The sequence below is a fragment of the Pagrus pagrus genome (assembly GCF_965226575.1).
Source record: "Pagrus pagrus genome assembly, chromosome: 14".
NCBI classification, from domain to species: domain Eukaryota; kingdom Metazoa; phylum Chordata; class Actinopteri; order Spariformes; family Sparidae; genus Pagrus; species Pagrus pagrus.
Window position 1 is genome coordinate 14,372,981 of NC_140198.1, and position 122,695 is coordinate 14,495,675.

A 122,695-nucleotide genomic window follows, 5' to 3' on the forward strand; every position below is an offset into this window, starting at 1 on the left:
ATTTCCCGATCGGGATGAGACGATGGTGGGCTTCTTGCTGGTCTGGTTGGGAATGGTGTTACTGGGAAGAGATTGTATTAGCTGTTTCTTGAGAGAAGGTTTTGGGAGACTGCTGTTCTTCTTGGGCATTTTGTGATTCTGAGATTTTGAGGATGGCTGTGGTGAAGTGCAGCTGGGATGAGGAGTATTTGCGGACGGCCTGCGTGTCCTCTCTCCTCGTTCACTCCTCATCCTGTGCTTGTGTTTGGATGGTGACTGGCCTTGATTCTCGGGGGACAGAGTTGTAGTCTCCATTTTACTCATTTTGGCATCTCCTGAGGAATTGGAAGTAGAGATGGAAGTAAACATTTCCTTGTCTGTGGCTTTACTTTTCAAGCCTAACTTTCGTTCCCTCTTTGCCGCTTTATCCCTCTTCTTTTTTCTTTCAGCCAACCTTTTTTCGTCTTTTTTCTTTCGCCTTTTTCTTTCCTCACCTTTTCTGTTTGTCTTTTGAACGTCACCCTTTCTCTCCTTTTTCACCATCTTATCAGGTTTTTTGTGTTCTTCCAACTCCTTCTCTGGCTTGTTTGCTCTTGATCTGCTGTGGGGGGACTGTCGTGAGCAGAGGGGCTGTGAGGTCTTTCTGTATTTGACATCCGAAAACCTGGATTTTTGACCAGCGTGAGATGTGAGAGACGTGGTAGATGTCGGGTTAGGTCGCAGGGTGTGGTTTGGACTTCCCTGGAGTTTCTGCTGTCCATTTAGGCCAGGGCTAGGCTGATGAATGCTTGATGGATCTTTTCTGCCAATGGCCGACGTGTATGAAGAGGGACTGGAAGGAGAACGGGGACTGCTGGCAGTAGAACCTCCATCTTTAGTACTGCAGAGGAGGGATGAATAGGGAGGAGAGTCTGCACCAGAAGACTTAGAGGTGGCTGGATCCCTTATAATGACCCTTTGATGAGTGCGCTGAGGTTCCTGCAGAAAAAATATTACATGAGTTTAGACTTTTGCTCAGGACACTCAAAACCATATACACCGATCAGCCACAACATTAAAAGGACTGACAGGAAGTGAAGAGAAAAATCATTGATCATCTCATTACAATGCAATGTTCTGCTGGGAAACCTTGGCTTTCGGTATTCACGTGGATGCAACCTGACATGGCGACCCACCCAAACACCATTGCAGACCAAGTTCATCCCCTTGATGACACATGCACTACCCGATGGCAGTGGCCCTCCCTGCCAAATTGCAAAAGCTGCTCAGGAAGAGGAAGGAGAAAAGGCTCAAGGCCTTGAAATTCCCAAGATCCCAATCCGCTTGAGCATCCGTGGGAGTTACCAGAACAGGTCTGATCCATGAAAACCCCACTGTGGATCAGACTTTGCTCTGACTCAGTGAGGCATGGAAACAGGACCTCTGGGGGTGTACTGTGGTTCCTGTGATGTCTGACACCAGGGTGTTGGCGGCTTTGAGTGAAATGGGTTGTGAGGCGAGGTCTCCATGGAAGGACTTGTTCCGGCATTTCCCACAGATGCTTGATCAGATTGGGATCTAGGGAATTTGGTGACCCTGTCGACACCTTGAGCTCTTTGTCATGGTACCTGAGCCATTCCTGTACTTTTGTTGCGGTGTGGTTGGGTGCATTGTACTGCTGAAATATAAAAACATAGATGTACCTAAAAAAACACATATTTTTTTTCCATGCTATTTAAACGTGTTATTCTTACTGTGCTTTGTTTGTGGTGATAGCTCCGTGAGTCCTTTTCCTCAAGAGGGTGTAGCGACTGGTTGTGCTGCAGAGCTCTGGGGTGGCCTGTGTGCCGCTGATAGTGGTAATGATGGTTTTGGTGGCTGTAAGGCACACGTGTGTGGTCTGCTGGTGAAGACGAGATTTTCCGGTCGACCTTCCCTCTGCTTCCATGATGTGGTGGTCTGCTGCCACAACTCTGGTTTAGAGCTGCTGGATTATTGTTACTGAAGCCATGTCCTCCAGCTCGCAATTTAGAGGTTTCCTGCAAATTTGCAAACCAAACCAATAACAGAACTCAACAATGATCAACATGTTTACTCATTCATCATTTACTCATGATACAAGCTTACCTGTTGCTGTGTTGTTGAGGTCCTGTGGTCCGAGTAGTGACAAGGACCCCCCCTGTCATTCAGAGGCTTCCAGTCGTCTTGGTTGGACCGGTGGTGGCGAGGTGGTGATGGGGCATGGGCAAGTAAAGGTATGTGCCTTGATCCAGGATGAGATGACTACACAGAGGAGCATAAACATCCTGTCATACTATTTTACCAATGGGTGGTGCTACAGCACAGAAATGAAAGGCAGTGTACAGAAAAGCCAACAACCGTTACCTGATCAGGGCCAGAGTCCCTTCTTCTCTTAGGCGGACACTCTTCCCTCGGGGATAAAGGGTGCTGTGGAGGTGGACTGTGCTGGTGCAGTTGGTCTCGCCGTTGGTGGAGGGCTGGCCGTTTCCAGGGTCCTGGTCTGTTGTTTATCATCCTGTCTGGAAAGCTCCTGCGGCAGTCTGAGGGGGCCCATCTCTCTGGTGGGGACTGGAGTTCTCTGTTGTTGCGATGCAGGCGAGGACCTCCATGCTGTCGGTCAAAAATAGAAAAAAGTCTAAATCTTAATGATGACACACTTCTAGTTCCAATAAAAATTCAAACTCCTTTGAAAGTGATGTTGTTCCAGATCTCCTGGGCTTACCACAGAGTTGCTGACATTGTTGTCCCAGTTTGCGTAGCGGTCTGCTGGCCCTGTTAGATAACTGTTGTTGGTGCCAGCTCGGTTGTGGAATGAGCGTGTGGAGTTGTGATGCCAGTTCTGGGCCTCAAACGGCCGTTCTTTGCCATCCCAAAGACGTAGAGGCTGTCTGTGCCCCTTAGAGACACTCTTGTCCTGGACATGGTTCACTGCTCTCTCCCCCCTAAGGAAAAGACCCACTGAACTAAGGAACACGTATCATAATGTAGATACTGACTCAAAACAATGATGCCACAGCAGGACACAAATGAGACTTTATATGCCAAGTGAATATTCATATCCATGGTGCCATCAAGTGTTGTACTGATCTGCTGCTTCAGTGGCAAGTACAAGTGGAGCTGGCTCTCCAACTGTTTTTAAAAGCCATGCTTTTAAGTGGTTTCAGTAACAAAACCATTTCAGTACATACCTTATTTAAGAAAGATTACCTCTGCAATAAGCTGCAAAATACACATTTACAATGCAGTGTTTGGGTGTTATTTGTCCTGGTTTACTCACCTATTATAAAGACGACTCGATGGTGGATGATGCGATTGATTGCGCCCGTCTTGGCATCTGTAGTAAAGAAGAAACGTACAGAAAATTTGCAGTAGCTCAAGGTAATAGTGTGAGAGTGGAAACTATGTAGCTCAAGTGTACCGGGGGCAGCTTTGGCTCAGTAGGTAAAGCAGGTCGCCCACTTATTACAGGGTTGGTGGTTCAATCCCCAGCTTATTGCTCCCAATAGCTGTGTGACTGGGTTAGCTTTGTATAGAAACCACTGTCGAGCAGTTCGGCACCTCGCATAGCAGCTTCTGCCATCAGTCTATGTGTGAATGGGTGAATGCAGCATGTGTTGGAACACTGCATATGAAGCAAATATATATATCTTGTTCATAAAGCACTTCTGATTAAAGGGCCACGTCCCAATGCAGAGGGTTTTGTTTTCATTGTGACCCTATTGAACTTTTTAAACAGACAGGTGGATAACCCTTTATTTGATATTTGAAACATTAGTATTTAAGTCATTAATTTGACTTTACAATAAGAATTGTGAGCTGAATTGGATTGCATCTTCATATAACATATCATCCTAGGTTACTGTATCTTATCAGCACTGCAGGGTATATCAGCTCTATATCAGTTTTTTTTATTGTTTACAGTTCAGTGTTTCTAATGGGAGTCACACTTCTTAATCACAACTGTCACTACTACCACACCCCCAACCAGACGGCTAAAGATAGAATCACATTCATTAGGTTCAACCTCAACTGCTGCAGCTGAATAGTTCGACTGAGGCTTCTCTCAGCTGCAGCTGAAGAACTTGTAGTTTCATTCATTTGAGTCCTGCTTGTGTGAGCTGCAGATGGGCTCATGCTCACAGCTGCAGCTGAAGTAAGAGCTTTTCATGAATATGCTCATCACAGTTTCAGTTAATCAGCCGGTCCCTTAAAGTGGTGCTTATCTTGAATCGACCCAGACAACAAAGGCTGGAGCCCCACCTGCTGGAGTGACCTTTTGGGGGAAGTTCAAGCCTGAAGTTGTTCCACTGTCCACTCCCACTGAGTTTAAACATCAGAGACACTTCAGACATATTTTCATCTCTCTAGGTGTGCATGACCTATTTGTTGTTGTATCTGCTTTTTTTTAAACAATATTGAAAACTAATTATGTTTTAAACAATTTGTAGTGTTGGTTGGTGTTCATGACTAAACATCATACTGCATGCTATGATTACTGTATGTCCACTGCATCTGAAATGATATGTGTGCACCTGTGAATTTACCTCTGACCCTTTACAGATAACAACGTTGAAAGTGTAAGTGCTGCTGACCTTTGTGTGTGGCTCCAGGGGCGACTGTTTACAGGAGCCCATTGTCCTCTGTTAGGTCCTCCAGCTGGATAGGAGTCCCATGTGTTACGGCCAGAGTACAGCTCTGCTGGGTGATACATGCAGCCTGAAACACAGATGTTGTTTAATGCGTATGATGCACAGGTAGTGAATAAATAAATGAACAGAATAAATGAATACCAAATCAGAGTGCTGCCACTATTATCTCATCAGATCTTAGCTTATGCAGTGATAATGCCCACCACTCTGCACTGTACAATCATATTAAAGGTGCATAATGTAAGATTTTGGTTTAAAACATTCAAAAAATGAACATAATCAACAGAAATAACATTGTTGACATTATATCAAAGATGTCTATGTACTGTTTTGTAGAGATATTTACTGAAGTTAGCATGCTAACCAACTAGCCCTGGCCCGATCTGCCTTGTAATACCACTCCAGGCTCTCAGTTTGTACCACTAGCTGCATGGCTAACTGAGCTAACCAGCAAATGGCAGCTACAGTTGGCAACATTAAGAAGTTTATCTGGGGATACAGTATGCTGCCCACTACTTGTTTGGAGTGAACTTTGACAGGTGTCCAATTCTTACATATTGCACCTTTAATTTGTGAGTAATTCTTAATCTTCACAATGTATGACAAAAACTAAGGGAAGCTTTAATTCCTTTATGATTATTCGGAGTACTGCTCTGCTCACTGATTCATTATTTGAAAATGCCAACAGGAGGGGAAGGACCCTTTAATCAAATGACGTCAAATACAATTACAGCATCAGGTGAAGAAAGTCTCATCATTCTACTACCTGTGACATTTGCGTAACTGCTGAACTTTGTTTTCACACACTGTATTGATGACAATGATTTATACCTTCACAGAGCAGCTTTATTGGACACTCAGTCTTTGCAGTACTGCACTACAAAACTTGTATTTATTAAAGAAAAGCACTGTAAAGTGCTACAGTGGGGTGCACATACCAAATGTCTGCATGTAAACCAGCTTACACACACACAAACACACACACACAAACAAATAAATGTTGTGGTTACCAGTCTTGGTCTGTGTTTGGGAGGCCCTCCACTTCACACCTGAGAGCAAGAAACAGCCTGTGGACCGAACACATGGATTAGAGATACAGTCCATACATGATTATAGGGAGAGCAATGTATTTCTATTGCATGTCTACACAGTATATTGCTTCAGTTCTGGCTAAATACCAATTAAGCCTTTAATCCATGTGGATCTGTCATTTGCACCCAGACCAAAGCTTGATTCTGTGTATCTCTAGTAGATTTTATTGTCTCATGCTGTATTTTTCTGCTGCACTGTATCTATTGAGCGGTCATATCATCAGTCAGCCAGAGCTGCATTGTGCATTCAGCCCCACTCTAATCACTGCTACCCAGCAGTCACCACAGCCAGTGGCCATTCAAAAAGAAAAAAAAACAAAAAAACATGGGACCATGACGAAGGACCATGGCAACCTCGCTTTAAGAACAAAGAAAAGCGGAGAATAAAACAGGGTGGGCTTCTGTCAGACTTTTGTCACTGTATAGTTTAAACTCTGATTCTTTGTTTCTCTGACAGAACTGGTGCTGAATTTTGTCTCAGATCAACGGCAGCCATCTTCCATCCAGTCCATCAGCTGCGAGTGCAGTCATCTGCAGGCAATGTGAGCTCAGTGTTTATAGTATTTAGCCTCTTCTGTATACCTTCATTTTTATTGGTTTATTTCCCTTTGATAAAGACTGCATACAGTCATCTCTTTCATCATAATAATCATTGCTGTCTTTATTGCTGCAGCCAAACACTTCCACACTCAGTATGCTGAAGTCCTTGTAAAGATCAACTTTGCATGCTGAACTTGCATTGCCCTCCTGGAGATAAGTTGCACCTGTATATGCATTCATCTTCCAACAGCCATGTATAAATAGAAGAAGATCTGCTGTGCAACATTTCACCACTTCCCTCGTGCTGCATGTTTGTTCCATACAGGTTAGTTTGTGGTGAGACTGTTGCAGCTGTGCTATAATAACCTTTCTGCGAGTGCTGAATGAGCTAAGTGAGCCACTTATTCAAGAGTTCATTTCCAACCAGTTGCTAGAGCAACTGAAGCCAGACGGCTCCTACTGCTGTGGCTTCAGGCTTTTTACAGTCAACTGCATTCAGATTTATTTTTAGAGTAGGAAGAGGACACAAAAGACCTCCATGAGTGTACAATGTTACACTGCCAGCCTACAGTAAAGGAAGAATGCATGCTTTTATACTATCATGCAGCACCGTACTCCATCACGTACAATAGACACAGCATGTCTGATTATATCCACTCTAATCCTCATATCACCTCCTGTTCCACTAAAATCTGCTTTTTTGAGACAGCAGTTTTCTCTGCTTCAGCTGAAATCACCTCTTTATAGTCCGATTTAAAGCTTTCTTTCTTGTTTTACCTTATTGTCTGACGTGCATGTTTGAGTTTGTTTCCCATCTTAGATTAACATCACAACACTTCACTGTGTTTTTAATTCATGCCAACAACGTGTAAACTGTGTTTCACAGTTTGCACTGTGCTACAACAGTGTAGACACACTGTTCCTCTTTCTTTGACATGACAGATCACTGTTTTAACCCTCAGTTTCTGAGTATTTGCACAACATTACAGAGGCTGCAGATATACCATCTGCTGTAGGCCCTCCCTGTTGCCCACTACAGTGTTGTGGGGGGAGCCGTCAGTCAACAGCAGCTTAAATTTGACTCTGCACAACAATGGCTCTGTGCCTCCAATATTAAACCCATCTGTGCGGGGTTAGCTCCATACATCTGGAATTCAGCTCCAGGGCCAAATGATGTCATGCGCATAAAGGGGTTAAGTTGCTGTTGGGGTGAACGCTGAGGTAACTTAAAGAAAAGCAAACACTGCAGTGCAGGAATGTACCCTGAATGTGAGTACGTTTACTTAAGTACAATTTTGACACACTTGTACTTTACTCAAGTCTATTTCTATTTTATGTTACTTAATACATATCCTCCGCTACATTTCAGAGGGAAATATTGCACTTTTATTTCACTACATTTATTTGATTGCTGTACATCACGTGCTTGTATAATATGATGCAGTACTAATCTACCCGGTAGTATACAAAGTATTTAAAGCAACACTGACAAACAAACAGTATCTAATTTCTGCAGCGAGAGGTCTTTCAGTCTAAACAAAACAAAAGACGCAAGTAGTGTGGGATCATGGAAGTTGTTGTCTTCATTGTTAAACAACCACCATTGCTGATGAAGTCCAAAGTGTTCACGGACAAGCTAATGTTTTAAAGCTTCATTCATACATTCAAACATTTGGCTTAATGTAAGTACACACCTCTACAAAACATCTAACAGAGCTCTAGTTGTTTTTAGATATTGGAATGTGAAAAATGTTACATACAACTTTAAACAAACAACTTATTAAAGGTTAATTAGAGATCGTTGGGGATGCTAGTGAATTATGTTACCTTTGGACAGACCCAGGCTACCTGTTTCCCAATGTTTTCAGTCTTTGTGCTAAGCTAGGCTAACTGTCTCCAGCTTAAACCTTAAAGTTAAAGGTGCAATATGTAATAATTACATTTAAGAACCACCTGTCGGATTCATACTCAAAACAAATTGGGGGCAACCGATTGCTAGACTAACCCACTAACTGTAGATAGTTAGCTTGTTATCTCAGTTAGCCTAGCAATGGAGCTTTAGAGCGTGATGGGTTGGGGCTAGCCGGTTAGCATACTAACTTCAGTATATATCCTTGCAACGCAATACATAGACAGCACAATGTCAGAACTGTTATTTACATTCTGTTGATAATTTATTGAATTTTTGAGTGTTTTCAACTAAAATTCTTACATATTGCACTTTCAAGCACATAACTCAACACAATAAATAACACAGGACTGTTTTTTTAAACATTGTAATGCTGAAATGTTACATATTATATCTTTAAAAGGCTCTTACTGTACATGTATTTTTTTTTAGCAATTAAAGCAGAATAGTATAATATTATATAAATATATATCACTTTGCACATAGTGTACTTTTACTTAAGTAAAGGCTCCGAGTACTTTTTCCACCACTAGTTAAATGTGGGAAGTTCTTACAATTCTGTTCCTGACTTATATAGTGACAAATCTGGACAAAAAAGATGCTTTGCAAATAATAAAATTTGATATGCTGGTGGGTATTTAGTTGACACCTACTGCTGTCTGCACTCCTCCCTCCCTCCCTCTTGTCACCAAGGAAACCCTGGTCATGTGTCTGTCACCACAGAGGGATAGCCATGCATCCATTCATGTCTCTGCTGAAACCCCCATTAGGCTGTCTAACCTCTGACAGTTTCACCACACCGGTTCTGCTCGCCGAGTGTAAATTTGAGACAATTATTTCAGTCAAGTGTGCGTGTGTTTGTGTGTGCACGTGCATCCTTGTCACCAATCTTACCTTACAGCGAGCACTGAGAGAAGAGGGGGAGACAGACTCTGGTCTAAATTTGATGATGCTGCCAGTCAGGAATAGCAAGACGGCAGACCCGTGCAGTCTCGGATCCCTTTAAATAGACACGCTCATCCTCCGCTCGCTGGCACACACACACACAGACACACATAGTAGAGGGAGTGAGGAAATACCACAGTCAGTTGGTGCACAGATGTAGAAGACAGGAAGGTTTTTATTGTTTCAAATCAAGGGCAGCATCTCTCCTCTACCTCAGGTGTTGCTGCCATTCTCTTCCTTTCTCTTCTCCTCTCTCATGTCCTACAACACATGCTTTCACTCACATGTACACTGTTGCAAACCTGAGCCTCCCCGGACAAAGAAAGAGAGTGAACCGAGATGAAAGAAAGAGAGGAGAGGAAGGATGGGCCCGTAACCTTTGACAGGCTGCTGAGCTCTCTTTTCTCCAGTCTTTCCTCTCCGTGGCCCTGCCCCGTTACCTCTGCTATCTTCACGACTTGTTTCAACAAGGCTCCTTTTCTTTCTTGATACCCAATATCCCTGCCTCTCTTCCTCTCTTCCTTTCTCTTCCAGGCTATGTGTATGGCTCTGCCTATGCCTCACCCTCCCTTTTCTCTGCACGCTGTGTCCTTGTATCCCTGGCAACCGATGATATCATTTAGCCCAGAGCTGGGAGCAAGGCCTCGAGCAAGGAGGGGAGCGTTTGCGTGTGTGCGTGTGATTTTGACATGGAAGTCAGAGCGAAGGGGGCAAATGTAGAGCGTCTATAGGATTTGATTTACACTTCCACATTTCTCTCTTCCTCTCTGAATAGAAAAAATGCTCGAGTGGAGCGAAGAGCTGCAAACACTCTCCAATTCCTGTGTCCTCACATCAACAGCCTGTCACATTCTCGCATATCTCACACTGCTTTCTAGCTGCAGAGAGCCACTGCAGATGTGCATGTCTCGCTGAAGCCTTGTGTGTGCATGTGTGTGTGTGCAAGTAGTAAGGATACTGATCCTATACCATAAAAGGAAAGGTGGGCTGCACCAGACCAGGCCCGTCTCTGGTGGCTCCTATGGCTAGCTAACATGAAGAGAACAGATGGAGGGGGAAGCGAGAAGCGACAGTGTACAGACACATCCTGGACGCATGTACACGCGTGATTTTTATTGGATTGGGGCCTGAAATAGCGCTGCAATCCCAGAGAAAGAACGTACAGTATGAGGCGAATATCAATCACATTTCTAAAAATAACATCCCTGCAGCCCCGCTTCCCTCTCTCTGCTCTATCCCCCTTCTCCCTCTCTGTAATAGCAGCTTCTCCCGGTGTATGCTCCATAAAGCACAGCCCTCTGAGGGGTACTGGAATGTACCAAGGCAAGGTCAAGAGCAAGAAAAGAGGGGTGTCTTTTGCAAACAATGCAATATGTAGAGTTTTTCTGCGAACAGGAGACAATGAAGCGGGTTAACAGGTTCGAAGAAGACAGTGGCAGCACGTGTGGGCGCATGAGTGTGTGTGTGTGTGCGTCAGGCAGCTGGGTTGTGCGAGGAACTGTAACCTAGAATCTCACATCCAGGTGGTGACAATCATACCGACTGAAAGCATACATTGGGTGCATGCTGTATGTTAGCGGTGGTGACCACATATAGCCTTTGTTGAGTCTTTTTTAACTCAAACACGAGCGTCTCAGGTGGATATTTGAGCTGAGTGTTTTTATAAAAACACAACAAAGCCGAAAGGACCCTGTGTGAGAGGTGTTTAGCAGACGGAGCTGAACTTTCAGCAGAGTGAAGCACTCTAAGTGACACAGTTTGGACGTTACTCCAAATGGAGATTAATCACCACACTTGGCCACACTGTAGCTTACTTACTACTGTACACCTCCTACCAACACACACACACACACACACACACACACACACACACACACACACACACACACACACACACACACACAGAGAGGCTGATATTCAACAGTTAAACGCTCCACAAAGCAAAAATGAAACCACAACACAAGTGTAACCGCAGCAGCTCCCCTTCACTACATTCACCATTTCACATCTCTGCTCCTGCACTCTGTCGCTGCATGTGAGCATTGCATGTGTGTGTGCATGCCTCTGTGTGTGTGTGTGTGTGTGTGTGTATGTGTGTGGGCTTCATGCATGAACGTGCAGCACAGTCTGCAGACACACACACTGCAGTATGTTCAGCCAAGACAGATCGTTCAGAACAATGACACACACAGAGCACACACAAAATCAACAGATGTAGACAAACACAGAACAGAGGAGGCACACACACACACACACACACACACTTCTTTCACACACATTTACATCCAGCCACAAGCAAATAGCACGTCAAGCTTCCCCTCCTCTCTTTTTACCTCTTTCTTTTTTTTCTCTTTGTCCTCTTTGGTCCACACGCCCCTCTCTGCTCCCCTTTTCCTCTCTTTCACTCCTCGCCACCTTGTCTCTCACCCGATCCTCTCTCTCCTCTCTGTCTCCTTTCTTCCCCCTCTTCCTCCTTCTTCCTGTTTCCACTCCACTCTCTGATGCTCGGGCTCTCGCAGCCGACCGATCCATGCACGGAGACCGGCGAGGCGGGCCCCAGCCAGCTGCCAATCACTAGAGGAGAGCCAATGAGAGGGGAGGATCTCTCCTCTATCACAGTTTGCAGTGAAGTAGAGGAGGCAGGAGGAGGGGAGAAGCAGCAGACAGAGGCATGGGGGGGCTCTTTATTTCCCTCTTCCTCTGTGTGTGTGTGTGTGTGTGTGTGTGTGTGTGTGTGTGTATACAATATGTGTGTGTGTGTACAATATGTGTGTGTGTGTGTGTGTGTGTGTGTGTGTGTGTGTGTGAGAGAGAGAGAGTAAGTGAGAGTTGGAACGTGGCCAGTACAGTAGAGGAGATATTGTAAATCCCTCCACAGCTGTAAAAGATTCTTCTCGACATGTTTTCTCCCAAAAATACTGCAATTGTTTGACACTTGAATGCAACATTCTCTGGCTTTTTACACTTATTTCAGCAAAATGATAGAAACACACATATCATGCTGCATATATTTTCAAAAATAAGACATTAAATGACTTAATTAAAGGGGCAAAGATCACAGAATCACTAAACCACATCACGGTTTCTCTCCATTTGTGTGCTACTGCTGAGCACCCAGGTATCTTTCTGCATGAATTGGGGGAGTGAAATGGTGACAGAAGGGCTGCGAGTGTTGGCTGAGCTCAAATGTCAAGTGACAGGATAACCAGGGGAGGTGGGGCTACAGCTCTGGGTTCATGGAGGGAGGGTCTACTCTTTGTGGCTCACAATGCGAAACCACCGCTCTCTCCTCTCGCTCATTTCACCCATCAGCGGCCAATAAAAAGCAGGCGGCAGAGCTCTGCACAGCGAGAGGCAGAGACGGAGGGAGAGCTGATCATGAGGAGGCAGACCAGAGTGAAATGGTGGAAGCAGACTGCTGACAGATTTTTTCTCCTTTACCTCTGAAGTGCCTTAGCAACAGCCCCCGATCAGCCCAAACTCTATTGGTCAACGCTCAGCCCCATGTGGGTATTTCGACCAATCAGAAGGCTTTGGTGCAGAACTAAGTGGGGACAGCTTCAGAGCTTGAGAATATCTGCTAAATTGAGCCCTCTGGTGGCTCAGAGGAGGCTTAGAAACTGTCTCCTGGAGTTTAGAAGTAAAGGGAGCATCTGTTCTGTCTAGATGAGAGGCAAGAAAGCTGTCACGCTCGGGATGAAATGATACAGTGATGGTACAGCAACTGTTTTACGATGTCATCAGAAGAAACGGCAACACTTTATACTCAGGAACACATCTCAACATCAGGGTTGGGAGGTTGCTTTCAAAAATGGATACTGATAAAGTTACTTATTACCTGTTAAAAAATGTAGTGAGTAATGTAATCCATGTAATCACAATACTTAAAAAAAGTATCCTGATTACATAATCCCATTACATGTATTCTGCTACTTCCCAAGCCTGTTAACCATTAACTACAGTCTTATCAATATACATATAAGTAGTATATTCATGCCTTATTCTACATTACAGTAGACAGTAAATTATTTTTTTTCCAACTCAGAATATTTTCCCCATAGTAAAGTGATGTCTTGTTTATGACTAATTCACCAGTAGTTTGCAGAGATATGGACTCAAGTCGACTCAAGTCTCTGTTTTGATGACTTGCAACTTGACTCAACAGAAAATAAATTACCTGAGACTCGACTTGGAAGTTTAAGACTTGTGACATGACTCTACTTGACCTGAGACATTACAACTCTAATGACCTGTCTGTGCTCATTTTATGTTGTCTGTTTAGTTTTTTGTAGTCTGGCTGTCAGTATTTCACTCTTAAAAAATGATGGGGAGGGAATATTTTTTTAGAGAAATTGATAAAGCTTTCATAACATTTCTTTTGTTTGATTTTTTAAAAATAATTTCATTGTTAGAAAGGTACTTATACCTTATCTTTTCTGTTTATAAAGACCACATCCTGCAGGTAAGACTAGCCCTACCCCAAGTGACTTGTCTTGGGACTTAAGTTGCCTCAACTAAGGACTCCACTTGACTTGACACCAGCCGTAACTTGACTTGACTTATGTCATAGCCCTGGCTCAGAGAGCAAGACAAAGTGGGAGACCACACACCTTTAAAGTAACTTAACTGAAATTTTATTTATAAATGTTACCCAAAACAACATAATAAAGAAGTCTGTAATCTGTAGAGTCAGTAATGTATGCAGTGTTGTTTGTAATTGAAGTGTGGTGATGATAACACAAACAAACACACAAACCAAACAGGCAGCAAGTGGTCAGAGAGAGAGAGAGAGAATGGGAATGAGGAGCCAGCTAAATAACCTGGGCCCAGGCTGCCCAGGTGAATCTCGTCAAATCAGCAGCTCCACCCATCTACCTGAAATGAGCCTGCAAGAAAAACAAACAAAGGACGACCAGGAGAGGGTGGGGTCGTCACACTTATCAAATAATAAAATGACTTGGGATTTATTTGAGACTTGTCCAGAATTTGGCACTTATTAACCCACACAGGTTGTACTAATGAAATCCTGTCATGAGTATGCGGAGTGGCACACGAAAAGACCAAAGAGAGAAGAGAAAAAGAACAGGAAGTTAGGATTTAGCCAACTTTAAATAGAAATTCATAAAACGACTCATGTCAAGTACTGATAACATAAATCTGGATCAGTATTCGACTCTACAGCCTAACAACTCTCTGGCAATGTGAATAACTTCTCTCACTAAGTATTACAATACTTAACAATTTGGATTAGTTCTTGTAAAATAAAAAATGACAGTGTTATCCCAACAATGCAGCCATGTTGCTGGGCTTTAAAATAAACTTGTAATGTATGTTTTTATGCTCATGGGGCAAGAAATGGGAACAAGTAACAAACAAGCCTACGCTGCCGCCCAGTGGTCAATGCAAGTTATTGCATGATTCTGGATTTTAAGAGGTGGAGAACATAAAGTACACCTTTGTTAATTTGTTTTCTGTCAAGAACAATAGAACTTCATATTCATTCAAAAATTCATTCATATATTCTACATTTTTAAATCACTGTTAATGCAGTACTACAATCAAACACTGATTTCTTTAAAGTGTTATTAAATCTCTCAACACCCTCGCACACTCAATTGTCTAATGGGCTGATTCTGGGTCAGCCAGACATGTCTCTCAACTGACGTGTCTTTAAATTTAATAGCTGATCACATTACAAGCCGGTCTGAGAAACACTCAGCTATAAAGATTGATTACAATTATGTTTGTAAAGGACTTGAGATTTACATCTTTAATTCACCCCAAGAAACACATAAATTAAAATCTGTAGCATGGACAGTCATAACCAGAAGTCACATTTCCTGTAAAATAACTGACGACATGAAACTCAGCAGCAGTAAAACGCTCTCCCTCTGCTACTGAAGATGAGGCAGCAGAGGGCAGCTGAGCTGGGTCTGCACTTGGTCTGAATTTATAATTTTAATTGGTAAAAATGCTGACAGCTGAGAAATGTCTGTTCACATAACTGCATCATCGGCCTCAGCTACATAAGTTATGATTGTCATAACTCAAGATTAGATCAGAGAGGCAAGCTGGGCCCTCGATGAATAACAACACTCAGTCACTCAAATTGACTTATTAGGGCAGTGAAGGATTGTTGCTCCGGCTAATCTGACAAACACTTTCCATTTGCATACGAGAGACTTAAGAAGAGGGGGAGTGTGGGACAGCAGCAGCAACCGCAGCCACTGATCTGCAGCACATTTTTATTTCCTTTTATTTCAGACACTTAAATCAGTGGCTTGAGTCAGAGTACTCCCACAGCCCTGCAGAATGAGCAGCCGAGCCCTTTCATTGACCCCATCAGTCATTCTCCAATTGTCTTCATTTAAATTGGATTTAACTTACTATAATACTTAATTAAGTGGATATTGATATGATAATTTCATAATTATGATTGCCTTGTTCATGCATGACTTTTAGTGCACCTAAGAGTTTCTCTGCTCACTTCCTTTACTGGTTTTCATGCACTCTGGCATGTTAAAGTACAGCAGACTCAATGTGTCATCTGTGCAATTTTTTGCACCTTTCCATGTATCTTAAAAGCAATCACCCAAGTAAAAGAATTGCCATTTTGTGTGATGTGGCGCCCCCCACAGGTGCTGAGTGCAACACCACTGTCGCAAATACAAATCCTGGGCCTGCAACAATTTGTCAGATGTACTGTAGGCGATACCTACAAACTAAACTCATTACGTCATAACAATGTAATGTGTTGAAAACTTGTATGTTGAAGTAAACACGTATGTTACGCTGTGATCCTACCCTCTCGCTGAAGTTACATAGTGCAGGAACAAGTGATAGAGGGGTGGAGTGGCTGACACAGAGACACCATTCACCCCATTACAAGACACTGTACCATCAACATGATTTTGAAGCTGTAATGTTTAGGTAAAAAAAATTATATAATGGTGCATTAACTAGATATGAAGCAGTCTCAGTTTAATTCTGATGGTCTACATTAGCAGACGAGACAGTGGAAAATGTTTTCAGTAATTTGAATAGATGACTTAGCAATAATAAGAATAAGTAGTGCATTAAAGAAACATCTATTGTAACACAGAGACGAGGATGTATTGTGTCGCAGAGATAATGGTGATGGGACAGCAGTCAGGACTCATTATGGTGAAGAAATGGATTAGAAAGAAGTGACCATACATAGACGGGAGTATATTATCAGTAAAAGGGAGGTAAGGAAATGTCTAAGGTTCAGAAAGTTCAGACTTAAAAATATCATGTCCATGTCCAGAAGAATAGTAGTTCCTGGACGACAACATCCTTGAGCTCTCAGAGGAGCAAGTCGTAACCGTTTAGGGCAACAATTTGAACATTGGTAAATAATAGTAACTTCATACTAGGAGGTGAATCATTGACATTATTGTACTGTATATGAAGACCGTTGTGGGGAAAATCTGAACCCATCTGGCCCTGGTGAAGATGTTCTCCAACAAGGCCATCAGCAAGAGGATTGACTATTTGTACAGAGTCCTTGTAGTTCTTATTTAAGCCTGTCCCGTCACTGGGTCGGACTCTGAATTATCCGGATTGAACAAGTCATGAAATGAAAACTGTTCTTTATGGTGGAGTGCCGAGGATGAACTGATGGGTCTGAAAGCCTGAGGAAAGAAGCTGCTCTGTAGTCTAGTGGTACGGTGCACTTTGTTTCCCCATCGCACCATCTTCCTCACAGTTTAATGAGATCAGAGACACTGACAGGACATGTGGTTGAATAGAGGATCAGTCAGTGACTCTTCTGTCATAAAAAGGTCAATGAAACGACCAACCCACCTGACACGTTCTTGTTGAATGATACATGCAAAATTATACATGCGTCCAGGCTGTTATGAAGGAGTACGGACAGAAAGAAATTTGGAAACAGGAAGGGAGTTTCAGATGAATTGCTCTGTGCAGTGAGCTGCCAGAAGAGGTCAAGCACCCATTCTGGCAGAACATTGAACCATTTGCTATAAAAAAAAACGTATTCTACTTCATCGCAAATGAAGTTTCTTCAATTTCTATTGAGTCCTGGGTTATTTTCTTATTTTGCTTCCTCATATTCATCATTATCCTCACAAGACTGGCTTCAGTTGGGTCTCACATATTATAAAACATCTACAACATAAAATATATATTATTTCTGATCATTTTCATGTCATTACATGTCAACTTTGGTTATGTGAAGGCAACCATGAGCAGATGTTCATGGGCAGATCTTGACTGTGTTTTGAGCGCACGTACACTCTTGTCGCTAGGTTGTAGTTAAACTTTAATGTTTTATCTCCACCATTCACACTGCATCGTACCTCTGAGCCATACCGGTCACTTTAGGCCTTTTGTTCATCACAGTGACAGATTAGACAGTTTTGCATTTTACCATCAGGTTGATAACACGTCTCTGAATGTCCCATTACAATGTCCTGTGTGCCGTCGCCATCACCACACTCAGCAGAATTCAGGCTTCTGTGAATTTCACTTCTAGCTAAACTCCCCTAAAGCGGGAATATGCTTACGTCACTGCCATACGTCATTGTAGAAAGACTTGACATACAGCACTGCTAACCTGGAGGAGTCAATGATCCAGCATCTTGTTGCTTCACAATTTGACTCACTCACATAACCTCATTAAGAACTCAGTGGCCATGGAGATGATGTACTAACCCTAACCACAATAGATCCATGAGTTTCTTACAGTGGCCATACTCCAAAAAGAGCAATAAAGGCTATAAAACATAAAGATTGATGATTATACTCAAGAGAAAAGTGGCTTTAATTCAATATGATCTTATAATTGTAGGTTAGAGTGATGCAATGACCTGCACATCCACTCCCACAAGTGTTAAGAGGCCTGTCTTTGAGTCACACTACTTGCTTTGCATATCTGCTCGGTGACATTTAAATCATAACTGCAAACATTTTCACTCACTGTCAATGCAGAAGCCGCAGTAGGAGACACAGAGGAGACGTATTTGACCATGACCATGTTTGCACCTTTAGTTTTGGCTCTTCTGATCGTATGTTTTCTGCCTCTAATGTCAACAACGGTTGTCCTAGATTTTAATCACATAGAGAGATGCAAGGACTCCCTGTACATGGGCACACCACCGCGGGGGATCATCGACACCGGCCTGAAGAAGATCTGCCAACGCTACGCTGACAAACCTCGTTTTGTGACCCTGTATGACTCACGCAAGAGGATTCCAGTTTACTCAGCTTATACCTTCAAGAAAACAGAGGGAGACAGACGTGTGGACTACCCTTGGATGTACGAGCCACAGGTCAGAGACTTGTTTTTAACTCATATTAGAAAAATAGATGGCTTGGCAGCAGCTGGTGTGAGCAATAGGCCTACTCCAGAGTAGGGTGGCAGCAGTGGACAGTGCTGTAAAAAGTTCCTCAAAGTCATATTTGAGTAAAAGTAAAGATATTGTGTTAAAATAATACTTAAGTAAAAGTAAATGCACCCACTTGAATGGTACATGAGTGCTTGATATTAAATGCACTTAATTATCACAAGTAATGTTCTGGCAGTAGATGTTTTTAAGTATAAAGTGCAATTAAAAGTAAATTATACATACGGTAAGGTCGGAAAGACTGAGACCAAGTACAATAAACTTCTATTTTGCATTTATTTTGAATTTAATACTATTTTTTTTTTAAATTCAACTTTTAACTGGGATTGCTATGCTCATATTATCATTTGCGATGAAAAAATAGTATTAAATTCAAAACAAATGCCAAATAGAAGTATTTCCACCTGAGGTCTCAGACTCTCCGACCCTTCTGTATATATACATGCATACTGTATATTTATGAGGTGAACAATTATCATCCGATCCAATATTCAGCATTCTCCTGCTACTTTGGCTCTGCATGTAATCTGCAAAGTAACTAGTAAGCAAAGTAATCAAATAAATGTTTTGGAGTAATAAGTGCCTCTAAAGGAATTTCTAAGTATCAGAAAATGAAAATACTCAATTAAAGCACAAGTACATCAAAATAACTCAACTAATTTTACACATTAAAGTGTGTTTGCAGGTCTTGGGGAGAACTAATGCATATAAGAAGAAAGTAGTATAAAGCCTTTTGTGGCTCCAGAGGAAGCTGCATGTAATCTGATAAATTGCCTCTAGTGAGCTCAGGCTAAGTTGCATTGTGGGTAATGTAGGCACCAGGATTTGAAAAGGAAGAAGAATGTGTGGAATAAAAGAGGCAACATCTCTGGTTCTGTTCTGCATCGATTTTGATTATTTGTTTTTTACTGTTGAGTAATTATAATGAGTCCAACAGTGTTATAGGAGGAGGCTTTTCAAAACCCTGCACCTACATTACCCATAATGCAAACTGATGGCATTGAGTGACATCACTGGTTTCAAAGTACTATGCCGTGGTATGGAAATCGACGGTTATCGCACCACATGTACATTTGCTTATCCACGGTATTGAATTCTACCATACAGGTATCATTTAAAACAGGCTATTTATTTATTTACATGTTACAACATTTTGTGAACCTATAACGACGTGTTTTTCTGTTTCTGTTCCTTTAAGTGTCATTGTGACGGCAAAATAACTTTAATCTTGTTTAATAATGTGAATCCAGATATTTTATGATGACAACTGTGCTGTGCAAATCTCATACTGTTGCAACCCCTCCTCCAGAGTCCAGAGGAAACTGTATTATCTCCCATCCTATGAGAAAACAAACAGTAGTAACTGCTCTGTGTGTCTCCAGCTGGCAGAAATCGATGGAAATGGCAACATGCTGCCCTTCCCCACTGGTTACCTGCACATGAAGTTTGAGGACAGCCAGGCGGTCCTGGATGACTACTCTGACGTGGTCCTGTACGAGCGAGGTCACCTGAACCCGGACCAGCACCAGTCCACCCCGCACGACCGCGCCGCCACCTACACTCTGACCAACGTGGTCCCGCAGATCCGGGAGTTCAACATCGGGCCCTGGCGGGAGTACGAGGAGCGGATCCGGGTCCGCCTCAACAACTTCTGCCGCGGCACGGCCTTCATCGTCACCGGGGTCACCACCAGAGGAAACATGATCCGCAGGAACAACCAGGACCGCGTGGCCATCCCCGAGGACCTGTGGTCCGCCTACTGCTGCACCGACTACGACCGCAACGCCCCGCACGATGTCCGCATCCGCTTCCCGTCGCACGCGGCCATGGCCAAGAACGCCAAAGAGGGCAACAGTGTGCACGAGATGCCGGTGCAGGAGCTGGAGATCCTCCTGAAGAACAGCATGGATGTGGACCAGAACCTCCAGATCTTCTACGACAACTGCATCTCTCCCTCACCTCTTCCTCTGTACCTCCAGCACACTATCTGAAAGCTCTGGGTTTCTACTTTCCAGTTCACTTGGATAATGTCAGATTTTTTTTTTTGCCTTTTCCCCCAGTCAGGGGTGATGAATAAGATAATGTCATAATCCTCTAAAATGTGAAAGTTAAATTTCTCTTAAATCTCTCTAAAAAAAAAACCCCGTCTTTGTTCAATGAGCTCTTTCCTTTTCTCTCCTGACAAACATGACACACGTTTTACAGGAGATACTCTGTTGGGAGGTTATGAAACTCGTTAAGAATAAAATTAATTAATTTACTGCTCTGTGTTGTTATTGTGTTACACACCGAACATTTGAAAATGTCAGTTACTGGACTTTTCTAAAGGGATGGCACACTGAAAGTGACAGGTGAAAAGCCACAAATGTGCAGTGTCTGGTCTGATTACATTAAAATCTCAGTAACTGAATACAAATGACATGATACAGTATTTATTTTTATTTCTTCACGTAATCCAAAAAAATGTAATCTAATCTGAATACTTGTTGGATTACTCACTAACAGCCAAACATTTTTAGCTCCACAAGTATCATTTTTTTCCTTTAAAGGTGAGTTGGCATCCTGTCAGCTGGTCACTACATCTCTACGTCCTGTTTGTTATTCTATTAAAGCGAACCCAAAGACGCTTGGTCACACTAAAGCTATAGTTAGCTAGGTTAGCCGTGTATCTAGTGGGAACCTGAAGCACCGGGGAGTGTTGGTGTACACACAGGAGGTAAATGGATCGTGAGAAAAAAAATATTCTCACTTGCCCCTCAGGGCTTCCGTAGTTCCTTAATGTTAACAGACGCCATTTCTAAACTATTGTTCATTACTGTTCTCTGTTGGCGTCGCAGAGAGAAGCACTGAGACGAGGCACTCGGGAACACATAAAGTTACATCCTGTAGACTGTCGTGAAAAATCCAACCTGAGCCCTTAACAAAGAAATCCACAGTCCAGCAGCATTAAACAATTCAAACAAATCATCCGCAGGCTTGTATAGACAACCGAGAGAGACTTCTTAATTGTAATCTACTGAAACTACACTTTCAAGGGCAATCTGGGCTGCTTCAAATTACTTCTTTTTTTTGTAACCCTGCGAATGTCAAACAACCAGTCCTCTTCTTTGTAAAGCTCGCCTGTAGTCATTCACTTTAGGTTCCTGTGAAGCCTGAATGTAAAGCTGCGATAAGCTCACAAACAGCCTCCTTTCATCGTACTCTTGAGCAAATGTGAGTTTGAATGTTTGGTGCAGTTATACAAATTGGATTTGACTTTTATGGCTGTCTGACGGGGTTACTGTCTTTAATCATGTAGTTAATCTTCTACTAATAAAAGGCTTTTGAATGTAATAAAAAATCAATGGGAAGTCATGTATTTGTTGCAGAATTAGAATTATAAGTTTTTAACATTAAAAACTTAAGATAGATTCACCATCTATATTTTATGATCTAAAGACAGAATAATATTTTGGTATTCAATGAAATATTGAAAAAAAAGTTCAAATATTACCTCTGTGAATATAACATCACAAAAGCATGCTTCGCTTTTCATTATTCATGTGACGCTGACGTCTTTAAAGTTTTCAGACTGATGTTTCTATCTGCAATTCTAAACAGGAAGACGCTTCCCGAGCTGTCAGAGCCCTGTCTTTCTTTCTACATGTTATAGTTGCACACTGCCATCTAGTGAGAGAGGAGACATATGTTCTGTCCTCACTGCTCACATGGAAACCAACAGTGTGTCATTATCTGCAGAGGTAACTGAGTTGAGCGCAAAAGAGGAATGCTAAGACATTACCCCATGCATCAGTCATCTAAACACTTGTGCAATCTATTTAATATGAATGTGTTGAAGTTATAACGCCGATGATTTGTATTAATACAGTGCACATTAACCAGAAGAGTTATTAGACCCACTGGGGTTTAATAACTTGTTTCTTATTGCAGCAATAACTCAAGCCAGTTATTCTAATTCAAAAGTACGAATCTGGTGTTGAAAACTATTGAAAAGTTTTTGAGAAATGGACGTATACTAGCCTCATTTAAAAGTGTTGTACACTAGGGCAAGGTCACATTTGGCTTCTCCCTCTCTCCTTTTGTACATTAATCCTATAAAACTACTTGCAGCACAGCTGCAGGCAGAGGTTGTTTATTGAAATTATTTATCTTTATTGTTTTGCTTGTGCGCTACCTGGTATTTATTATGCCAAATATGTAATCGGGTAAACAAACACAAAACAACCAAACAATTAATCAGAGTGCAAAATGTGACTTTGGAGAGGTAAAGAGGGCAGCAAGGTGGTCTAAAAATAGCGTATGCACCACTACAGAAATAAATGGATCTGTGACCAAAATGGTTTTCAATTATTTCCACCTCAGGCCTCGAATGAGTGGAAAGCCGTGCATTAACACAAATGCTTTATCCAACAGGACCAGTGCATCAGTCTGTTCCAGTGTATTTGCTGTGATATTGATTTATTGTGTCCAGCAGCTGAACAAACAGAGATGAGAGGACGGCTCCCTTCATATAACTGTTGCTGCCGAGTTATTCTAGGCTGTGAAATTCCAATCCTTTAGATAACTTGAAGACCTCATGGAGTGAAAGTCAGGATTTGGATTGTGAGGCGAAGAAAATGAAATCCTGAAAAGCTAAGATTTAGGAGGCAAACATTTTATGGCAATGCTAGCTATAAGCTAAAGCAACAACCGAACGCAAAAAAGTTTGTCAAGCCTTAACCACCAATCCTAGGACAATAACCACCACATATAGTGACCATGACGATTATAAAAAAGGATAGCTGTCAATCTTATTGTGTGCTTATCTTATTCATATTCTCTCTGAGAAGCCACGTTATTATTTTCTTCCTTTTAAAGTTGGAACAAACATCATATTTCAGACTCCAATAATCATTATTTCAGATACTGTCATGGAATCATATGGCTGTGACAGACTCAAATAGCCAACTCTGTGGACCTTTTTAGCCTCTTCAATGCCTTTTTAAAACTATATTACGCAGGATTTTGTATGTATTCATATTCAGCCGTTTCAGGCAGTAGTGGGCAGCAATAATGAACAAAACACAGCAGCTCACTACAACTAAATAAAGACTTTTTCTCAGGAGTTGGTGGAGACCAAACCAGAACTAAAAGGTAACTGTGTATTGGACCTTCAGCAGGAAGACTTAGTTTCAATTAAAATGAAAGTTGCTGTGTACTTGCTGGTTGCATAATTATGCAGTTTCCTGCTAACCAGTTAGCTGTAACAATGATAAAAGTCACTCTTGGTCTTCTTTCTTGGAGCAACTGGTCTGGAGCATCATTAATTCATGAAGACCTAGGTTAGCAACGTTATCCAGTCAATACTACTACAGTAACACTATTATATTTGCTTAGCCAACTTAGCTAACACTTCTAAAACCCTGCCGCCTGTGTGTCAGTTATTATGATACTTTGTTACTTATGCAAGTTCTACCAAACACTGGAAGATTCACGCAGAATTGTTTCCTTTGTTACCTCCCCAGCAAACCTGTGAATAGAGCGCAACAAAAGTGGATTTTCCATTCATTCATTCCATTAATGTTTTGTATAATCTTTTGTGAAAGAGTTTTAAGCCTAGAACCAAACCAACCAACTAAAAGATACATTGTGACCATAAAACATTTGATTCAGAGCAAAAAAGAAATAAAAAGAAAAAGGAAGTTGGAACACAAAGGCAAAGGTACAAGACTGTACACAATTACATATAAGAGTGATGGACTACTCATCTCATAAACAATTGTGAATCATTCCTTTCCAACTTTCCAGCAACTTTCAACTCACAAACACGAGTACATGGTCTGACTTGTAGTGATTTTCACCTCTTTGGACACTTTTCCTCATCTCTGAAGAAAACCCAGCATGTCAGAAAGAAAAATCATGTGGTAAACTTAAAAGTGGTAACAGTAACTTGCTCGCCAACATTCATGGGTGCGGTAAACATTTAAATGGTAACAGCGAGCTCCACCAATCAGAGACATCTCTGTTACACTTAAGGGTTGTGGGTATTACCACCATGACATTGCGATAAACAAGGTTGATATCACTTGTACATGTGTCTTAGTATATATCATTGTTTCACAATCTCATAGCTTGTGGTAAGTCAATCTTGGGTGGTAACAACATTATGTCTAATAATCAACATCCTCAATTCAGAGTATAAATCACAATTTCAGTTCCAGAACCTCGTTGTTGAGGCACAAATGGATACTGCCATGTTGGTGTTGTTCCTGGAACATCATAATTAATGCTGCTCCAGAGCCATCATTGAACCTCACCAATCACATTTTTGTAATTTCATAGCTTTGCAAACTGGGGGAAAAAGATACATGGACATGGCAGAAGTTATCCTTTCAAATGTGTTGAACGTTCTGTAAGGGTCTGTTTTAACCCAAACCATGTTTTCCTAAACTTAACCAAATATTTTTGTGCCTGAACCTAACCAAGTATCTTTGTGGCCTAAACCTTACCAAGTATCTTTGTGGCCTAAACCTTACCAAATATTTTGTGCCTAAACCTTACCAAGTATTTTTGTGACCTAAACCTTATCAAGTATTTTTGTGCCTAAACCTAACCAAATATTTTTGTGCCTAAACCTAACCAAGTATCTTTGTGACCTTAACCTAACCAAATATTTTTGTGCCTAAACCTAACCAAGTATTTTTGTGACCTAAACCTTATCAAGTATTTTTGTGCCTTAACCTAACCAAATATTTTTGTGCCTAAACCTAACCAAGTATTTTTGTGACCTAAACCTTATCAAGTATTTTTGTGCCTAAACCTAGCCAAATATTTTTGTGCCTAAACCTAACCAAGTATTTTTGTGACCTAAACCTGACCAAATATTTTTGTGCCTAAACCTTATCAAGTATTTTTGTGCCTAAACCTAGCCAAATATTTTTGTGCCTAAACCTAACCAAGTATTTTTGTGACCTAAACCTTATCAAGTATTTTTGTGCCTAAACCTAACCAAATACTTTTGTGCCTAAACCTAACCAAGTATTTTTGTGACCTAAACCTTACCAAATATTTTTGTGCCTAAACCTAACCAAGTATTTTTGTGCCTAAACCATACCAAATACTTTTGTGCCTAAACCTAACCAAATATTTTTGTGCCTAAACCTTACCAAGTATTTTTGTGACCTAAACCTTACCAAGTATTTTTGTGACCTAAACCTAACCAACTATTTTTATTGCCTAAACCTAACCAAGTATTTTTGTGACCTAAACCTGACCAAACAGCAACAAAAACCTGAAAAGAAATCGAAAATATTAAGTGTACTTAAAGTCTCCTGGAGCAACATTAATTATGATATTCCAGGTTCAAACACGACTTGCAAAGCTATGACATCAGAACAACACAGTTGGTTAGTTTAATAGTTTAATGTTGGTCCTGGAACAACATTAATTATGATGTTCCAGGTACAACACCATTAGGTGATATCAGATACACCAATAGTTGAGCTCTACTGTGCATCTCTGACAATGTGACAATAATGGCAAAGCATTTGTTTAAGAATGTCTTTTTAATGTTTTCCAGTTCAGATACACAACATACAGTGTGTAATAGCCTCTATTTGAAATAGAAATATTAACTTTAATTCTTTCAACCCCTTCTGGTCATTATGCTCTCTCACAGTATCTTGAGCTTCAAGCAGGTTACTGAATCAGACTAAATGAAACAGACAAACAGGTGCAAGCCTTCGCTTTACCATTCTGGCAATAAATGTTGTAATAAGAAGATATTTGGATCCTTATAATGCTTTTTTATTTTTCTTATTTTTTCCCCCCTTACCTTAAGCCAACATCAAAACTGTAGTGTAAACATGTAAACTTGGTGAGTGTGCTTCCATTTTCCGTTGGCTGTCCAAACCCTCGTTTTAAAAAAATCCCAAAATACTGTCTCAGTAATGCTGTTTCTTTTTGAAGCGTGGGGAACTCAAACTCACATCAAACAGCTGGGTCAATACTCCCATAAACAGAATGTGCAGACAAAACTGCAAAAGGTAGCAAAACAACGACCATGATTAGAGTCTGAAACAAGACCAAAAGAGTACAAAGGATTTCACAACCTCCCAATTATGGGTTATACTGTATGACAATGCTCAAGACAACGTGAGACACTAACAATTAAAATCCAACAGCATCACAAGTAAAATTCCTTGATTTGTGGTTTGTTTTGAGCACATTCGAAACATCCGCCCTATCTTGTTTTGTTTTTTTTGCCTCATTGCTTAAACTCCTTCATCTGTTCCCTGCAGCTGTTCTTTGGCTTTTTTTTAACCAATGAAAGGACTCATTTCACTCAAAAGCTGCCTTCATGACTGATGGGATAGTGCCAGGTGTGTACGTTACGCTTTCAACAGCCTTCTATGCAGTTTTTATCACCCCGATATCAAGGCTAACCTGAGCCGTAAGCATTCCTTTTCATGTTTATGCTGACCTCAACCATGCTGTGATTTTTCTTTTTTTTTTTTTTTTTTAATTATTCATGTATGTTAACAGATGTACTCATGTGCCCGTAACCAATTGGAATTTGCCCTTGAGATCTGGGAAAGAAAAGGAGAATCAAACATGAGCGCTAAAATCATGTTAGGTCATCTAAACTTGCACCTGTTGTCACAAAGAAAAGATCCGGCCAGTCACTCAAACCAAACGACAAACATAATATTTACAAATTCCAGTTTGTTTCTCCTACACTTAAAAAATGTACAGTTTGTTTTCATGTGTTGGTTTTTGTTCTTTTTGTCCTCGCTCCAGTCCAGTGTGAGGGATGGCAGTCTGGCTCCAGAGTGTCGTTATCCTAAGCAGACAGGATGCAGGCGGAATGAAACCCGCTTGCCTTGCTTTTGTGATATATGGTGTATGAGTAATGTCTGTCATTAAAGATTTTTTTTTTTTTTTAAATCAGGTTTTTAGAATGCATCCTCTGCGCACTGACAGATCATTCGCCAGTGGATCACTGTCGCCGTTTGTCCAGTGTTGTCCTAATGTCACTGGGTTTTTATTTTTCAGATTTTGTCCAGAGTGTGACCCGTCTCTGTTCAGTTGTGCGAAAGATGTGAAACGCGTACAAGGCTTTCTCACCTTTTGACCGTCGTCATAAATATATCTTATCCCTTTTTCTCCCGCCTTGCAGAGAGGGGAGAGTCATGAAACAAGAAAAGAGCAGACGAAAAGATAACTGTCAGGCAGTCTTCAAACACTTGAAGCATGTGGTTAATGTCAGTCACAGACAAAAACCTTATTTAGACTATTCATGTAAAGTAGTTTTCTTTTTTTTTTTATGTAACTCAAAAAAGTGCTATCTTCAGGTGAGATTGAGATACAGTGACTGCGAACTTGACAGTTGCAAAAGATAAAGAGAAACAGAGCAAAAAGAGGGAGGAGAGAAGAAAAAAGGCTTTCATCAGTCTCTGGTAGTTTTGCGGCACAGCCTCAGTGTTAGGAAATGAAAAAAATAAAGAGGAAATATTTACTCTCTTTGTTATAATCATAGTTTTACACAATATTCATCTCTTAATACTTTAATACCTTTCTGAAGTACCACAAAGTGCAGCTGATATTAAAATAGAAAATGATTCTCAAAATAAAAGAAAACAAAAATCAATGAAGAACAAGGCAAATCATTAAAATGACAAACAAACTTCTCTGTCCACATACTTTATAAAAGAAACAAAGAAAACAAAAAAAACATGCAAACATCCCAGACAGCAAAGTAGTTAATAAAACTTTATATTCTTTTTTTTTTTTTAAACAAGGATATATTGAATCTGACTTCCCTTTAAAGAAGGGACCAGCCACAGTGCAACATTGAGTGTAATTAAAAACAAAAACAAAAAAAGTGTGTGGATCAAAAAGAAAGATGAAGGGGTTGGCACTTTTTTATGATGGTATTTCCTTTTGTAAGATACAGTCAGGATGGACCTCTCCAGGCAGTCCACTGGACGCCAGCGAAAGAGGAACTTTATCACAGTACTTGGCACCAAGAATGCTGGTAAAAACGAGATATCAGAATATCTTTTTTTTTCATTCATATCCTTACAATTTATTAATAATACATCATTTACATTTGTGTTTTTGTATAAAAGACTCCAAAAGGAAAAGAGAGTCTAGAAGTGATTGCGAGAAAGAGGAAAGAAGTGAAGATGGTTGATGGTTTAATAAAAAGAGCTACAAGGGCAAGATGCAGAGAGAGAAAGCGAAAAAGAGAGAAGCGGTTAGATGGGCTGAGATGGGGACGAGACGGAGAGATAAAGAGTGACAAACAAATAAAGTGATGGACGTGATTGGAGCGGAGATGCAGCGAGTTCTAATGGGCAGCCTGGATTCCAGGTTGCATCCCACAGACAGACTGAGTATGATTCAGTTATTTCCTGTACCGCCCGACACTTGAAGCCCCAATCTGGAAATGTTTTGAAAGCAACATTTGTGTGTATACAGATTGTTTTTTTTTAAAAAAAGCACGACTTTTGGTGGCATTTAGGTCGCATCGTAGATGAAAAACAGATGCATTAATTTGTAAACAGCAGAAATTAAGTTTTAAAATCACCTTAAAAACTCATGCTCCACTGTCAAATAGTTCATCCTTATACCTGCAGTGCTGTGAATACATTTCACACTAACAAAAGTCTTGGAAATCAGAACACAGAGACAGCTGTTGGGACATAGTGCTCAACACAGGGTGCCAAATTTCACTTCCAGATTGGGCCTTTAAAGCTGCAATTTGTAAGTTTCAAGAAATCACCGCTTTATGACAGACAGCTTGTCGGGGCATATGTTGCCTCGCAGAAAGCTGCTCGCTACTGTCTTATCTTTTCACTAAATGAATGAAAATGAATGGATGTATTCTATGTCAAACATAGTTTTACACTGACACAACAACACATGCGTAAAAACAACCAAGCTACACATAAGATGCCTGACTGATTGTGATTAGCTCGGTAGCTCTGGGAGAAAGAGCTGCAGGCTGAAAGCTGCGTCTGGTGGCTCACCTAAGCAAGAGATATTGAAAGAGCTGTAACGGGGCAAAGCAGTATGTACCTATGATGACAGGCTTTTGGCAAAGGAGCTTTTTTAATCAACTCCTCCTTGATTTGTGATTACATTTTAGAGGTATTTCACTGCTTAAAATCTTACAAACTGCAGCTTTATTTGAGGGCTTAATGAGAAAAGACACAGATACAGTAAAGAAGAAGAGAGGGCGGTGAGGGTGGAGTTTGTATGGAGCAGTTTGTGTGGTGCGTCTCTGTAAGCCCAGAGTGGGGTTGTGCCTGGTCCTATACACGGGTGGTGGAGTGTTGGTGTGGCAGGGCATTGTTGCTGTGGCTGGGGACAGGTGTAGTGGAGGGGGCCGGGACGGGGGGATAAGTGTTGAAGGGGTGGAGGGGCTGCATGCTGCTGATGGTGCTGGGGATCATGGTGATGGTATTGGCCGTCATCAGCGGCACGTCCTCCGGCGCTCGCCGCAGGGCCAGCGTGTAGTCGGGTGGGCACACGGGAGGCCGCAGGGGTTCCAGGTCGCCGTGGATGCCGCGGGACGGTAGAGGTGTGCCGTGATCCAGCTCCGCTCTCTGCTGCTTCAGCTGCAGTGACATCAGCTCCTCCTCCTGACTCAGCGCCAGGTCATTGTGCGGCGGGGCCCCTACCACTCCCATGCCGACTCCCATTCCCATTGTCGTGCCACGTTGCGGGGACAGTCGGCGGTGGCGTCTCTGCATGAGTTCATGGCGCTTATCCCGTTTGTAGTAAAGTGCGGCAAACGCCAGCACGTTGAGGAAAAGAAGCGAGGCGCCAACAGCTACTGTCACACTCAGCTCGGTGGAGTAGTCCCTAGTCTCATCGGGGAAGGGAGAGTAGCGGGGTCTCTCTGAACTATCGGGGTCCGGCTCGGGTGGGTAGGTGGACATTACAGGGCGTGTGGACGTGTTGGGGCGGGGTTTGGAGCCTCCGGGCGGCAGTGGAGTCGTGATGGGGATTGGCATGAATTTGTGGAGGCTGTGAAGATGTGGCACGAGCTCCAGCCAGAAGGCCACCTTGTTGGCCCGGTAGTTGTCTCTGACGCGAGGCTTCAGGCCGATATGCAAGTACTGCTTGTCTTTGGAGCTGAACTTGGTCCAGATGACCTCCTCAAAGCGGTTGGGCTTGGTGTGGATGAAGGTGGTGTCCTGAGGAACTGGCAGGTTTGGATCCCTGGGAGAGAGAATGTAACAGAATCAGACAATTTTTAGGTTAATAATTATTAATCATCATATTATTAAAGGTCTGGTGTGTAGGATTCAGTGGCATCTAACATGTGGTTGCAGGTTGCAACCAACTGGACACTCCTTGTCTCACCGCCCTCTACTGTTCAATTTGACTTTTTAAGGTCACATTTTGATTAAGTTTTTGGCATCTGGGAGCTCGGAGCACCGAGTGAGTGTTGGTGTTAATATCACTATCATGGGGCTTTGGATCTGGATGGGGAGAGGCTAGCTTTTAGCATGCTAACTTTAGTAGATATCTCTGCAACTCAAGCTTCTCAAATCTGTTCCAAGTAAACCCTCTTCCCGAACAAATCACTAAAGGATCTCTGAAACCTTAAAACCAGCAAGTTGATTGTCCTGGTGCATGCAGAATAAGTGTCTGGAAATGCAGCTGCATGCTACTGGTGAGCTCTTTGTTGTCAAATCCAACATTTTGCACCTTTAACAGCACAGCATGTGTTGCTTATACAGCAATCCAATATGCCAAAACACAAGAGCTGTTTTGCTATTTGAGTTGAGCACGTGTGCAGAAATCTAATTTGGATATTGGCAGGAAGAACGCCTTTTGAAAGAGCAGGTGCTGTATGTCACAGTGCAACCCAGTCCCAACCCAGATGTTTAGACTCACAACATGTTTAAAAGCTCAAGAAATGGTCATTATACTAACCCTGTCTTTGCAAAGTTGGTCCAGTATGTCATGACTACAGCACTGAGCATGACATCGTTCTTGGAGAAGTTACAGGGAAATAGGTCAGTGGCTCCCACCATGGGAATCCCAAACACGTAGGGGAGCTCGTCTCCGTGGGCTGCGTCTGCCCATTCCGGCCTAGCCTCGGTCTGACAGTGGTGGTGGAAGGTATAGAAAAAGACCGGCGATTGGAACTCAGCGTGCAGCTTGGCAGTGGCGACAGCCGGGGCCACCCACTGATGGTCCGTGAACAGAGCCAGGAGGGTCTTCCTACGCATGTCGCTGTTGTCCCTGTCAGCCCAGTCTGTGTACATGAACTTTATGGTCTCTCTGAGGATATCTTTACCTTGGAAGAAACCAAATGTAAGTTAGTATGAAAGCAGAGATAAAGTGAGTGGTTACCTGCAACATTAGGTGGAAGAATTCAAGGCTTTTTTTGGAGTATGAATGTTCCACTGCGCAGGAACACTCAAAAACACAATTTACTCACGTGGAGTAAGGTTGTCATGATACTACAATTTTAAACTTTAAAAAAGCAATACCTGTTATCAAACCTTTTTTGGTACCATGACAAAAAGGAAAAAAAATAAATATTTTTGACAAACTTATTCTGCAGCTGTGTTAGAAAGTAACTAATTACTTTTACTCTTACTCACTTTAGAACAAACTTGAGGTACCTGTAATTCACTGGAATAGTAACACTTTACACAGCTTCTGACTTCTGCCTCACAAGAATTCAAAGTACTGTACTACATCGTCTTGATGGTTATATATTTATACTGTTACTTAACAAATAAGACATAAAACATTTGCAAATCTACCGTAAGCCCATGCAGACTGGGCATAGTTGTATGCATGACAAAGTAATAAAAATGTCCTTCATGCGTATGATGAGATTATAAAATTCTGTGCATTTAAAACATTTACAACTAGCTCCACTAAAACCAAGTCAAACAGTCAAATGTGACTTTCATATTAATGCATCAGTAAAATTTTATCCAATAATTTAATAATTTATCCAGTTGAGTTTTACTTTTCATATATTTTGTGAATCTCGCTGATAAGTAAAATAATGTCTTTACTTAAATAAAGTATCTAAGTGCTTCTGACTTGTGGAAAGTTAAAGACCTGAGTTATAAACCATCTGATATTAAGGTAAAATAGGATCGAATCTGACCGTCAGGATATCCATACAGATTGTCCACAAAGTTAGAGATGGTGTAGTCAAACGAAGCAGCTGATATCCCATCTTCTCCTTCACTGTCATCCACAAACTTCAGGCCCTCTCCCTGGTTGACACCTAGCAATATGTCGTAGTTCAGGAACTCGCCCTGGTGTCACAACAAACACACACAGCATGACATGACAGCACAGGGCAGTATTCACAAAGCAAAAGCAAGTGAATAATCATCAGAAACAATGCAGTCATTCACAGGACGGTATCCGGCGGAATCAGCTCGGACCTGCTGCATGAGGATCTCGGGGTCATCGGGCACCACGTCCCCGTCTACCACAGGTCCGAAAGCAATGTGGTAGCGTGCAGGCTGGATGTCTTGGTCCACTAGCTCTCGGAAACTCTTCCTCCTCAGGCAGTCCACCAACTCAGCCATGTCTCCCAGAGAGCAGCCGACCTTCTTTGCCAGGATCTTGGTGTACATCACGGGTCGGTAGTTGACTGCCCAGCTGGAGATGGCCGAGCCACTCTGAGCGATGGCCCTCTGGAACAAGCCTACACAAAGCAGGACAACACGTTTATAGCAGATATAGCTTCATATCACAAATTCTCTCTCGGTGCAGCACCGTCTTTTTTCTCCCTCTCTGACACACTTTTGCTCGCAGCTGATGGGGCCTTCAAGGCCTCACAGTGTGAGCTCAATAATGCATATGCTGGAGGAGGAGCAACTGTAGAGTATTACATACGAAGCAAGATGAAGTAGATATTCTGCTGCTTTCCACAGCCGCAGAAAATCTTTATTAAGATCAGGGAAGGAAAATGAAGCGCTTCCATTATGTACATACAAAGAGGGACGGCGGCAAGAAAAATGGTGACAACTCTACGGCGAGCAGCGGGCCGATGGCCGCTTCGGAAGAAGCGAGAAAGACGGAGGGAGAAAGAAAACTGCTCGCACTGTTGCACCGCTGCACTGTTATGTAAAGTGCCTTGCTGTCCCTCTGTTTTATCTGCAGATTCTGTCATTAATAATTAAGCCCCCCCATATTCTGCATGTGCCCCACCCCCGCTCCTCTCCCTGTGAAATCAATTAAGAAGCCTCTCAGCTGCAGCTCTAGCTCTACCCCTCATCTCATCTCTCCTCTGCACACACACACACACACACACACACACACACACACACACACACACACACACACGCCCGCGCGTGCAGAGTACCTTTAAAAAACGCTTCGCCCTCCGACTTTTTCTGAGCTTTGTGGTTTTACAGCCTGACTTCAAAATGGAGTAGAAGAGGATTTTTTGCCACACAACTTTGCATAACAACCCATAATGCAAATGTGGATGTTCAACTTTCATTTTATGACATTGCACCAATAGCTTTGCAGCTTCGGTACTTTCGATACTATTGAATGCAGATAGAAAAGGTACCGAAGCATTGATACTTTTGACAGCCTTTAAACAAAGTCTGCGAGAGACGGAAACCCAGGGTGTTATTTTAATACGAGCCGTGTGAGTATTCGTCTTTGGACAGCAGACAACACACATTAGCTGGCAACTTGTCAACAACAAACAACTTGGCCAATGCCACCCAATTATTGAAATGCTTTTCCAGGTCCTCCTGAATGTTTTCCAACTCTTGATAGACAAAAAGATGTGTGTGCGTTCCCATGCGGACACAGATGAAATTTTTTTTTAATTTTATCTGTCCAAGCTCAGTTCGTCGGTGTGAAGGTGAACAGATAATCAGTAATTACATAATCTGAATTCTTGGTAAAATATAAAGTGCTGTTCACATTCTGAGCTCTACCTGCCAACCGAGATCAGAGGATTAGTTATCAAACATCTGGTGGGTATTTTAGACATCTGCCATTCAAAAACAAACAAAAGAAAGAAAGAACCGTCCTTATTGAGTAGGATGCCACAGTGTATTATTCCTCCATTTTTCTTTAAAATGGAGGAATAAATATCTAAATTATGACATGAAACCCCCCCCATTAAATAACCAGTTTGTGTATAATACAGCAGGTAAGGGCATCTCAATGTTGCCAGCTGACATAGTGACGCAACACGTTTTTCCAGATGCACCGCAGTCAGTCACAAAAACTATGTGTACAGGGAAGCTAGCTGTCCCACACATCAATACTTTATCTGCAGTGAAAATATTGAATATTAATATTGAATACTTCATGTGGTCGCAGAGACGTAACTAAAAAACAGAATCAGTTCATGATGTCATATGTGTGTGTTTATTTCATTGAGTACCTTAGTGAGTGACAGAGTGAGGGGGCGAAAGAGAGAATGGCTCTTAATAAATGTCCTTCTGAGTTTCTGGCATTTAACCAGAAACCATGTGGCTGGGGAATGCTTTTGTATTTATATTAAAAGGAGGGAGTGTTTTCAATAAAACCTCTTAAATTAAATTTTGCACCAGTGGCATCTGCCTACAGCAATAACCTCGGACATCTGAACTCAATCATATGAGTTTTTTAGCTCTTAGAAACCCAAATGGCAAGATTACTAGAGGAACGGTGAACTGCCCTGTCTATAACAAGGATGGAATTATCTTAAAATAGTGGCCAGACCAAAGGTTATATGTTAAAGGTGCAATACGTAAGAATTTTAGTGCTGACTAAAATTATCAACAGAATGTGAATGAATAACGGTTTTGACATCATGACGTGTATGTATTGTGTTGCAGAGATATCTACTGAAGTTAACATGCTAACCAGCTAGCACTGGCTAGCTCCTTTGGTAGCAGTGCATAAAACATCACTCCTCTGGTGGAGGAACTCCCAGTCTGGACTGCTAGTGGCACAGCTAACTAAGCTAACTAGCTGCTACAGTTGGCAGCAGTCAGCGATTGCTATCTATCTACCTATAGATAGATAGATAGATAGATAGATAGATAGATAGAGTATCCATTTAAGGCTTAGTTTTATTGGATTGACAATTCTGTGAGTGCAGTCCAGTGATCTTAGTCCCTCGTGGAGTGATGTTATTTGGGATTATTACAGGGCTCGTGTCCCAAGGTGAGTAATGATTTTATGGCAAATGGCCCACGGTTTTCATCCATCTGTCGACTCTAGCACTGTCCAGATTGACAATCTTTTTCTTTCAAATAACGGCGTCTGTGCAGTTTGTAAAAAAAAAATTAAAAAAAAAAATTACTCATTTGTTTCAAATAGTGAATGACTCATTTCTAAACATTGCATCTTTTCACTTGTGGGAATAATATTGCCATATATGTTTATCTGGTTTAGGCTGTTCATTAAAATCACTAACATGGTCTTTAAAGAAATACACTACCCACACTGTCCTGAAATGTTAATCCTATTTGAGCGGGGTAAATGCCTATGAATGTGACAATGACAGTGAAAGAACTTTACCCTCAGAGTGGTGGGAGAGGATGAGGAGGTTCACACAGGCGGCACCAGCTCCTGAGCCAAAGATGGTGATTCTCTCTGGGTCTCCTCCAAAGTGGCCAATGTTTTCATTGAGCCAGCGCAGGGCCTGGATCTGGTCCAACAAGCCATAGTTCCCCTTAGCAGACTGGTCCCCTGTGCTCAGAAACCCTGCAGGGTAAATTAGAACAAACACAGAGAGGAAAAGAGAAAGAAAATACAGATTATGTGAGGAGAGAGGAGCAGGGCAGAAATTCAGGGGCGCGGGATAACATAATGTGCATTAACTGCCTTTTTTGAAGAAAAAAAAAACATATCCCACAAAACCCAAAGATGGCATCCTGTCATTGTCAGGAACTTCTCAGCCTCAAACTCAGAGATTTCACTCAGAAAGCTTTGCCAAATTACTCATTTTTAATACCCACGCTGGAAATACAACACAGTTAAGAGAACTAACTTGTCAGCAGAGAGAGGAGGAGAGCTACAGAAGGCATGTTTCACCTAGTTCCAGGACGCACATTTACACAGTAGGTGCACACCCACAACAAGATCAAATAAACTTAACAAAATGTCGCACACACACACACACGCACACACAGTTTGGATGACTTAGAAACAAAAAAAATAACAAACATCTAAAATGTTTTTTGGTTAACTGCTGACTCCTCAGATTTTTGGAGATTTCTGCCATCTCTTGATTTTAATGGAACTAGATGGCACTCTTTTCAGAAATCGTGACCCGATTACTGAAGATAATCCAGACCTTGTTGTGAGTACTGTCATGTGAGGACTATTTCCCTTCTACCGAAACCTCATCCACTGCGCAGATGGAAGTGTGCATCTAATCGTGGACAAGAGCCTATAGCTAACTAAGCTGGCAAAATGTTACAGCCCAGCCGAGGAGACCGCCATTGATTGATGTCCTGCACTGTTATGGACATAAGTCTCTTGTCCATGAGTAGATGTCCATGACCGATATCTACAAAACCTGGCAACTCACACCAAAACAATCCAAATGGATAAATAGCACCACAGGTAAGACAAGTTAAGGGTGTAGTGTCCCTTTAAGATTTTGGCCATTTCAAACCCAATTGTTGATGTCATTAGTCATCTCACTATTGTCAGTGGCGGGGTCCGGCATTTTCTGCAATGAATTTGAATGGTGTTCAAATGGTGATCCCAGGAATTTTGTGTTGTTGGTGTAAGTATACTGTAGCTACAGCCACTGCATGTCTTCTGTTGGATTTCTGACAGAGTAGGAGCTCAAAGTGAGTTTCATCACCAGTAACCTCAGGTCTGGCCAAACCAGCCTGGAATTTTTTAAGGATCATTGCAAACTTGATAGCAAACAAGTAGAGCCCGGAAACCAAAACAATGAGCTTATAAGCGCTAAAGACCTCTTCAGAGTCGGGTGATTTAACATTAAAAACATTGGCAATAGCAGCTTTAAGGAGGCCGAATCTCTTTTCTTGTCTCTAACGTTAATTTGTGTGAGTGGAGGAGAGTGCATATTAAACAGCTGGTACACAACACTTCTTTATAAACCAACAAACCCATCCACACTTGTTTGCCATTTAGCTGCGTTATACAGTGATTCAGTCTGTGTGGTTTGAGCTGAATAGCTATTGAAAACACTACCTAAGGCTTTATACAGTGGAACTATGTCTATATGTCACCTAAATGAGCATATCGGTCGGACAATAAATGTTTACTTTGGCAGGGATATGTACTGTATAACACACAAGGTATACCACTATACACAAAGCCCTGTCTCCTTATAGCATAAGCACACATTGTGTGAATACCGGCAAGTGAGCGTAGTTGAGTAAGTCTTCTTCTGTGCTCATTGATAAAGACACGTATAAGTGACTTAGTTAAGGCATGTATATCTTAAAGGGCAGGTAGAGTGAACAGGACAGCCATAAAGGGACAGTACAGGGAGTACACAGAGACAGATGGTGAAAGAGGACAGTCAGCGCGTTCTCAAGTGTGTTCAACAGCAAATTAAGTTTTATTGTCGATGATAATAATGTAAGTGATGGTGACGATGATGGTGGTGGTGATGATAACCTGCCAAATTGACCTTTCTACAGCAGTCAGTGTGACACACACATGTCTCATCCCACACTCCTCACTGTGCTGTTAACAACACTTTGAGCCTGGAGTGTTTTGGGTGGGTTCACATGACTTAATAATGATTCATAACACACAGTGTTGTCCGAATTATTTGAGGAATAATTTTCTTATCGTTACGTCATAGGTTACTCGCTGTGGTGTACATACAGACAATATGCACACCGCAGGCAATAATGAAAAAAAGCCAACATGTTTCGACCATTAGGTCTTCATCACGGCTTCAGACAAACAAAAAAACCCACCTATATAGTGGCCACAGCCAATGGGAGGCTTGTGCCTTTATTTTGTATAGGTTTACGTCAGTTTTAGCTAACTGTATTTTGTAAGAAAGTTAAGCCTACACCTATTCTCCTCAGGTAAGAACAAATGATATGACATAAAAAACACATTAAAGATAAAAAAAGGATTAAAAATAAATAAATAATACATTTCTGACTGCCAAAAATAACTGCCCAGAAATAGAAGGGAATAAAAAAATGACTTCAACTGCAAGTAACATTATTGCTTTGTGCTTCTGTGCTACACCACCATCATACTGTACAGCGAGAATGAAATCTTAGATTAATGTAAAGCTCCAGCCAAATGTGCCTGTGCCTTCGTCTGGATGTCCACATCAGGACGAAAACACCACGTTTTCCTGCCGGTCTTCAGAAGCAGCGACCTAGATGTTGCATTACGGCGGCCGGGTTCGCTCATATTCTTTTACATTATCTCTGAATCACAACTAGATTATCTTTTTATCTCGAGAGGCCAAATTAATGCTTTAGTAAAGTCTGATAGTTGCACAACCTGCAACCGCAAACAGCGAACCCAGTCTTGAGAAAACAATAATCTTTTTTCTTACCTAATGATAATGAGATAATGATCATGAGAAACCACTGCTCGATTAAATTGTGATCTAGAGATAATAGGATTGCCTAAATTATAAGAAACCACAGCTGCTCTCAGCGTCCATAGGGCAGTGTTAAGTGTCGAATGGATTATTAAAAACATCTTGTTACTTTAATATCACTGTTGTAGCAGAAACATTACCTTGAAAGGATTACTCCTGGTAATCAGGATATAGTTTGCATGTTACTGTGCAATAGTATTATCGTTAGATCATCCCAGCAATTGACTGGCTCTTAGCCTGACGTGACTTTGACCTGGTAACGTATCAGCGCTGACCTGTGCCGCTTATCAAAACCATAGGCATGTGGAAGCGTCTGCTCTGCCCGGCCGAGTGCCGAGCTGCCCGCCACAGTTGCCTGGCAACTGTCCAGAGCTTCAGGCAAAATGATATGGACAGACACTCACAAAAGCACTTGCATACACACATCCGAGCACTTCCATATTCAAGTACACAATCAGGTGCATGCATGCGCACAGTGTATCAACTAGCATGGTAGCCTGAGCTAGCGCCTCCTGTCGCTCTCGTTGCAAGGGCAACATGAAGAGAGGAAATGTGGTTTATCTTACACCATTGAAGATAAGTCAAACAAGTTCTCCTCTCTTTCTCTTTCACTAAGTTTTCTTTCTGATCCCCCCCATCTGCTGAGTTGGGCTTCCTACTGACTTTAGCGCTGAGAGCAGCAGTTTATGAGGCTGAACTCATGCATATTCAACACTTGCTTTAGGTAACGGCCAAGGAACTGTGAGGAGAGTCATCAACCTCTAAGTAAAGATACAGGCTGGAGACAGTGAAAAGAATGGTTGACAGAAAACAGTGAGGGAAATTTGAAATATTTACAGTGCATTTGATTGCGCAGAGTGTCCTATAAAAAGTCTCTGGAGAACGTCTGATAATAACCGCGGCTTCTTCTCACTTATCTTCTTCCTGTAATTGTTAGAAAATCTTTCAAAAAGCACATTTTATGAAATCTAGAAATCTTAATGCCACTGAATGCACAAAATGGTCAGTGCACTTAGTGCTTCTCCACACTGATAAGATGAGTCATGGTAAAAGCCATTATCCCTTATTGATATAGCATTGCATCAACGTGATGATGTATTTCCGCATGATGTCCTCCCTGATGCAGGAAGGATGCATTAATGTAGAGAAACATATCAGGAGGATTCTCTTTATTTGGCAAAAAGGCAGCAGCTCCACATCAAGAGGATGTTTTCAGCATTTTGTGCAGTATTTCTTAGTGTACTATATTGAACAACTTTATTCAGTGCGCCCACTATTGTCAACCATCTCAGTCAGTAAAAGCTCGCCTGCACCATTCACAAAGTCACAGCCCAGAACTGAAGTGTGGTCAGTCATCTGGCTGTTTGGCTACTGGGATGGGAGCATGCATCTGCAGAGTAAATTTTAGGACTGAGGAGGACGACTGCAGTGGGTCACTGAACATATTTCTGTGAACAGAGAAAAAAGAACAAGAGGAGCGGGGGAGGGGTGAGGTGAGAGTCAAAAAGGTCTAAAAAAAAAAATTCAGAGACATCAGACAGGTATTAAAGTGAATATTGCCCAGAGCTACAGTCAGATCCCAAATGACAGAGAGGTGAAAGGAACATACTGAAGGACATATTATGTAATTTCACCGTGACGTCACACAGGGGATGACGAGAGTTGTCAAAAATCAGAGGAAAGATGTTTTTTCCTTTTTATAGACACAGAAAAGGCGACTGCACAGAGGAAACAAAGCGATGTGTCTGTACACACGAGCCGCTAAATTAATCAAGAAAAAGTAGAGGCAGCGTTACAAAAATGGAAATAAAACAGCAGATGGTGAACGTCTCCTGCACACTGAGGAATAAAGAATCTGTTCTGATGATTGGAATAAAGTGGATTTGATCATTCAGTGCCGTGTGGCAACCTTGGGGATTAACTGCTGTGTATGAATGCGGATGAATGTCACCTTTCTCTGTACTGTATGCAGTCTCCACTGATAATTTAATATCTTATTTTGGAAGATTATTGAAAGTTCTTCTGTCAATAAAAGAGCTGACTCTGGTGTACGAGTTATTCAATTTTCATAAAATGTGCAGTGTACTGGCACATTCTCACAGGAGTCTATGTGATCAAGCATGCAGTTTCAATTATCATGACATTATATATATATACTGTATATCTACATATATCTTTGGTTCAAAGATCTGCTGCTGTACGTCACCTCTTGCACATTCTTGTCTTGATTATTCACATTTTTACAAAATCTGTTAAAGGGTAATTCACCGATTCTACACATTAAGAGTGTATTTAAAAGTCATGGGGGGTACTTCTTCATAGGTAGTAGTTTTGTGGCTCCAGAGGAAGCGGCCTGTAATCACTCAGTCAGTGGCTGTTGCATTATGGGTAATTGAGGAACCAGGTTTTGAAAAGCAGTCCATTGGTGTAGCATTGTAACACTGTTGGATTCATTATGAACAGTTGTTTCAAACAAATGATCAAAATCAATGCAGCAGAACCAGAGATATCGCCTCGGGGCCTACATTACCCACAATATAACAGCCACTGAGTGACGTCATCGGAGCCAATTCATCAGATTACGTGCAGCTTATACTACTTTTTTCAAATGCGCAATAGTACCCCCCAAAACCTGTTAACACACTTTAATGTGTAAAATTGGCGGAGTTACCCTTTAGGTCTCCTTGTTGGCACAGGAAGTTCACCTTTAAACCTGCTGGCAGGTCCATTTAAATTATGTATCACTCTGTATGTCAAGTATACCCAGGAATGAAATTATATTGTAATTGCAGTTCCTCCTGCTGAACTAATGCCATTTCAGTACACCGCCCATAGGCTTCCAGTGCCATTGTATTTATTAGCTTACTTATCTCACTCAATTTTTGCTCTCATACGTCCGCTCGAATGGTACCAAGCTGTGCAATAAAACCGGGCTGTCATGCAAATTTGAAAAGCAATGCTTCAAACTTCACACTGACACAAAGACGTTTCAAAGCAGTTCAAAGAAAGTTTCATTTCAGAAAACCACCGATCGCTGATGAAAATCACAGTCAGCAAGAATTAGAAGCACATCAAATGAATCATAAAACAGAGCCTTGTTTACAGGCCGAACCTTTAATCACAGAGTTAACGATACAGGAATAAAGCTGTTTTATGAGGATATAAGTATTATGTAAGTGTATATTTATTGAAGTTATTGGTGAGACATATCAAAAAATGTGATGATTCTCAGGCATGTTCTGGAGTTATAAGGAGCATTTTTTGCTCAAATTATGCTATTTGGCTCACACTGTGTCTTGGCCTCATGTCTCTTCCTCCGCTCCACCCCTTCAACTTGCTTTAGAGTTTTAACACCTCTGATCTAAATCAACAGAAGTTGTAAGAAAGGGCTTGACTGTTTCTCTAGTCTGATTCACAGGAAGTCGGCTGTGGGTGTACAGTAAAGTGACTTTTTCAGTTGGAATTCATCTCCTCTTCCGCTATCTGCGTGTTAAGGTTTTGCACGGGCACTGTTGCTGCATCCCGGGCTCAGTGCCGCCCAAGACGATTGTGACTGGTGACAAAGACGGGCCTGGCTATGCAGGATCACTATTTCTCTAATATTATGCAAACCCAATCGTCAGAATAAATGTTGGCAACGTACAATTCTGCAAACCACAAACATGTAGCAACTTTAGTGTCTTTGGGTTCAGTTTTCTATTTCACGTTGTGACAACACTGTGCTGATTGGCTGGTTAGGTTTCGGCTGAAAAACCACTTGGTTAGGGTGGGGAGAAGATATAAGATTTTTTGTCTTAAAATACCTGTTTTTGTGTTCACAAACATGGTTGCAAATATCCATTGGTGTAATACTGTACAAATGTTGTGATTTGGAGGCCTTCTAGCCTGTAACTCCACCACCACCCCCTCCACCTCCGATATGAAAGTCAGGTCGTACACAGTTATGTGAACGTGATACAACAGGTATTGTAGAAGTGTTGATACCGTATGTAGCCTATGACACATACAAACTTGAACGTTACTGTGGTTTGCAGGATTGTTAACCACCAACACATCATATTAGATACAAATGTACCCGTAAACAGATACTTTTATATAAGCTGAGGGGCGTATTGCAGCATACAATGGTATGGACAGTACAGAAGAAGAAGAAGAAGAAATAAAATCTTTATACTATTGTATTATTTATACAGTCATGCTCTGTACAACAAAGTGAAACTTTGCATTTAACCCATCCCCAAAGAGCAGTGTGCATCTATTGAAAGGCACCCAGGGACCAACTCCAGCTCCAGGCCAGTGCCTCGGTCAAGGGCACTGGCAGGAGAAATTACCGATTATATATGTTTGATTGAGGGGGAAACCATATCACTCTTAGGAAACCCACACAAGCTCCGGAGAACATGCAAACAGAGGGAATCAAATCCTTCCTGCTGTGAGGCGACCGTGCTAACCGCTGAGCCAAACACGCTGCCAGTACAGTAGATATTTTAGGTACTCTGGAGACCTTGCCATTTTTAAATTTGATTTTGACGCTTGATGTGGTGTGTAAGATGTCGAGCATCAAGTACGACTCGCTGCATTAATCATCTCCCTTGTATTTGACTGGTCCAGCTGTGCAACTGGCTGCCAGCCTGGGAGGCAGATTGGTGTCAGTTCCGGTCAATATACCGATAAGTCATTGGTGTTCAATGTGAACTTTGCCTATATGATAGAAGGAACTGTTCTTGGCTACATTTTTTTATTTCTTTCAAGTATCTGAAGGTTCGTACACACACAAATTTAGCATCACATTCATCACACTCCCTCACACAATAAGGCAAAGATAGCACATTAAGTATTGTAGCATATTGAAGCTATTTCTGCAAAGAGAAATCATTTCTAAATATAAGTTATAGATCCTAAATCCCGGTTTGCACGTGAACCAAGTCACAATTAAGAATGACACACACACACAATAAGATGATGTTTTTCTGTGCTGTCATCACAGTCGCTGCACTGTAACAAAATGTAGGGACAGAAGTGTTAACGATTGCTTTCCAGAGTGGGAAGATTGTGGCTGTGTGCAAGGAGTGGGAGGTGTGTTTCATTTGTATTTAGGGACAGCTGAGTTGTGAGAAGGCAGCAGGCTGAAATTAATTGACAGCAGAGTCTGTGTTGGCTAAAAATACTATTTATGTCATATTTAAAGGGATGTTTTTGAGAACAACGGGCAGCACGATTTGAACTGAAGCCCAAAGCTTACTGAGCAGTATTTGTGGATGCACTGATACCATTTGACTTGACTTATGCTAAAAATATTGTCACGTGGGCTTTTAAAATAACATTTTTTGAAGTAACGTATAAAATTGTGTTTACTCATGTGTCACAAACAGGGAAAATGAGCACATTATTTTTTGGATACATCATTTAGAGTGAGTGCATTATCCTCTACATGTTGTAATTTTAAGAATAGTAATGAATTATTACTTTTAAGAATCTACGGGAATACATGGAAAACTACAAAAGTAAGAAGAGAAGAGAGATAACATTCAGAGACAAATACGACTGAGGTTGTGTTATACGTCTTCTACATAAGTGTCCAACTACAGTTTCCCCAAATGGCACACAGTGAAGTTAGCCTCTTGCTGGGGAACAGAGTGGAGCATCTAGCAGCTAAAGAGCCAGATATTTGTCACAGGAGATGGTGGAGACCAAAACAGAGCCAAGAAGACACTACGTATTGGACTTACATTTGTCAGATGGCCATAAACATGACTCTGGAAAAATGCTAATGTCGCTCCGTGTCTACTTGATGTGTAAATACTTAATTGCCTGCTAACATGTTAACACTTAAAGAAAAGGTGCTTCTTTTATTCTTTATTGTTTTTTTTATGGGAAGACAATATACTCGGGATGGATATAAGAAACCAAACTGTGTCACAAACTGGATCTCTAACTCGTTTGATGTTTGTTTGCTGTTTATTGTTATATTGATATTTTTTGTTGAAGTCTGGAGTCTTTTATTTTGGTGAATATCATTTGAACTTGACGCTAACCTGCAAAAAGTCACTAGGATAAACTCAAGATACTGTTGTTGAATACTATCTTTTCAAAGAAGAATTTGAAAATATAAATGACAGTTATCATGGCGTAAAACCAGCAATATGTTGATTTTTACAAATCCAGATGCAATGGTCTAACAATGGCATAGCTGTCAGTGCAAAAAATAAAAAACTTTTAAATCAAAATTGAACTGAATCGTGACCTTAAAATTGAAAGTCATGACATGAGAATCATGACACCCCTACTTAGTAAGCAGCTGTTAGCTAACATATTTACCATGATACAATATTAGAAGTTGAGTGGTCAAAAAATGTAATCAATAGAACAATAGGATTGATCAATTTCGCTGCAGGTACAAAACTTCAGCCAAATTACTCAAAAGTTCTCAGTACATGAGTTAGGTTAAGTCACACAGTAACATCCGTCACAATTGTGAATATGAGAAGTACATCCTAGCAGATGACCAAAAAAATGTCAGTCCCACTATTCCCTGTCTTCAGTGTAAAAGCAGAGCTTATTAAATGTGCTGGTATTTACTATTAAAGAGGCTGCTCTTACTTACGAGTTAAAAGCTGAAATTGGGTAGAAAGTGCAGAGAAACGTTTCCAGAAGAAGCGTTTCATCTCTCTTCCTGAGGTGAAAAATGTTCTCACTCTCCGAGCCCGCGATGGTGGGCCTTTCCCCAGAGTTCATTAATTAGTTAATTAGTTAATTAGTCTGAACAGATGGCTATGCAACACAAATCAGAAGGCTCTCTGGGCCTGGAGCAGGAGGAAGGTAGGAGAAGGTGAGCCGAGCAGCAATCTGGAATCTCAACTGTCACCAGACCTCTGAACCAGGCCGTGTGCAGCAGACATTTTCTTCTCATTCACCCATTTTACTCGACAACGACAGGGCGTATTATAAATTAATGAGAAAAATCCAGAAAGTATATCATTTGCTGGTGAATTACATATGTATGTGTCATAGCGAGTGAAAGCAGAAGGCGTAAAACCATATGGGCTTAAAGCAAGGGCGCTGTGGTCACACTGCAGGAGCGTTTATTCGAACGAATACTTTGCATCGCTGCAGATTTAAAAAAGCATTTCTGACGGTTTATTTTTAGACTGTTCCCATCTCCCCCCTTCTGTTTCCTTTCCCCTCACTGTCTCTCTATGATTCTCCCTCGCTCATCTGTCTCTATTCCCCGCTCTCTCTTCTTCCCTTATTCCTGACTCCCTATCACCCTCTTAAAGGCGCAGGCGTCGTACGAAATGAGGTTGGCATGTGTAAGCTCCTGTGTGTGTAAGTACAGGATAATACCGAAGATTAGAAGGTAAAACTAATAAAATATAGGCTCGCCTTTCTCACTTTGCCTCAAATTCAGCGTCGAAGAGGAGCGCTATTAAAAATTCAGATGGATGGTGCATTATTCATATATATATTTTACGCACGGCACGCAACCAAGTGGCGCAGACACACACTTACACACAGCCACATGCAGAGGAGATGTTGGCGGGCGCACGGGCACAAACATGCATGCTTATGCTACACAAACATACAAACGCACACAAGGATTATTGCCTTAGTACAGTAACCCATTTAAAGCATAACTGAGAGAGAGAGAGAGAGAGGGAGAGAGAGAAGAAGAGAGAGAGAGAGCACACATTCGCCCACATACCAAAATTTTCAACAATGTTCAAGGAATCGAGGACACTGCGTCATCCCTCATAATCACTCAGCAGGATCGCTCTCCACCTCTATGGGTTTGCATTTTGTATGCATTATTGTGCGTATGCGTGTGTGTGGAGGTTTCAGTGTGATAAACATATCGTGCAACGCATGAGTGCACTTCAAACATCTCCAGCACGAATCAGAGCAGCAAGGTCGGGGTAAATCGGCCAGGTTACGGTTTGGAAACAAGGTCGGGATGAAGCGAACAAAGATAGCGCTGAAGAGCCGTGTCGATCGGCGTGTAATTCAACACTCAACATTCAACACAACTGATTTTTTTTTTAAATTGATAGCTGAATATCATCTACGGCTCCTTAATGGTTACGATTTGTCTGACAGCTGTAAAAGAAAAAGAAAAAAAAGACCACATAACAAGCTGGAGTGGAGCAGCATAAAGCTGCAGGTCCAGCTCCTCATTTCACTAACTCTCAGTTTGTCCTTGTCCCTGTGCCTCTCCATTGGCACTGTCAATAACGCTCTGGATCATGTTACCCTCTGTTAATACTCACAGCTCTCTCTTGGACGCCGTCCTAAACTACTCCCATTTCTCTGTTTATCATTATTCTGATATGTTGAAACAGGCGTGATGCAATAAACAAGATCTGATTACCCAACCTGGCAACCGCAATGACAGTCACAGATAGTCTGTGTGCAAACACCTCCAAAAAGATGACGGCGAATGTAAATACTTGACTCTGCTGATATCCAGCAGCACAAGGGCTCGGTATATAAACACACACACACACATACACATGCACACACACACACACAGAGCAGCCTACACTCACAGGCCAAGCAAGCACTGCAAATCTCCAACAGAATGGACAAATAGAATGCCGCTTAATCCAAAAATACACCGAAAGCAACACACACGCCCATTTCCTATTTTGTTTTCAATAACTGACTGTCCACCAAAGGCACTTAGTGCTCTGCGGTGTCTCTGAGGTATAATGAGTCAGGTCCTGGCTGACTTTTTTCTGCAGAAGTGCATATTAATACAACAATTAATTAATCCAAAATAAATAATTTGAAAAAAAGTGAAAACAGTAAACACACCTGCTGCACAGTTATATAACTCAGTGAACAGGCACAGGGATAGCTGGTGAAGTCTGAGCAACTTTGGTAGCGAAATAATCAAAGATATTTAATAATAAACAATATCAAAAGCTGACAAGACTTTTGTGTTGATTACAAGAATGTTCAAACAGAACTCTGTGATTTTACTCCAGATAATGGTACGCTTTATGTGGTCCCCTATTGCTATAACTTCTGGGAGACGATACGTCAGAGAGCGAGGAAGGAAGTCGGCAAACGTGACAAAATACATCGTGTCTAAAACTTTAATACATTACCTCGTCTGTAAACACTTCTGTCTGAGCCAGATAGATTTTCATCAGCAATGCTAGTTGTTGAACAAGGAAGACAACAACGCCCATAATCCCACACTACTTAACAAAGTCATCAAACTTTTATTATTTTGATTGATTTGAGACCCCTAGTGGCACAAATTACATGCTATGAATTTAACTAGACCTGATTGTTCGCAAATAGGCTCTTATTGTTCATAGACATGTTTTCAAGTCCTGGACGATGACTATAGTATAATGTTGTACCTTCAGGTGTTCATTAGACTTCAGGTAATACTGATGCTCTACACATGTTTGGTTCAGGTTGGCTTTTGATGTGTAAAGCTTCAGTACAAGTTCTGGTTTGGGTGGTTTCAAATGTAAAGTAATGAGAAATGTCTCTCTTTACTGTCTGACTGTATCAATCATCTGCATCCGTGCCTGTCGGTGTACAGCAAGTGTTGCAACAACAGGTCCAGTGAGAATGAGGAAGGAGACGGAGTGTAGCCTCTGTGTTGCATTAGCCTTGAGAAGCTAATAGTCAGCAGTCGTTGATATAAAGCAAAAACATGGTTTTGTGTATTGGGTCAGGTTCAGGTCAGAAATGTAACGCACCACTTCCAAAGAGTACATTAAGTAGTGACTTAACACTAAATCGACTTTTTGGAGTTGAACAAATTCTGTATTCAGTCACAACATTATTACATTATTATTACACTAATTATTGATTCTGGTCCCATTCTATTAGTTTTTTCTTACAATAGTGGTTATTTTCCTTTTTGCCGATGAAACCACTGTGCTGTGAATTCTGAACTACTATCAGATGAAATATGTAGGCACCAAATCAATAATGCAGAAAGTCGTGGGAAAATTGAGAGACACTGGAGCACTGATCTAACAGAGTTTATCTATCTTACGAAGCTTTTAACGACCGTTTCCCCAAACCTCCGATGTTATTTATCATACGATCCTAGAGCTTAAAGGAAAAGTTCGCCCAAAACTTAAAATTCATTATCTACTCACCCCCACGCTGGATGTAAAGTTGGTGAAGTTTCGTAGTCCGCAAAAGCATTCTCCAAAATAACTGAAGTGGATGAGGACTTGTTGAAATCAGTCAAGTTGTTCAGTGTTTTGCTGTGAAGCTCCAGAAATGTTTTTGAGACTACAAAACTTGACCCGACCTTCCATCGGCATGGCCGTGAGTGGATAATGATTGAATTTTCATTTTTTGGCTGAACTTTTCCTCTTAGCAGCTCCAGAACCTGCAGGGAGAACTGAAAAGTCAAGTTGTTATTTTTTTATTGTTGTGACCACTGATGCCCTTTTAAGTAACATTAAATGTAAAATGACTGATAATGTTTTTATTATTTTCTTAAATTACCGTTTGCTTATATACAGCAGCTCTTTTACAGAACCGATGACAGACTGACATTCACACTAGATGATGTAGACATTCATGAAAGTGACAGAAACCATCAGGTAAATCAATCGTGTACTTAAACTTACTGTTGACTTTACCTTTTATGATTTATGCATTTTTTTATATATACAACATGACTCATGTAATCATTTCTAAAGCACCACAGACTTTAAAAAGTATTTAGAATTATGTTCGGCACCACGGTCAGCAGGAGTTAAGAGCACTTCAGGGTGCAGCTTAAACTTTCTCTCAATTGTTGCTTTGGAAAACTATTAAAACATTTAAGAGCAGTTGTAGAAGACCCTTATAGAAACACCCCTTGTTTTAGTTTTTTTTTGCTTTAATGGGACGTTGTCTTATGCAGCAGCTCCCTTGAGATACTCACCGTTTACACCTGTCTGTTTCTGGTGAATACTGCCTTCACTTCCCTGACATGTTCTCTGTGAAGTAGCATGTCGACACTGCTGTAATAATTTGAGATGAGTGGCTGCTTTATGTCAACAACAACATCTTCACAGTAAATGCCATTACAGGTGTAAACTGACAATCATATGCCTTGTGATATCAGCTTAAGAGAAAGCCAATATAAGAATAACCTGTACTACGGGAGCCTGCAGAAGGGGAGCTTTAATTTTCATTCTTGGGCCTCCTGTGTTCAACAGTGATTTATGATTTGAAGGTGACATAAATCCCAATGCCTTATAAATGCAATTTTTTTTACAGAGCGCTATTTTTCATACAGCCAGCTTTATATGTGCATTGTATCACCTTTTCTAATACCCATTTTTGGAAAGACATAAGCTCTCTGACAGACGGAGACTGATCCCCGCTGCCTGATAACAGGACGCAAAACTTACCGAGCACACCAAGCCGATAGTTCATGGTGACCACGATGACGTTTCCGTATGCAGCAAGGACGCTGCCATCAAACATGTTCCCTGAGCCCTCCATGTAGGAGCCTCCGTGGATGAACAGCATCACTGGCTTCTTACGACGATCCCGAATATCTGCACAACACAGACAAACAATGGTAATCGTTAGTTCGATTTTCATTCATTCATAGGGTTTTCTTTTCCACATACTAAGGTCAAATCCCAATACCCCTTTGATTTCTCTTAAGCTAACCAGCCAACATAGTTTTGCTGCTTTGTGCATGATGGATCTGCATTTTGATGTATGTCAATGTTGCATTCCCTCTCTTTGACGGCACATGACACCTGAAATTGAACCATACAGTAGCTCCTCTAATATCAGTGTTGCCACAAACGCCATCGACAACTACTGGTATATCAGTATCAGGGTCTTGAAGGGTTGTCCCATTTCATAGGGGGAGATTTCAACCACTACCCCTTGTAACTCTGTTGTTTGGGGCAAGGGGGCACTCGAAAATGAGGGGTACGGGTACACATTTGGAAATGGGTGTCCCTATTGCGCTTAAGTGTCCACAGGCAACAGGTAGTCAACCTGGTTTAAACCAGCAGCTCTAGATGTGTATAAGTGCAGGAGTCTTTTAAGCAAAAAGATCCAAATGCAGCTTTTTCAAACCTCCTGCAGTCAGTGATTCATTACAAAAAGAAGATACAGATCCTAAGCATGAAGAATTTGCAGTACACTGCCTTTAAGTTGGTAGGAAGTATTTCATGTCTGCCCCACTGGGCTTATCCTCTATAGTTTATTCCGTGACGTCTGTTCCCCCCGTCCTGTGCAGTGATGGTACCTTCCCAAACTGTTATTCCCCTCCATGTGTGGAGCAAATGGTGCAGCCAGTTCTGATGCCCTCTCTGTTATTGGCGTCTTTGTGCCCATCAGTGTGTTGCTATGGTTCACTCTGTCGGCCTGTGTGCATCCCCCTCTCCTCCCCGGCCTTATGAAACCCCCCTCTCGCAGCGTCTGTGGTATGGTCTGAGTGTCTGAGCGTGGATAAGGCTGAGAGAGCTGCCAGTGCAGCCCATTTAGGCTGAGCGTCTGCACTGTGCAGGGCCTGTGGATAATTTGTATGAAAGCCAGACCAAGTGGAAACATAAATAACAGCCACAGCATCTGTTTACCCTGATGAGCTTCAGCACTCAGAGATGGGCGAGACAGAGAGATAGGAGGAGAGAGAGAGAGGGAGATAAAGGGGGGTAAGACGGAGGGAGGAAGGAGATGAAAATAGGGCAGTGTGAGGAACTGACAGGGGTAGAGACACGGATGGGTGGTTCAAACCCCCCAAAAAACATGATAGCAAGGATGAAAAAATATGAAATGTTACAAAGCAAGTCATACATAGCGAGGTACGCTAATGAACACTCAAATTCGCACCGTATTCATACAGAGACACACACACGAACGCACACACAAACTCTTGCATAGGCAGCTGCGATGTCGAGTCGCTATGGAAACTGCTTCTCGCTAATAGAGCTGCACCGACTCACTGAATGCCTGTTGCCTTGGTAACAAATTCTACTCACGTATTTGCACACCCGCCTGCATCACCACCTGAATCTCAGGTTACACATGCACTTGGGTGCGTCACTCACAGCCGCTCACACACAAGTGAAAACGGAAAAATGGCACATATGGCTTCAAACATACGTATGACACGAGCAGACCGGCTAAAAATAAAAGGGAAAAAATGTTCAGTCGTACACCCCGACGCGCTGCTCTTTTTCATCTCTCCTCTGGTGTATTCTGAACCTCGGCTGATTTCCCAGAGGATATGTAAACAAGTTCAATTATCCCGGCATTACCAGGACAGTATAGAGGAATGACATATCAGCAGGACGTCACCGGCCCCACTCACAGTAACACGAGTACCATAAATTACATCTTGAGAGGAAAGGAACTTTGGCAATGACATAGCTTCCATTTTAAAGGCAATCAGTATTTCTTTTACTTTGAAATAAATGTTTTACTGCTGCGTTTACTAAGACTACTGATGATTGAATATATTTAATGCCTTATGATGAGACGGTGTGGGTCTTCTTCCACAGAGTCTGTCATATTGCACTGCCATGTTTCTACAGTAGCCCGGAATGGACAAACCAAACACCTGCTCTAAAGAGGGCCTTTCTTGTTTTTTTGCAGCCACCGTAGGTTCTCTACATGCTCGGATGGGGAGGGTGACGCGAGGGGTATTCAGTTGATTGCAACCTGCAACCTCACTATTAGATGCTACCAAATCCTCCATACTGGACATTTTGAAAACAACACTGCGCCGATTTAACAGTGCACTTCTATAAATCTGTGGGACTCGCGATAGATAGGATAAAAATCAATGCAGCAGAACCGGCGATACTGTCTTTTCTATTCAACAAATTCTTCCTCCCAGTCAAAACCTGGTGCCGACAATACCTCTGATGCAACTTGACTGCAGCCAATAGGGCCATAGCTCTGCTGAGGTTTTTATTTTGCATCAATGCATTTCATTTGCTTTTAATCTCTGTTAGACACGATGTTTATAAAGTAATAATATAGTGTTGCAGGGGCTCAAGGTCAATATTGAACGACCGAACTCTTGCTGTAATCTTTGACCGCAAAACTAACTCTTTGTTTCACTTTCATTTCAGTAAATTGTCAGACTGACTGAAAGAGGGCATAAAAATATATTTTCATATAACCACCAAAACCTTGGAAATATTAGAAGTTACAACTGAAATATTTGCTAAGCCCAATAAAGGCTAAGAGTAAGCCCAAAAACCCCAAATGGAAATAAAAATCCATTCATTTTGGAGTAAAAGATAAAAAGCTCATGCATACCTACAATGCCTTAATGAAAGGTGGACTGGAAAAGGTCCAAGTGGTGTAAAAGAAGAACACTTCTTGCAGTCTATCTGATCACTTGTACGTTCTTTATTCCGACAACATTTCAGGGCTTTAGACTTTCATCGGGTGAGCTTAAAAGCAACATTTATCTACTTTATATTACATAAAATCTGGACAAATGGTGTAGGTATCTGTCTGGAAAGGCGCGGATAATAAAAAAACTGAAGACATCACGCCATTTGCATTAGGTAAACATTTTCTGCAACATAATATAATAAAACACACATTTAAAAAAGATGGAAACAGAGTTGGATGTGAGTAGCAGCGATAGAAATGGTGTTATGATTGAAAGGGGCTCAGCTCAGAGGGGTGATTAGGGGCGCAGGGTCGCAGGGTGAAAGTGTTTCACTCAGCCCAAATCCAAGACCAACAAGGAGCTCATTGTCTCTCCTGCACCTCCAAAACACTGGCACATTATTCACTTCTCTCTTTTCAACCTAACCTGACACTATCCTCCCTGATACCCCCACCAACTCCTTAACATCTATTCTCAATTTAATGTCTCACCTCCCAATAGAAACCGCCTTTTTTTCTACTTTTTCATTATTCTGGTTCTCTCTCATTCAGTCTCGTATGGAAATCTGAATTGATTTGGGTGTAAAAAGTTTCAGTCTGACTCAGCGCTTGAATGTTGTTTGCACCCAAACCTACACCCGAACAATGCAGTTTCTCGCAAATTACTTTTGAAAAAAAACAAGATGCTAATAATAGTGTTCTCCAGCAATGTTTGGGAACTTGTTTCCAATCCATACCTGAGCAATTAAGTGAGGAATTCAGGCCTATACCCGGGCCCTCCCGATCCTGTCAAGATCCATCAGGTGTCGGCATAAATGTCAAGCTCTACCAGTCTCCTACTCATCCACCCTCTCAATCTCTCTTTCTCTACATCTCTCTCACTTTCAAAGCTCTATAAATGTCATTTCATCATGCACTTGTCTTCATTATGACTATTTTTTCCCTCCTCTCCCCCTCATTGCTCTCCCCTGTGCTCTCGCACCGCTCAGCTTTTCCTTTTCTTTCATCTCTATTCTATCATTCTGCTCCTCTCCCAGGCAATCCTGCATGAATCCTTCCTTCTGTTTTCACCGTTAAGAAACCACACAATTGGATTAGCTACATCTGTCTCTTTTTAAACCATAGCAATTAGAGATGCAAGGGAGAGAGAATTCAATACCTAAATAGCACAGAGCCCAAAATAAAAAAATAAAAAAAAAAGGCAAGAAAAAAAAAACCACACACATTGGCACAAATTAGAGCACATGCGCTCAGGCGTAGACTTGCACATACACCGTGCTCGAGCAGACGCACATGCTCAGATGTGTGCATAATGCTATGTAATATACAGTACATCTGTGCACGTGTACAGGAACAGATGCACATGCTGTCTGCACAGATTTTGGCTGCATCAGTAAAGAGAGCATCTCTGTTCGACTGCAGTGAACTTGAAAATGTACAGCGATAGCAGAGATGTGCAGAAATCCCCCTCGCCCCCCCAACCCCACTTTAAAAATGAAGAATTGCAGGAAGCCCAATAACATTATGAAGGACAATAATTTAGCAGACCGTTTCACGAGGACTTTAGTACAAGAACAAAAGTGCAGGTGAAAAAGGACTGAATATTGATTTTGCGGCGATGCATCACACAGGATAGTCGGAACATCAGCGTGTGGTTGATCAACCACATAGCAACAGAGGGAGGAAAGTAAATTAGCTCCTCAGGCAGGGACCCAAAGAGCAGCATTTGTAACAGGAGGGAGTGAGGAACAACTATTTTGTATGGAGCTCCTAATGCATTTGAGCTGAAAGCGTGCCTCTGAGAGGGAGTGACAGATTTGTGTGCTAATAAAGGCAGCTAACAATGGACAATGTAATGTGCTCAGAGAGTGATGAGGCTAAGACGATTATTAATACAGATACAAACACAACAGTCCCCACAGAGTTTGAAAATGGAGCACGAGGGGGGGAAAAAAAAGCATGCAATTAAAATACCTTCATCCCTTGGTCTGTTCATTGTAGACTCATCTTGTTTTTTTGTGAGCGGACCTGAGGTTCAGAGAGAGAGAGGGGGAGGAGAGACAAAAGGCAAAATTCAAAAAGATTGCATTTGCAAATAAAAACAGAGAAAACCAATTGAAGATTAACATGGAGAAAGATGAGACAGTCTGCTCTGTTACGTTTCAGTGACTGCGCACGACTGAAGACAAACTGTTTACAAGGATTACACACTGTTTCCTGAAAAGATAACCCCAAACTCATCTGTTTTAACTGCTTAGGATCTAGTCACGGACTGCCTGGTAAATGACCCCAGGGGCCACTTCTCCTCGACCCTTCTCCCAATCAGTCCTGACACACGGCTGCTTTGTGAAGAAAAATCAATGAGCGGAATCAAGCCATCACTCTTTTCAGTCAGAAAAAAAAGCAAAGGAATGCCAAGATGAGTCTGTATCCTGCTCCGGCTCAGGAGGACAATGTCGCAGTCCTCGGGCAAAAGTCCCTGCTTGATCCAGGGAGACTAGACTGTCAAAACATAACACTGAGGAGACACAAGCACACACGGGCAGGCACAGATACTCATCCTGGATACATGTGACCACGTACGCACATTGTGCACAGAGATATGCTGCCATTAAGTCTGAAATGTGAGTTATTCTGCGGAAATTAGCAAAGAGGGAGCTGTTTGTGATATTTACACCGCCTGCGAAGGGATGTGACAGGATTCCCCTCACCAAGGTCAAAGAGGAGCCCCACATTAAGCTTTAATGGTAACGCCAGTTAAATGCTCCATAGGGCACGGCCAATAACAAGCATTTATCACGGACCAACCAACGCCTTGGCACGTCAACCTCTGTAGGTCTTAACTGATAAGGATCCCATTAATTTGTTTTTTCTTGGTTTCTGTCAGTGGAGCTTTCCATCAGCCCGCAATTACCTCTGCGTTTTGTGTCGTTCTTAGTCAGTGTCCACAAGTCTTCAAGGGAGCCATTAAAGCACACTCACGTTCACACGCGCACACACACACGTGCAGCCCCACACACTACGCATTGCATGCTAACAGTGCCCTTATCATCTGTTGCTGTCCTCCTCGTTCCCACCCAGCAGCACTCTCCCAGCTCTCCGGTGGGGGGGGGAGGCATTTCAGTCTCTCGTTTTTATAGAAAACTCTGCGTTGCGTTGCCAAGGGGTTTATCACTCAGCCAGTGTGCTGCTGACATGTCTGTTTCTATCATTCGGCTGGAAACCTCCCAGAGAAGTTATGGCATAAATGTAGTATATACACAAAGGAGACACAGAGCATCACTGCACTCCACCTTCATAATGCTGCATTTTCACCCATCTCTCGAAATGAAAATGGTTTCCTGATATAAAATGTTTATCTTCCGTCCTAAATGGAAAAAAGGATCAATGCTGAATGGATTTGCTGCATCCTCCAAGTATCACCATGCAGGCGCCGGATCCAGAGAGCACTTCCTGCCATAGAGGGAGATGGTACAGTAGTTGGACCTGGGCTACAGAGCAAATTGTCAGACAGACCGGTAATGGATAAAAAGGCACATTAGTCCTCCATCTTGTCAGCACTTCCCCACTACTTAGCACCACTCTAAAACCACACCTCGCCAGTTAATGGAGAGTCTGATTTCATTCTTTTCCTAATGCCTAATAAAGAACTAACCTATACCTGAGAATAAGCTCCGCTCAAACAGTCGCACTTTGTAACAGACCATCGGACTTCACCCTAAGGCCTCACCTCGCCTATACGGAAGTTGTATCTCTGTCGTGAACGACAAGACTTTTGTGTTTTGGATTATTTTCACTGTCGTATAATCTGTTGATTTGTTCTTTCAATTACTTCATTGGGTAGTCTATCAAATGTCCAACAATAGTGTAAAGGCCCATCACAGTTACCCAGAACCCATGGTTTTTGTGTTGTCAGATCAACAGTCCAACATACAGACTCTTCACATTTGGTATTACCATCTGTCCTGAGTGATCTGATCACAAATGGACAGCCTCAAGCCCGTCAATTCACGCCTCGCGTCTTGACATGTGTCTCGAGTGACCTCTCGTGATGGGCCATCACTTCCCTGCTATAAATGCAAATATACACCTACATCACTGAAACAAAACATTTTAAAGAGAGAAATATCTTCATGTTTAATGCTGGCTTTGCTGCTGCCAGTAAATTACTGTGAACTTACAGTGAAAGTTTTACAGTGTATGTTATGTGCATATGAATACTAAAGAAAGAAAGGATAATAAGTATAAATCCTATTTATCAAATAAAGATTTGAATTGAAAAAAAAGACTCATGGCCCTATCACAGTCTTGACTCCTGAGTTTTAAAAGAAATACTACAATGGATTAGAAGAGACAAAATGTAGGACGTGGCCAGATGGAAACATGCTCCCATCACTCCCATCCGCCCCAGTAGAGAAGCCTGCCAGTAGGTTGACTGTCACATGATGTAATGGGCCACTGGTCACTGAAATGCATTGGCCTACACTGGAGCATTTAGCTCGGATTGTCCCAGTACTGTTTGACCCGATGCAGCTCCCTCTCTCAGTCAACAGCGTTTCTGTTCGGTTCAGTGAGCTAGTGGCCGGAGCGCAAGCTGTCTCCCGTCCCTCTCCATTTCCTCAGTGCAGTAAACGGGATGAAGCTGCAGTATGTCATGTCTATGGTGGCCTGTCTGCTTGACAAGGTGTCAGACACAGCTTCGGTTCAACCCCCTGCATCCGGGCAGCAGCTTCCAGCACATGCAGTCCTATCCTTCTGCTCTCCGACTCTTCCACAGTGCCCCAAGCCTCTAGCTCCATCCTTGCCTCCACTGTCCTGCCTCCTGAAATATGGTTTTTAATAAAGAGCACGGTAAATGGCTGCTCTAGCGGCAATAAAAATGAAGGATCTCAGGCCCTTGGCTGAGGAGTGTCTTGAGGAAATAGGAATGCAGTGAGACAGTGCTCTTGCCTAGAAGCCTGGCCACACAGTACAGTTAGGGTGGAACACTGTAGAAGGAGGTAGGAAGCAAGAGATATAGATAAATGAACAGTCTAAAAATTACTCGACTCCACAAGAACACCTGTGTTATTTATATTATTCCAAAAAGTTATACGATTTCCATTTGAGTTGAAGAAGTAGCAGGCTACATAGTGGCCTGGTTGGGAAGGGCACAAAGCTTATTTGCATTCAGAACAGTGACCCCTTCTACCGCCATCTGCATAAAGATGGAGGAGAGAGGAGAAGAGGCAGGGATGATTTCAGGGGAGGAGAGAGCGGGACGGGTGAGCAGATGCAGAAAGAAAAAAAAAAAGAGCTGTGAATTTTCTTTGGTCCGAAGAATAATGCAGAGACGGTGAGAGTATTTCTGGTTCTGAAACAGATATATCAGGTAGGGAGATGACTTAAGGTAGAATGGGTGGATAGTACATAATGTTGTACTCTGCAGATTAAATGTGTCAAAATCGAGTTGTGCAGGCCAGATTTGGCACCAAAACATTTTGATCCAGGCTGCCTATGATTCTGTGCTGCCAATTCATTTTGGCCCACTACATCCGCCATGAGTGCGAATGCAGCTGCTAGCTGCCAAACACAGCACAAAACAGCACCGACATCCCCCCTTTAAACATGCTCGACCAACACTCACTGATACTATTTTAGCAAGCTAACCTGCTTCGTCAAGTTGAGTCAGTTTTATTTATATAGCCCAATATCACAAATCACAATTCCGCCTCAAAGGGCTTAACAATCTGTACCCAACTACCTCACTCAGGAGAAGTTTAGCATTTTAGCATGCTGACAATAGCTGATGCTGAATGCCATTAGTTTTTTTAGGTACTTGGCCACAAACTAAGATACTGGACAAGTCAAAATTTGGACAGAGGCCTCCAAATCTGTCTGTCCATCCAATAGTTTTCGAGAAATCTCACTCAAAATGTCAAAAACTCCTCTCAAGTAAAGTCTTGGGATCATCAAACTCAAAAGGGTACATCATCAGGGAACCATGAATGTCTGTACAGAATTTCATGGCAATCCATCCCACAGTTGAGACATTTCACTTCAAAAGAAAAAAATCAACCAGCTGGTGACACTACAGGAAAAGACAGGGGATCACCAAAGTCAGGGGGATTTAGCCCCCGGGAACCATGAATGACAATACAGAGTTTCATGGCAATACAACTGGCAGTTGTCGATATTTAAATCTTGACATTGGCATCGACAAATGTCACCAGCATGGCTAAAATCATTAATGCAAAGCCGAAGTCAGACAATTTGAAGACAGATGGGACACAAGACACTTCTTCTGCCATCAATACAAGTGCTGTGCAGTCAGGGGATCGTCAAACTCAATAGGATACATCAACAGGGGACCATGAATGTCTGTACAGAATTTCAAGGCAATCCATCCTACGGTGGTTGAAGCTAGAGGTAAAGTCAGAGGGTCACAAAGTCAGGGGGTTCAGCCCTTGGGGACCATGAATGTCTGTACAGAATTTCAAGGCAATCCATCTGGCACTTGTTATATCAGAGATATTACAGTTTTGACATTGCCATCACTAGAGGTATGTCACCTATGCGGTTAAAAACAGTAATGAAACGCTAAAGTCAGACAAGTTAAGTGGGACACCAGATACTTCTTATGCCATCAGTACGAGCGCTGTGCTGTCTTTAAGATATTTGAGAAAATGACCAGTTGCATCTCCAGCAAAGAATCAGTCATGAATTAAAATATGCTTAAACATTAAATAAAACACTGACAATAAAAGTAACGTGTTTATTTAACCATGAAAATATCATGTCATATTGAAATACTTGAGCTTTCGGGGGCTTTAAAGCTAGGAAATTCTGACACAATTGCCAGCCTAACACTGTGTAAACTATTCGGATTTTGACAGCAGTTACGTGCACAACGTATTGTGTTTGATTTCAGGGGCACTTCACTCTCCTTCAGTCTCTCATTCTCTCTCACACGCGAGGCAAAACACATCCTTGGGGACAGCATCAGCCTTGTGTAAGCAGTGACCCCTGACAATAAGTGACAGATTCTGACAAGCAAATAGGGCTACATGTAAAATCAGTCTCACTCATTTGCACACCTTCTCCGCTGGGAATAACACAGGAGACTCTACATCATCCTCTCAGCGAGTATGTGACATATGTACGATAAGCATACATATTCTAACCACAGAGCACTCATTCAACCGAATGGTTTTACATTTTCCCATATATTGTGAGTAGATAAAATAATTTTACAGTGTTTTTTTTATCCCCTGCTTCTCAACTCTGGTGCTCTGGTCTAACTTTATACTACAGTAATACTTTATATTTTACACTAGCACTTCATCTGTTTCCATCTTTTTGTGGGACCATATGGAGCACCCATCAATAAAATAAATTACCCACAATACTGACACAATGTCGCAAAGTAGAATATGGTTTCAGCTTTAGTGTTAGAAATACAACAGTGACTTTGCATATGAGTAGCGGCAGTAATGCACAAACATGTTTTCTCGAGGACTCTCAGGTGAGCCCATTAATCATAGACTTTTAACATTTTATCATCAGCCTTGCTTACTATCATCGGTAGCATATGCTTTCCCCCTCTTTGATGCTGTGTTCTTTTACCTACCCATCTGCTTTCTCAAACGCTCTCCACTGGATAGCCCAGGAAGAGGTGGAGGCTTTGCTGTACTGTGATTTTCAGTTTTTGACCCCAAGACAACTAAACAAGGTTGTCTTTGGTATTGTATTTGCTCGTCTAATCAAGCTGCTACACCAAGATGTTATTCATAGTCAAACCACAGTAACTACAGCACAGCATCCGTATAATACAAACCTGAAGAGTTGGTAACAAGGCCTCATGTTAGTGAAACCATGTATTTTGCATGTGTATTCCACCAAAATGTTCAATTACAGCACTTCGATGATAAGTTTGATACTACCAATGCAACCTTGGTAAGATAATTTGTCAGTAGCTAACACCCTGTTGTGATTCACAGCATAAGAGTGTTGATCAGTTCCATTTGATAATAATACAATGCATTACAATTTGAATGTTAGTCCTTCAGTTAATTGAAATGATAAAAATGTCACTTGTTAACAATCAAAAGTAAACCAGGCTTTTATCATATCCTCTCCAGTGGTCACATGACTGATGAGTCCAACTAACACAACAGCTAAGGGTCTTGCACATTTACTGCCGGCTGACCTTATAAGACCACGCAAGGCATGCAAAATATATAATGGGATAATAATTTATCACTCCGACAATGGGAAGTTTATTTTATTGGTTACCAGTGTCAAATGAAATTATGGCCGATAAATAGAGCTGATAATGCCAAATTGCTTTTGTTGATTTAACATGCGCATCAATACAGACGCACCTTTAAAGCTGGTCTGCGATCCACCATTAAACACAGTGAAGAGGAAGAAAACTAGAACGTGCGCAAAAACCTGTGCTCACCAGCCATTTTGTTGTCTGTGTGTACATTTCTTATAGTTTCAGAGGAAGACAAAACAATTGCAACTTGTAATACACGGTCTTGATTTTTGGTTGGTTATTGCCTGTTTTGTTTATATCCTCATGTGTCTTGTTGTCACTTTCTACTTCTTGCTCACCTGTGTTCCCAGTGTTCGGTTTCGTTCCTGTGTGTTTCCCCAGTCTGATTGTCCCCCACGCCTGTCTCACATCAGTCTCGTCAGCAGTGCCCTATTCCCTGTGTCTGTCCACCTGCACCTCTTACCCTCATCAGTTTAGTTCATATTTCAGCCTGTGTTGTTCCCTCATTCTTTGTGCCCGTTCCCTGGTCCTTGTGTGTTCCCTGTGTTCCTGATTTGTTCCTCGTGGTTTTCTGGTTTGTCCTTAGTTTTTGTATTACGTTGTTTTTTTCCTTTGCCTGACCTTTTGTTGCTTGGATTTTGGATTGTGACTTTGCTTATAGGCATTAAAGCTTGCTTTTTGTACCTTTACCTGCCTGCTTTTGTGTGTGCATTGTGTTTGGGTCCATTTTTGCATGAATGTGATATGTTCTGCGACGGTTCAGAGAGGAAGGAAAAAGTCTCAGAGTTTTAACACAACAAATTTAATTAGAGCTGTGGAACATTACATCATCATCATCTTTACTCACGACATCTTAGCCTTTCTTACCATCAGGTGTGCAGGAATGTTTTTTAAAAATACAAAACTGTGACAATATTGGTTATCTTGTTGATATCGGCCATGAGAAGCAGGTAATCATCTTGTATTGTATCGGCTGAAAAAAGCCCTATTGTGCATGTCTAAACTACACAAACTGCCTGTTGGCTTGATGAGTCTTATCACAATTGATAGATTTTAGCAGGAACTGATAAGTGAAAATAACTTTTCACCTTTTTTTGCTATTTACCTTCATCCTCTTCATTGTCTGACATATCTGTAAATATTTTGAACAGACTTGGTGGAAGACTTTTGATGATATTCGACTCACAGAATTTGAGTAATAGAAACTGGAATATTTATATCGAAAGTATCCTTAAATGTAATGGATGGCAGCAGTGTTACCAGTGTTTCTTTAGTTTGTTTCTCCATCTATGTCCATGAAACAAGTTATGTTAGCATTGCCCATGCTAGCTTGTTGTTATAGAGGCTTTTTCTAGATAGCAACGAGGGCATTTAAAGGGGAATATCACTCAGAGACTTCCTCTGCATTGCTCATGCAAAAAGTTAATGTTAGTAAACTAACACAATTAGTATAATGAAGGAGTAATGCTGTGTCAGTCCAGTGGATAGGTTGCATGTCACAGTGTCATTACTTGGAATAGAAAGCAGCTAGTTAGAAGAACATGTTCTACGTATATGAAATTTGAAAATGCGATAAAATGTTAAAACTAATCAAATATAAGGAATAAAAGTTAGAACAGGAAAGATTTTATGTGACGATAATTGAGAATGATGATCTAGAAAACGATATGACTTAATAACCAATAATAATTGAGAATGATAATAATCCAGGAGAGAGGAGAAGAGGCAGGACATTGTGCAGGACGTGCATCAGAGAATATATTCTTTTGTAATCTCAACCACACCTTTTGGCTCAAGTTAAGAGCTCTCCTGTCTCGAAGCATAATCCTGACCAATTTCTCCATGAATAGTGGAATACTGACACAAATCTGAAAATAATTTGACTGTTCTTACTGTACTTACACTCAAACATTTGCGACATAAACTAATCTTTTTCGTCAGTTTGATGCCAAGAGGCAGACCTGGGACTTGACTCTAACGTTGACCTTTTCCTCTTAAATGCACAGAGCAGTTTAAAGGACCCAGACTAGGTTAATCTCCTCCTTAATCTAGTATGAGAGTTTTGTCTCACTTACCATCTTCAGTGGGCACATAGATGTTGAGGTAAAGGCAGTCCTCACTCTGGTTCTGAACATAAGTCGCTGCAGCATCCAGGTTGTCTGTGAACCACACTGGTAGCATGATCTCAGGTAGCACCCCGTGCACATTCTGGGGACACACTGGGGCAAACTGGGTGGCATTGCGAATCTCTTGCCAGGAGCCTGGAGCTTCGGGAGGCTGAAAGCGGCGCTCGCCGATAGGTGCGGTGGCATATGGCACGCCTAAGTACTGTTCCACGGGGCCCAAGATCTCATTGTTGAGATCCCTCCTAATACCACGGACCTTTCCATAGCCTGTGGATACTATGGGGTGTTTCAGGTCAACCCGTTGACATGTGGACAGGGTCAGGTGTAGCACTAGTCCCAAGAGCCACAGCAGACAGTGATTAGCAACCTGCTGAGACGTATAACGGTGCTTTCCACCATAGCCTTGGTGGCTGGCAGCATTAAGAGGAAAAAACAACATGTCCAAAATAAAAGCTGTTTTAGTCATATGAGTAGGACTTCAGCTCGGTGTAGAGAAGGATCACAAACTCAGTGGGTTATGGGAGATAACAAAGGCAAAAAGAGGATCTGTGGACAGGGACAGAGCAACAGTTTTCCTAGGGTGACATGGTGAGGGACAGGTAGCATTCTCAGGTAGACTCTGTGGTCTCATCCGTCGTCCGCCTCGGAACTCCTGATGGGTCCAGAGCTGCAGTCAGGAAGCCAATTACACCTGGAAGACAAGGACAGGTTTGAGTCAGTGTGTGTGAATCAGTGTGGTATTAAAGCCCTGTCAGCGTGTTTAAAAAGGCACGAGAGGACAACATGGAGGAGACGATTTAACCTAAGATGAGATTTCTGGAATAATGACACTTGACTGCAGATGACTCCTTTGTGGTACATTTATATTAAGCCATGGCAAAAGTTTGCTATTCCCCCGCTACTACAGACTCCAAGGGCTAGTATATCTGTAATGTCATTTGATTTAGTGGTCTTAAAGATAGGGAAGGGACGATAAAAGATTTTATTGCGGATTGCAATCAAAAACAACTGCCGATTGTGGTGAATTTTCATTACCGGGATGATCGTGAATTGAGATAATCGCATTGCCTAAGCCTGTCACCATGGCTGAAGGCGTGGCTTGAACATTGTATTCCCCACAAAACAAGATAAGTTGGATGTGTGTAACAGGGAGATGAGGTTTACCATCATTTATTTATCCGTCATTTGTGCAGGAGGACCTTACGATTTATGATTACTTATTTCTTTAATTGTTTGTTTATTGCTAAAAAAATAATTTGCTCTATATTTGGTGTAACACAAATATTTGTTTCCTGACAAAATATAAGATTAAAGTTGAGTTTTAGTTTTTATTTCAAAGTTTTCAGAATATTTTGATGATTATCAGGATAGTGTTGTGAATTGCAATTATGTTGGACAGGATAATGGTGACGTTCAATTTTCATATCGTCCCATATCTACTTTGATGTCAATGATACTTCACCTACTTAAGGTGAAATTAATTCACTAAAATCTAATTGTGTTGTGACACAGCATCACTAATAATTAAAATACCCCAAAACTAGGGCTATGATAATGGCCTTAATATAATATAGCAATAATTTATTCTTTATCACAATATAAATTGGATCTCCTCAAAAGCACTTAATACATGCTAGGACCGGATGACAAAATCAAATGTCATGATAGTTTTGACCAAATACCTCAATCTGAATATTGCAACAATACTGTAGAAGACAATTGGTCTCAATTGGTAATGATATCCAAAGACCATATATAGTCTTATATGACGATAACAATATAGTATTGATATATTGCCCAACTCTAACTATGCAGACTTCATGCACAGAGCCAATAATTAATTAATTTAGGAATACAAAACTCATCCTGCGGGCCGCAGAGGAATTCACCCACATGGTTTTGTTTATGTGAATCTCGTAATGACTGAATACTTATATTTGTAAATTATTGAAAATATTTCACACAGTGACTGAGCCCTAAAGTTAACATGATGTAATGCATTCTTGTTTCACAGCAGATGACACAGTAATGATAAATATTGAGGACATCGTCAGTGTTATTGATGGGCCACAGGATCACGCCTCCATTATGTGGTCACCTAATGTCCTGTATATTGTAGTCAGACAATGTCTCAACACATGTTGTACTCTAATAGTCAGTCTGTACTTTATGTTTATTGGCGATTAGCACATTTTAGCATGCGCACACACTAATCTTAGTTTATGAACATGGTTAACATTATACCTGCGAAACATCAGCATGTCAGCATTGTCAATATGAGCATGCTAGTGTGATGACATTTCCTGTGCCTACGTACATCTTCACAGAGCCACCAGTGTCGCTATAGTCTCTCAGTCTTATGGAAGCCTTGTCCGATTTGAATTTAATAAAACTTTGTCACGCTTTCCTCCAGATTTAACTGTTGCAATTAAACATGTTCTACAGTCTAATAGACGATACCGAGACTTACCTCTAACAGTTCAATCGACTATTTTTCATTTCACAGGTTTCACTTCTGCAGATAAAGTAGCAGAAATGGTGTCTAAAATGAGAGGTACAAATCTTCATTGTACCATTGTAATGCCGTTTGACCGCATTATCAATCTTGACACACAATTTAAGTGACATTTTTAGGCTGCATTTTATCACCACTGTTCGTTGTAAGTGGCTTGCAATTGGCCGGTCTGGTTAAACTCCTGGTTTCCTGCGGTTCCTGTCTAAAATCAGTATATTTTACAACTGAAATATTTCTGAAATCCAACTTTGGTCACGCATCACATCCTCGCTGAATAGGCAAACAACCATGTACATCACATCTGCAAGAGCAGCTTGTGTGATGCCTCCCTAATGGATTTTGGGTGCAAACACACAGCTGTATTTAGTTGTAAACTTGTGATCACATCACCATGGGGCACACTGGGGTGCAAACTGTGGCAAGAGCAAAAGGTTACATTTGAATCTGCCTCATGTCTCCGACTAGGAAGAACTGGTCTGAACCTGGGAATAGAAGCTCACAATGAGCTTGTGAAGGCAGATTATTATCTTAAAATATTCAGACTGGTTGCAAAAACTTAATTTGCAGTCCAGAGGGAAGCTGTATCAATGATCACGGTGTAATGTGGCCCCTGCTTCCTATTTTCATCTTGCAGATAATTACAATATTTTGAAGTGTAAAACAACACTTGACTTATAATCGACTTGAATCCACAGAGAACACAAAACCAATAAAAGCATGTTCAGACATCACTCTGAGAACGAGCAAAAACCCTGATGGCAAGCGCAACCCTTTCAGCCATCCACACTGTGTCAGAGTTAGCCTTTCCCTCTCAACTCACTTCAGTTGGTTCCTGCTTCCACATCATTACAGATGAATGGGCAGTGCTTATCTGACTCTGGCTTTGGGAGACGGAGCCGTTTAGGTGTGATAAAGGCTTTATGTGGCGCTAACTGTTGGTTGAATGCCGCCTCAACCCTCCACCCTCAGCCCTGCAATATCCACACACCACTGCCAGTCGGCAGACGCAAGGGATGACAAGGAAAATACAGCGGAAAGATGGCGTGCAACATTACAGGATGTTCAAAGTTAGTGATGTGAGTGGCTTCTTGAGGACAAAACAGGAACCAGTTGCCTGGAAAAATATTCAGTTCATTAAAGCCCTCTGAGTGACTCCATCTTACGACACCTCTACTCATTCTGAGGAGGAGGGAGGATGTGTGAGGACACCCTGAATCGTCATCAAAAAAGTTAGTGTGCATACCGCTCGAGGCTGAAAACCCAACTAAGAAAAAAGATTAATGTGAATTATACACAATTCATGACTCTACACATTGCTGTGAAAGACTTGTGAGTGGGTACATTTGCATGACTTAGAGAAGCCACTAGCTTATTTGGAATATGAGATAAATTGTTCATCTAATTCTTGCTTAACCTTTACTGAGCCAGGCATGTGCTTAGTATGGTGTAATAGTATCAGGGCTATGTTCTAGGAAAAAAAACTGACATTGTGATATTTGGTTATCTGAAATATACATTGCAATAAAAAAAAAATACAAAACTATTCACAAGATAACTCAATAGAGGCTATGCACATGATGTCGCAGTAGGTAGTTCATGTTTATCACGTGCCTTACTTTACATTGCACGTCCTGAGATGTGACTGTTAAGCATGTGCACATTGCAGTGTCGATGCTAAAGCGACATATTGTGCTGGCCTAAGTCGTAGTGGTTTGAAAACTTAGATGATAAATATCACTCTAACGTCTGTGTGGTTAATATAAAGCTACATCCAGGACACGGTTAGCCTAATTTAGCATAAATAGTGGAAAAAAGGGAGAAACACCTTGCTTAACTCTCTTAAAAGGTAACAAAATCCAGCCACCAGCACCTGTAAAGCTCATCAATTCACCTTTTTTGTTTAATCTGTACAGGGATTTTTCTTGGCAGTGCTATATCTCCGCGTAAAACCGCACATTTTTTGTTCTTACGCTTCCATTTTGTTAAACTAACAACATACAACATGTTGAGCAGTTCTTCTTTGCCTTGGACATACAGAGCCATTATAACTGGTTTAAAGTTTTTAAACTCGACTAACAGGCTGCTAGCTGTGGCGTCATATTTATTAGATGGATAAGAGAGTGGTATTGATCTTGTAGCTACATATTACACATAATCGATAGTAAGATCAAGAGGAAGACTGAAAATGATACAAACACAACCACACACACATCAATAAATATACAGTATACTGTATACAGTACATAGCCCACTGCTTACGCTTGCTATGGTTACATAACACTTTTGATTTTAAAACAGCCGTCTGTGCTTGTGTCCTGTCGGTAAATCTGACTGAACATACAGCACGAGGCCAAGATCTGAGCGCCTTCGACATGCACAGTAATCCCAGGGACGTGCACAATAGAACCGTATGTCCTTACTGGCTGGTATATCATACCGTAGGTGTGGGTTAAGTGTCTGTCAGATTGTACTGCTCGCTTCCTTGCACGCACTAGCATTGCAATGATGTACACACAAGCGCAAAAACCCAATGAGGCGTCAGATGTTGCATGCGAGACTCACAAATCGGTCTGCTCTCAACCTTTCACATGTGGCTTGCAAGTGGTGGTACCTTAACATCCCCAACATCTGTTCACGTCAACCATCCGTGAGCTGAAACGGCATTGAGCTTCCACGCATAAAAATGGGACAAATTGACACACAAAGCAGTAGGCTGATTTCAGCTGTTCTTCTGTCCTCTTCTATATAATAGGTAGTTTCATCAGCCGAAGCTGTTTGAGGAGGTAATGTCGCCCCGCCAGTGGGACACTTTTATGTGTTAGTTTAAAATGAAATGGTCAGAGTGGTTTGTGAAAACTTTCGCAGGATGGTGGTGTTGTGGGGAATGTTTGCCTTGGGACTGCATATTGCTTTGTTTCCACTTAGTGTGTTAAAACTACATGCGCTACTACTGCTGTCAAGCTGCTCTCCTCTGCTAGTCAACATCTGTGGATGACAAGCAGCTTAGCAAGCCAGAAACAGAGTGCCGAGTTTCAGACTAAACTTGGGCATCTGCTATCTACTGTCACTGTGCGGAGAGAAAGGGACCCTTCAATTATAAAATAAAACAAAGCTCTGTTGGCTGTATCCTGTATTCTCCAGCAACCAACAGTGTCTAGATAATCCATTGTCTCCAAGCATTGATATCTGATGGGAAGATAACTCCCTTTGGCAAGAGACATCAATAGTGGCATTAAGACTTTGTATGTAATGACTGACTGCAAATGCACCAGTATTCCTAGCTCCACGAAAACATGCATGAACTATGGACTTAACCTCTGGATATGTATTTCATTGAACCAGTGTCTGTGAGTGCAGTTCACTACAGGTGTCTTCACTTTTCTAAGAGATCCTGGGGAGATAACTGGCGTGGGAACACCATAAACTGAATTATCTGATCAATCTATTGCCTTCTACTGTTGGTGGTTGGGAGAACTACCTGAAGGCCTTGGATAACATACAGTTGCATATTTGGCTGCTTTATTGGTTTTGTTGCTGACAAACAACTTAACAGTTTTGAGGCCTTAGAAGCAGTAGTATGTAAGAGATACAGTATTCTTCCTCTTATGAATAAAAAAAGTTCATTAGCAGAAAAACGCAGCTTTAGATGGCTTACTACACTGAAGTTTTGTGATGGCAGCCTTCCCTAGTATGACCAGTAGCTTATGACTGGTAATGTTAGCTACTGCTATAAAAGAATGAGTATGTTACTGTATAACTGAAATGACAGAGTGAGTATGCTAACTAGATGTGGATGAAGGTTCTCAGTCATCCAGGTCATGGTAATTCTAAGTGCGGTATCGTGGTCAACTGGTCTTGTTTCAGTTTGTTGAAGACGTTTCTCCTCTCATCCGAGAGGCTTCTTCAGTTCTAACTAACTGGAGGGGAGTTGCAGGCTTTTAAACTCTGTGTGGGAGTGTCCTTACAGAGTCGTTAAGGACACGTGTGAGCTCTGAGTGAAGCCTCTTGGATGAGAGGTGAAACGTCTGCAAGAAACTGAAACATGTCCAGTTGCCTACGATACAGCACTTACTGTAGAATATGCTAACAAAGTAGACTGGTTCTGTTAAAATCTGTAGTTTTGGTAAATTCCATGTCTCTCACCACAGGAGACATGGCAATATTACAACATGACAACTCAGCATGATGTAAACATAAGGTATTGCTCATAGGCATCATGCCATGAAAACTGGGCAACCACACCTGCTGTAGGAAGATGTGGTTGAAGATTAAGGGAATGTTTCTTTTAGTAGGTATAGCGACACCATATTATGTGCTTTTGATTAAAAAGAGATGTTTAGATGCCTTAATATTCCATTAAACCTTTAACGGACTATAGGCAAGATGAAAAAGTCGTGGTGGTGATGAAGTGCGAGGCTAACAGAAGAGCTGCAGCTAAGATTAGATTCGTCAGGCTGCATATGTAGGCTCAGCCAAAGGGCCTCATCCTCTATTCACACTAGACATTGAAGCTATCCAGAATGCCTCCATGTACAGACTGCCAGTGAGCGCTGGGTGATACAGGAATAGGAGATGAGGGAAGAAATGGCTGCCACTCCAGGGAAAGTGCAACATGATATCAGAATTCAAAAGCCGCCACTAGAAAATTCAGTTCCACTTCTTTGTGATCTGCAACAACTATTTGATGCATTTAAGATGCTGAGGGAACTGAGGGGAAAGATTTGAGTCCTACAGTACCCAACTAGTCAACCCGAATAAAAGCCATCGTGTGCAGTCATCAGTTTATTTCACAATTTTTGAATTTATTTGGTGATTGCCACATCACTAACTTTCCAACTGATTGAAAAAGTGCATTTTAATTAGAGAAAAATGTAATGTGACATGTTAACTATGTGACATGTCGTTAAATGAAGGGCGAAGCCCCTGAAGACAAGGGGAGGGCTGCGGAGGGTAATAGGCAGAGATTCGGCAGACTTTATGTCAATCGAGCTTTAAACCATATTAGGATTATTGTAATAGGATCACTGTTGAACCTTACACCCTACATTTTTTTCTTGTAATAGATTATTTTAAGTTGTGGCGATGAAAAATCACTGCTGACTTCAGTGATTCAATGACAGTGTCATTAAAGCTGATAAGAATGTCTGTAACATATTAATCAGGCAGGTCGATAAGGAACTTTAGCCAAACTCATTCATGACGCAGTTTGGGAGGATACAGACATCACGCAAACATGTATCTCTGTTTTTATATGTTGTGTGAAAAAGGAATCACTTCTAAGCTTACAGTCGCTTAGTAAACCTCTTTGCTCAGGTAACTGTTGAGCCTGTTCTTCAGTCAGTTGATTTAGACTTTAGTTTGGGTTTGAACTAAAAAATAAAATCTATTTTTCTTTTTCTTTTAAGCTTGGGTGCGATTCTTTAAAAAATAATAATAATTTAAGTTTTTTTTTAGCACAATGCAGCAAAACTAAAACATTTGAAATATTAAACAGTATTTTCAGGACTTCTGCAAAATGGTTGAGCAAGAGTAATAAAATACCTGCATTATTTATGACTGTCAGTACTAGGTGCTTCAACTAAACAGAACAAGGACATTCACATTTAAAATCAGTTTTGGGACATACAGACAACACATCTGGATGATATTATCAGACAGCTGGCTAGCTAGCATCAGCGACCCAGTAGGTTGCATCAGAACAGTGGTAAAAGTAGCATCCGCAGTCGACTCCTGTGATTTCACTGTGCTAACCAGATAATATCAAACACAATAGAAACGTGTAGATCAGCTAAAGAGCATTTTTTTCCGTCCCTTTTACAAAAACAACTTATTCACATTGTGATAGCCAGAGCAATCTAGCCATCTGGAGTTCGGAGACACGTGGACCATAATAAATTGTTCTGTTCACACAAATTTTGATTGTATATGTATACGTGCACATTGGGTGTATATGGAGAGACTGTGTGCTGCTGCGTCACCTGCGTTCTCTCGAATGCCCAAGACAAATTTCTCCCAAGGGAGACAATAAAGGCTTATCTTATCTTATCTTATCTATGTAGCCAACTGTCATTTATGTCGTTTTTGGGCTGAAAAATACCTTTATGGCATTGCTATTAGAGTAAAGAGAGTAGAATCGTGTTTCAAGTGGAGTATCCCATCAGTTTTTGTAATACTGTGATAATACCGTCACAGTAAAAAACTAACTGTGATTACATTTTGTGTCATATCATACCGCCCACTCCTACCTTTAAATTGTCTGTGAAAATAAACATTTTAGGTTGTAAGTACTTGTCACAGGGTTGAGTTCGTGGGGACCCCACAATTGCAGAGAAAAACTGTGCTGTTATTGCTGATGAAGGCCATGAGCTTCATCCCACAATTTATTCTATTTACCATAAGCTCTCCAACTCAAAGAGCAGCTCAATCAGATACCATGGCCGCTCCGTCTGCCACTGCTTCCCCATCCACATCGCACAACAGCCAGAAAAATAGGGACTTTTGGGACTTTCCGAAAGAAAATGTCACTTAAGTTAAGACACTTCTCATAATTGCAATTAACCCAAGAAATTACTGCCAAACATCTTAATGAAAAGGGATAACGGCTCGCTGGGCAGATCCTGACTGAGCAGCAGAGGCCTTGAGCGCAATTCAAAACACAGGTCAAAACAAATTAATTGTCATTATATTTCTTCACTACGCTGCATTCACCCCCATAATTAACAACATGAAAACACAAGTTAGGATTAGAGAAAGTTCACAAATTATCAAGTAGAAGTCAATTAAAGGGGCCTTAATGAGGCATCAATGCAGGTTATTAAAGCAGCAGCAGCAGCAGGGATCATAAAACAGCAGGCAGCAGGAGCCGATCGGGAGATGTTAAACAAAAGGCCCTCTGTCACTGCTGGACCAGAAAATCAATATGTTGCTGTTGGTCGCCACTGTTCTTGTTACTTTACACCTGTAGATCACATGGGAAACCCTTTTATCTGAGGACTCTCCTCACCAGCACACAAACGGAGTAAGATATCTTGACAGTTACTGGACGGACACTGAGAATTTGGTATAGATGAACATTGCTGCCTCTAGGGGGATGTTACTTTTTATTTATCTGCGTGCTGAACTGTGTTTGGTAGTCATGAGTAGGAGAATGCGTCATAATGAAGCCAAGTAGTGTGCGCAATCTGGTGACACACTAATTAGCGATGATCTAGGTGAAATGCTAGCTGTGTGAGCGTGTGTATAGGTGTCTGTGGGCGATACACACAGTTTGAGGGAGCAGTCTGACAGCTGCTTTGCCTCAAGCTTAAAGCTAATTTAAGAATAAAATGGCCCACTAAGTTAAATAGAGAAGGCAGCCCAGCCATTTTGACATGATTGCCCAGTCTCACTGACGCACTGTTAAATGTAACAAAACAAAATAAATGAATTAATAAAATCATATAATAATCATCAGAAAAAAATAAAATGGAGGAAACAGAAAAGGTGGTTGCAAAGATGAAGACAATACATAAAAGCATGTCTTGAGGGGTGCAATTTAAAAGGAGATTTACAGGATAACATTGAATTAACGAACGTACGTTCCTCAGGCAGGCACGTTCAACGCTGAGCCCTCCCAGCAAAACTGCAATCAGCTTTATTCTTGACTTTAGACTGAGAAAGAGTCAAAAGAGCCGGAGGATCTCAGGCTGACAGGAAATTCCAAAAGTCTGAATGTAGCCACGGGCCAGACGCTGCTGCAGCCTACTTTTGAAATGTGCTCATTGAAAAGTGATGACACCAAGCCAGAGCTGCACAATATCGCACGAGTTTACATCATACTGTAGCCTCCAGTATGAAGGAGAAACACTGGTGCATTGTTGAACATCTATACCCAGCTCAGTGTTCATGCCAAAGTATCCCATTCGCCCAAGGACTCCCAAGTAATATTCTGTCAATGTGCGTCTCGTGTTCTTGATGTGGATGTGTTATGAACATTTCGCCGGCAATGTGCACAAATGACTAATTCATTACCGGCTGTGACAGCCCGCATCCAAGTGACAAGCAAACCCCTCTCCCTTTATTTGGAGGACGTCTAGATAGGACATGTAGTAAGTTGGAGAGATAACAGCCACAGGGGGAGGTTACAATACAACTCACGTATAATTTAATAAGGGGTCAGTGATGTGATGCTAATTTTGTGTGTCCATTGGTGGTTTGGTTAAATTTAAAAGAGTTAGAATTTTGGGGAAAAAAACTTAAGAATTACTTGCATACATTATCTATTAAGTTTATTCAATTTTGAGAGGATATTTGGGGTATTATGGCAAAAATGTAAATGTGGTGTAAGCAGTAAAAGCCAAATAATTAAACTTAAAAAGGTGAAATTCACAATAAAAAAAACCCTATCAACTAGTTTGGCATAATCTTAAATTAGAACTATTTATAGTAAATAAAAGTAATGGAACACTGTTTCACTGAATAGTACTTACTTACTTAAGTGTCAAGGTCGTGTAACTGCCATTCAAGGAGCCATCTTGTTGATATTGTGCCAGACAACTATGACAGGAAATTATACCACATAAAAGGAACCCACGATGACCCAAACTGGTGCCATCCAAGGTTAGTAACTCTCTTTAAATATTGTAATAATGCCATGAGCAAACTGGAATGGTAGAGTGCATACCTCTGCCAAAGCCCAACAGTCCCCATTTGTACACACTCATCGATACCAGCCACCAAAATCTGCCTGATTTTTCCATCAAGATCAAGAAAAAATGTCTGGATCCTTCCCTTTATCCAGAACTGCACCAAAAGTTGATGGGGTCTATACTGAAGCCCATCCCCCATTCAAGTTTTGTGGAAATCTGTTCAATAGTTTTTGTGTAATCCTTCTGACAACCAACCAGCCAGCCAACCAACTGACCAACCAGCCAACCAACCAGCCAACCAGCTAACCAACCAACCAACCGACCGACCACCCAGCTAACCAACCAACCAACCAACCAACCAACCATCCAACCAACCAGCCAACCAACTGACCAACCAGCCAACCAACAAACCAGCCAACCAACCAGCCAACCAGCTAACCAACCAACCAACCGACCAACCAGCTAACCAACCAACAAATAAAAAGACAAATGGACACTGGTGGAAAAAATAACCTGCTTGGAGCGATAAATATCCCAAACTCACTGTTGAGCAAAGTATATATAAGCTAGCCTAAGACTTTAACAGGACTTGAAATGTAAAGGATTAGTTAGATTTGTCACTGCTGAGTCAATTTACTGTATTTTGTGCTGCAAATTAACATTCTGGTTTACTGTTGTCAGGGTTGACAAATTAATTATAGCTGATAGTATTCTGTTATGTTATGATACAACATGAATCATCAAACAATACGTCACTTCATTTGCCACACAGTAGCCCAGAATCTGCTGGACATTTTTTTTTTTTAATTTAAACTAAGATACAATGTTTTGTTAGTGGTTGTAAGCTCAACCTACTCACAGCAAGAATAAAGAAGATTTGTAATCACATTCAGGAGGACAAAGTGTACAGATGTTACGTCTTTATGAAAGGAGTGTGAGGTCAAAATGAGGAAGGACAAGAGGATGGCTTAAAGGTAAGGAGCAGCACAGACCAATGGCAGGGGTAGGTGCAGGTAGCAGAGGTGACATGTGTGGTTAAGTGGTCTGCTGAAAGTCAAGTTCATCCTGTAATCCTTTCTTAAAGCTCCACCACACTGATTTGTGAAGATACCTTGGCAGCCGAAGATGAAACCTGCTGTGAAATCCAATACAATATATTACATACAGTATGTAGACCAAAGCATGGGAAATTATATTAAATGATTGCTTTAACGATTTTCTGAGATATCCTTAAAGTATATGCAAGTGTTACAAAACATGGTTCAGTTAAAAAGACATATTTAGGACTTTTCCATCAGTGACCTCAGTCCTACTGTGTGGGAACAATAGCATGAGAGCAAATTGTAAAATGGCACTTTCAGAGGCACCTTCACATCATCCTTGTTTCAGGGCCTTTCACCTTCAGTCTGGTATTAAGCAGGTGTTCAGTTGGACTGAGGACCAACCAATGTTAGGCCAAAAACGCTTGGTTTCCTTTTCTCCATGTTTAGGATCAATGTCCTGCTGCATTGTTTTACAATTGGGGCTACGAGAAACCCCGTCCCTGAAGCTGAAAGTCAGCACTTTAACTTACAGCCATTGTTTCATTTCACATTTAATGTGCTGGAGTAGAATCAAACCACATCTCTGTCCCAATAATTTGTGACTCTGCCGTACATTTTTACCACAGTAAACAGCCTTTCTGCAATCAAGTTGCCCTCGATTCTCATTTCGAACCAATTCAATTTCAGCAGCAGCAAAAGAGACGTAACTTGGCTGTTGACTGTGGTTTTATAAGCCACCGTCGCAAAAGAAAATATCTGTTTCTAGGAAGCAATAATCTTGACTTCTCTGAACAAGTACAGTATTCTATCCTGCTTTTGTTATAACTCTTATATTGTCTAATTCACTGCAGGGCTTTATTGGATTTAATAAGCAACCGATCTTTTGGAAGGATGTCAGGAGAACTAGTTTGTTAAGTTTTATAGAAAAGAGAAACTACCAGGCAACAAAATCAATATCAAACTACAGTAAAAATATTACCCATTTCATCCCACCACATCTTCTGCCAGCGTTGTGTTATGTAATTAAGCTATTTTCATTGATTTTAGGGGCAATTGACAGGCCTGCAGGATAGTATGTATATTTATGTCTGCACTAATAGCCCTCTATACTAATGAAGACATTAATCTAGCTGTTGTAGCTGTCATGTTAACAGTTGCATATGTCAACAGGAGTAACGTGAGAATAACCTGATTTCAGCTCGTAATGCTGCTCCCACTCGTGTTCAGACACGATACGGAGAGATCGCGTTCAAGGATGACAAAAAGGTAACAAAAGATGCCCGCATGTTTGGATTGAATGCCTTCAGCTAACATTGTAAATAATGACACTTCTATCAACATGTTCAGATAAAGTCAAAGAAAGGACAACAAAGAAGTACATTAAAACTGATTGGTATTTCTGAGTAATTCCTTTCGCCAGATTCTTCTCGATGTAAACAGCCCCCAGTCCAATCAAACACACCCCTGCTGGGTGAAATCACTTTAATTTGAACTGTGTGTATGCTTAATTGAACTGTTAATGCGATCTCTGTTGTCACAGTAACAGGCGTACCATTGTATTGTTCCTATCATGTAATCAAAACAAGTCCAGCCTGTAATGTTCTGTTAAATTGTATTCCAAAATGTGATTTTTTTTATTTTTTACGGTTGTTTTCATTTTTTTGCATAAATAAATCATTGGCATCCACTTACATTTGGATGCTGTCAAAGCGTGTTGCGGCTTGGTGTTTTGTTACCTGTTATCCCCACAATCCCCAGTGGAAAGTGCAATATGCTTCAAGGAGAGTGAGTGGCTGAGAGACACATGTCAGCCACACCTGCTTCATTCTTACATAAGATCATGCGAGTACAAAGAAATACTAGGCAGGAAAGAGCGCACACGGGTGACACCGTACAGCCCGTTCACACAGTAACACTCATTGCTACAGAAGTGTGCAGTCAGTGGGGGGATAGGAGGAAGAGCAGCTGCAGTCTGGATGCTGCACCAGTGTGGGCAGATAAAGGCTGTACTGAAGAAGTGCAGTGAGATTTAAGATAACGTTAGAGTTCTATTAGTTTAGCTGGCTATCCAAAAGCTCACGCTAATGCTAACTAGCAACTTCAACAGAACCGCCGATCAGCTGCTCAAGAACTGCTTTGGTGTAGCTACAGAGCTAAACAAAAGAAAGGAACTTTCCAAAAGACATCCCACTTTTTTTAAGTGTAAATTCAGTCTACCAGTGGAAGTTAAATTATAAAAAGAATCCTTGTGCTGGTAAAGGCAACGTCAAAGTATTTTCAATGGTGCCGATCAGGTACGCCCATTTCTTAAAGGTTTAATTTGTAAAATATGTTCTAAATGATCTAGGATCCTCATCAAATTGTACTTATTTGTAGCTACCAGCCACCTAAATAGGCCAGATTTTACCTTAAAAGATCCAATAATCATTATTATTGATGATTATTTATGATTATTATATGAGAAATAAGCAAAAAAGTCGAAAAAAGCCCTACTGTATCTCGCAATGTTAAGGAAAGAGAGGAAAATCTATCCCTTGGATCCACACCACTTAAATGAGGTCTCTCATGGGCCAAGGCCCGTCCTCATTTTTGAAATCCATTCAGTAGGTTTTGTGTAATCCTGCAGACAAACCAACCCACCAAATAAATGTGAACATGGGTGAAAAATATAACCTCCTTGACAGAGTTAACAATTACTTGAAATTGTCGTCCAGGCCGCACAAACAAGCTTGCTGGTTCATTTGAGAACCATCACCTATGATTGCTCCCTATAATAATTTCCCTACTCAAACTATTATCAATAAGGCCATTCATAATTCAAGGCAGGTTTATCCTCTAAAGTGCTTCATTTCAGATTACACTGAATAATAAGACGTTTACATCACAGATAATGCTTGTAATGTGGTGCAGATGATGAACAACCTGTGGGAGGGAGCATGTTTTATATAATACAGTTTATGAATATAGAATAAAAGGTGAGTGTCCATAAGCCAAATATAGTGTTACAAGCAGCACAAGGATGAATAAGATCATATTACATCCACATTGGGATGATTTTATTGTATATCCAGATGACTTTTGCGTGTTGCATTCATATGTTTAATAAGCAAAGTCCACATGTAAACACAACTTTGTTCAGCGTTGAAAGTTCTCAAAATAAGAGTCAATTGTTTGCGGGGCCATCTGAGAGTATGTAACACTTATATCACTTCCCCAGGTATCATCTTCTGACGCATTTTGTCTGGAAATAGCGATGTTGGTCCACGCCAGGAAAATTAAAGTAAATCACAAAGTAACTCAGACTGTTAACTCCCTCCATGCAAAGTCTGTATCACTGCCGTTTCTTTTTTTTCCTTTTTTAAAAAAATAAATTAAATGTTTAATTGTCCAACATAAAAGATATCATGCATGAGAGAGCTGAGAGGTACAATGACTGAGCTTCACTGGGTTGAAAGAATCGTGAGGGGATGTGGAAAGTTGAATGTGTTTAATTTTAGCCTCTGGACTGCAGCGCTTGAAGTTATTTTTGATAGGATTACACCAGCGTTACTGTCTCTCTTTGTGATTCATTGCATATCCTTAAGTGTCCTATACTATCCTATACGTATCTGGCAGCCATCCGAATCCCTAACTGCTGTGGCAATGCACAGTAGTCCGTCCATATCCAAACATATGAATAATTAAAATGTTTTCTGAAAGGCTGGGATAACCTGCATAGTGTTTTTGCTCTTTGGCGAAACACCACCCTTTTTCTCTGAAAATAAACCAGAGGAGCACTATATGGGTAAATGCAGTCACTCCTGCAGTATCGACAGGGGATCCCGAGAAAAGCTAATAAAGTTTTTTGTGTATTTGTTTTCTCTTTTCATACTGTTGGGCTTGTTGCACTTTAGTCTGAATACCATAAACATCAGGTCAGACAAAGAAAACAACCCCTGACATTGGGATACCCTTTAGAAAAAACAAGAGAAATTGAGATATTTAAAACTTAATTGTTGAGAGGGTGACAATGTAGCATGGCCGGGACGATATGCTTATCCCCCTAATCAATCCCATACGATACTTGGGATGTCAGAGTTGACACAGTAAAGGCCGTGTTGGTGAAATGTTATAAATGATACTCTGACGACCCGTTCCCGTGAAGGCAGCGTGCAGCCGTGCTGCAGAAAGCTGACAGAAACATGAAAGTAAAGAGGCGTCTAGCTCGACAGTGATGCGTCTCGTCTTGTCTTGTCCTGTCTCGTCTCGTCTCATTGGTGTAAACAGGTCTGCTTTATTAATGTTGCAGACCACATTCTTGCAAGTAGGTGCAAGTTTCAATTAGTCTCGTTGTGAATTTCTGGTGTAAACTGGCAAACGCCCCCCAAGAACACATCAACACCCCCCTTTCAAACATATTGTTATGTGGGTAGGTGTCACCCCCCCATTGAGAAACGCTGCAGTACACCATTTGAGCTTCCCACCTTGAGCGTGTCATCAGAGGAAAACGGCCTTCGTCTGAATATGGTTTATAACTATTCCCTCTTACATTGAGTTTCTCTTGTTTTTCAAAGCGTGTTTTGCTCTATTATTAAACTGCACTTGCTGTTACCATGGTAACCACAGGTGTTGCCAAATTAATCAATGAAATCTTAAGACAACAAAGTTTCAGTTGCCGAACCCTAACTGTACCGTAAGCACAGTTTATTTGCCTCAACTACAATCTTGTCTTGTTCTTAACCAAAGCGTAGTTTCCATGTACTAACATTGTAGAAAACAAGATTTTTTCAAAAATCTTGTTTTCTTCTTGTTTTTCTTGCCACGTTTGTGGCGGGTTTGACGCGTTTAAATGAAGTGGGGTGCCAGTCAGAGACACGTCTGACAAATAATAATTATAACATAGAAAGAAAATAGCTCCGTCAAGCCATACAAAACAATAAAGCAAATAGCACATAGAAGCAAATGGAATATATCACCAAAAACCAGCACCGCACTTTCAATGGTTTTATTATTCAACTTGGTGTGATAGATTGTCCCACAGTCTCAGAGTTCAATCCATCTGATACAGAGTCCGGTTTTCCCACAATCCAAAAACAGTTCAATCCAGTTTACGACCAAAAAAGAAAGGCAACTCAAAACTCCGGGTTCTACCACGAATCCCCACAAAACAGATCAAACCAGGAAATCAAAACCGAAATAGCAGCGTCTGTATTCACAGGTCAAATACAGGGATTATTTACAATATATACACCGGGTACTCACGGTACCGTGGGTCAGTCAGTGGTCAGTAGTCAGTCAGGTTTGCAGCGTCGGCCTTAGCAACGCGGACCTTTCAACACAATCGGATGCCGAGGTAACACTCCACTGACCAAAAATACTGGCAGCTCTGAGAGACACTAATAGACTTTCCACAGGTTAGTTTCACACTGCGCGGGTTTCTTGGGGAATTGTGATTGGATGATTGCAAGATTGTGGGTGTTAACAGTGAGAAACATGAATGAACATGAATGTTTAACATCTATAATTAATGAAAGTATGCCAGCAAAACAGGCAGGAGAATCTGAAATACTGTTTGAGATGCAACACATACAGTAGATCACGTGTTATTACATTTGAGCATTCATAATTGAATACACAAATCCAAATCCATTTTATAACAGTTTGTCTACAGCCATAATAAATAATATAATAATATACAATGTGAATTTGTACATACGGAATAAGGAAGGAGCTGTCGTTGTTATTCAGGAATCTCAACGCACCACTACAGGGTAGAGTACAGGATCAATCACAAATAGAAACCTTAAAAATCATGTATGTGTGGGAGACAGCAGGTGCACTGTGTTTGACCACAGACAATCAAAACAATGGCTAATAAATGCAGCTTTTCCTACAGCTCCACGCTGATCATCTGTTCAGGCATGGGAAAGACCGGCTTCGTTTTTCTAGCCAGAAGAGTTCAGCAACACGTCCTGGAACATAAGCCTCGCTTTATTGTCTCACACTGGGGGGAATTTTTGACTCTGGATCATCGTTCATTTGAGTAAACACTTACAGTTTACTTTGCCATTTGCTATTCAAGCTGCCACAACACAAAACTGCTGCTGAAATTTAAATGTTGCCTTAAGAGGACTGTCACGTTCAGTGGAAAGTGTACCTTGACAGATGGGCCGGCTCGATTGTTGATGTGTAAGTTAGCTTAAGTAGAGCACTGAGACTCGCTGTGTATGTGATGTATTCTGCCGAAACGATTTGTATGCCCAAAAGTGTTAAGAGGTCTCCCGTACACCAAAGGTACAGCTCTGAGGTCAGCTGTAGAAAAGATGTAGAATGTAATTTGGGTTTCACTGCGAGTACTGACTTTTAAAACGAATAAATCATTAAAAATAGACCTAGTTTACAAAACATACAACACTTTGTCGCTTGCTAAATTTTGTATTAGATTTATGATTTCTTCCACACAATGTTTGTATTGTAGTTCATCATCTTTATTCTGGTCTTTAACTAAATAATCCTTAAATGGGCTATTTGACAGGACAAATATGACATGTTGTGTAAAATATTTCAATAAAAAGTAGACAGCAATATTTTATCAGCGCTAACTGACACTGAAATCTTAATACAAAAATTAGACATTGTGCAGCCTCATTTAACCTGACAGCTGAATATAAAAGGAGCCCAAATTACAATAGCAAAAGAAGGATTGTTAATAAATTGACAGAATGTTAATTGCTACGCCGTGTGTTCAGGGTGCTTTAAACACAAATTCCTGTTTTTATCTAAGCGGAGAGGACCATCGTGTCGGCTCAGGTACGGCACCGGGCTCCTGCACGTCATTAGCTGATCAGTATCAGCTGACTCCCACTATCACCTATCAGATTTTAAACAAGGTAATTAGGTGGTCTTGATAATCTGTCAAGCTAACACTTTCACTCTCATGATTATTCATGTCACTGCTTGTGTTACAGGTCATACGCACAGACTCCCCCATTCTGCTCGGAGTGCCTTCGAATGCAGAGCGTTTTCTAAAGAGTGCATCTGGACATCTATTTGCAATGATCGTGTTGAATCGTTTGATGTAAGTGTCTGACTGGACTGCCTGACATTTTGCAAGAGCACTGTAAAGTGCAGTGATCTCAGTAGTCCAAAATGCAACCCGTCGTCGTGCTCATATGAGCACGCTTACAAATCGGCTTTGTGTAATAAAAGACTTCACAACAAATGACCTTGATGTTTGCCAAGTTCAAGTGATTTGACGGTTTGTTGGCTACAGTCCAAACCTTGACAACGCTATGGAGTTTTATTTACACTGGGCATTGAGTTACTGCTATACAATTTACATATACAGCAGGCACAACAAACATCCAATCAAGATTTCAAATTGTATTCAAGCAAGCAACAGCTGTTATTTATGAGACGAGACCGCTCTTCAGGCCCGGTGACAGCAGCATTTAAAACAGCAAAGTTCATTCCAAAGGAAATCCCCACAACTGGGGGATTTACGCGCCAGGTCAACGTCAATCTTGGCAAAATGTTTCACGGGGGAACAGAGAGCAAGTGAGTCCAAAATGGAAGAAGCTATCACACCTAATTAGCTTTTATTTAACCACATCTTTTAGTGAATAAACTGCTCAGAGAGGAATGGTTTGCAGACAGTTATGAGACGGATGTAACAAATATTTTTCTTTCTGAATAAAGTGTGACCTTATTTTCTTGTTAGCAACCCAGCTAGCTTGCTCAGTGGCAGTGGAAAAGCAAGCACTGAAACTTGAAGAGCTTTCCCCCCCGACAGTAACTCTTTATTGACTTTAGCACTGTGATGTCTAACGCTAATAACAACAGTCACTTATGGATCTTGTTTTTAAGATGTTATGGAACCAGGTAAATCAGTTTTAATCTGTGTCAGTGCTGCTGGTCCACATTTTATTTAGCTCCACGTTTTTCGACCACTTGCACCAGCCTACCGACTCTGCAATGTTGTGTGAAACTTGCGGGTCAACCTTTTGCATTGCTGAGAAACATTCAGTTTTACTCCAAACTTCAAACTAGAGGTCTTGGCCTTTGACAACATTGTTACTGTGGTATTTCCTGTTTTGTAGCTGTTGGGAGCAGTGGAGCACAGATTGTTTGAACAGACATTTGGCGTTTTCAAATTAACCAGGGTGGACAACAATGGTCTGTTTGGACGACTACCCCAGAGGTCTTGGATAATCAGAAGTTTTAACATCTACGACGTACTTCAACTCTGATTCAAAAAAGTTGGGACACTGTAAAACATAAATAAAAACAGAACGCAATCATTTGCAAACAAACTGTCTTCAGCAGCGTAAAAAATATCTGATGAGCCTTGCAGGATGCCTGTTTTTTTGCAGATGGCTTCATCCAAACACTTACTTTAATGTTAAGTTAATTAAAGGTCAAGTTCTGAACATAGTTTTTATTTGGAACGCCAAACATTTTAATTAAACCAAAACAAAACAAGGTTATCATTTTCATGTTTAAACGTGTTGCCAGTTCAAGGTTACTGGTGTTTGCCATTTGCAGTGATGTGTCAAAGCATGCTTTTCATGTTTAAGTGTCTGATTATCCACAACCACCATAGGTCCTCTCAATGATGTGCCATTTCTTTAGCAGGCAGCTTACCATGTTTATGGTATTAAAAAAAATAACCTACTGGCGCACGGTCTCCACTAAAAACTCTTCTATGAAGAGCTGGCGGTGGGTCTGAAGTGGATTTCTCTACTTTGGACAACAGCGTGCCGTTCCATCATTCTATAACGTGAATGCATTTGTATGCTTGTCTCTGCACCTTTCTGATGGTGTGACACGAGCTTTTTCAAAAATGTTCATTGAAGACAAAATGCCCACCATTTTTTATGTCAGGTAGAATTTGAAAAGCCTTTTCAGGCCCCGGTATTATTCAGAGTATTACTCATTTCAGTGCTTGTCAGTGTTTGCCTCAGATCATAGCTATGTCTTCAAATGTCTGTGGATTACGTTGTCTAACATCTAACTTCCAGCCGCAGCGCCTTTCGGTTTGCCTTGATAATGATTCAGACAACTCACACAGCCTGTGACTGCCCTAGACGCACCGTGTCTTCTTTGTTTTTGGTCAATGCATGTCAACCTTGGCTCAGTTTTTTGGTCCCTTATTATGTCTCCAACTTTATTTTGGTTACACTGAATTTCCATAAGGCATTGAATGCTCTGACAAGAAGGACAAACTGGTGTTTTTAACACTGGATGACAGTTCACTTCATCACTACAGAAAAGAGTAGGTGAGGGGCACGTTTATTAAAGGAGACCTTTTTTTTTGCTTTTTCCTTTCCTTCAGCATTTTATATACATTCTTGTGCATGTAAAATATTTTGAAAGTTCACGCAGACAGAAGCTATTCTCCTATGCTCTTGAAGTGCCTGAAACGCCTCGTCAGTATTCCCGCCATTGATTCCGTGACTTTGTGACATCACACTACATCACCATGTCACACATTAGCATAATTTATGGCTAGCGGCTAGTTTGACATGTAAGAATTGATCTAGCACAGCTGCTCTGGGTCAGGCGTGTGTGAGCTGACCAATCAGAGGAGATAAGGGGTCCTTAAAGAGACAGGAGCTAAAACCTTTCAGACAGAGGGGGAATACAGTGCTGCAGCACTGGACAGTATGAGAAAATTGATGTGTGGCTGTTTTTTTGTCAGCATTAAAGCGTGTAAAGCTATTCTAGGAGTAACCCAAAATAAAAATATGGACCTGAAAATGAGCATAATATGTCTTCTTTTACATTTCCTTTAGCACCGAATAACATATTAGCTCCTATCTGTATCCCAAATAGGGCTGCAACTAACAATTATTTTCATTATCGATTTCTCAGGTACCAAAGACGTCTTCAAATTGCTTCTTTTTTCGACCCAACAGTCCAAAACCCAGAGACTCTTTATCTACTATCCTGACGGAAAAGCAGCAGTTCTTTACATTTAAGAAACTGGTACCAGCTCATGTTGTACATCATATATACTGGAATGATTTATTGATTATCAAAACAGTTGGTGATTAATTTTCTTGCGATTGACAAAGTATAGCCAACTTCATACTGCAACACGACTTGGGTATCACGTTCCCATTTGAAAATGTAGAAACTATGACATTTATCTAATAATAAATGGGCTGCCTTCCCAATTCATCACGCAGGCTACATTTCATACTGCATATTTTTCCAATTCATGTCAACACTGCCCACACCTTTTCTAAAGAGCACCAGCTGCCTAATGCATGTGCAGTGTCACAAGCAAGGTGAATTATGATCAGCGTAGTTCCACGATACACTCCCTTTTTTTTTTTCTTTTTTTTAAGAATACATATTTATATGGCAGCTCCTGTTTGTGTATCACTGCCCAAAAACATCTCAGAGAATTAAATGTCACGGCTGCTTAATGGATCATGTCTGATGAAACGGAAGGGTGGAACTTTCAGGAAAGGTCACGTGTCCCGTTTTAATGGGCTCGCGTCTGTGTCGCTAATAAAAGACACATTAAGTTACCAGATATTTTAATGGGGTTTGGTGTGATACTCTTCCCAGACTTCACAAGGCAGGACGACACTTATCCTGGCTTATCTCATGGATGACTGTTATGTGATATTGTTCAAAGGAGGTTACACAAGATGGTTACCATGGCATTTGCACAGGCGTTTCTCCAGCTTTACTTTGCTCACGGAGAATGGGTCAGGTCGAGCCGTTTTTCTCCTCCTTGGTCGTGACGTGGCTCAGTGCTGGGTCATTTTAACCTTCCTTTTCACTGACTTGACATCTTCACTCAGTAATTAAAAAAAAACTCCAATCCTCCATTTCAGCAGTCACACCATTAGCCCAGAATATAGTGAATGTTTTATCTAAAGATGCTTTAGCTTGAAACTAGGTTGGTCAGATGCCGATGGCCAGAGGATGCTCTCGCCTCTCGCCATTGCCACAGCTGCGAAAACTCCAATGACACGACAGTGTTCAAAGATCTCATGTTCACGTCTGTTTTTGTGCTATAAATGTGCATCTTTCTGGAGAGGAAGCCAACAGTGACTCTACAGGTTACATCCAATCCCAAAGTCCAACCTCTTACTCAACAGAAATTACAGATTTTGTAGAATGTTCTTGATACATCGCTGAGAGCTCAGGGAAGTCCCACACTGAAAAACAAAAAATAAATAAATAAAAATTGGCAAGCACACAAGGGCTCTCCTGTGTAACTTTTGAGTCCTTGAAACACACTTTTTGTAAGTGCACAAAAGACTCTCCTTAAGGGACTGACACACAATGCATTGTGTTGTAACAAGAAAAACAGGAACGACATGGAAACCCCAGAAAAAAAAAAAGAAAAAAAAAAGACATGAATCATGGAAGGTACTGGCAAGGAGGCATGATGACATTATAATACAACAGGATTACTATTTTCCAAACAGCGAACAATCATTTTTAATATCGTGATGTCATGGACCGCTATCCTGCACTTTATCCTTTAAATTTCCAATTGTGCTCCCTTGGATTCATGTCATGTATATGTATTGAATCAATACTATTCAAACATCTACTGGCTTAAAATACTAGACTGACTTTACCAATGATAAAGATAAAGATGATGTTTGGTCAATAAAAAAAAGCTCTCTGACTTCTTCACAGGAGCACAGCCTTGATCTGCTGTCCTTACGTTAAAATAATGTGTAAAGAGGCCCTTTGACTGAAACTGTTTTATATAAGAATATGCAGTTCGTACATATTTCAAAATGAGATCGTGTCATTGGTAGGAGACCATTCGTTTACTAAAGGTCCCATTTTGCAAGAAGTTAGATTTCCTGTCTTTTTGCATTATAAAGATGCTATCTGTGCCATCTCAAACACTCAATTCACAGAGAGATGTGGACAGTATTCTGAAAATGTGTCCTTAAACGAGCCGTCAGGGCTTCTGTGAAGTTGTGATGGCACAATGATACAGTCAACGGCCTCCGCAATGTCTTAAGCACGGACGTGGTTGCAAAAACACCAGCAGATCTGATGTGGGAACATGATAGGCAGGGCCTGCACAGGCCTGTGAGAGCTGACCAATCAAAGCAGACTAGGCTTTTCGGGAGGGGGGCCATAAAGAGGCGGGCACTGAAACGGAGCATTGGGACAGGGGACGAGCACTTCTACCAGGGTGAAGTACTACAGCAATGGACAGGGTGAGAAATAGAATATGTTTTATTTTTTTTTACATTTTCTAGTTGACACCTTAAATAAAATATAATCCTGACGATGAGCATAACCTAGGAACTAGGACTATCTTAATGTGGCCAGCACAGTGACGCTGTCGAGCTTGTAATGCTTTTGGTGTGAGAAGTTTGAACATATACCTGGAACACAGCTTGTTTTACAACAGAAATCTGGTAGCTCATAATTAGTGATGACTGAGAGGTGGATATCTGCAGTACCATGACCAAACCTTCAAAATGGACAGCAACAAAAACCTGACCAAACCACTGACAGTTCCAAGTAAATGGAGACGTAAACAAGCTCAAGTAAAACATGCGGGAACCACTGGAATACAATGAAGACGTAGCTGCCTTTTGATAAATCACTGCAAATTCACATGTTTAGATCGACTGATTGATCGATTGATGATTGCAAAAATTCAATGAAGAAACTAACGAGACTTCAGTTTACCATCACTCACCACCTAAGTATTATAAAGCACATCCTATGGCTGTAGTGGTTTAGTGCAAGCACCCAAGTGCATACAGCAGCAGCAGCCTGCGGGGCCAGGCAGCTAACATACAGTAGGTTCTATTAGCTCTCTCTAATAACAAAGCTTGTTGACTCAGTGGAACAGCATTTCTTTTAAATGGTTAAATTCATACATACAGCACTGCAGCATCAAAGAGTAGACTAGAGGGCCATTTCACCAAAAGCCAAATTTGTGTTCTACATATTACACACGTACACAGCGTGCACTTCAATCCACATCCATCCACTGAGCTTTTCTTATGTCAGTTTAAATGATGCAGATGAAAATTGGCATGTCACATATCAAAGGTGTTTTTCACTGGCTTAGACTTAAAAATGAGGTAATCAATTCAAAATTAGGCTTGACCCAAAAACTAAGATAAAGCTGTATAGCTACAACAACTGGACATCGACCCTGTTAACAAAAGCTCTGGTTTAGACCAGAAAGAATATGCTACCTCACCTCGCTCACCCTCAAATCACCCAAACATACATCATTAAACATTAAGACTAAAAACGCTTTGTTCTGGCTTGTAAGTCTCCATTCCATGTTGTTATCCAATCCATTAAGCTGACATTTTTTTCTTTTTTTATTCCATTTATCTTTTCTATTTTCTCTCTGGGAACTGAATGACAGTGTGCTCACCATAATATTAGCTTTGTTGGGCCTTTGGATTCAGTAACGTGGGAACCGTAGCAGTCACAGAATCCTTTCTCGGGGATAAAAAGAACAGTGACGGCGGTTTTGAAAAGTTAAAGTGCACGTATGACTTTTGTAGAGCTGTTGTTTGGTTGATTAGAGTGTCGTGTGATGTCACTGTGCTTCATCCTTTGCTCATCCTTTAATAAAATATACCAACAAATCTTCCAGGCCCATCAGCTCAAAAAATGGATCGATTTCATAAATTAATAATCAAAGTATTAGCTTGGAAGGAATAAAAAAAAAGCCATCTAAAGTTAGGGCTTTGGGTACAGTTCTGCCAATTAGGTCTCCATTCTTTGCTCTATATACCATGAGCTTTTCTCTCGTATATAATGACAACGTTTGGATTGAAAATGCACCGAATCAGTCAAGCGCATGACATATATGAAGCTCATGCAAGTCCTCCAAGTCTTCTGCCATTTTCTGTTTTATCTGAGCAAGTGTCCAAATGCCAGTAACCAGGCTGACATGATGCCGGCCTAAGAAAGCAATCACAGCTATTCCAACAGTACGCGGACAAGAGTAATACCAAATTCTACAAAAGTCTCCAAAATGACTTTATTGGTTTTCTGATGGATTTTAAATGTCACCCCTCCACAGCTACAGGCGCCACGTCTGTGGAGGGGAGGGGGGAAACGAACCCTAAAAATGAAAATATACCATTTCTCATCCATGACCTGTCAGAACAGAGGTCCTGTTGTCTGCCATTAACCGAGCACTGCCCAACCACCACTGAATATTAATGGAGCCTTCCCTGGATCATCAGAGTGTGTGCATTTAATTCACAATCCTATCTGCATCTTCTAGGGCACCGGCTCTGCAAGTGTGTGTGTGTGTGTCTGCGTGTGTTTGTGCATACTGTGTGTGTCTCCGAGCTGTTGTGGAGGGGTTTGTTCATTAGAGAGGACATCTTTGGAGTTCAAGGCCTGTCACACACTCTGGTTGAGATTAGTTATATTGCAGCATAGCAGCATGTGTGTCTAATTAAGCGCTAATACAGCCATCAATACGTGTAATAAAAGCATTAGTAAAATAGTCCTCACAACCAAAGGGGGGACACCACTCGGAGCCCAGTGCTTGACAGTCTACATGATGAGTTGATTCCAATTAAATCACATGTATATCATCTTGTTAGCGGCACGCTGCAAACGACAGAATACTGATTGCTGGCTGGACTGATCATGTCAAGATGTGACAGCTTATCAACAGGCAAGGCCAATCGAAGGCTCCCACTGAAAAAAGGAAGAAAATATGTGCTATAGCAACAAAGTGGCACGAGGATTTACATTGAAAATCTCATTCCCCCAATTGTGACAGTGCGTCAAGATGGATAACGTGCGCAATGTGCGAAGTCACCAAAGCGTACAGATTGCGCACACACATACAAAACAAAACAAAAAATACCCATGATAGACAGAGAAAAAAAAAACCTCCAGTCACGTTTAGGAGGTGGTGGTGAACATATGGCTTACCTAAAAGACTCGATGCGAGCACCGGAATTATGTTGATGACGATGATGATGGCCCGTCCATCTAAACACGATTCTTCTTTTCTGTCCTCTGCCGGTCGGTGTGTCGATGATGTTTTAACTAGGCCATTTCTTCCCTGATCGCGATTATTTCTCAGGAGGGCAGCGCGTCGCAGGCTTTCGCACATCGGTACACCTTCTCGGTGTCTGTCTTTCTCCGGCTTTTCCAAAAAAAGCACACCTCATACTGCCCCCTCCTCCTCTCATCCCTCTCTGACAACACCCTGCTCTCTTCCTTATCCACAGATATTTGACTTTAATAATGTTGAGATGCAGCGGCGAGTATGATTCAAACAGGAGAAGGGGAGGTAGAGGGGGGGAGGTGGTGGTGGTGGGGGGGGGAAAGCACTCACAGTAAAATAAATGCGTAACGCTATAGCGTCAAGACTCTGCGCGCTGCTTCAAAAAAAAAAAAAGTCAACGCAGTGATCTGTCCTCTTTTCCCCGTGTGTCCATGCTGATGATAATCCACGGTGTGCGCCGCCGAGGGAGCTTGAAAAGGAAAAAAAAAAAAAAAACAACAACCGACTGTTTGACTTCAAATGTGAGACAGCGGCTCTGAAAGACACCCCGCAAAAAAAATCAGGTGTCCAAAAGATCTCTTCTTTGCGCGCTTGCGTGGTGCTCTCTCCTCTGGGTTTCACTTGGCGTCTGATGCTCTCAGCGGAAAGTGGAGGCTCAGACTGAGGAACAGCGCGGGGTTCTTCCGTTTAGCCTTCATGGTTTTTTTGTTTTTTGTATTTTTTTTGTGTGGAAGGGAACCATAAATGCGTTCAATATGAGGGACGCAGTGGTGTTATTTTGAAGCGCGAAGCCTGCACTGAAGAGGATCCCACGGCTTGAGCTTCAACAGCCTCTCTCTCTCTCTCTCTCTCTCCCTCAGTGCGGTCTCGTCTCCCTCTCTCTCCCCCTCTCTCCCTCGCTTATAGGACACCACATGCAATATTTCAATCTCACAGCTAGTTGTCATGACGAGGAGGTGAGACGCATAATTCAATGACCAGGCGCCTGCTGCGCTGAAATCGTCATGTGAGAAGGGTAAAAAAAAAAAAAAAACACACACACACACACACAAGCCCGAACGTGAAACACGGGGCAGGGATTTGCTTTGATTGTTTTTTGATGAGGATCTGCACCAGGCTGACGTCAGATTTTTTTTTTCTTCTTCTTCTTTTTGGCGCCAGGCTTCGGTGCATCTCCCAACGTCAGAATATAACAGGACCAGTACTTACTAGAAGCAGAGAAGAAGAGGCTGCTTCGTCATTTCTGTGTATTATACCTGTTTGTATTAGGTAACACTTCATTTTACAGGTCCTAGCCCGTATAGCTTCCCTTAAAATATCTGATATTCTATTTTTTTCTGATAATTTTTAATATATTTTTAAGTTCAGGACAGAAGACACTTCCACTTAAACGTGCATTAATTGATGTGGCCACCTGGGGGCAGCAAAAACAAGCTGTAAACACAACACTGACATATTATCACCTCTTGAAGGTGCGCTATGTAGTTTGCCTAAACGAGCCAAATAAACAACTTCTCTACGCTTTCATGACTCAATAAACTGAATTAACAAACTGACCTTAAAGGACGACACAATGTCATACTGTTTTGCTTTGTTTATGTGGCGGACCCCGCCACCCATCTAGCTTCAAATAGTGTTCTGGGGACCTTATTTTCATCTGAGAACAGCTTGTTTATTCAGTTATGGAAAAAATACATATTTGAGTTTCTATTATAAACTCATAATATTGTGAATTTTAAAATTCTTATAGTGCCCCTTCAAAGGTCCCATGTTATGCTCATTTTCAGGTTCATACTTTTAATTAGTATTCCTACCAGAAAATGTTAACATGCCTTAATGGTTAAAAATCCATCCATGTCCATTGCTGCAGCACCTCTAGTCACCCTCCACTTGAATGCTCCATTTAATTGCCTGTCACCTTAAAGCCCGCCTCCTGAAAAGCCCAGTCTGCTCTGATTGGTCATCTCTCACAGGCCCGAGCAGGCGTCAGCCACTGCGTTTCCGCAGCAGCTCTGCCTGTGTTTTGGCAACCAGGGGCATGCTGGGAGCGTGGCTGAGAGCGGTGATGTTATAGCTGTGACATCCCGGCCTTAAGGAAGTCCTGACAGCTTGTCTAAAGGCAGTTTCTGAATAAGGGCTGATTGCATTTCACCGTAGATAGAGTGTTTGATATTTTCACAGTAATTAGATAGCACCTGGACCTGCTTTACAATAAAAAAAGATACAGATATCTAATTTTCTACAATGAAAGACCTTTAAGTTGATGTGGGGAACCTGTTAGCAAACTGAGTCATTTACCAGTGAACAATCCAGTCCAATATTCATTCTGGTTTTAGCTCTGTTTTGCTCTTCACCAACTCCTGAGGGAAATATCTTGCTCTTAGCTGTTAAATGCTGTACAATGGTCTAGGAACGTGAAGACGGTAAAACCAAAAGAATGAGCTGAAAGATGCTAAAATGCTGTGAAGATCTGAAGGATAATTACACTGGGTCGTGCATGAATAAACTAGATTCATCACTGTGAGCAACATCTTTCACATAAAAGCAGTCATTTGATCCATTGTTAATAAAGAGATACTACATTTAAAATGGCATTATTTCATTCCAATTAAAGGTCCAGTGCGCAGGATTTAAGGGGATCTATTGGCAGAAATGGGATAGAATATTATCTGCATATTGGGTGGGTGGACAAAACATTATAAAATGTATGTCTTCATATAGCTTGCGCAATAATTGTCTGACCTCTCTGCTGATGTCCGTGAAATTCAACACAGTCTCGTTGGCCCATGGCGAGGCTTTTCAGCCTGGGCAGCGCTGACTCCGAGGAGGAACAAGTTGTCTGAGAAACCATTTGAGGGACTCCTCCTAATGAGGTAACCCCTGCTTTAGTGATAAACACATCAAATAAGCCAGACAAGTCTCCTATGAAGCCGTGGTTTAGTGAGCGAGCAACCCGAGTGAGTGAGGTTGAGTGTGTTTGACTGGTAAAATGCAGTTGTGATGGCATCAGTCATATAATATTTTATTGATTGATATATTATTTTGAGTTCAGTGTTATATTTTTAACTGGTGATATCTTGACAATGCATCTCAGGCAATGCTGCTGAGTAATGCAAAAGGAATGTAACTAGTTGCACTCTACAGGGAGGGCAGGGTCTTGTCCAGAGATGCAATCTTGGATTGTATCTTGTCTTTTTCCAGATAATGTCCTTCACATCTTGGTGTCTTGTTCACTAGGGAGGACAGCATGGCGGGGAGGATTCAGGCAGACCAGTGTGACGTCCGTAGTGAGGCGGGTGTTACTGAAGGTGAAGGGGGAGCTGAGTGTGATGGTGCAAATCTCACTTTAACAGTCATCGATCGACGTTCCTACATTGCAACTCTCACCTACGGTTGCAAGTGAGATGATGAGATCAAGGACACAAGTGGCCAAAACAGGCTCCATTTGCTCGTTGACTGACTCACATACAGAGGGATGTGCAGAAAGAGCTCAGAACCAATGTGGCTGTGTGCTGAGTGGAGCCAGTTGAGGTGGTTCAGCCATCTGATGTGGCTGCCCCCAGGACACCACCCGAGGACGTCCAGCTGGGAGGTGATCCGGGGAAGACCCAGAACACACTGGAGGGATGAAATATCCCATTTGGCCTGGGGGTGCCTCGGGATGTCCCAGGAGGTGGAGATTGTTGCTGCAGAGAGGAGGACGTCCCCGCTACTTAGCCTGCTTCCCACATAAACCAAGCCACAATATGCAGCAGAAAATGAAGGGATGGATAAAAAAAATGGTTTAGTTCTAGTTTGATTATCGACGCCATTAGTTTGATTGGATCTACAAAGCATCTGCACTAATACCCTGTAATTCAATGTTAAATTGCACAACAAATTTCGCACATGCGATTACATGGTTGGGACAATGCATGTAATTGCATGTGGAAAATTTTTGTGACACAAATATGGTCACAAATAGGGCATAGTTAATCAAAATTATATCGAGCTTGCAATATGGCCAAATGCCAATCCCAAAATGCAGAAGCTGCAAACTTATGACAAATAAACATTTATGGTAAAAATATACAAGGCAAGGTCAAGGCATCTCATTAAAATATCATTTAGACGAATATTCTACCTTTATTGATCAATTGCAGATTCTTTAATTGCACTTAGCCACATTGAGATTTTGATTGTATTTGCATTATTACGCAGCCCATATAAGAATAACACCATTCCCTTTCTATGTACAGTGAAGATGCATGTTAATGTGCATGAATGCTGTGCGGTTGTGGAAGAAAAAAACCTGAAAAATAGCTGTCAAAATAAAAGCGTATATTAGGCCTTTATTTATCTGTAAAAACAAGCTGAGCAATATATACTCACATGATTTAGCTTGCAGGCACATTCAGTGATGTATTTGAGTCTCACTTGGCTTCAAAACATTTTTTTAAATTTCAAAACTGAAGACTAAATCCTTTAACAACTATCTTATGTTTAATTGTTTACTGTAACAGAACCTTAAACTGCCTCTGGGTTGAATGTTTTATGAGTTTTTATTTAATTTAATGATGTTCAGAAAGATTTATTTTACCCTGTCACTGCTGAGTAGCTTAAAATGTCCATGCATACTTAAACACACACACACACACACACACACACACACACACACACACACACACGCACACACACACACACACACACACACACAAACACACAGCCCCCATAGCCCCAAACCCTGCCGATTTTAGCTTCAATTACTCCATGAGCGCCACCTTGTGAACATGAGATTTACACCAATTTAATGTTAATCATTTTAAATTGCCTCTGTTTCGTCAACCCTGTTAGTCACTCCTGTTAATTTACATCTATTTCAATCAAGCATTTAAACGTGACAGGACAATGAATTTATCAAAAAGCACTAATTGAAGACGCTCAACAGAGACGTAAGTAAATTCTGTGATCGAACAACTGTTGTTTGACAGATTAGTGAAACAAGCAAAAGACATTTTCAAGTCAGCGTTTCGGAAAAAGTCCTTACTCTCAAACAACTATGTGAGTAACAAATTTGAGATCAAAAATTGCGTCAGAAATGTTCTTTAATTTCAAAAGACAAGCTACAAGTCAAAGTGTGGTCTTTATGACTCGACTTACAAAGCTGGAAAATGTATTTCTGATAAAAAGATATCACTGCGTTAAACATGCTTTGGTAAATAACAGGCAGGATCAGAAAAGATCAGAAAAGCCTTGTTGTTACACAGTGAAAGTCAGAATCCAGAAGGCTGGTAACCACAACCTCTCACCACGGTATGGAGGACAGCAGTAGTCCCTGCGCAGAGGACAAATCCCCAGCTTCATGTTAAAATGAGAGGGGGGGATACTGTAGGTGGTGATGTCCCTGGGGCTCTGCCCACTTATCACAGGTTAGGGAGGAGATTAAAGAGCCAACAGCTGCAGGAGAATCATCTGCTTACTGAATATTATTAACTGCAAAACAGCAAAGCAGAATCTGTCCAGATCGGAGTTTTACAGTCAGGGACTGTGAGTGGGAGTTTTTTTGTTTTGTTTTGTTTCTTCATTGCATCACAAGATCAAGCTTTTCATCACCATCCAACCTGATGGGAGAGTAGTGAAAGTTTGCACTGCTGAATTAAATTGTTGTCTGCTTTGGCTTACATTCAGCGGGGGGATATACTGTAAGCTCCTCGTTTCCTAAATCAAGGTTGAGCATGCTGCTCCTGTGCCCTTGGATGGTAACAGTTGAAATGCAGCGGAGGTGGTGTGTGGTTGGATGAATGGATGAGGACCGGTTGAATGGCTTAGATATGCATTAAATTAAACTACATCAAAAGTCAATTATATACCGAGGGTCAGCTGCTATACTCTTACCGCACTGGCCAGGGAAATAGTGGAGGGGAAAATAAAATTAACCTTAACAAGTCATATTGAAATGTGAAGAAATCTTGGCACTAAAGCCTAACATTATCATTCAACCAACTTATCTGAACTGGAAATCTAATCATCCTTGTAGTTGAGATATCTGAATCTGCCTCTGACATGGAGACACAATGGAGGAAGAGAGCCGAAGGCCACGAAATCTAAGAGTTGACATGTGCCGTAGGCTATACTTTGAAAAAATCAGGCTCCCACGTCATAAATCAGCACAGCTACATACATAATACACAGTCGGGAGAGACACGCTTGCTGCTGTAACAAATTAGTGCATCAGGGCAACAGACAAGAGACTGAGCCGAGCCAGAGGACCATGTTCAGAGACGCATTCATGAAGGGATGACGCATTTCCACCGCTCAGTTGTTGGAGAACAGCTCACTCTGCTGGATACACATTGATATTGCATTTCTGGGCAATATCAAAGCAGCACTGATGTTTCAGATCATTTGTGTGTTTGTGTTTGCGTTTGCTTCGCATTTGTGTGGATTCCCTGCAAAGTATTAAAAGAGGACACAGTTCAAGTAGGCATTTACGGTTTTGTGTGTTTTTTAAGGAGTATCACCTTTAAGGAATTGAGCACAACATGGTGGGATGTTTTTATCTGCTGTTTTTTCTCTTTGCAAAATCTGCAGGCCTGAAAAGTGTACGTTATAGGCCCCAAGGACATTTTGCAAAACAAGCATTTTCCTCTATGTTTTAGCTTCTTGTCCGCACGCAAATGGGGTTTAAGGTCACTGAAAATGTTTAAAATGCCTTCTTAAGTGCTTTAAAAAAACCGACGATGTCTCACCTCAGCTCACTCTACCTCGTCATCCATCCACATGAACGAAGTAGCCTACCTTTCTTGATTGCTCCTTGGGCAGTGTGCCATAAAGGTGTGATCAAAGGTAGGGAAATATATCAAATAACTAAATTAATAATTAGCTACTTCTGTTTATGTTTTTAAGTCATTACTGCCAAAGGGGAAAAAGTTCACTGTCCATGCTTTGAATGTCCTTCTTTGACGTATTGGTGATGTAGATTTTATCACCACCTAATGAGCAAATGAGACACTACCATCTACAGTTGCACTAAACGTGGGATGAAAATCATCAATGGAAACATCTTGAAATATTTACACTCGTATTAGTTAAAACAATTCTAACCTCATTCAATTATGAGAAAACCCCCTTTTTAAAAAATGTTTTAAAATGCCTGTAATGAAAGATGACAGTGTGACTTCGGAAATGGTCAAGATACGGCTTATAAAACTTGTTGTAAAAAATCAAACCATCAGGTCACAAATCAAGAAGCAACAAGCACTTAAAAGATTGTAAAACTGCATAATGCGAAATACAGATTTAATGAGTCCTTAATTCGTAGAGCCCACGCCCATTAACTTAACGGCTGCAGTGCCTCGGGAAGGTTACCATAAAGCCGAACCTCATCCTGATAGGACAGAGAGAGAAAAATATGAAGTGTTTGTTGTGTCTGAGTCAGACGGGTCAGAGGACGACTTCAGAGCGTTATGTTTTATATGGTTGAACAACAATGTGGTGACAGAGGGAAGGTTAAAGCTATTTTTTCTGCCTCAATTCGAACCATTTCTGTGTCCTATTCTAATAAATCTTATTTTGACTATGAATGTGTATTTTGTGGCCAATCCACTGCCTGACATTGCTCTCTCATCTCCTTTTTTACTTTAGTATTTGATTTCTGTAACAAACAATTAATGACTGATGTATCCATATGACACACTGTCATAGTGTAAAGACAAACATGAATGTTAGTCTGTATTGTAAATATAATGTGGCTGACACAAAGATAATTTGTTATTTAGGCAGCCAGTAGTGCGTGACAAGGTGCTCCAAAAATTCCCTTATCTACATCAATTATTAACTGGTGATGATGCCAACTTCTTGCCTGGGAAAAGCAACTTTAGCCTCAGACTTTCAACATAATATCACATATGCAGACATCAAGTTTGAGTTTAAGACCCCTTTGACAGGATTCTACGCCTGATGACATTAAGTCCAATATCCAGCCTCTTTAAGCTCTGTTTTTGGTCTCCTCCACCTGCTCCTGGGAGAAATATCTGGCTCTTCAGCTGCTAAATGCTCTACTATGTTCAGCGATTGTCATTAACTGTGACTGACTGCCATTGGGTGCTGGGAAAGCAGTGTGAAGGGGTTTTTAAGACCTTTTTTTTTCAATGAAGATGACATTATGAGAGCTAAAACTCACTATAAACCCCCATAAAGCAGAAGCTGCAGATTCAGGTGATAATTCTCTGTCGGTTCATCACAACAAGCAGCGACTAAAACATCATCCGTGTTGCTAATAACGCATTTTTATGCACATTTTAAGTCTCACATCACAAAAGGTTGATGAAAACAGCAAAATCCCCCCAAAACATTGTCAATTTTGCAAAACAAAAAGTTTTTACACTCGCTCTAGGTGTTTTTTTGCTTTTCTAGAAAGAGATAAAGCACTTTATGGGAGATGGAAAATGTTTTACCGAATGAGTTCTGATGTAGCAAACAGTTAACTCACATGACTGATCAGCTGTTTCTGCTTCAACTGAAGCTTCTGCTCCACTGAACGGACAAAAAACAGCAGCATATTACATGAGTCTCTTGAGTAACCTTCCACATACTAATGCAAATAGAAATGTCATATTTTCATTGTGTTTTCTACATTGTTTTTCACCGTTTTAGGTTCAAATGGTGTTCTTTTAATTACATTATCTTGTCGCACCCTCTTCTTCTGCAAGGCTGGTATTCCTATTGGAGAATTGGTGCCCCACACTGCTAATAATGATGAACCAACTCTGTTAATATACAATTATCAATAATGGTCACTTCAGCTCATGAAAAGCAAATATCACACCAAAAATGCTATGATAAATATACCGGCCCTAAATATTTTTGATACATGCAAACAGGTGGCACCAAAAAGCGTGACATTTATTCAACAACTCTTCAACTCTGTTGCATTGACAGCAAAATGTCGATGTTGCCATCCACACACGTGCTAATATAGATCGCTGCAGAGGCGTCTTTGCACCCCAAAAAGGGTGACCTTGCTCGTGCCTTTAGTGAAGAAATACCCCACTGGTACTTTTCAAAATGTGCTACAGATACGATTTAACATGTCTAAACCCTTACCAAGGGGGGGATGTGAAATATAAGAAATGATATTTGAGGAGAGCAAATAATAAAAGGTCATCCAGCCCAATCTACAAGCGATGATAGAGAGAACATTTAGCAGGCTGATTGCAGATAGAAAATGGGACTGGAATGATGATTTGTTCCCTATATTTAACACCCATTTAATCTCTCTCCCTCTCACTTTTCCTTTCTCTCCCTCTCACTCGGTCCCCCTCCCTCCTGTATGTAACACTTTACAGTCTCCCTATCCATAGCTATGTCTTTAATAGGATGAGGGAAATCATGTTAAAGGATTTAAAACCTCTGCAGTGAAACGCTGTAGCTTTGCCAAGCTCACTCTCTTGTCGTTCAGCTCCCTCATTCTCAGTCTCCCCCCCAAAACACTCTCCTCTCTCTGAATTACTTAGCACTCGCTCATACTGTTCACTCCCACAGACTCCCGACTAATAACAGAGGTCCAACAAGGACACTGCACTAAGTAGAAGGAGCGATAGTAAATGTTTGACTATTTGTGTCAGTCTGCGTCGACACTTGATGTACAGCACAAGAAAAAGTTCAATGGGCAAGAGAGACGGTGGCTGGATCACTTGTAGCATCTCAGAGAGCATCAAAAATAGGAGAGAAGCCTCTGCTGTCTCAGTCTTTGGATGATAAAAATAAAGGAAAAAAACAGTCTGTCTAGTTTCGAGGAGCTCGACTTGAGGCTGCTGTTGGAATGTGAATTGTGAAACACAGAGGGTACTGCATGTACCGCCGTGCCCCAGTTTTCTCCATTGTATCCAAATTTGCCAAAGACCTTTTAAATCAGCTGAAATCCATTCTGGCTGGATTAAAATGCGGATGCTGAAATCACATTACAATATGATGTTCCGAGCGGAGCAATGTGTTATGTTTAATAGTTGTATTAGTAAAACAGATGGGCATGTGGGTCAGCCATTGATTTGGGAAAGTAGATGACACATTTGAATGAAATGTTTTAGGGAATAAGTGGAGTTGTGTTAAGGTCACAAAAAAAGCTGCATCTGACGATTATTATTGATTTTTCATTTCGTGGAGCTCGTGGAACTCAAGGTGATGTATTCAGATTGCTCATTTTGTGCGACCCACAGTCAAAAACCTGAAGATATTCAACGTGGAACAAAGAAAAGAAGCAAATCCTCAGATTTAAGAGGCTGGTGTCACTACATGTTTGGCATTTTTTTGCTTGAAAAGTGACTCAAACAGTAACTCCATTAGGAAGACAGTAGTGTTAATAAGCTAATAGTTTAATCGTGTCAGCTCTACATCTCATTACACACTTTGCTCAGCAGCTTTGAGATGTTACATTCTTCAGAAATCATGTCGCCGGCTTTGGAAGTGATCATATGAGAAATAGCCCTTATATGATATCAGATGACGATCCAGAGCTTGTGTCACCTGCAGGGCCCGATCAGATGGGAACGCTTCCTGATACAGAATTGCATTGAGATTTATCATGATAAGAGAGATGAGATGATAAGTAGCAATACTGTTTGTCACGCACAATGAATAACTCCTAACACAGAAGAACGATAATGAAGACTCAGTCTGAAGTCTGCATGAACTGGATCGATTTTTTCCACATTCCAACAACCACAGTTGAACTGAATCGAGAAATGCCCTTGCTGTGTTTTTCAAGGATGCAGCAGACCTGCGAGTCAGTTGCGTGTGATGTACAGCAGGAGGTGCTGGCTGACTGCGCTCCGCTCTCCTCGCCCTCCTCTAATCCTGAAGCGGCTCTGTCAGTGGGAGATAGTCACGGTCTGTGAGTAAGACTATCAAGGAGGAGAGGGAAACCAGGATCGAAGAGGAAGATGGGAGGATACACAGGCACCAGCAAGGCAAATGGTGCTTTAGTAAGGTGTTAAGATGAAAAGTGGGGGTATAGGTGTGGGTAAGAGCTGTGTGTGTGTACATGCATGTGTGTGTGTGTGTGTCTGCTGATGTGCTCAAGCTGGATGAGTGATCCTTGAGGACATGGTTTGGTTTAGCAGAACCACTTTTCTTCTGAGTGGCTGCCTCTCTTCTTTCTGTCCTCTTTCTCTGTCTTCCCCTGACTGGCTCCGGACCAAACCTTGTTCTACTGTTACATCCTCTCTCATGCCCCCTCTGTCCATTTTCTCTCCCTCTTTCATCCCTCTGTCTCTCTCTGTTTTCTCCTTATCGCCCTGTGAAATACTTCCTTATCCTATTCTCTCCCCAAGGCCTTTGTCTCCTGGAGTTGCAGGTGAAATTAGAGGATATAATTTCCCACAATCAGCAGAATCTGGTCCTCAGCGCCCCGCACCCCTCCCCTCTTGCCCTTCCGCCACCCTCCTCCCCTCCCTCACCCCCCTCCGCTTCTCACACGAATCCCCACCATGGCCAGGGGCAGAGGAACACCAGCACTCTCAGTGAGAAACCTCCCTTCGTTCTGCCTTGTACGTCGGTTGGGGTCACTTTCATCTTCTGATCGCGGGGAAAGAACAAACCGACACAGAGGAAAAGAGGCACTAATGAGGACGAAAAGCAGATGAGCGGATCTCGATCCGGTGTGCGTGATGAAATGGAGAAAGTGTGTGTGGGGAAGGTGAGGGTCAAACACGGGGAAGGAAAAGAAAAGGGAGTGAAGGACGAAGGAGTGATGCGAAGGAGGACAAACAAACCTCTCGTGCACAAACATACAGTCACGCATTGGATGCGCGTGCACGCGCACACGCACGTGCTGCACATCACACATTGAACCAATCTGCCATGGATAAGAAGATTATGCCTCTGAGTTTCCTGGAATGTTCTACGCTGTACCCCCTCATCTACCGCCGCCCATCCCCCACCCCTCACAAAACACTGTCTGTCTCTCTCTGTCTCATCTTCTGTGGTGTGTGGACTCAGGCTTGGATGCCCCGATCTTCCACAGCTCCAGTTATATAAGCCTTGTGTCCCCAAAGCTGCCCACTGAGCACACCATCCCAGGCCCCGTCACTCAAACGCTGTTTCCACTGGCCTGACGTTGGCCAGCCTGCAGGAGAGCCTGTTTGCAGTCAGTTAGCCTCATGTTGCATCTTAGCAATTTGACACCGTCTAAGACGCTTTAACAGCCTCAAACAACCAGCTTTTGTTAGCTGTGAACAATGCAATACCAGGAAATGATTCACCCTCTGGCTGCTTCTGTTCTATGTCTCTAATAAAGAGACTTTTTGCAATTCTCCTGAGTACTGCGCTACACGTGACCATCACCCTCTAACAGTGAGAGGGGACAATAAACTAATTATTTGGAGAACACCTTGCTCTAAAGAGAGACGGCCGTTGCGTACACGTACAAAGGTGTTTTTCACATCGGAACTTAGTGCCTCCTTTTCTCCACCTAATGAAATCTATCCATCTTTCAGTACGTCCTTGTTACTACCCACTCGCAGCGTGCCGCACCCCCATTCCACCAACACTCATGATGGTTAATCTTTTGCTCTGCCACGTCTGTTCGTCGCCCGTACCCATTCATCACCATTACCACAGTGAGAGAATTAATAGTTTGCGGGGAGCAAATGAAAAGAAAAGGAGCTGCTGTGGTCAATGAATGGCTGATTTACATTTTTTGTCTTACTGTGATTGTCCTTCTCCTGCCTTGTTCTTAATATATTATGTATTAGGCTTAGCTTTTTCATCCTGTATCGACGACTGAAGGGATGATCAACAATTGTTTGTTCCTTTCCACCAAAACTAAGGTGTTATAAAACAAATCTCTAGAATCTGCGCCCCGCTGTGCATCTAGAAATGATTCTGTTGGAGCGGCCTGTCCGTTGTAATAATTTCACATCCTACATTACAAACTTCGCCATCTCTTTTTCATTAATCTGACACCCTGTATCTCCGTTCTCCAGATGCCGACTCATAAAGACTTTGCTCTGTGCCCCATAAGAGTAGTTAATGTTATGGATATGATTTGAATTGTGATAGTGAAGATAAGATAACGACGTCAAACAGAACATGATGCTGTGAGATTTATCATGTCGGGCTCTTGCAATAACTTTGAGGATCTTTTTTAATCTTTTTCAAACATTCATTGAGCATCGAGTAGACTAACGTCATCAGGGCTGTTTCCACTTGGAAACGCACCCTATGTGACCGCTTAAATCTGAAGAGTGAGGACGTAGATGTCACGTATAAGTTAGATTGCGCAACAATAATGTCGCACCAAGCACAAGTTTTAGCAATAAATCTGAAGGTTCATTTATGCCTCCACACAAAATAAGATCACGTCCATTTCAAACGATATAACCGTCGCTGCTCACATACTTCCAAGGTTGCATGGACCTCTACGTTTCCTTCGCCACTGCCCAGCTCACATTTAATTCCCATCCAGTCTCCTCCCAGCTGTTCTGTAGTAACTGTTTGTCTCTGTGCACCAACTCACATAACCTCTCTTTAAAAAGTTCTGCCATTTCTTAAACTTCATCTTCCTTTCCAGTGGTCATGACTCACTACCCTATTGGCTCCACCGCCACACTGCCCCGACATCTAACGGAGGTACTGCACATCGGTCCGTATTTGTAAGTTATCACAAAATATGCAGAAGTATGGTAAAAAATTAAGCTCTATCCACATTGGCGTATCTAATGCATAGATGAGCCTTAAGTTGTCAATGCTGGTATTTCACTCGTCTGACGTAACATAACTCTCCTTACCCTGCTGCCACCCCATACCGATGGGATCGCCAAGTAACCACTAGAGAACGATATCAAAATAAAAACCATCACCCAACCCTACTCTGTGTATGTTGGTGGTGGTTACCACGACACATGTAAGAGGTAAGAACAAAGACAAACGTTCTGCAGCACAGATTTATTTATTCATTAAATTCATTTCTGCTAAAGAGGTGTTAACGAAGAATATTCATTGCAGACCTATTATTCACAACGAAAATGAGACTAAACCTAAATCCAAAGTAACCTTTGATAGCTAGGACCAAATATATTCAATTTAACATCAATGAATAAAAACTAAATGATAATGTGATAGATGGACAAATGAACCAATTACCATTTTAATGCAAAGTCTCATTCAACGACCTGCATGCATCTGCAGAATCACACACTGTCGCTCCTGATGAAAGTAAAACAGTATCCTCTGCCACTAAAGTCTAGCCTATCTCTTGCTCAGAAGTTGATTTAGCCAGTGGATTAAGAGTCAAGGGGGTAATAAGTAATCAGTTTTTCATTCTCTATCAACTTTCACTCTCTCGCTCTTGTTAGACTTCCACTCTCCTCTCTGCTTGCGTCATCTCTCTTCCCCTGCCCTGCTTCTTCACCAATCCTTCCCACTTTCTGCTCCCTTTTCTGAATTATTGCTATTTGAGCAGCTCTAGCAGGAGCCTATCACAGTCTATGGTACAACATTTTCTCCCCACTACATTATTAACTAAAGTGCACCAGCAGGAATAGACAAATTTAGATCCCCTTTGTGAGCAATGCTGCATTTTCTGATCATACATGGGGTTGCACTGAGGTGGAGAATGCATAATAGAAAATTGACTTCACTGACATTTTGTGCGGTCAGGTTAGACTTTCATGCATTTCACTGCCAAATGTTTAGAATCAAACCAAAGATTAATCATATTGTTAATTTGAACATTTCATTAGCTCTGACTAAAATCAGTGGCATGTTTGACTTGAATATAAATGCTATACAACACAAAGAGGTAAGAAAATGAGACAGTGGACGATGCAGACAGACTGAGAGAAAGAGAAAACGACAGAAAGCTCGAGAGAGAGGGGAAAACAGACTCCTAGTGGGGTGTGACAAATTATTCCTTAAGCCATGACGCACTAGATGGGCTGCAGTCCGAAAACAAGGGCAGTAATTTGTCGAGGAAGCGCACTCGGTCCAGAATGTTCCCACAAGAGCCAATAAAAGCAACATAAAGTAATTAATAAAAAGTCAATAGTAGTTATATGAAAACAAAAAGGAGCACCTTATGTCACTAGATGTTTATTTATAACACACAAACCAGGTTTTAATACACTGTCAATTTTAATAGAGACTGGACTTCTTCTCTTTGGGTATATAAAGTCTACTGCACAGCAAGTCTTGAGTGTAATGCATTTTATGGCTCCTCTTTCCAGCAATTTGCGACTTGAGATTCATCTCAATTTATAATACTTATTGCCAGAAGCTTATGAGGTCTGCTTTAGAGGCAGATTCAGTGGGCTATTAAACCTCCCATATTACCAGGATGTAAATTTTTAGTGCCCCCATTCTAAAGCAAGAGCTACAATATGTGCTGCTCCTCAAATAAAAGCTTCTTTCCCCCAGATAGAAGTGACAAACAGCATTTCAAGGCATCAGTTTTAACGTCATGATGCCACACAATTCATGTACTGCAGAGGCTGAATGAAGAATAATTACTGAGGTGATATCACTGAGGGATTCAAGTAAGTCGTTATCCATTATCATACCAATAGATATGCTTTTTGACTCAAGATTAGGCACATTCAAGTGGCAAGAAGGGAGGATTCAAATCTGAATTTCAGCACTACTGTATTGTTGTATATCAGGATGGAGAACGTCTGTCTGTCTGTCTTTTCCTCTTGCTCCACAAATGTTATCTATAGATGGTGCCCCGAGAACAACACCTATGGTGAGCCACTGTCAAAGACTTCACTTACCCAGTGAAATATCTCAGCAACAACAAAACAACACACTTTGACACAGGAGACGGCTGTTTGTTTTTATCTTGTGTCGTTCAAGAGGACATGGAGCCGGACCCTCACCAAAAGTTAATGGGCTCTATTCTGGGCTGAGACTCATCCTCCATCCAAGTTTGGTGGAAATCCATTCAGTAGTTTTTGTGTAATGCTGGCGACAAACCAACCAACCAACCACCCAACAAACCAATGGATACAGGTGAAAACATAACCTCCTTGGTGGAGGTAATGAATCAGATGTTCAGTTAGTCAAGTACTACTTTTCCCATCAGCCTCCACGGCACTTCAATGCTAATAAGCAAATGCATGCAAAACAGAAAATGATAAACTAAGATAGTGAGCATAAAAACATTAGATGTACTAAACAACTAGCACGTTACGGTAGCATTATGAGCATGTTACCATGCTAGCATTAGCATTCAGCTAAACCATTGCTACTGTATGTCTAAGTTCAGCCTTACAGACCTGCTAGCATTGCTTCGGCCTCTGAAGCCTCATATCCCGAATGCAGTCCAGTTCAAGCAACAAAACTAAAACCCCCAAATCATGACCGAACAAGGCTTTAGTCTTAATGTATTCCAGTCCCCTCTTTGAATCCTCCATTATATAACGTGTGGACGCTGCTTTGCTGATTCTATGATATGTAAATAACGCTCGCATTAAAAAGAAATCTTAAAGACAAAAGAACAGAGTATAGAGGACTGACACATCATCTTGACACACAGAGAATTCAAAGTGTCACAGATAGCCAATCAGGGGAGTCACATCCACGCTTTGGTCTCATCTGATAAGCTGTCATAAATATCCACTTGCACTGTGTGGGTTTTTGTGTGTGTGTGTGTGCGTGCACAAGGGCACATCTGCACACTGTGTACACTCACCAAACATCCACTTGTGTCAGTGTGAGAGAGAAGCATCTGTGGGGATATTTCTGCATATCTAATGGTGAGAGTAAAAGGTATCATATTAATATTTTAATTGCGGCCAGCGCCTGGGCTTCTGTTGAGAGACAGGCTTAATGTGGTGACAGATGAGGGTTAGGGGTAAACAAGGATTTGGCCGTCCTCCACGGGAATTGAGAGGACAGAGTTGGTGGATTAAACCACAGTTTTGGCTAAAAGGCACCTAGCCTGTGGCGGCAGGGATGAAAATCCAAAGGCTGATTACCGGGCGCATGAGTGTAAGACACCGTACACTAGCTCACTACATGTCATGATCTCAAATATCCAATGTCACATTTAAGCCTTACAAAAACATACGTGACATGTGCATAATTCAGGATGACTGGAGGTAAAATCCTCACGAAAGGAACAGTCGTAGCCACAAAAGCACGCTGCCTGTTTATCCTCGGCAGGCCACACAGCACAGGTGTTAATTAAGCTGCATTTTACACAATTTGGATTGTCATGGTGTGTCAGGGACATGCTCCGTTGCCTCACAGCATGAAGGTGTTGTTTCCCCAGAGGTGAGAATGTGACTGTGATCGCGTTAATCCCTTTTAGCCTTGAAAGGCACTGCCAACCTGACCAATGCGTGCTGGAATAAACTCGAGCCCTCTGTGAGGTAAAGTGAGAGCATGCCATTCAGGATGCACCAAATTGGAAATTAGTGGCTGATTTTAAAATAATAATTTGTCTGGTAGCCAATAACAATACAGATATTCTAGGGACATTGTGGTTTTCTTGTTATTTTTGTTCTCCCTTTTGTGCCAGGAAACAAAGAAATCCTCTTGATAGTAGAATAACTGAACTGTTTTTAAGACATTCAGCCCTGCATTACACTATCTATAAATGAGAACAAATTCAATAATACAATAAAACAACCTTTAATTTATTTTCTATCCCGGGAGAAGATTCTTCTTGGAAAAATTTCTGCTTCAAAATTTAAAGGTGCACTATGTAGTTTTGGGGAATACATTTTAATCAGTAGAGAAAGATCTTCATTCACTTTTCTTTTGTGCCTTAACAAACAAAATAAACAAACTCTCTAGCAACTGCTAGCTTACCGCCCAACTGAGCCTGAGGAGGCGGAGGGACCACAGACGAGTGGAGCGGTGCACTGCATATTTTTCGGCACTCTCTGCTTCAGCAGGCCCATTGCAAGAAGCTCATAAAAAGGCCCTCACGGATAAGATAGAGGGTAAGGCATGGTAGAAGTGACAGGCATGTGCTGGAAGAATGGGACGAATGCGGTGTCAGACAAGCTGTAAAGTTATGATAAGTAATGATGTTGTGGTGTCATTTCAAATTTATTCAACCTTGATTTAATGAAAAAGTGACTATGCAGAGTGGACTGCGCCCTCTTGCTCTGTGGCCAATAAGTTGCGCATCCCTACTTGTCAAAGACTAATTTTTACACAGATTGTCTTTAATGTACGAAAAACAGCGCTACAATCAATGGCTTGTTTCATGAAAGTGATTGTTGCTTCTCTTCCTCAGCCTGAGCGTTTTTTGCCCTCTCCAAGTTGGCTCCTTTGCAGACCCACGACTGATTCATCCATAATGTATTCCCTTAGTTCAACTTGAATTACATGACAGGAATTGGCCTCCAACCAAACACACACATACAGTCAGGTTCAATTTGCGCAATGCCATGCACCTCAGTGTACCTAAAGCCGGATTTAAAGTTGGCTCACGTGAGATAAACAGCCTACACTGGCCACTAAATTAAACTCAACCGACACTACTCCTCCGTGCAGTGCAAATCTCTGAGCACAGCGCTCACCACGAAGCACGGATGGCGAGCGCCGACAGGAATTCTGAACTATATAAAACCTGGCACTTACTGTATTTTGTGATCAAAAATATGTCTAACTAATCTCAAACCATGCAGGCTTAAGATGCACAAAGAAAAGCCCTCAGCAACACAACCAAACATAAATATAATGTTCTCCTGAGCTCTGCCACTCAACATTTCAGGCTGAGCTTTCCTGATTACCAGTGGCAATTATTAGGTTTCCTCTTGCATGTCATTTAATTGGGCTTCGCAGGTGGGACTGTGCTTGTTCAGTGACCTGCTAGGTGGTTCTGACGGAGCAAACAGGAAACTATTTTTACCACTGTCTGGATCTATGTGCATGTGTGACAGTGCGTGCGTGTGTGTTTTCACATCACAGCAGGTAATGGATTATCATATGCCAGCCGACTTGTGTGTTTTTTGGTCTGTGCCTTGCATGCAAAGTCAGTGTTGGGGTTTCAGGTTCCTAGGAAATAGGTTGCGTCTAAAATAGAGCTCCAGCGATTACTGGAGAATCGATTATTAGATCGAAACAAAATTGCCAGCTTTTCCAAGCAAATGTTACATTGTTACATTTGATGGTTCCAGCTTTTTAAATGTAGAGATTTGTTGCTTTTCTTTGTCTTTTATTAAAGTAATTGAAAATTCTCTGGGTTCTGGACTGTTGGTTGGACAAAAGATGCCGATTTGGCGATGCCACTTCTGTCGTTGGGAATTTTTTTTAAACACTTTTTTCACAGTTTAAGCTATTAATTGATTATTCATGAAAATAACTGGCAGACTAATTGATAACGAAAACAATTCCCTGTTGCAGCCCTGGTCTAGAACGGCTAAAATCTGTTTCTGTCAAGCAAAGGACAACTGACAACCTACGACTGCTGTTACAGTCCTTGTTACAACTCCAGTAGCCACATGGACTCTGGCAATACACACTGTCATGGAGTCAGAAACATGGATAAAAACGCCCCGCTGTTTCCAGTTGCCCTGAGCGTGGCCTTGTCATAACAACGCCTCTTTTACATCTGGAAAACAAACAGAAGAGCCCATGGCATTGCCTCCGACTGGGCCGTACGCAGGGCAAGGCTTGTGGTAAGTTGATAATAACAAAGATCTGCATGGTCTGCTCACAATAGCACGAGCAAGCCCCCAGCATGAGACTTGACTGCAATATCCATTAATCCACTGCAGTTTCCCACTGGTTCAAAGGCTGTCTTGCAGCGGAGCTCCACAACATCAAAGAGTACTCTCTTATGAAGGGTAGCGGTGAAATGTGGAGCTCTCAGCTCAGCTATCTACCATGCTGCAGAGGAGTCTCTGGGATTCACCAAGAGATGCAATTAAGACTGGTTTGATTGGAATGACCTCTGCATTGACGACCTGCTAAAGGTGAAGAGAAACAGAGAGTTAGCTGCTTCGGCTTCAAGCCCTCACATGATATCACCAGTCCTCTAAGAGTGCAACTGTTTGGCTTGAAATACGATGAATAGCTTACAGTCTGCGTTGTTCCCCAACTAAGTCGTATTATCTACGACCGAGACAAAGGCCTGAAAATGTGAAGGGAAAGCCGGTATGTGAACTTGAGCTGATTCGATTTTTTATTTGTAACTTTATTTCACCTTGTATGCAAACATCATATTTGAAAACAAATACAGCAGAGACTTCAGACATTAATCTGAATGGTATCCATGATGTTACTTAACATAGATTAATGGCAGTTTCCCAGATAATGTAACAAACCTATAAGTATATCTGTCTGCTTTGCCCCACTAGTTTGAATTATTTCAGCTTACTTTCTGAGAAATCATGTTTCATCTGTTAACTTGGCATTATTGGTCTAAGTTACATATATGATTGTCAGCAGTTGTTGCTATGGAGAAGAAGAAAGTCAAAGTCTTATTTCAGTTGGGAACAACACATTGTGCCTTAGCAACTGAATTCATCCAAAATGGACCAAGAATCCAAGAGTCAACTTGCACTGACTGAATTTTTTTTCCACTTGGGGGCAACGAAAACAAGTTGTTGAGATAACACTGGCATATCGGCAGAGGCATATACAATTAACACTTAAAACTGCATGTCCTACTGTTAGTTTATTCATTAGAATAATCTTTAGCTACCACCAGCTGTTAGCCACGCGTGGATGTTTCATATATAAATAAATGTTGTTGTTTTTTTGTATGTACAGTCTTGCATCTTTGACTTTTAAACAGAAAAGCAGTTGTTCATGATGACTGATCCGGGAGAGCTTCATGTATATGTAAGCCATAGATGTGCTCCAACTGTGAGTAAGAGAATGTTGTCTGTGGAGAAATGAATGGGACCAAAACAAACATGATCTCATGTGGGTTTTGACATGATTTTCGACACACTTACTGTTGCTGCTTGCCACCAGCAAAAAAATTGGCATGCAAATTCATGGCATCACTTTCCACATCAATGTTCCTCCCTAATGAACCTCGTTCATGCACCTCTGGAGAAATGATTTCTACAGCAGTGTTGACTTGGATATTTTACAAGATATCATGTGGAGCATATGTTGCTGTCTGGGTCTGATGCTTGGACACCTAATAAACAACAAGTCTCTGGACATCGCTCTCCAATGGTCTATGACAGATTTGGGGTATTATGCACAAACCCTGCACCACAGAGGGAGACAAGATAAAGACTTAGACTACATGTCTAAATCATGAGAATGAAAAGAAACCATATTTTCGACCCTAAGTCAAGTGAATCTTTTTAAATCTTAACAAAAAAGTTCATTATGAGACACCTGAGAACTGGTTGTGCCGTCAACCTAATTGAATAGATTGCTCTTGCCATTCACTCTCCAGATGATTATCTAGTCTTTCAAAGGTCAGCTAAACCTGTTTTCCGCTTAGTTTTATCTCGTCCTCTCATTGACTCAGTCTTACAGCTCTCCACATCTGTAAAGGTCATGTTTGTTTCATGGAAGTTCATGAGCTTTAGAGCACTCTGCCCTGTCGTAATCCTGCATGTGCCGTCTCACTGTGAACACATTATGTTGCCAACTTTAATCTGACTAAAAATGTCCATTGCACTAAGCCTCACAACCACTAATGCTTTTATATAAAACTCTCAATATATATTTAATTAAAAGAAATATTTAAAAGCACACTTTGGGACTGTGGTGACTGTGTTGCCAAAATACAGAAAATAAATTAACTGGTACTTAAAGACACAGCACTCCTGTTGAAGGAACAGATATTACTCCCATACTTAATACCAGTGGTGTAGATTAATCAGTGCTACTGACTCTGGGTTGGGAGAAATGAAAAAAACTGCGCTCGCCTCTCCCACATTAAACCATTAGGGTGCCCTTGAGCACAGCCCTTAAAACTCATCTGCTCCAATATTGCTACTCAGAGGCCAGCTGATCAGACTGGTTACACTGGGCAGCTACCAAGTGTGAATGTGTGAGTGTGCGCAGGGGGAAACCACCCCTGGGTACATAAAGGCTAAAAACTAAATAATGACAAACTCGCTTTCACCTCCAACTCAACCCCTGGGACATCAAAAGTAGCGCTAGAAATAATTACACAAGTATGGAGGGCTTTAAGTGGATTTATTCAATGGCTGCCGTGACCACCTGATATGTGTGACAGATGAGAAAGACAGCTGGAAATGGAGAAAATGGTGACCATAAACAGAAGCCCATGCCAGCAGCATCAGTGACACAGATGAGCTGTACACCTCGCACAGAGGACAGGGCAGGGCAAAGAACCCCACAGTGAAATAATACTGCAGTGGAGTGGTTACAATAATGTGTTAAAGGTAGGTAGGTAGGTAAGGTGAACTTTCACCAAGTCATGCCAGAATGGAGCTAATGGTGTTTGCACGCTAACATTTGATACTCAGCACTAAACCCAAAGTCACCTTGTCATTAGTTTTGTAGGTATTTTGTCATAAACCATACTATGGTGCTAGATGACAAAACTGGGGATCGCCGAAGCTTGGACACTTAATCCAGGATGGCAATGGCTGAAATTATTATTTTAGCTGATTTTGCAGACAACAAAAAGCTACCGTGACCATCAGGAAAATCTGGGGTTCCGTGTCCGTGATTGAAATGCCAACCTTGTGATCTGTCGTCCGTTCCAAGCATTTAATGAGTGCTTTTGAGGAAATTTCAAAATATCAACAGATATATTGTGTATCTCGATATAGCCCTAAAAATATTGCGACATTCCTTTAATAACATATCGCCCAGCACTAGTTGAAACATTCCCCTTCACAACCGCAAATGTAAACCTCATGTTGGAGCGAGAGAAAGGGAATCAGCAAAGTCATGCTGCAGCAACAGCAGGTCACCGTGGGCAAAAGTGCACCAAATATTAGGGCAATCCATCCAATAGCTGTTGTTCAGTCTGGACCAAAGTGGTGGACCGGCCAATAGACAGACATTAAGCCATACTGCTAGCATGGCTGAAAAGTGTGTACAAACATTTGTTTAATATTTGTATTCTGAGGCGTTTGGCTCTAAAGAGCAAAACACCCTTTAAAGTGCTTTCCCTGTCTGATCTTTAATACGAGGAGGTGGAGCTGGTTTGTGATCTTCAGTCCGCCTGCTTGCTGTTTCACTGACTCACTAAGCCACAGAACCCTGTCATGGATTTGGCATGTACGCTTTGAAAGCTGTTGTTTAAAAAATGTTAATGCGAGGTTAATGGGCGCAAAGCATGACGCTGTCAACACTTGAGAACGTATCTTCAAACGGAATAAAGGACACAGGAAAGGCAAAATATGAGATGTCTGACTGGAGATTGGTTGACAAATTTGTAAAATAACATTAAAAACACAGAGAATTACTCAGTGTAGGGAGCAGGTGGGGTTGTTTGAGCCTTCTAGAGGTGTTGTGATCATATTCGGCAGAACATCTGTGATGGGAGGTGCCAATCTGATAACTAAAAGGACATGCCAGCTTTTACCTAACACTTCTCTCCTCCACCGTCCAAGCTGCATTTCCACATCAGACTCTCACCTCAAAATGGAGTTACACCCCATGTGTAAATAACTACCAGAAGCACACACATGACTGTAGTTGTTTACATGTTCATTAATTTTGACAAAGTTAGGTGTCTCAGCTGTCAGGTTTTTTCTGAAAACCATCATGATGATATTCATTAATGTGTTGTGAATCCTAAATGAGCTATTCAGTATGAGTTATTCGTATAATCTGCAGTACGTGTCAAGTAGTGAGATGCCAAAAAGACTGATGGAACACTTGAGAGACCTCCAGAAACACGAAATCAATATTTATATTGAATACAGAGCCAATCTCAAAACCCACTTATGTGACCTCATTTTGTTGGCATAGAACTATCTGGTTCCTGCATTTCTGCTTAGCTTTGATTCTCTGTGGATCCTTTTCATATATGCATGAATACATCGCAATAATAATAAAAAAAAAATTGCATTACCATACAGTTGTGCACACTCAAGACACACACGTAAACACACTTTGATTTCTACAGTTGTGCACACTGTTTGTGTTTACCAGGACCACTTTTGCAGGGATGATGAGATTCGGCTCTAGCTAGATTAGTTCATAAATCAGGAGTCATTTTTGAATCCAAACATTTCAATTCCATTCCTAATCCATGACGTTAAAGGTCATCCTAATCTGACATGGGCCTATTTCTGTTTTCATTCATTTTATAGAAATGAGGGATGAAGATTGTGGAGCAGGGAAAATGAGATTGAGGATTGAACAGCAGTGATCATCCCTGGCTTGCATTAGTCAGACTGAACATTACTGTTGCATCTGACTGTATAATTAAACTTGTCTACTACATGAATTCAGTGACTTGAAACAAAATAGATGAAACATTTGGAAGTTTCGGGGCAGTTCTGCATGTGACATAGTTAAATGCTTTGAACGTGGTTATCATTAGACTGAATTAATGCTAAGTGACAGACAATTATTTCAAGAGGATAAATAATTCACCAATTTACTCCATGGTGCTGGGTCCAGGATGGAGGACTGAAGCTAGGCACAGCTGAGAGAGCGGCTCCGTCAAGCTGTTCCTTCCTTCAAAGGCACTTTCAACTGAAGTGCAATATTTTTATTGAAAATGATTCTAATATTCCTATCTTATTTTAAATGGATAATGTATGAGACACGGTAATTTGTTATATTACAATGTAAGATATAGATATAGATATTAAAATGTGAAAATATTTTCACATATTTTCGTCCCACCTGCTATGTGAGTCATAGTCCTGGTCAGAGTCCCTGTAAATCACCTCTGTACCTTACCCCTTGTCTTCAAACTGCCCCATGGTCACTGGCAGGCCAGTTGACTGTGCCCCATTGACCAGGAGGCTGCGGTGCGGGCAGACTCTCGTCAACTAATAGGGCCAGTTAGCTCTACAGCTAACTGAGCTCCTTCCTCATGGCAGCTAGTCACTACAGCCATAGATAGCTACAGCAAAGAGTAGCAAGTCCAGTATAGTGAACAAACGGTTATACCTTCGAATTCTGGCCGTTTCTTACAAATTACACCTTTAACCCCCATAAACTGTTTAGACTGTGTAAGTGCAATATGTATAGTTTACAATTGAATTGTGTTTTAACTTTTGATAATGACAGTATAACTTTTGCATGTGACAGTAAGAAAAAGTTTAAGGATATTTAGAACAGTACAAAACAACAGGCAAAATACAATGTATTAAGTAACTTTCCCTTGTCCTCCACCACATGAGCAGGTCTATCAGTCATCGCAGCAGTAGCTGCCAGGGGTGAAGAGGATCACCCTGGAGAGAGTGGAGCAGGTTAGGGTGGTGACGGTTGAAGCTGGGGTGACAGCAGGCTTCAACAGCACGAACACAGAAGCCTTCCAAGATTTGAATTCATCAAGCAACCTTTACTCAACTCTGAGGATGGCAGGTTTAATCTTACAGATTTACCTAAGATTACCTAAGATTTTACCTCAGGCAATGGTGAAGATGAGAACAGATAACGCCCTACTTACAAAAAGAACCAGAAAGAGTTGAGCTCATTTTCCTGCTTGTTGATACTGAGTAACTTCCGAAAAGTTATTCTGCAATCTAAAGAGCTTGCAGAAAGGTGCAGAATAAAAGTATCTCTTTTGTTTAAAACATTATTATGATTGTGAATCACTAAATTAAAAACCCCAAATTATTATTCTGTTTATGTCTGTAAGAATTCTGACTGTTGGTTCCAGCTTCTGACAAGGTTTGTGAGCAAATAGAAAAATGGAGTTGGTATCACCTCGTACCTGTGTTTCATCAGCGATCAAGAGTCTCGGCAGTTGCCAGTTTGTAGGCGAAAAGAAGTAAAAATGGCTGTTTTCTACAGTATGTACCCAGCATACTTTACAGTACAGTATAATAACATTTTCCAGGCGGGATTCAATCTCTGGTCTCCTGACAGAGTACTTTATGTGGCCAACTCAACCACAACGGATTGCTCCAGATGTGGTTTCCGTTGCTATTTCCATCTAAATTTTCAGCAGAACAGATGCTACCTAATGATCAAAGAAATATTATAGAGATATTATAGGCAGCAGTGTGTCACTATGATCCTCTCTCTCCTCGCAATTATAAATGTGTCTGCTACCTCAGCACCATGAACAGCGCCATGTATTTACGAAAACACAGCACAGTTAGGATGATATTTCAGAGCCATGATAGGGGCCACAGACTCCAGCTTGCACAAACCTCCGTCACTTAGAGGAGCAATCGTCAGGCAGACTAGACTAACATGTCAGCTAAACAACCCCTCTCCCCCTGCAGTCTCTCTGCTTCTCGGGGATAGAGAGGGAGGATGGCAAGCTAACAAGGGAGATGCATTTTGGTCATTTTGCTTTGCATTGCATTGCGTAGGCATCTCCCCTCATCCCCCCTCAAATCGTCTACTGATGGTAACTGTATGGAAATATAAAACACAAAGAGGACTTGTTTTCTGGCTGACAAAAAGATGACAAGCATTGTCGTGCTTATGCGATGCGTGTAAGTGGGAAATATGTACAAAAATAGTATAAAATAAATAACTTACTGATAATAGACTACTGATTCAGATTTACTTCCTCGACACAGCTGGACAATGCAAAATGTAAAACAATGACTACTGAGAGCTGCATTCATTAGAACATTCAGCACAACTGGCATGACTTAAAAGTACAGCGTTTCAGACATGCATTGTGGGGGAGCCTGACTCGCAGCAAGTCAGAGCAGTTGTATACAGGGGGGGAAAAAAGGAATCTGCATCTCTCTCACACACTGAGTAATTCTCACGATTAAAGCCTAATTACCAGAGACTGATCTGAATAGGGCTAAATAAAGAACGAAACTGAGAATGATACGTGCTGCTCAAAGTTAATGAGCAACTCACCCATGGGTCATGGACATTGGAAATATTATTTCTGTATGCAAGAGGCAGGCCTCAGATTCCACATGGTCGCATAATGGAGGGGGATTAACGAAGAATACCTCCTGTCATCTGTGGACAGCGTGATGAGCTGAGGGGGGACTGAAGGAGAGGGAGAGTGATAAAGAGGGGAGGGAGAAAGAGACAGAACTAGGCCAATTGTTTTGATGTGCTTAACTCTTTCTGGCTTTGTGTGTGTGTTTGTGAGTGCATCAGTGTGTTTACATAAACATCATTTGGGGGAACATTTGTTTTTTGTCTGTGGAGCTGAAAACTAATCGTTATTTTCAAGAATGATTGATCCATCCATCGTTTTTTGATTAATCACGCAATTGTGTACTTGATTAATTATGTTCATCCATTGTTTGCTTGATTGTTCAATGGATAAAAAACAGACAGTAGTGAGAAGAGTCCGTCACAGCTTTTGCAGATCCCAAGGTGACATCTCGGAATAGCTTGTTTTGTACACACACAAGTCTGAAATCCAATAATATTCAATTAATTATCATGTAGAAAGGACAAAAGCGGTAAATCTTTGCATTTGAGAGGCTTGCGGGATTATCAGCAAAATGTACAAAAAGTATCAAAAGTACTCACTGTGCAGAAAAAGTGTCCGATTATCATATAAATGAATCCGGCGACCAATTTGTGTGTTCAGCCTTCTAGTATCGCCGCCATTGCTGTGGTGGCAACTCAGTGTCTGCTTGTATCTGATATATAGAATATTAGACGTTTGTTACGACAATATCTCGAATAGATAACGAAGAAATAGAGAAAAAAAACTGACAAAATACTGTATAATATGTACTAATCTTACAGATTCAAAAATTTAAATGCATGCATATTGTGTATATTTCATATACATAAATGTATCAGGTGCCGATATTGATGTCATTCACTTATTGATATTGGACGAATGTCACTGATCCAAGTCTAATGATTTTATGAATTATGACCATGTAATACTGTAAGATTAAACCCATAGCCAAAATGTTTGAGAATTAATCAGTGCTGAAACAGTTCTACAAAGATATAAAGCGGTTCCCATATTGCCTTTACCAGAAGTCTAGGAGTTAGACATACAGGTGGAGCTTGCACTGTAATGAAACTAACAGCAGGCCAACTCAACATGTCCTTCGTGTGGAGAGATTTCAGTCTCCAAACACAGAAAAGCAAGACAGCAATTTGTAAAACATATAAAGACAGAACTGGCAGATATACAAGTTCAGGAACCTGATTCTGATTGAACCTGAAGATGAGTGGATCAGTGAATCTCTAATATCAACTTCTTTATATATAGTTTGATCATGTTGTCCTGTGGTTTCAAAGCTTGGGGTAGCTAAATCTGAGGGGTCATGAAATGATTAATGGAGAAGAATAAAAACATGCTTCACAGATCTGTATTCATCTTTTGGATGTTTTTCTAATTCTCACTCTTTTGTGAAATGTTAAATTATTTTCCATCTTAGGGCCTGAAACAGTTATTTAAATGAAACCACCAAGTTTAATGGAGATTCTTATATGGAACTGCTGGACATCCAAAACATGACAAGGTGACCCCAACTCGAAACTGCTTTATTTTAAGCAGTCACAAGGTAAAAAGTTTGGGAACCCCTGGTCTAATCCTTAAAGAACTTGAAATCTTGTTTTCCAGTCTTTTCAAAATACCATTACATATTCATGGTTAAAAAAACAACCATTAATATGTGTTTTTTAAACCATCCTAGAGCATTTTTTATTTATCGTTCAGTACTCAAACGCTCAGATAATCTGCTTCATCAGGACTGTGTGGGTGTGTTTTGACCGGAATACATAAGCAAACGAGCCAGAAACTGTCATCATAGTTTTTTACATGTTGCTAAATCTGGCATGACATCACCTTTTTCAGACTGAGTCTCACTGAAATATAAACCCCGGAGAAAAGCAATAAAAAAACAAACAAGCAATTTTTTTGTGTTTATGTAGGACTCCATCACTCATAGTAAGAAGCTGAATAATAGCATATATTTTATGGACCATTAAAATATTGAACTGAAAAGTTAATACTCAAATTTGTGAAGTACAGTGGAGCTTAGTTACTTCCACTAGTGGGATGGATAGAATAAAAACACAAACCCTCGAGCAGAAAAACCCACATCCTCTAACTCTTACGTATAGCCATCTGTACATCCTATCTCGTACACATTATTATTGTTGTTAGGTAACATGGAATTGCACCAAAGCCTACGAACCATAATACCAGGAAAAAAACCCAAACATTTCATCGTAAAGCACTTAATACCCTCGGCTTCCATGTAAATGTATACGCATGCGGGGATTGTGGCTTGATTTTCTTTCTTTCGCCAGACATCTGCATTTAATCCCCTTTTGTGCATCATTCAGATGATGAGAATTCATATATGAACATGTGACAGAATGTTTATACGCTATTTTTTTTTCTAACTCTCATTTTAATTTATGCAGATTTTCTTCATCTCCACTTTAGAGTGTTCAATAATGACAGTAGGGTGGAGGTGGCCCGCACAGTAAATCCTGAATGTGATTAGATGTGTTCAAGGACCTCGGTGAAGAGTGTTCCAGGTGTGCACATATTATATTTGAGCAAGACAAAAGACTAACATTTGTATGGTAATAAATCGGAAACTAACTAATGGCAGTAACATAGAGTCCTGACATAATGGGTGTTTAGTTGTTAGTCGGGGGGTGTTCTCTCGGGAAGACATGAAAAGTGGTTTTACTCTTAATGAGTCCACTTAGTTTTTGGCATGAAATTTCATTATAATGATGGAAACACTTCTTAACCTTGAGAATGTCTAATGTCCCCCAGAATCTCCACTTAGCTTTCTTTTGGTGTAACTTGGCATGTACTTGTGATTGGACAAGGCAAAAAAAAGGAGAACAACCTTTGGCAGTGGCTGTAATGTGACGTCCATTAGGAGATTGATTCGGAACACACAGTAAGACGACGAGTGCGTGGTCGAGGATGGTTGGAGAGCGCACAGAGAAAAAAAATATATTTTCTGTTTCCCTGTCAATACAAACTGCATTATCTCATTTGTGCTTCCCTGTCCTCCGCCCCCGCCGTGCCCCCATCCCTCCGTGGAGACCAAACATCTGCTGTCACCTGTCAATCAAGCCCTGACAGACAGTGACCTTGCTCGGCATTGTTAGAAACGATTTGAATCGACCTTGCATTTTCAAGTTGCTTCCGCTGCTGGTTTCCCTGACGATTGGCTTGTAAAAGAGGTGCCATGCCAAATAAAATTGGACGGACTGGCTCATTTTTGAGTTCGTTTATTGGGTTTGAATCAGAAGGGCCCAGCAAAGACATGTGATAGTGTTTTATATTCAGTTGTGCTACAGGTTCACACTGCACAATAATGATATTTCTGACAGCGAATGAGCTTTTCCACATCATGGCCGTGATTTATTACGCTAATGTATGCATCGGTGACCTTTTACACTGAAGGTGAACACATTTCCTGCAAGAATCCAGCAATTTATACACAATCATACCACTAACATCCATATTACACAGAAGGATGCAGTCAGGGCAGATGAAAAAGTGCCTGATGCTGAACATCGTGCTGATCCACAGTCCTTTCTCTCAATTTTGAAATGACTATAGCCAGACTTGATATAACCGGTGAATGTTTCCATTTCTCCCCAATTGTTCACATGAGTCTGCTCATCAGTAGGGTTATGAAGTTTGGAAACATCAATAAGAGGACATTAAATTAAATAGCGCATGATGGGAGCCTTGAAGATCTATCACCATCTAAAAGTGTCAGATCGTCCACCGCTAGCTGAACATCCTTTGAGAACTTCCTTTTTTAGAGAAATCAGTGTAAATGTTTGAAAAGACTTGCTCGGAGAATCCCAATACTCCAAGCACACTGTTTGTCTTAAATCCGCTTGTCTTTGTTTTGCAGAATGAAGACGGTAAGCATAAACCTTGTTTTGTTTTTTTTGGTTTTTGTTGCAACTCAACAAGATGAGAAATGCTTGACTGCAGGGCATTGTCATTTATCACAACCTGCTATTCTTCGTAAAAGTATGTCAGCATGATTTGTGTTCTCCACTGATACTTTAGGAAGTCTGTTTTGTCCTGAATTAGGGGGAGAAATCTCTTATGTCTTATGCCCTCGAATGTGTATCTAAAGGAGAAGCAGAGACGAATGAGGGGAGCCGCATGAAAGCCACAATAAATGCGACTGTTTGTTGTTTTTGTATGAGTATTTTGCAGGTGGGGGGAGGTGAGGCCAAGCAAGGGTGATATGAGCTTGTGTGTGTGTGTGTGTGTGTGTGTGTGTGCATTGGCCGGGTTAGCTGTCTAACTCAATCTGTCCCAGCTCATGTTTCTCTGTCGGGGGTTAGCGTAAGCCAGCAGTCAGATATGTCAGACATTAAATGCCAAAGTGACTTTATGTTTTTTTTTTTTTTTTTTTTTTAAATCTATTTCTTTATTTTTCTGGCCTCCATTTGTCCACGTAGAGCTGGAAAGGAAAATCACCGTGGAGGTTGCCACCGTATGAGTCAGGTGTCAGGGAGGGAAGGCGAAGGAGACACACAATCGTAGAGCAGGGAAGACTCCACTACAAAATGTGCTGATGTGTGTGTGTGTGGATGTGTGGATGCATGTGACAGGAAGGTAACACATGGTGATGCTATTCCTCCTGAGGACAGAGAGCTGTCACAGTCTGCCCCTTAAGCACTCTCTCTTCGTCCCTCTGGCGGGCAGTCAAGATGATTTTTCAGGGGAGGCATCCCTGTGAAATAACAAAATTGTGCCCTCTGCAAGCAGTGATTTTGTTCAA

The 122,695-nt window shown here is 41.3% G+C and overlaps 3 protein-coding genes across 7 annotated transcripts in view; 1 reads left to right on the forward strand and 2 right to left on the reverse strand.

Annotated features, from left to right (window-relative positions):
- Nucleotides 1-11,599, reverse strand: part of kdm6bb (lysine (K)-specific demethylase 6B, b) — a 22,092-nt gene extending 10,493 nt beyond the window's left edge. Inside the window, exons 1-10 of one of the 4 annotated variants that reach the window (XM_084373821.1) lie at nucleotides 11,447-11,599; nucleotides 9,063-9,198; nucleotides 5,639-5,695; nucleotides 4,572-4,695; nucleotides 3,257-3,313; nucleotides 2,702-2,921; nucleotides 2,344-2,589; nucleotides 2,086-2,241; nucleotides 1,713-1,997; nucleotides 1-957 (exon numbers count right to left, since the gene is read on the reverse strand). The exon at nucleotides 1-957 is cut by the window's left edge and continues 1,673 nt beyond it. In XM_084373821.1, the coding sequence (XP_084229947.1) occupies nucleotides 1-957; nucleotides 1,713-1,997; nucleotides 2,086-2,241; nucleotides 2,344-2,589; nucleotides 2,702-2,921; nucleotides 3,257-3,313; nucleotides 4,572-4,690 (2,040 nt within the window). In that variant the 5' untranslated portion in view covers nucleotides 4,691-4,695; nucleotides 5,639-5,695; nucleotides 9,063-9,198; nucleotides 11,447-11,599. Of the gene's footprint in view, nucleotides 958-1,712; nucleotides 1,998-2,085; nucleotides 2,242-2,343; nucleotides 2,590-2,701; nucleotides 2,943-3,256; nucleotides 3,314-4,571; nucleotides 4,696-5,638; nucleotides 5,696-9,062; nucleotides 9,199-9,325; nucleotides 9,623-11,446 lie in introns of those variants that run through there. The other 3 variants (XM_084373818.1, XM_084373819.1, XM_084373820.1) reach the window with 3 other exon arrangements.
- Nucleotides 11,600-18,241: 6,642 nt separating this feature from the next.
- Nucleotides 18,242-20,630, forward strand: LOC311269057 (endonuclease domain-containing 1 protein; the record flags this gene model as incomplete). The annotated part of the gene is made up of 2 exons (XM_084373036.1): nucleotides 18,242-18,427; nucleotides 19,885-20,630. The coding sequence occupies 2 exons, from the start codon at nucleotides 18,242-18,244 to the stop codon at nucleotides 20,491-20,493; spliced, it is 795 nt and encodes a 264-aa protein (XP_084229162.1). The 3' UTR covers nucleotides 20,494-20,630.
- Nucleotides 20,631-26,728: 6,098 nt separating this feature from the next.
- nlgn2b (neuroligin 2b) lies at nucleotides 26,729-91,779 on the reverse strand. 2 transcript variants are annotated; one of them, XM_084373911.1, is made up of 9 exons: nucleotides 90,869-91,779; nucleotides 63,732-64,473; nucleotides 55,371-55,424; nucleotides 50,435-50,584; nucleotides 36,014-36,199; nucleotides 32,917-33,182; nucleotides 32,631-32,784; nucleotides 31,433-31,793; nucleotides 26,729-30,712 (listed from the first exon to the last, which is right to left on the reverse strand). In XM_084373911.1, exons 2-9 carry the CDS (start codon nucleotides 64,246-64,248, stop codon nucleotides 29,800-29,802), a joined length of 2,601 nt encoding a protein of 866 aa, XP_084230037.1. In that variant the 5' UTR covers nucleotides 64,249-64,473; nucleotides 90,869-91,779; the 3' UTR covers nucleotides 26,729-29,799. The 2 variants fall into 2 exon arrangements, with proteins under 2 accessions (XP_084230037.1, XP_084230036.1); XM_084373910.1 differs by having other exon boundaries at nucleotides 31,433-31,799.
- Nucleotides 91,780-122,695: the final 30,916 nt, after the last annotated feature.

Excerpts from the sequence above, each read along its gene's own strand:
- nlgn2b (XM_084373910.1), bottom strand. The coding sequence starts at position 64,248 with ATGACTAAAACAGCTTTTATTTTGGACATGTTGTTTTTTCCTCTTAAT. Across the intron at positions 36,200-50,434 it reads CTATCGGCTTGGTGTGCTCG|GGTTTCTGAGCACAGGGGAC; the intron begins GTAAGTTTTGCG and ends TTTACCCTGCAG. Across the intron at positions 30,713-31,432 it reads ACCAACTTTGCAAAGACAGG|GGATCCAAACCTGCCAGTTC; the intron begins GTTAGTATAATG and ends TCTCTCTCCCAG.